The sequence below is a fragment of the Momordica charantia genome, assembly GCF_013281855.1.
Source record: "Momordica charantia cultivar OHB3-1 chromosome 4 unlocalized genomic scaffold, Mcharantia_2.0 BLBB01000004.1, whole genome shotgun sequence".
NCBI lineage: Eukaryota > Viridiplantae > Streptophyta > Magnoliopsida > Cucurbitales > Cucurbitaceae > Momordica > Momordica charantia.
In genome coordinates, this window is record NW_028275162.1 from 15476376 (window position 1) to 15620554 (window position 144179).

General features: G+C 37.1%; 2 protein-coding genes and 1 pseudogene across 7 annotated transcripts; 2 read left to right on the forward strand and 1 right to left on the reverse strand.

Moving 5' to 3' along the window:
* The first annotated feature begins 36690 nt into the window (after nucleotides 1–36690).
* Nucleotides 36691–70905, forward strand: LOC111015171 (uncharacterized). 3 transcript variants are annotated; one of them, XM_088123436.1, is made up of 13 exons: nucleotides 36695–37258; nucleotides 38806–38957; nucleotides 39062–39726; nucleotides 39816–39883; nucleotides 45900–45982; nucleotides 55380–55479; nucleotides 55585–55670; nucleotides 61361–61443; nucleotides 62107–62234; nucleotides 62323–62424; nucleotides 69632–69934; nucleotides 70157–70279; nucleotides 70389–70905. In XM_088123436.1, the coding sequence occupies exons 3-13, from the start codon at nucleotides 39084–39086 to the stop codon at nucleotides 70770–70772; spliced, it is 2103 nt and encodes a 700-aa protein (XP_087979562.1). In that variant the 5' UTR covers nucleotides 36695–37258; nucleotides 38806–38957; nucleotides 39062–39083; the 3' UTR covers nucleotides 70773–70905. The 3 variants fall into 3 exon arrangements, with proteins under 3 accessions (XP_087979564.1, XP_087979562.1, XP_087979563.1); XM_088123437.1 differs by having other exon boundaries at nucleotides 38880–38957; XM_088123438.1 differs by lacking the exon at nucleotides 69632–69934 and having other exon boundaries at nucleotides 36691–37258.
* A 9324-nt stretch (nucleotides 70906–80229) lies between these two features.
* Nucleotides 80230–80905, forward strand: LOC148211918 (uncharacterized; annotated as a pseudogene).
* Nucleotides 80906–99181: 18276 nt separating this feature from the next.
* On the reverse strand, nucleotides 99182–112190 carry LOC111015219 (uncharacterized). 4 transcript variants are annotated; one of them, XM_088123138.1, is made up of 9 exons: nucleotides 111732–112190; nucleotides 109077–109157; nucleotides 108893–108952; nucleotides 107066–107109; nucleotides 105303–105345; nucleotides 105135–105206; nucleotides 104943–105044; nucleotides 104296–104426; nucleotides 99182–99389 (listed from the first exon to the last, which is right to left on the reverse strand). In XM_088123138.1, the coding sequence occupies exons 1-8, from the start codon at nucleotides 112110–112112 to the stop codon at nucleotides 104307–104309; spliced, it is 903 nt and encodes a 300-aa protein (XP_087979264.1). In that variant the 5' UTR covers nucleotides 112113–112190; the 3' UTR covers nucleotides 99182–99389; nucleotides 104296–104306. The 4 variants fall into 4 exon arrangements, 3 of the variants coding, with proteins under 3 accessions (XP_087979264.1, XP_022145870.1, XP_022145869.1); XR_002601994.2 differs by lacking the exon at nucleotides 99182–99389 and adding an exon at nucleotides 103294–103573 and having other exon boundaries at nucleotides 104159–104426; nucleotides 111732–112188; XM_022290178.2 differs by lacking the exon at nucleotides 99182–99389 and adding an exon at nucleotides 103294–103573 and having other exon boundaries at nucleotides 111732–112189.
* Between the last annotated feature and the right edge of the window lie 31989 nt (nucleotides 112191–144179).

The following is a 144179-nucleotide window of genomic DNA, read 5'->3' on the forward strand; positions in this document are numbered from 1 at the left end:
TGATTCCCATAGCGGAAGCGATGATCTTCGTTCATCAATTTTGAGAAAACAAAACTCAATGTTCAAGAGTAAATACAGGGGAAAACTTACATTTGAAGAACTGTTCTTCAACGATTTCCAGAACACCACCAATAGACCTTCCGTGTTATTCTCCGGGTACCGAGAACACGCTTGTGAGAGCGTTCAATATGGATCTATGGGAATGGAGTAGAGAGAGCTTGAGAGAGATGCTGGGAGTTCTTTTTGGGCTTCGTTGTTATGTTTTTGCAGAATTTTTCTGCAATAAACCAAAACAAAAAATAGTGACGTGGGGAGTTACCCCACGTTACTTAACTCCCCAGTCCCCTGCATTTTTGCAGGGGAGTTATATATTAATTAATATTATTAATAAATAATAATAATTAATATATATTTATTTAGGTAGTTAATTAATCATATTAATTAATAATTAATAAATAATTATTAATCTAATTAACAATTAATATATATATATAAATCAAATAAATAATTAACACTTAATTATTTATTACAAAAATAGAATTATATTCTATAGTATTTCTCTTGTATAACCTATAGTTGTAATGTACATTTTATGCACATTATTTTTAACCTATAGTTTCAATATGAATCATATTCATATTAATTTTATTTGAATCTCATTCAAATAATTTCTCTCATAGTATGTAGTTTCAATTAGAATTAACTATATATTATAATTGATCACTATACATATAATCCCTTGAGTAATTTGAACATTTCAAAATTGTCCAAAAACTTGATCCTCGTTTTACCCGTTATGAGCTTGCAAGGGGACCTAATAGACCTACAGATCAGAAGCTCCAACGATACGAGATTAATTGGTCAAACTTATTGAACGAGTTAATCAACATTCGTTAACTACGCCACTAAAGACCCGCAGCTGCACTCTTCTCACTATAGAATGTTTTCGTGTCCATGGATATACGACCATTAATGACAAGTCAATCCTTCATAAGTGTTCGTAACCACAGATGGGTCAAATTACCGTTTTACCCCTATGTTACATCTTACTCCTTAAATATCACTGCTCCTCTAATGAACAGCCTGGTTATGGTCTGATTCCAGTGAGAGGGTGGGGCCCCTTGTTCAAATCTCGGAATCAGCATTTAAGAGAAATCTCATCTACTCCCTAAAGTCGGCGAGGGGTGAATTTCATCTTGTGAAGTTATGTTCCCAGCTTCCCATTTGGTCTCGTCCCCAAAATTGTAGGAATATTGAGTCGGCAACTCGGGCCACTCTCACCCATACATACAGATCAAAGGATGAGCCCTCACGGGTAGGAGTTCATAACTCACTCAAGATTGAGAATGAGTTGTTTGGTCATCCTATGATAGAAATCTCTTAGTCAACGACGTTACATTTAAAGATTGGCTATTCCGCAGTCCGGTCTTATACAAACTCATTGTATAGGATACCCCCACTCGTATGTCTGCACATGAACGACCTGGATCAAGTCGTCTGTAACATTTACATAGTGGGCCGTATCCATAGTGTTGCCAAGATAAGGTACCCAACCTTATTCATATACTATAGACTCTTTAGGTTATTCACGGAACATTATCCACTTGTATATCAGGGGTATATCAAATATATACCTAGTATATTAGAGGTATATCAAATATATACCCAATAGATATATTGTCCCGGTTACATGATAATAACTTTGGATGTTTAGTTTATTAGATTTTGGACAATGCAATGCTATGAATTCAACAACAAATTGATTGAATAAAACTTTATTGAATATACATTTGTTTTTACATAAATACAAACTACGAGTTTAGGGCAACACACCCAACATTATCACCTTCAACCATTGAAGCATTAATATGTCTAAAAGATTAGGGTCTAGCGTAGAAGATAATGCACAAAGAAGAAAATATTTATAAAAATGAGTGAAGAAATGGAAAAGCTGAAATCGTCAGTGTTGGAATTTAAGGACAATTGTTATTCCGAAGAATGATGTTTTTCTTAAATATTCATTACCATTTTATTCATATTGTATTTATTTATTTTGTTTGAAAAAAAATGCACACGATTAGCAAATAAGTATATATATATATATCTATATATGTTAATTATGTTAAATGTTAACATAATTAACATTCACCACTTCCCAACATTTTTGCTGGAAAGTAGTGAGGTGGAGAGGAGGAAGTTATTCCCACACTCTCTCTGTTCCCTCATACGTTAAAACCACTGTGCTTTTTGTGGTTTTGGTTGGCTGTTCCAATTAGGAGATTTTTTGCATAAAACACAAAAACTCTCTCTCTCTCTCACAATATCGGTTTTGTTTTTCTCTGTACGTCTCTTTCTCCAAGAAAGGATCCCACCATCTGGTTCTTGATCCTTGAGACATAGCAAGGTAACGTAGTGGTAGTGTCTATGTAACGCACCGAGTCCCTCAGGTTAGTTAGTCTCGAATCAAGAGATTTTTATTTAATTTTTAAATTAAACTTTAATTAAATTTGTACATATCGGGTTCCGCGGGATTGGTTTTATCTTAAGTAGGGGTGGGTTTCTTTTTCTCTTGGGCTTGGTCATGTTGGGCCTTTATTGGGTTGGTTTGCTTTTAAAAACAAAGGAAAAGGAAATTAAAAATAAAAATAAAAATAAAAATAAAAAACCAAAAGAAACCTAGCATCTCCTCCTCCTCTTTTGTGTTTCAGCCGTCACCCTCCCTATACTCTCAGCCGCCGCCCCTCACCGCCACGACAACAGCCGAACTCCGGTGACCCACGACGATTTCAGCAACGGTGCAGTTGCAGCTCGAGGTTCAGCTTCCTCTAGCGTGATTTCGAGCATTCCGATGAGATTCTGGGTGTTCCGGCATCGTCCCTCCCTCCTGTACCGATCTGTGGCATCGTCGAGTAGCCTCAGCGTTCTCCATGACTTCAGCGATCTGCAACGACCCAGACCTGCCAGCAACGGTTTCCTGTAGCGTTCCTCGCGGTGGCGCACGACGAACGGATCAGATCCACGGCAGCCTCGACGACCTGCTGCTACGACCTCATTCTCCGACGAACAGCAACTCCGGCGCCCACGAACGGCGACGATCTCTCAACATCGAGCAAAAGCAGCCACTCGAGTAACAAAACCAGCGTCGGGATTCGTGCGTTACAGCAGCGTTTTTTAAGACATTTGGCGGTGACCCACATCCGTTCGAAGCCCGATTTAGGCTACTCACACCTTGGCGAGCTAGATCTAAGTTACCCACACCTATACGAAGTCGATTTTGTGTGCCTAGGTGTGAGATCGACGCAAAACTTAGGGGCGCGGTTATGGGTAAGTAAACAAGGGGCGTGTGTGTGCGTAATGTGTGTTAATTGGTTTCTATTGTGTTGTTTTGTGATGTTTAATATTGATTTTGATACGCTATTGTGCTAGGTAACTCTCATTTGTGTTAATCTGTATGTTTGGTGTAGTGTTGAATATTCGTCGGTGATAATGATGGAGTTTTGCCTTGCTAAACTGCTGAGAATTGTTGTGGGATGATGTATGTTTACAAAGGATGCAGGTTAAAATAGAATTATTGTGATCATGCTTTCTTACGATGTGGGCGTGCTTGTATAGTTTATATAAATGTTCATTTATGATGTGAGCGTGCTGGTCTGAGTCATATTATTTTCTTATGAGCTATGGGTTTAATAGAAGCATATTTTCGGACCCTGTTCGCATGCTAGGAGTTGATGTGGAGTAGGTTATGATAAGAAACGTTGGATTCTTGGGGAAAGTGAATGGATGAGTGTCAGGGCCTCTGGTATAAATGGTCGGGGGCTGATACGTCACTAATTGAGTATCGAGACCTCGGGTAAAAATGGTCGAGAGTCGATGCGAGGAGTCTTTTTAAAGGAAACCTATTGGGGCCTTGGGTAAAAATGGTCAAGGGCCAATAGATTGTAAAGTCATCGAGGCCTTGGGTAAAAATGGTTGAGGGTTGATGCAGCAGTGTCGGGGCGCTGGGTGAAAATGGTCAGGGGCCGACACTACTCGAAAAAGTTAGCCTTGGAAAGCTAGGATAGCTGTGATGAGTATAGAGGTGTCGAATCTTATAGAGTGTGTCTATGTTTGATTTCATAATGTGATGAAGAGCATGACTATGAATGTTTCATGATTTTGTGTGAGCATGATGTTTGTGTGTTGTTGGTGAGGGCTACTTATGGAGTATATCTTATATACTCACCCCCCTTTACAATTATTGTTTCAGGCGAAGGATTCGTTGGCAACCATGGTGATGAGACGGAGGAGACATGACGAGCGAGGACCATAGGCTGCGTAGTTACTTTTGCTTAGCTTAGGTTTAGATGGTTAAGACCTTACGGTTTGGTCATTAAACTATTTGTTCTTATTTGAATAATTGGGAGGTTCCCACTCGTTGTCTACTTTATTTCGGAACAGGTGTTTATTTTAGTTTTATATCATTCATTGAGTTTGCCTAGTTTGAACAATAAAGTTGCCTCATGAGGTTGTCCACGGATGATGTTTGATTTATATTCTATAGAGTTGATTCATTGGTAAATTGATGAGAGTTGAAGCTTTATTTTATATAATCATTTCACAGGGAGTTGTCATCTCGTGTTTGGTGTAAGTTTAGACAGGTGGGTAGTTAACGTGACCTAGAAGTGTGTGGGAAATTCTGGGGGCGTTACAGTCTAACTTTTGGGATCGTGCATTCGGGAACGCTTGTTCGTGCCAAAACAAATTTTATACTCGAGGAAGAAGGGTTGTCAACGGTCTTCAAGCGTAAGTCGTTTTCTTCCTCCAGTGAGGCTTAACCTCTTTTTTAATAGAAACTTTCTGTTTTAAAAAATCGGTATCGATATTCGTTTCGAATTCGAGTTGAATCACAAGCGATCAACCGCTTCCGCTTGGGATTCAATTCCTTCAATTGATATCCAGTCATTTTGTGATTCAATTTCGTTTAGTACAAAACAGTACTGGTTTTTTGTGGGTTTGTTTCATGCATTTGATATATGTTGGTTTGCTAGTAGGCGGTTTCAGTTTTTGGCATTTAGATTTACAATTTATGTTGATTTGATCAATGTAAGCGCCCCTTGTTTTGGGCATTTTGTTGTAAATCGAGTCTGTACAGTCTAGGTCGTTCGTGGAAAAGAGTTGCTGCAAAGAAAGGTCAGGATTCGAGTTTTTTGGAGGTTTTTCGATGCTGGAACAGAGAATTTTGTTAAGGTGCTTAATTACTTTTGCAAAAATTTGATTGGGTTTAAAGGATAATGCATAAAACTAATATAGGTTTGTTTTTATTTTCAACATGTCTTATTGCCTTGTTAGCCACGGAAAAACTTAACGGTGAAAACTACAACAATGGAAAATCAAACTTAAATACTATAATAGTGATGGATGATCTTAGGTTCGTCTTACAAGAGGATTGTCCTCAAGCTCCTACACCTAACGCCACTGTGGCGATGTGCAGCGTCTATGATCGATGGATCAAGGCCAAGGTGTCTACATCTTGGTGATGAGACGTAAATCCCGTAGCGGAAACGACAATCTTTGTTCTTGAATTTTTAGGAACAAAAATCCACAAAAACAAAGAGAAAAATACAGAGGAATAAACTTACATTTGGAGACCTTTCTTCAAGATTCTCCCTTAATCAACAGTGAACACCACCAAATGATCTTCCTTACTATCCTCTGGGTACCGAGTACGTGGGAGCATCGAGCTATGAAACCAAAAGGGAATTTGAGAGAGCAAATTTTGAGAGAGAATTCTTCTCTGTTTTTCTTTTCCAGGTATGAGCTAGAGCCTTCTGTAGAACAATTCTGCATTTTTCAACCAAATGGCTGATATGGGCAGCCCACATCACTACATCACCACTCTCCTACGTTTTGGTAGGTGGTTTTAGTTTTTTTTCTCTATTTATTTATTTATTATAACTAATTAATCAAATTAACTTATTAATTTAATTAATTAATTATAATTATAATTAATTAATTAAATTATTAATTATTAATCGAATTAATAATTAATTATTTTAGTAATATTAATAAATTAATAAATTTGATTAATAATTATTAATCAAATTAATAATTAATTAATCAAATTCAAATAATAATTAAATAAATACATAAATAATTAACAATTAATTATTCATCTTTTAATTAAATATAAAACTATATATTTGAATCAATGACTCTATATTGTATAAATTATACTTTGAATCCTATTCAAACATTCCTCTCATAATATATATTATTAATTTTCAATCTTTATCCAAAATTAATATATATATATATATATATAATGTATCAATATACATTATATATATTACTCTGTATAATTTGAACATTTCAAATTATTTCATAATACTTGATCCTCATTTTAGCAGTTGTGAGCAAGCAAGGGGATGTTAGCTTTATGGCTTCAATCAAACCAAATATTTTGATGATCACAAACCAATTATAAACTAATTATGTTTCTTTGAATCACCATAATTATGTTTTTATTTCATTTCCTTACCTCACATCTTAATCTATATCATTCATCATTTGTTGCCCTAAATTCAATGGCCAAAATTCATCATAGAAACTCTATTTAAAGTCACCAAATTCCATCATTCTACACACAAACTATCAAAGCAAAATCATTTGTTTTCAAATTCTTCTATCAACTTTTGCAAAATCTTCATTCTCTCCTACACATAACTTGCTCATTTTTTGTGAGAGATTCATTAGAGTGTGGCTTTTTAGCCATTACTTTGGTACAAAATTTGTGTAATCCACTTTGTTTTTTAATTCTTTGTTTTCAAATTGGGTTTTGTATTAATGTGTGGGTACACCTTGGGTTGTGAGAAAAGTAAATTGGTTGGATCCTAAACTAGTAAAAATGATCTTGGGTTTCTCTTTAGCCTAGAAAAAAAAGAGGGTCGATCAGTTTGGTTCTCACCCGTTAAGAGAGCCACTGCAATAAAATACCCAAGAAGGAGTCTTGAGGAGTGGAGTAGGAATTTCCAAACCACTATAAAAATTCTCGGTGTCATCACTCTCTTCTCTTCTCTCTTTTAAATTCAGTATTTATCTACTTTGAATCTTGGTATATTGCATATAGGTTTACTTAAATATTTTGTTCAATATTTCCTCTTCTTGTTAATCTTCTTTTATTGATTGCATAATTGTTCATTACCTTGAATTTATTTTTAATTTTTAAAAAGTGGTAAGCAACCCTATTCACCCCCCTAGTGTTACCATTCGATCCTACAGAGGACCTAATGAACCTACAGATCAGAAGCTTCAACGATACGAGATTAATCGGTCAAACTCATTAACCGAGTTAATCAACATTCGTTAACTATAAGTCACTCTACTAAACAACCGCATTTGCACTCTTTTCACGTCAGAATATTTTCGTGTCCACGGATATACGACAATTAATGGCAAGTCAATCCTTCACGAGTGCTTGTAACTCAAGTTGGGTCAAATTACCGTTTTACCCCTAAATTACATGTTACTCCTTATATACCACTGCTCTTCTAATGAATAATCCGGTTATGGTCCGACCAATAATCAGAATTCCCTCTCGGGCCAGTAGACCCCTCTTCAATGTAGACACCAACGCCACCACAAAGTCTTTCTCGCTATCCCTGGATATTAAGAACTCGATTTGTGGGAACCGTCTTATAATTGAAAGGGAAATTGAGAAATCGAGAAATCGAGTGAGAGATTTTCTCGTTACAGTTTCGGAAACTCTATCAACTGACGTTCGGGGAAGCAACAGAAAGAAAGGGGAGCACCTCCCTTATTATAAGGAAGGAAGAGTGTTGGAAAAGCCACAACATGGAAAACCTCCCCAATGGTGGAAAATTGGAGGTTTTCCTCCCACCTTTCCTTCCTTTTTTTTTTCTTATCTTTTAATTAAAAAAATGTTAATTAAATCTAATTTAATTAATTAAAAAGAGAATTATTAATATAATTAAATTAATCTAATTTAATTTAACCAAATTAATATATCACATTAATTTAATTAAATCACATTTAATTAAATTAATCTTAAATTAATCAATTATATTATAATCAAATTCTAATATTCATCTCTCTCATAATTTTGAATCCAATTCAAAATTAACTTTATATTATAATGTATCAACATAGATTATATTAATTGCATCTCATACAATTAACCTTAATTCTCTTTAACTAATTTGAACAATTAAAATTATTTTCAAGTCTAACTATTCTTAACTATCTTTTACGAGCTAGCAAGGGGACCTAATGGACTCACAGATCGGAAGCTCCAACGATACGAGATTAATTGATTAAACTCATTAACTATATTAATCAACATTCGTTAACTGTCGGTCACTCCACTAAAGACCCACAGTTGCACTCTTCTCACTGTAGATTATTTTGCTTCCATGGCTTTTTACCATTAATGGTAAGTCAATCCTTCAAGAGTGTTCGTAACCACAGTTCGGTCAAATTACCGTTTTACCCATGTGTTACATCTTGTACCTTAAGTACCACTGATTCTCTAATGAACAACCCGGTTATGGTCTAACCAATAACCGGAAGTCCCTCTCGGGCTAGTGAGAGGATGGGCTCTTTGTTCAAGTCCTAGAGTCTGCACTTAAGAGAACACTCATCTACTTACCTTAAAGTCGGGAAGGAGTGAGTTCCATCTTGTGTAGTTATGTTCCCAACTCCCCACTCGGTCTCATCCTCAAAATGGTAGGCATATGGAGTCAGCGACTAGGGCTACTCTCACCCATACAATCAAAGGACGAGCCCTAACAGGCAGGAGTCCATAACTCACTCAGGATTGAGATCAAGTTACCTAGTCATCCTATTGAAATATTAATCTAATAGCTAACAGTGTTATAGCTAAAGATTAATTATTTCGCTGTCCTGTCTTGTACAAACTCATTGTATAAGATACCCCCACTCGCATGTCTCCACACGAACGACCTAGATCAAGTCATTTGTAGCTATTACAAAGTGGGTCGTATCCATAGTGTTGCCAGGATAAGGTACCCAACCTTATCCATATACTATAGACCCTTTAGGTTACTACTGGAACATTATCCACCTGTATATCGAATATATACACTGTATATCAAATATATATGTTGTATATTAAATATATATTGTATATCTGTTATATATTGTTCCAGTTACATGACATAACATCGGATGTTAGTTTATTGGATTTGAGTTAATGTAGTTCTATCAATAACAACTTTATTGAATGAATATTTGTTTTATGTTTACAAACCACGAGTTTAGGGCATAAAAACCAACAAACTTCCACTTGAACTAAACTCTAGTGGGGTGTACAAAAGCTAAAATCAACAGTGGGTTGTACAATAAAGTACAAATACAATAAACTAGGGTATGCACTATACCCTTTAGAAGTCTCTCACTTGCCCTAGACTATATTGTACATATCTCCTAGGCCTATACAATCTAGATGGCCCTCGAACACTTTAGCCGTAAAAGCCTTTGTAAACGAATCGGCAATGTTATGCTTCGAAGCGATCTTCGTGACGATCACGTCCTCTTATTGCACTATTTCTCGTATCAAGTGATATTTCCTCTCAATGTGTTTGCCTCTTTTATGACTTTGGAGTTCTTTAGAATTTGTCACTGCACCACTGTTATCACAATAAAGTGTGATGGGCAAAGTCATGTTTGGAACAACTTCCAAATCAGTTCAGAACTTTCTAAGCCACACAGCCTCTTTTGCTGCTTCACAAGCGACAACATATTCGACCTCCATTGTGGAGTCTACGATGCATCCTTATTTGATGCCCCGCCATACTACAGCTCCTCCATTAAGAGTGAACACTGATCCGGAAGTGGATTTCCTCGAACCTTTATCACTTTGGAAATTAGAGTCAGTGTATCCTGTAAGGATCAAATCCTTAGCGCCATACATAAGCATATAGTTCCTCGTTCTCCTAAGATACTTGAGGATACTTTTAACGGCAGTCCAATGATCATATCCTGGATTCGATTGATACCTACTGACAATCCCTACTGCATAGCAAATGTCAGGCCTAGTACACAATATGGCATACATCAGGCTGTCCACTGCTGAAGCATAAGGAATGCATCTCATATCCTCAACTTTTTGAGGTGTCTTAGGACATTGTTCTTTAGACAGAGAGATTCCATGTCTGAGAGGTAGTAAACCTTTTTTGGAATTTTGCATCGAATATCTGACAAGCATTTTGTCGATATAAGTTGCCTGAGACAGGGCTAGCGTTTTGTTTTTTCAATTCCTTATGATTTGAATCTCCAGAACAAACTGAGCGTCTCCCAAATCTTTCATTTGGAATTCAGTTGCTAGCCACTTCTTAATGTCAGTTAGGAAACCTTTGTCATTCCCAAGAGTATTCTTATAGACTTTAGCATGGCAACCGGGGAGAAGGTTTCCTTATAGTCCACCCCTTCCCTTTGGGTGTAATCCTTTGCCACGAGTCTAGCCTTAAAGGTTTGTACCTTTCCTTCGGCGTCTCGTTTTCTCTTGTAGATACACTTACAACCTATAGGTTTGATCCTATCAGGTTGATCTACAAGGTGCCAGACAGAATTGAAGTACAAGACTCCATTTCAAGGTCCATAGCTTTGATCCATTTGTTCTTATCAACATTTTCCATTGCCTTTTTGTATGTCAATAGATCCTCAACACCATCATCAGGTATGACGACCTGGGTTTCTTTTAAACCCACGTAACGATCAGATTGTGATACAATTCTCTCACTACGTCGAGGCACTTTCAACTCTTGAGATGGATGTGACTGACATCATGTACTAACGTCATCAACAACTCTTGTTGAAGTGCTAGCTTTATCAACAACTCTTGTTGATGTATTTGTAGCTTCATTGAAAATCTCATTTAACACAACCTTGCTTTGTGGTTTATGATCTCTAATGTTGTCTTCTTCTAAGAATGTAGCGTTTATCGATACAAACACTATGTTTTCTTGTGGATCGAAGAAGAGTCCACCTCTCGTTTCCTTGGGGTAACCTACGAATAGGCACACTTTTGAACTAGATTCCAGTTTCTTCGAGTTTGTCACTAACACATGTGCTGGACATCCCCAAATTTTGAAGTGACGTAAACTAGATTTACGTTCCCTCCATCATTCAAAAGATGTTTCAGAAACATTTTTTGATAGAACTGTGTTCAAAATGTATATTGCATAACCCCAAAATGAGGCAGGCAATTGAGCATAGCTCATCATAGATCGAACCATGTCTAACTGGGTTCTATTTCTCCTTTCTAATACATCATTTTGTTGAGGTGTACCAGGTGCTGAGAATTGGGATGTAACTCCATGTTCTACCATATAGTCCTGGAATCTTAAGTTCATATACTCTCCATCCCGATCAGATCGAAGTGTCTTTATCGTCTTACCTAATTGGTTCTCAACTTCAGTTTTGTACTCCTTAAACTTTTCAAGGGCTTCAGACTTATGTTGCATTAGGTAGAGATATCCATCCCTTGAATAATCATCTATGAAAGAGATGAAATACTCATACCCTCCCCTGGCTTTAACATTCATCGGACCTTAAAGATCTAAATGTACCAGCTCCAAGGGTTATTTGGCTCTCTAACCTTTTCCAGTAAAAGGTATTTTAGTCATCTTGACTTCAAGACAAGATTCACATGGAAGTAAGGAGTCATCTTCTAACTCGCTTAGAAGTCCACTCTTAACCAATCTCCCAATCCTATTGAGATTTATGTGGTCTAAATCTTAGGTGCCAAAGATAGGTATTTTCTTTTGGAGAAGTTCTTTGCCTTTTGTGTTAAGTTTTAGCATTTTTAAACAACTCTGTATTTAAAATTGTTGTAGTTATGGTTGGTCTTAACACATATAAGATGTTTTCAAGTTTTGCAGAACAAATGTTAACACCATTTTGTGAAATGAACACTTCATTTAATGAAAAAGAAATAGCATAACATTGTTCCAGTAGACAAGAAGTTGAAATTAAGTTCCTCTTTATTTTAGGAACTACATACACATTATCTAATAATATATATGTATTCTTGTCTAAAAACAACTTTAGGTCTCCCACTACGACTGCTGAGACGACATCTCTCGTTCCGACTTTGAGAGTCATCTCCGAAACATCAAGCTGCCTCGAGGAACTAATTCCCTGAAAATAAGAACAAACATGGTTAGTGGCTCCTGGATCCAATATCTAGGTAGAATCATCATTCTCCACTAAACATGTTTCAAGAACAAGTAAATTATATTTACCTTCTTTGGCTTTCTTCTTTTCGACCAAGTCTTTCGGGCAGTTTCTTTTCCAGTGCCCATCTATGTTGCAGTGGAAACATTTTCCTTTGTCTGCAACTTTGGCCTTGCCATTCTTGGTAGCAGTAGTAGCAGTAGGGTCAGCTTTCACCCCCTTACCATTGTTCTTCTTTTTCTTGAAAGTCTTAGTTCCAGAAGAAGAAAATGCAGATTTGGTTTCTGAGGTTGAACCTCGATGTAACCGTTTTGAGGTGACAACATTTGCTCCCCTTCCTGTCCCTTATTTTCCATAAGAGACTGAAAAATTTGTAGCCCATTTAAGAGCATTGTACTCGATCTTGTTTATCATAGCATTGCTACGAAACTGTAGGAAACTCTTCGGAAGAGATTCCAAGATAAAGTTGACCTGACTCCCCTCGTCTATGACAGCGCTGTTCACTTCTGCCACATTAAAGTGGACCATCAGATGGAGAACATGTTCTCGCACTGATGTTTCCTTTTTCATGCCGGAATTGTAAATGAACTTGAGGGCATCGTGTCGGGCTTGAATGGACGGCTGTCCAAACATGTCCTGCAACGAATCCATGATCTCCCTTGCGGTGACCATGCTCTCATGCTTCTTGGCGAGCACATCAGATATGTTTGCCAAGATGTAGACCTTGGCCTTGTCATTGGCCTTGTTCCATCTGTCATAGGCATCCCGACTGGCTCGGGCTGTATTAGGCGTGGGAGCCTGAGGATACTCATCAGTTAAGACGAACCTAAGATCATCTACCACGAATATCGTGTTAAGGTTCATTTTCCATTGTGTGTAATTTTTGCCGTTAAGTTTTTCTGTTGCAAGCAGGGCAATAACGAAAGTAGACATGCTGAAATATAACAAATCTATATTAGAAACTTGCACTACCCATTAAACCCAATCAAATTTAGCAAAAAGTAATAATGCACCCAATCAATCAAGATTACTTTTGCGACGATGCTTCAGTGATTTAGAGCAACAGCTACCGTAGGGAAGTCAGATACTCATTCACTGAATTGAGACATTCTCAACTAAATATTATACCAGAATAACTCTTATTCCTATAACAGTTAGTCACCGTTTGTTTGGTCAAGGAGTTACTAACAAACTTAATAACTTCTCATAAGTGTGACCTGCCATTTTCAGACCCCAGAGGTCCGCCCCAATAAGCCTGTCGTAGGGGAGTAGAAATATAGGTGCAAAACCTAAGAGACCTTATCCATTTTTGGAGTTCGCCCTAATTTTGATTCCATACAACAAGACCCTCCGTAGGGGTGGTCGCTCCAGGACGACGCGTAGGCCGTGTATGAAACCTCACGTTGCAAACCAATGGAGGAGACTGTAGGATGTGTTGTCACACGTCCTTATCCCACTTACTATAAATACTTTATCCATTCACCTTGGTATTGAACCATGCAAACACCTTCCGTAGGGAGGCCGCGCCCAGGGCGACATGAGGCCGAGCATAGAACTCACAGTGTGAACTTATACGGAGAATGTGAGTGAAAGAATGTATATATATACCACATATATCTCATATACTTGATATATTTTATATATACACCTAATCCTCCCACTTAGTATTTTACAACTGGGTTATTACTTAGGTAAAATCCGGCTAAATGAAATTATCTAAGTTTATTAGTTTGCCCAATATAACTTTTATATTGGATTTGTTTAACACTTAATGTTTTAGTTCATTAAACATTTTAACGAACTAACCACATTACTGCATGCTATAAAATATTGACTAATTCAACCCCCAGGTCGGTTCCCAGGTAGAGGTGTTCCCTTACGGTCAGCTTAAGTACTTAACCTAGACAAAACCTTCCTTAGACAAGGTTCCCTTATAGGCAATATTTTATATCTACCTTTTATTTCGTCATTTTAAACCTATTTAAAACCAAAATAAAAAGTATATATAACCTAGGATATAATCAATTCCAAACCCCTTGAAATTAATTATTAAAGACCTAGAGTTTGCATGCAATTCTTGATTATAGACTTTAATTTCTATTCACCAAACTTATAACACTTATACATTTAAAGAAATTGAAACTATAATCATGCATCAATGACATACATAAATATAACATTTATATCTACTAAAGTAGTGCATGCTCATTACAACTTTATTTTCATCTAATTAATACAACACTTATATTAATTAACCATGAAAATAACTCATGCTATCATACATTAGAACTATTATATGCATATATGCATGAACATGCTTAACCTATGGTGAGATTTTAAACTATATGGCATATTTTATGCAACATATACAACTAATTAAGTATACATTCAAAATGCATAATAATTGAATAGCAAAATAGATCGATTTTTGGCTTCCTATAAGAAGTGAAACAAAACTAAAAAAAAAAAAAACATTTTTTTTAAAACCAGGTGCCTAGGCGCCCGGACCCAGCGTCGAGGCGTCGTGGGACAGCGCCAAGGTGCTGCCCCACTGCTGCAAGCTCGAGCTCTTGAGTTTCTGCAGCTACGCCGCTTCCCAGTGTCGAGGCGCTATTCGCCTAGTTCCTCCGGTTTTTCTTCACTTTTCTGGTATTGTTTCACAGGACTAAACACCCAAAACAACAGGCTTTTACATTGATCGAATCAATGGAAAAACAGTAAATCTAATACCAAAAACTGAAAACATCGATTTGCAAACCACATATATCAAATGTATAGAAACAACCACTATTCTTTTCCTTGTTATTCAAAACAAGGTCGAAAGCAGAGCCTAGGCTCTAATACCAATTGAAGGGATCAGATCCCGTAGCGAAAACGCGCGAACAGGTATGCTTCGATCTTGTTTTAGAATTACAACAAAGAAAATACATAAGCATGAGTAAGTAGGAAGTTAGTGATATATACCTTTGAAGACACCTCTTCAATGTAGACACCCACGCCACCACAAAGTCTTCCTCGTTATCCTCTGGATATTAAAAACTCGGTTTGTAGGAACGATCTTATAATTGAAAGGGAAATTGAGAAATCGAGAAAAAGATTTTCTCGTTTAGAGTTTCGGAAACTCTATCAACCGACATTCGGACGAAGCAACTGAAAGAAAGGGGAGCACCTCGTTTTTTATAAGGGAGGAAGAGTGTTGGTGAAGTCACAACTTCCCCACTCACCACATGGTGGAAAGTGGGAAAACCATTAGAGGTTTTCCTCCCACCTTTCCTTCCTTTTTTTTTCTTTTTTTCTTTTTTTCTTTTATTTTAATTAAAACACATTTAATTAAAATAATAATTAATTAAATCTAATTTAATTAATTACAAAAAAGAATTATTAATTTAGTTAAATTAAATCTAATTTAATTTAACCAAATTAATATATCACATTAATTCAATTAATTTAATTAAATCACATTTAATTAAATTAATCTTAAATTAATCAATTATATTAGAATCAAATTTTAATATTTATCTTCCTCATAATTTTGAATCCAATTCAAAATTAACTTTATATTATAATGTATCAAAATACATTATATTAATTGCATCTCATACAATTAACCTTAATTCCCTTTAACTAATTTGAACAATTCAAATTCTTTTCAAGTCTAACTGTTCTTAACTATCCTATACGAGCTACCAAGCAAACCTAATGGACTCACAGATCGGAAACTCCAACGATACGAGATTAATTGATTAAACTCATTAACTATATTAATCAACATTCGTTAACTGTCGGTCACTCCACTAAAGACCCACAGTTGCACTCTTCTCACTGTAGATTATTTTGCTTCCATGGATTTTTACCATTAATGGTAAGTCAATCCTTCACGAGTGTTCGTAACCACAGTTCGGTCAAATTACCGTTTTACCCATGTGTTACATCTTGTACCTTAAGTACCACTGATTCTCTAATGAACAACCCGGTTATGGTCTAACCAATAACCGGAAGTCCCTCTCGGGCCAGTGAGAGGGTGGGCCCCTTGTTCAAGTCCTAGAATCTGCACTTAAGAGAACACTCATCTACTTACCCTAAAGTCGGGAAGGAGTGAGTTACATCTTATGTAGTTATGTTCACAGCTCCCCACTCAGTCTCGTCCTCAAAATGGTAGGCATATTGAGTCGGCAACTGGGGCCACTCTCACCCATACAAATCAAAGGACGAGCCCTAACAGGCAGGAGTCCATAACCCACTCAGGATTGAGATCAAGTTATCTAGTCATCCTATTGAAATATTAATCTATTAGCTAACATTGTTATAGCTAAAGATTAATTATTTCGCTGTCCGGTCTTATACAAACTCATTGTATAGGATACCCTCACTGGCATGTCTCCACACGAACGACCTAGATCAAGTTATTTGTAACTATTACAAAATGGGTCGTATCCATAGTGTTGCCAGGATAAGGTACCCAACCTTATCCATATACTATAGACCCTTTAGGTTACTACTGGAACATTATCCACCTGTATATCGAATATATACACTGTATATCAAATATATACGCTGTATATTAAATATATTATGTATATCTGTTATATATTGTTTCAGTTACATGACATAACCTTGGATGTTATTTTATTGGATTTGGGTTAATGTAGTTCTATCAATAACAACTTTATTGAATGAATATTTGTTTTATGTTTACAAACCACGAGTTTAGGGCATAAAACCCAACAAAACAGGCAATGGAAGATGTGGACAGTCAAAGCCATGGACTTGGAAATGGAGTCTATGTACTTCAATTCCGTTTGGGAACTTGTAGACCAACCTGACGGGGTAAGACCCATATGGTGCAAATGGATCTACAAAAGAAAACGAGACGCCAAAGGAAAGGTACAGATCTACAAGGCGAGGCTTCTGGCGAAAGGCTACACACAAAGGGAAGGAGTGGACTATGAAGAAACCTTCTCCCCTAGCTATGCTCAAGTCTATTAGAATTTGTTGCCACATATTATGACTATGAGATGTCGCAAATGGACGTCAAGACTGCCTTTCTGAATGGCAATCTTGAAGAAAGTATTTATATGTCTCAACCAAAGGGGTTCATAGCTCAAGGTCAAGAGCAAAAGGTTTGCAAGCTTAAACGGTCCATATATGGATTGAAACAAGCATCTCGATCTTGGAACATAAGGTTTAATATTGCGATCAAATCTTATGGTTTTGACCAAAATGTTGATGAGCCTTGTGTATACAAGAAGATTGTCAACAACACAATAGCCTTCTTAGTATTGTATGTGGATGATATCCTACTCATTCGGAATGATGTAGGATACCTCACTGACATAAAGAAGTGGCTAGCTACTGAGTTCCAAATGAAAGATTTGGGGGAAGCTCAATATGTCCTTGGCATCCAAATTCTGAGGGATAGCAAGAATAAAATACTAGCCCTGTCTCAAGCAACTTATATCGACAAGATGCTTGTTCGATATTCGATGCAGAATTCCAAGAATGTGCCTTTCAGGCATGGGATTCATCTCTCTAAGGAACAATGTCCTAAAACTCCTCAAGAAGTTGAGGATATGAGACGCATACACTATGCTTCAGCAGTGGGTAGCCTGATGTACGCTATGTTGTGCACTAGGCCTGACATTTGCTACGCAGTAGGGATGATCGGTAAGTATCAATCCAACCCAGGATATGATCACTGGACTGCTGTTAAGGGAATCCTCAAGTATCTTAGGAGAACAAGCTCATGTATGGCTCTAAGGATTTGATCCTTACAGGATACACTGACTCTGACTTCCAAACATGCAAGACATCTACATCGGGTCAGTATTCACTCTTAACAGAGGAACGGTAGTTTGTCGAAGCATCAAACAAGGATGCATAGCAGACTCCACGATGGAGGCTGAGTACGTTGCAGCTTGTGAAGCATCAAAAGAAGCTGTTTGGCTAAGGAAGTTCTTGACTGATTTGGAAGTCGTTCCAAATATGAACTTGCCCATCACACTTTACTGTGATAACAGTGGTGCTGTGGAAAATTCTAAAGAACCTCGAAGCCACAAGAGAGGCAAGCACATAGAAAGGAAGTACCACCTAATACGGGAGATAGTGTAACGAGGGGATGTGATTGTCACAAAGATTGCTTCGAAGCACAACATTGCTGATCCTTTTACAAAGGCACTCACGGCTAAAGTGTTTGAGGGTCATCTAGAGAGTCTAAGTCTACGAGCATTGTACGATTAGTCTAGGGCAAGTGGGAGAAGTGTAATGGGTATAGTGTATGTCCTAGTTTATTGTATTTTCCCTTTGCTTTATGATTATGTATACCACACTCGAGTTTAGTTCAAGTGGGAGTTTGTTGGGTGTGTTGCCCTAAACTCATAGTTTGTATTTTTTGTAAAAATAAATTTATATTCAATCAATTTGTTGTTGAATTCATAACATTGCAATTATCTAATCCAATAAACTAAACATCCAATGTTATTGTCATGTAACCTGGACAATATATATATTGGGTATGTATTTAATATACCCTCGATATACAAGTGGATAATGTCCCGGGAATAACCTGAAGGGTCTATGGTATATGGATAAAGCTAGGTATCTTATCCTGGCAACACTATGGATATGACCCACTTTGTAAATGTTACATACGACTCGATCCAAGTCGTTCGTTTGGAGACATACGAGTTGGGGTATCCTATACACTGAGTTTGTATAAGACCGGACCACGAAAATAGTCAATCTTTAGATGTAACGTCGTTGACTAACAAATTGCTATTTCAAAGGATGACCAGAGAACTCATTCTCAATCCTGAGTGATTTATGGACTCCTGCCCCTGAGGGCTCGTTCTTTGATCTGTATGGATGAGAGTGGCCCGAGTCGCCGACTCAACATTCCCATCATTTTGGGGACGAGACCGAGTGGGGAGCTGGGGACATAACTACACAAGATGACATTCACTCCTCCCCGACTTTAAGGGAGTAGATGAATGTTTTCTTTAGTGATGACTCCCGAACTTGAATAAGGGGCACCACCCTCTTACTGGTCTGAGAGAGACTTTTGGTTATTGATCGGACCATAATCGGGTTGTTCATTAGAAGATCAGCGGTACTTAAGGTACAAGATGTAACACAGGGATAAAACGGTAATTTGACCCATCTATGGTTACGAACACTCGTGAAGAATTAAATTGCCGTTAATGGTCGATACCCATGGACACAGAAGTATTCTTGAGTGAGAAGAGTTCACCTGCGGGTTTTTAGTGCAGTAACTCATAGTAACATATGTTGATTAAGGTGGTTAATGAGTTTAACCAATTAATCTCGTAACGTTGGAGCTTCTGATCTATGGGTCCATTAGGTCCCCTTGCTAGCTCATAAAGGATAATTAAGAACATTAAATCTTGGAAGCAATTTGAATTGGTCAAATTAAATTAAAGGGAATTTGAGTTAATTGTGTATGACATAATTTAATATGATGTATGTGATGATACATTAAAAACTATATATTATGAAAGAATTTAATTTAATTATATTTATTTAATTAATTAAATAAATAAGATTTAATTAATTATTAATTAAATTGAAATAGTTTTAATTTAATTAATTATTTAATTTATTTATTAAATTAAATATATTTAAATATATATATATATATGTTAAATGTTATTCAATATATATTTTGTTTTAAACACAGTGGTTTTAAATATATATTCAATAAAGTTATTCCCAATCTATATATATATGTTAAATGTTAACATAATTAACATTCACCACTTCCCAGCATTTTTGCTCGAAAGTGGTGAGGTGGAGAGTGGGAAGTTATTCTCAATCTCTCTCTCTTCCCTCATACGTTAAAACCACTGTGTTTTTTGTTGATTTGGTTGGTTGTTCCAATTAGGACATTTTTTGCATAGAACACAAAAACTCTCTCTCACACAGTATCGATTTTGTTTTTCTCTGTCGTCTTCTTCTCCAAGAAAGGATCCCACTATCTGGTTCTTGATCCTTGAGACATAGCAAGGTAACGTAGTGGTAGCGTCTAACTTTTGGGTTCGTGCATTCGGGAATACTTGTTCGTGCTAAAACAAATTTCATGCTCGAGGAAGAAGGGTTGTCAACAGTCTTCAAGCGTAAGTCGTTTTCTTCCTCCCGTGAGGTTTAACCTCTTTTTTAATCAAAACGTTTTGTTTTTAAAAATCGATATCGATTCGTTTCTAATTCGAGTTAAATCACAAATGATCAACTGCTTCCGCTTCGGATTCGATCCCTTGAATTTGTTATATCAAGCCTAATATGAGGTTAAGGTCAAGCTCGGTGTCAAACTAGGTTTGTTGCCATCTTGGCTCATTTGAACAAAATTTTAGCCTTCATTTCACTTCTTGAAGAATATACACAAAGATGGGCAAGTTGTAGATAACATGTTTGGTATGACTCAAATTTTATTTTATTTTATTTTTTTAATTAATTAGAGAAAGGTATACTTTAATTTGAAAAGTTAATTAATTTGAGTTTTATTTAAAAGAAAAATTTTAATTAATTGTTGAATTGAAGTAAAGCCTTTAAATAAAAAGAAATGTATTTTCTATTTTTCCTTCATCAAAATCCGAATGAACCTGACTTTTCTTCTTCCTGTTTTTCCTCCTCTTTTTTCTCTAAGTTACTTGACTTCAGCATGTTTAAGAAAAACGTTTCTAAGGGGAAAAGGGGAAAAATAGAATAGAGTAGAGAAAAGTGTGAATTGAAGCAAATTTTCCTAAAAAAAAAAAAAAACTTCGGGTGCATTTAGTTAATGATCTAAAAACAGAAATCTGAAAACAATGGATTCAATAGAAACAAAGTTGTATTCCTTGTTTTCATATATGTGTTTAGTAGCATATTTGAAAATTGAATCTCAATTCAAAAGCTGAAACAAATTCAAGATGTTATGTAATATATTCATAAGTCATTGGTTACCAACTAAATATTTAGTTTAATATAAAATATTATTAATTAATTTATTAACATAAATGTTATAAATTTCATTAGAATGAGTATTTTACAATATTATATAATTTATAATATATTATATTTTACCTGTTTTAATTTTAACAAAAATGAAATGAGTTTATAACATCTAATAGTGTATTTATCAAAGTTTTTTTATTTTTAAATATAACTTTGCATTTTAAAGTTTTGGATTCAAAATCTGAAAACACTAGAAACATAAAAAATAAAAATAAAAAAAAAAAGTTGTTTTCAAAATTTCCACTATTTGGATTACAGAATCTGAAAACTTTTTTCAAAAACAACCCAGATATTCATTGAATTCATTTGATTCAGTGAATCTGAAAACAAGAAACGGGATCCGAATTCTCTACCAAACAAGCCCTTCAACGAACCCTTTCCCTCTTTAACCCTAGCCTTTCTTTTCTCATTCTCCTTTTTTTCCATCTCTTTCTCCCTCTTTAACCCTAGCCACTTCTTTTTCTTCTTTCTATTCTTTTTCTTTCTCCAATTCCACCATCTTCCTCCATCTCTTACCTCTTCTCCCTTCTTCTCATCTCAGATTCTGCTACATTCCAACGAACCGGCAGTGGCGGTAGGACCTATGACGGCAGCAGACTTCGACAACAAACAATATCACCAGCAACAGTAGCACGTCTTGAACAGCTACCTAGTTCCCGATGAGACCCATTCCAGGAGACCCGACGTGGCATCCTTCGAGCGGTAGCATCGTTGGTCCAGATCCCAGTAGCAGTAGACCTCGACGGCAGCACAGACCCACTTCGACGACCACACGACTACGACGACAATGATCTATGAGACCCGACTTGAACGACACCTAAACCCACAACCATTCTATTGGCTTTTTGGCCCTTAATCACAAATTAATTAATTTTAATTAATTAATTAATGTTTTGATGATAACAAACTTAATTTTATTTATTGACATTTTTAGTCTTTTAAAGTGTTTACAGCGTAGAGTTCGTTACAACGATTCCAACGACTATTAGATCATCCAAATCAAAGTTCAAATGGAAAAGTTATGATCGAATCAAGCTAGAAGCTGAGATGAGGACGTGGGAAAAGTTGACATGTGGCATGATGTTTAAAAAAAAAAGAGAGAAAAGAAAAGAGGAAAAAAAATAGAAAAAAAAAAGCAAAGTAAGTTGAGGAAAGAGAAAACAGTAATATATATATATATATATATATATATATATATATATATATATAAAAGTGTGTATATATATGTATGTAGTCATTTCACACCCACATTTATTATATTTTATATTATTATTATTATTATTTTATTCAATTAAATCTCAACCTTTGATTTTTAATGATTAAAGATCCAATTACTCAAATTTAATTTTCCTCATCTATTTAAACCTCTTATTCTCCCAAAATTTGAACAACAATTTTTCTCCTCATTTTCTCTCCAATTCCTCCATAGTCAATCTCTCTTCGAAACTTCAACTTTTATTCTAATTTCTTGAGAGATTTTATTTGAGAGATAGTGTGCTTCCAAATTTATTTTCCTTTAGCCATTTGGGGCTTTTAATTTGTAAGAATTTATCTTACAAATTTTGTGAGCTTGTACTTGTAAATCTACTCTTTTATAGAGTTTGTAAGCTCGTTCAATTTTAAAATCTTGAAAGGGTTGCTCTTGAGCCCGAAAAAGAGTATTTGTAACGTTTGACCTTGAACCGTGAAAAGGATCGAGTTTGTTCTTACTCCCAGAAAAAGAACATTATACCAGTTGGACTCTAAGCCATGGAAAGAGTCAAGTTCTTCAATGGAACACCTAAGAGGAGCTTGGGAAGTGGAGTAGGCCGGTGTTGCCGAACCACTATATAAATTTTCGGTGTCATTTTCTCTAACTTTCTCTTATTTAATTTATGCAATTAATTTTATATTTTTATTTGTTGCATGAATTAATTGCTATAATTTATTCTTCATGTTTATTGTGAATCTTTACATTAGAACTAAATATGATGCTTCAAATGTATTTATCATTAATTGTTAGAATTCATTGTGACTTTTAATTGTTACTTCTTAGTTCAACTACTTGATAATTCTTTCGGTGGTAGAATTAATTAGGGTGCTTGAATTTCTAAGTTATTGATTAATTTTGTGTTAAAATCATTTGTTCATAAAAAGTTTACTTATTTATTTAAATTGATCCACTGTGTTAAAAAGTTTAGAAATTGTGATTGAACCTTATTCACCCCCCTCTAGGGTTGTTGTACTGATCTAACAGTTGGAACCCTATTCACCCCCCTCTATGCATTTTTCTTTAGTAGTTTGTCATCATAAAAAAAGGGGAGATTATTGGCTTTTTGGCCCTTAATCTCAAATTAATTAATTAATGTTTTGATGATAACAAACTTATTTTTGTTTATTGATAATTTTAGTATTTCTAAAGTGTCCACAGCGTAGAGCTGGTTACAACGATTCCAACGACTATTAGATCATCCAAATCGGAGCTCAAACGAAGAAGTTACGATCGAAACAAGTTGGAAGGAAAAATATCCGAGAAGATGACGTGGACAGTTCGTAAGATGACAAGTGGCAAGCTTATTGTAATAATAATAATAATAATCAAGTTACCGTTGGTAACTTTTTCAAATAATAATAAAAAAAAAAGTTTTTATATTGTTTTTAATAAGAAGAGTTTTTTTTTTAAGTAAAAGTTGATTTTTTTTTTAAAAAAAGAAAGATCTTGTTTTAAGCAATATTTTTTTAATGTAAAATAAATAAATATATATTTTAAGTAAATTTCTTTTGAAAAAAAGAGGGAAGATTTTATAAATAAATTTAAAATAAGTTCCTTTTAATTAGTAAAGCTGAGTTAAAAAAAAGGAAGAAATGTTGTTTTAAGAAAAGTCTTAAATTAAAGTTCTTTCTTTGAAAGAATAAATAAAAGGTTCAAAAGAAATTAAGATTTTGTTTTAAAATAAAGTTTTAGAAAGAAAATTAAAAAATTTGTTTTAATAAATAAAACTAAGTTTTTAAGCTAGGGTGTTGGCATAATGGTAATAGGCTTGGGTATTGACACTCGCAACCTAAATCAAGCCATTTATACTCTCAAGGTGATTAATTATTTTTTCTAATGGTCTTTGTGCCACTCATAATTGTTAATTCATATTTTATCATAAAATGTGAATTAAAAAGTTGAGACATTTAAAATAAAATAAAAACAATTTTTTTCTTTTTTGGATCGATAAAATATAATAGGATAATTTCTGACAAAATTTGGTAACCGTCTTCTAACAGGTGTCATAGGGTGTTAACACCTTCCATACGCTCAATTGATTCCAGAACCAAAAATCTGTTTTTCGCAAACCAATTATTTTAAAATAAGTGACCAATCACACCTCATGGATGGTTGGTGGCGACTCCAAACCCTTATCTCGAAAGAGACTTTTTAGAGGATGATGTCGATCGTTTTGCGTCTCGATAACGTTGCGACAGACATGTCTAGTAGTTTAGAAATTGAGAGGAGTCATATTACTCCAAAAATGTTTTTCTATGATTGTCCTTTTTAATATAGTATAGATTAAAATTATAATTAATTAATTTTCTTATTTAATTTATATTTTTATTAAAAGTTAATGCATTTTATAAGAGATATTAAAGACAAAATATACACCGCAACAATTCTAGAGAGTAAGATAAAATACTGTGACAACTTTAGGAGTAGTGATAAAGTACAAACTATGGTAGAATATGGGGATAGAGTTATAAGGATAGAATAATAGTTACTGTAGTAAACCTAAGTTTATAAAAGTGTCAAACAAACATGTTTTTAACTTAACTAATCCTACTCGCTTGAAAACAGGGAGCTAAACACCGTAAAAGGGTGTTTGACCCATGGGTTCGAAATCAGTAGCCTGAGTTTGTGTAGCTTGGGGGTTTGATGTTGAGGTGTTGTATAGCCTGGGTGCAGGTTTGAGTAGTCTGGGTTTGTGTAGTCTGTATTTGGGCTACAAGGCCTGGATTTTACAGAATTTTATTTGTTTTTTAGAAAGTGGTTAAATATTAGATATAATCTAATTAAATTTGTAGACGATTTTTTAGAAGGAAATTAATCTATCTATTTCGAAATTTGCATTTGTTAATTTATATATTTTTCAACCATAATTTTCTTTATTTTTTTGGTTGATTGTCACATAAGTTTAATTTTAAACTCAGAAAAATGTTTCACAATAATTTGGAGCAAGATACTCTAATTTTAGTCAATCAAATTGTTTTATTTGAAACAAATGTGAAGATATCATATACATAATACTTAGTACATTTAATTATAAATAGTTAAGATACTCACAAAATTAATTAGAAATAGTTAAGATATTCCATAAAATTAATTAGAAATACTTAATATATTCCACAAAATTAAATCATAGGTTCGTGAAATATCTAAGATAGTCAAGAAATTTACATAATAGACAACATACTTAATTAAAAGCTTCAAAAGTCTTGGAATACGTATTGGTTCATGAAATTAAATTGTATCCAACATGTAATTACAAAAAAAAAAAAAAAGGAATGAAGCTTCAAAATTCTTGTAGTAGCTAGTTAGTCCACAAATTATATCATATAAAAAACATATGAAGGTATTGTTTATGTTGGAATTTTTGAATAAAATTATTTTTATTAAAAATGAAGAATCACAACTTTTCATGAAATGATGTGTCTTTTGTAAAGATTGTATCATTTGACTATTTGAATGACCATAAATAATCTATAAATATGTGGTTTTTTTTTTAGTTTTGCAACACAAAAATCAACCCCTAAATTTCTTTATCTTCCCTCTGTATGAGTACTTAAATACTAAGGGTTCGTTCAGTCCTGTGATGAAGTGTTGCATTCACAAATTGGTAAGTCTGTCCTATCCTAGGAGACAATTGTTCGTGTGAGCACCGTATGTTAGGAATGTCAAAAGGAAAAAAAATAATAATAATTTGGTGACTCTTAGCATAGTAGTGGCATTTGGGCCACTTTGATCCACCCACACTAGGCCCATTAAAATCAAAGTCAAAATTGACTTAGTAAAACAGTTGGGATTTCATTTTTATTTTGTAAACGCTTTTCACCCTTATGACCAGTCATTTCGTAAACAGTTTTAACGTTAGTGGTGAGTATTTTACCTTTTATTATTATTTAAAATAATAATATGAGGAAAAATGATTTCCATCCAAGCCTATATATACCCTCATCTTTTCATTTATAGAACACACCATTCTCGATAACATTCTTCTCTCTTTTGAATTCTCTATCAATTCCCTTTCCATTTTCTGTTTTCAAGTTTGTTCTGAGCTGATTCCAATCTGTTTTTCAGCGAGTGCACGCCTAAATTCGGGTGTTGTGTTAACCTTGGGAAGCAACTGGCAATTAACGATTTAGCACCGTGGTCGTGCCGAATTTTGCTTTCAAGGTAGTGGGTTCCACAACACAACAACGTCTTCTTCCTCATATTGCTCTGACAATTTGAAACCAAAATTTTATGACTTCAGTAAGATCCGGCAAGGTACTTCCCGACCTGTCCAAACTCGAATCATTGGATGGATCAAATTACCATCGCTGGTCTCAAAAGTTGCTCATCTTCTTCGAGCAATTAGAGATAGACTACGTCCTGCCACCGCAGCCGCTGACGTTGCCGCCGCCACTGGAACTGTCGCTGGAACTAGCAGCTCAATTGGAGGTAGACTACGTCCTGCCACCGCAGCCACCGACGTTGCCGCCGTCGCCGGAACTGTCGTCAGAGCTATCACCGGAGCATTACCACCGCTGCTGCTGCCGCCGTCGCTGCCGCCGATAAATTCGAGAAGGACAACAAGATTGTTCGCGGACATCTCCTCAACCATATGAATGACTTGTTATTTGATTTTTTTCGTTGCTAAAAAATATGCAAAGATTATTTGGGACACTCTAGAGTCAAGATATGGTGGAGATGATGTTGGGAGAAATAAGTATGTGGTTGGCAAATGGCTGCAGTTTCAAATGGCGGATGGCAAATAAATTATGGATCAAGTTCACGAGTACGAGAATTTGGTAGCTAATGTTTTATCCGAGGGCATGAAAATGTGTGAAATCCTCCAGGCAAATGTGCTACTCGAAAAAATTTCGCTTTCTTGGAGTGATTATCGCAATCATCTGAAACACAAGAAGAAAGATCTGACCTTACAAGAATTGATTAGTCATATGCGCACAGATGAAGCCAATAGGCAAAAGAATAAGCTCTCTTCTCAACTTGTCAATTCAGTTGAAGCTAACTTAATTAAATCTTCTGATGTAAATAAGGACAGGTTCAAAAGTAAAGGAAAACAGGTTGCCGAAGAACGAGTCCAAAAGAAGAAGGGGTTTCAATTCAAGAGTGCCGATGAAAGAATTTAAAAATCAAAGACAGTATGTTTCGTGTACAGTAAACCTGAACACAAGTCCTACCAGTGTAATCAAAGGAAAGGAAAGCCAGAACAAAAGCATGCTCCACAAGCCAACATTGCTGAGACGGACGACATCATTACTGTTGTAGTTGTGGAAGCAAACTTAGATGAAAACAAGTCTGACTGGGTTCTAGACACTGGAGCTTCCCGACACTTCTGCTCAAACCGAAACCTCTTTCACGAGTTTCATGATTCCACTGACGATGATTTGTCTTCATGGGTAACTCAGCTATGGCTGGAGTCCTTGGAAAAGGGAAGATTCTTCTAAAACTTATTTGGTAAAACTTTATCTTTAAGTGATGTTTTGTATGTTCCTTCTCTACGTAGGAACTTGATATCTGGAAGTTTATTGAACAGGGCGGGACTTAGGATTGTTTTTTAGGCCGACAAGGTTATCATCACAAAGAATGGTGATTTTGTTGGTAAGGGGTATCTGGCTGATGGTTTATTTATCCTTAACACTATGATTGCTTCTGGTATAATGAATGAAAGTAATTCTCATTCTGCTTATATCGTTGAATCCATTGATCTGTGGCATTGTAGACTAGGTCATGTGAATGTTGCATCGATTAAAAGACTTAAAAGATTAAATTTAATCAATGCTTCTAAACTGCATGAAACTAGAAAATGTCCTATATGTGTAAAGGCAAAATTTGCTAAAAAACCGTTTAAACCTGTCACTACTAGAAGTACTGAACTGTTAGAATTAATCCATTCAGATCTAGTTAACTTCAAGAGCACCACAAGTAGAGGCGGTAAAAAATACTACATTTCATTTGTTGATGATTTCTCCAGATATCCTAAAATGTATCTTTTAAAATCTAAAGATGAAACAAGCAGCATGCTTTTTAAATTCAAAGCTGAGGTAGAAAACCAAATGGATAGAAAGATACAAAGGTTAAGATGTAATAGGGGTGGTGAATATAGTGACAACTCTCTTAAAGATTTTTGTGAATTGCATGGTATTGTACATGAAGTTACTGCTCCTTATTCACCTCAATAGAATGGAATAGCTGAACGTAAGAATCGAACTAAAAAAGAAATGATGAATGCTATGCTTTTGAGCTATGGTTTATCTGATAATATGTGGGGGGGAAGCTGCCCTCTCTGCTTGTTTCATTCTTAACAGAGTTCCTCACAAAAAGGCTAGATAAGACACCATACGAGCTTTAGAAAGGATATTCACCTAACCTAAGCTACTTAAGAGTGGGGGTGCTGGCAAAAGTAACATATCCAGAGTTCAAAAAACCCACGGTAGGATCTAAAACATTTGATTGTGTAATTATTAGCTATGCTCAAAATAATTCTACTTACAGATTTATGAACTTAAATGACTATTCAATTTGTGAATATAGAGATGTTGTGTTCTTTGAAAATATATTTCCCATGATAAAATCTGTTAATGAATCTAATGGAGACTCAGAACTAGTGCCTACGTCTGTTCCTTATATCTGTGATTCTATTATAGAACCTATGACTAATGTTGAGAATCTTGAACCTAGGAAAAGTAAAAGGCAGAGAACTAGCAAAAGTTTTGGACCTTATTTTTTAACTATCTTTTTTATTGAAAATTGTGATAAGATAGATGATCATTTTGCTTGCATGTATTTAATAGATGAATATCCTAAAACCTATCAAGAAGCAATCAATTCAATAAATTCTAGCTCATGGAAGGATGCAATTAAAAGTGAGTTAGATTCCATAGTTCTGAATCAAACTTGGGACTTGGTAGATCTACATGTAGAAAATAAATCTATTAGGAGCAAATAGATCTTCAAAAGGAAAATGAGACTAGATGGCTCAATAGAGAAATACAAGGCTAGATTAGTGGTTGCACACAGAAATTTGGTATTGATTATTTTGATACATATTCTCCTGTAACCACTATTAGATCTCTAATTGCTCTTATTGCTATTTATGGCCTGTTAATACATCAAATGGATGTAAAAACAACATTTATTCATGGAGATTTAGAAGAAGAGATTTATATGACTCAACCTGAAGGTCTTGTAGTAGTTGGTCAAGAAAATAAAGTATGCAAGCTTAAAAAACCACTCTATGGTCTAAAGCAAGCTCCCAAATAGTGGTATGAAAAGTTTAATAGTACTTTAGTAAACAATGGCTATAAAGTAAATTGTTGTGATACATGTGTTTATTCAAAGAGTTTTGGAGCTGAAGGTGTGATTATTTGCTTATATGTTGATGACATGCTTATTTTTAGTACAAACTTAGATGTCATTAATAATACCAAGTTATTGTTGTGTTCACATTTTGAAATGAAAGACTTAAGAGAGGCCGATGTAATACTTGGTGTGAAAATAAAGAAAAATGATAAAGGTTTATCTTTATGTCAATCACATTATATTGAGAAAATGTTGAAGAAATTTGACTGCTTTGATAAACCACCTGTTAGAACACCCTATGATGTGAGCATAAGTCTTAAGAAAAATAATAGTGAAACTGTATCCCAATCCGAATACGCAAAGATCATAGGTAGTGTTATATTTTTCATGAACTAAACTAAACCTGATATTGCATATGCGGTTAGTAGAATGAGTAGATATACACATAATCCTAGTAAGAAACATTGGAATGCTCTTCATAGTTTATGAAGGTATTTAAGAGGGACAATGGATTATAGTTTGTATTTTAACAAATTTCCTACTGTGTTAGAAGAATATTGTGATGCAAACTAGGTTATAGATAACGATGAGGTAAGCTCCACTAGTGGATATGTGTTTATTTTATATGGAGGAGCTATATCGTGGAAGTCAGCAAAACAGACATGCAAAGCACGTTCCACCATTGAGTCTGAGTTCATAGCACTCGAACTAGCAGGGCAATAAGTTGAATGGCTCAGAAGTCTTCTTGGAGACGTGCCATTGTGGGGAGCATCTGTGCCAGTGTCCCTACACTGTGACTCCCAAGCTGCCATAGGGATTGCCAAAAACAGTGTATACAATGGCAAGAGGAGGCATATACGCCTGAGACATGGAGCTCTGAAACAATTGCTAAAATGCGGGGTAATATCCTTGGAGTATGTAAGGACCGAGAGGAACTTGGCAGATCCTCTCACAAAAGGCCTAATGAGGAGAGTATTCTTGAGTCCTCCACATGTATGGGACTAAAAGCCTTGATACATCAATTGAGTCCATAGCCTTTGTTGGGTGGTCTATGTGTAGACTTAATGGATTATTGATGAGTAATGTAAACCCATAGCCCAGCCTTTGGGTGGTTTATTCATAGACTTGATGGATTAGTTACAAAATCTTCATAGCTCAGTTTTGAGTGGTTTATCTTTGATAAACTTTATGAAGCACTGACGTGATTGTGAGGGTGAGGTCGCCTTCTATGAAAAAGTTCAGGGTCTCTTTCTAGAGCTTTCACGTGACCCAATGTTCTATGTGCATGGCAATTAAAAGCACTTGTTGTATATCGTGGAATTGAAATGAAGGATTAAAATGTGTTGTAGGGGTATCAACCATAATTATTGAAAGTTCAAGAGGTAACTCACTTTTACTACTTAGGTTTTTGTCTCACTTCACCATGCATTAATTCAAATCATAAGATATTAATGCTTAAGTTTTATTCCTATATTTGCTCAGAATTTTATTTTATTTTTATTATATTATATTTTCTCCTTTTGTCATTTGTGGGGGATTGTTAGGAATGTCAAAAGGAAAAATAATAATAATAATTTGGTGACTGTTAGCATAACAGTGGCATTTGGGCCACTTCGATCCATCCACACTAGGCCCATTAAAATCAAAGTCAAAATTGACTTGGTAAAATAGTTGGGATTTCATTTTGATTTTGTAAACGCTTTTCCTCCTTATGACCGGTCATTTCGTGAATAGTTTTAACGTTAGTGGTGAGTATTTTACCTTTTATTATTATTTAAAATAATAATGTGAGGAAAAATGGTTTCCATCCAAGCCTATATATACCCTCATGTTTTCATTTACAGAACACACCATTCTCTATAACATTCTTCTCTCTTTTGAATTCTCTCTCAATTTCCTTTCCATTTTCTATTTTCAAGTTTGTTATGAGCTGATTCCAATCCGTTTTTCGACGAGTGCACGCCTGAATTTGGGTGTTGTGTTAACATTGGAAAGCAATTGGCAATTAACGATTTAGCACCGTGGTCGTGCCGAATTTTGCTTTCAAGGCAGTGGGTTCCACGACACAACAACGTCTTCTTCCTCATATTGTCTTGACACCATAGAGGGAACAAAATTATCTTAAGGAAACAACGGTAAGTTGAGTTTAAGTTGTTTATTTTATGTTTCCTTAAGTTTCTCTACATATTATCTAACAATCTTAAGACAATGAACAATCCAAACCCAACGTAATATGTAGAGAAACTTAAGGAAACACAAAATAAACAATACAAAATTGTATTTAAGTACTCGACAGAGGGAAAAAGAGATAAATTTGAGGGTTGATTTTTCTGTTTTTTTGTGTTACAAAACTGAAAAGAGCCACGTATTTATAGACTATTTGTAATCATTCAAATAGTCATATATTTTGATGTAAAGTTATATCTTTTGATAAAATGATTCAACCTTTACAAAAGATACATTATTTCATGAAAAGTTGTGATTCTTCCTTTTTAATAAAAATAATTTTATTAAAAAATTCCAACAGTTTAGAGCAGCAGGAGTATGAGTTCCTTCCAAGTACACGCGTGCAGTACCTTACTTCCAATTTGGTGGCAAGTCAAGAAATATGTTCACTTTACTAGAGTCTGCAAGTAAAGTTTCTCCGACTACCAAACGGTCCCCTAACGTCATTCTAGGGATGGACTCAAGTTCTGCAAAAACTCGTCTCCTCTGAGCTGAGGCCCTTTCGTCTCTTTTGGTTGGCCAAGCTGCGATCTTGTCCAAAACAACTGTCATGTGCATCTCTGATTGGACTACTTCAACAAAGTCCCAGACAAAGACTGTTTCTTCTTGCTCAGTCTTAACATCCGTGTGCCATCTGGCCTACTCTAAGGGGTCAAAGGTATGTCTTCCCCGAGAACGTAATAGAAGGCTGGGGGTTCCGATATGTAAGGTTCTTGACGTTCCGATATGTATTTATTACCAATTAGTACAAGTTAATTAACATCCCAACCATCATTACATGAAGACAAAGAAAAGTAAATTGCAATTCATATAAAATAGAAGTAAGTGAATAAGTGAATTATATTTCAGATTTAAAAAAAAATTTAAAATCAAATAGCAGTTTAAGCAATTACTGGTGTTTTTAGAGGCATTATTTTTTTTATAGAAGTTATTAAATATCCCAACCACCATTACATGGGGATGAACAAGAATAAATTGCAACCGACAATAAAAGTAAATGGATATGTGAGGGCTATCTGTAATGAAATTGGTTGTGAGAATAAATAAAGTATAGTTTATATTTTCAAATGAAAAAAAAAATCAAATAATATTGAGAAACAGAAACCCCATACATGGAACAACAAAGAAGATAACAGAACATGAAAACATAGAACAACAAAGACTCGTCACAACCAAACCCCAATAAAAAAATGAAAATAATATTTAACAACAAGAAAGTCATTTCCTCTTTCATAGAAATCCAAGCTTGAATTTCACACCCAGAGGAAATGATAAGCGCCAAGGTTGCTCGTGTTTACAAAGCTAGAGGTCCTTCTAGGATCCTTGCAAACATTCACAAAAACGACTAACTTACCGAATGATTCCAACCAAGAGTAAGGTTAGAAGATGAATCACTCTTAGATCGGACTTAGAATCTACGATGGTCACTCCTAGATCCTAAGACGACTCACTCCAGAATTAGCTTGATCGAGACTAATCCAATGAATCGGTTTAACATCAAACCTAAAGCAAGATTTGAAAGAAGCAACACCAAAAGTGTTAAGGAACAAAAGTTCTTGAATTTCAATATGTTTTAATCTTAAGTTATCCATAACAAGAGCATTACAAGCCTTTAAATAGGCCAAATGGTCGTTCAACATAAGAACACCAAAAGTTTTTCAAAATACTACTTAATGCAAATTGTAGAAAATAAGACATGCAAATTAAAACTTGATTGCACATCATTCTAGACACTTAAATGCGGATCAGAAAACGTAGTCATGCTTCAAATGGTCTTATCTGTGTGCTGTAGGAGGCGCTTCACATTTGGATATGGTTTGACAACTTTTGACTTCACAAACTCCAAAGAGGTGCAATCTGCAAAGGCACCTGTTCACGAATCTGCACACTTTTTTTGTCCTCCGTGCCATCTCTCAAAATAGACAACTTTTCCCGTGCCATCTTTGCTCCATTCTCTTCTTGACTCATTGAAGTAACATTATGAATAAATTCGGGCTCAAAACTCTTTGTTGGTTCTTGTGCATTAACAAGCTTTTGAAGGTGCAGTGTGAAAGCCTCTTGAATCTTCCTTGCCTTTCTTGTAATAATTGCTCCTTTGATATATGTAATTGGTCACAAATGGATTCGTATCAGGAAATGAGGAGAGAGCAAATAAAGAAGTTCTACTCAATTACCCTATACCATATCCATCTCAAACCAAAGGTAAAAAGAATATAGCAATGCCCACGAGGTGAATCACAGACATCTAATCATCTATGCACTCAGAGAATTAGAAGTAATCGTAACAAAAGAAACAGAGGGCATCAATGGAAAACCTAGTTCCAAATTAGTCTTGGAAGGAAGTTGAGAACCAAATGAAATTTCAAACTACAGCCATAGAAATTTCCAAATTCAATTTCAAAAGAGATTAATAATTGACATCAATCGGAAAAAAGGAGAGACAAGCAATTAGAGGAAGGAAACATAAAAATTATACATGATACAATAGCATACAAAAATTTTAGAATAGGTTCCTCATCATCAGCCGTAAATGATAGAAAACAAACCTGTTTGAAGACCCTCCCCCTACCAAGCTCCAACAACCTCATCAATCGTCCTAACAAGCCTCCATCTAAGGAGAATCATGTTTTGTTCTTGGGGTAATTGGAGGCAGCAAGAGATGAAATGTTGGGTTAATTGGAGCAGTAAGGGATTGAGGTTGAGATTAAGGTTTCTACGGGGTAGGTATGAAAAAGAATGGTGCAAAAGAGGGAAATAAATGAAGAGATTGAGAACACAAAGATAGTAGATCTGAAGGAAAACGAAACCAAAATCATAAATCTAAAGAAATAGAAAACTAAAATCATAGATATGAAGAAATACAACACCAAAATCGTAGTTATCGAGTTAGGGGAGATGAGGAAGAAAATTGAAATCACGCGGCGTAAATGGTCAGAACGAAGAGGCTGTCAGAGATTTCAATTAGAGTTTCTGAACATTGATTTTGCATGAGGAAGAATGCGAGAAATTAGTAATAAGATTCAGAAGAAATTCGTAAGAGGAAGGTGAGAGAAATAATAGCAAAGCTTGAAACCCTAATCCATATGAAGAAGGCGAGAAGACAGACGAAGAATGTGATAAAGCAGACGAAGAAGACGAGAAAGAGAGGAAGACGAAACATGCGAAAATGTTGCAAACTAATAGAAAGCGTAGCATAGTGTTTGGGGTAGATTACTGTTCTACCAAAATTTATTCATTGGCTTCTCTACCCATTGGGCCAAACGTGGGGTTGGCTCAAGATGCCAAACCTGGCCCAAGCCAACCTCACGGGCCAAACACCCCTAAAGAGTTTATTTGGTTTTCTTTTCTTAAAAAGATTTAGAATTTTCCCCTTATTTATGAGGTCATAAAACCCATTTTTGACATCATCTCTATTTCACTTTTGAAACTCAACTTCACTTGGCCTCGCTTTCAAGCTGCCACCTACCTTAGTCTTGGGAAATTGAGATTTTTGTCCCTTCTCTTAATTCAATTTGGACTTTTGACCCCCTTTCTAAAATCTTTTGTTCATGACCCCTCTCTTCTAATTTTTGACCTATTTTCATTTTTTTACTTTGTAAAATTATTAAAATATCCTCATTATTCAGAAAAGTAAATTTCTTCAAAATTTTTATTCCCTCCACCCATGTCTCGCGATGAACCTCACAATAATCATTTACAAACCTAAAAATCAAAATTTTAAACTTGAAAAATCAATTACAAATGGAAAAAATCTAACTCGAATAATTAATTATGAATTTAATATGGAAAAAATATATTTAAAAAAAGTTGAAATTACATAATGAAATATTACAATTTTAATCGGTTAATATGGAAAATCGAATTTACATAATTACATTACAAGATTTGTCCAGATTTAATTAGAAGAAAATTCAAGATTCCATAAATATTGGACTAATATTACATTTAATGCCTGATATTTAATTGACAAAAAGATGGCCAAGAGGCGAGGAATATGGAAGGAAGGAAAAAAACTCCGTGGATCTCAACCCGGGATTGCATACTCGGACCGAGATTGTATTTTTTAATACCATCCCGGTTTGGGTATGCAATCCCAATCCAGGATGGTTCTATCTCGGCCGGGATAAACGCTTTCCACTTTTTTTTTCTTCTTTTTTCTTCCTTATTTCTCATAAAGTTAAAACCTGTCTTCCCTCCTAAAAATGAGAGAATAAGGGATGATTTTGGGAAGCTGATGAGATGGATTTTGATTAAAAAAAAAAACTGGATACGTTCAATATGTATTTCTTTTAATGGATAACGAAGAACAATTTATGGGTCTTATTTTCTTTCTTCTTCAATTATAAAATTTGAAAACCTTAAAGAAATTTTTTAACAAGGGGGAGATGGGGAGACAAAGGTGAGAGAAACAAGGAAAAAAATAAAAACTAATTTTAATTTATGTGGATTATGTTTACTTATGGGATAATGTTTTGTGAATTCGGTTGTTGGTTTTTAATGGGAACTGATTTTTAAATTAAAATGTTGATATCTTTCTATATTAGATTCAAATTAAAAGGAAATTGTGAGGTTTAAGGTGAAAGATTGGTGGAGAATTCTATTTTTAAAAAATAGGGATATTTTGATAATTTTACAAAGACAAAAAGTAGGAAAGTATCACAAATTAGAAAGGAATGAGTCACAAATTAGGTTTTTCTAGGGGTGGGTCAAAAATCCAAATAGATTATAAAATTGGGTCAGAAATCCCAATTCCCCGTAGTCTTCCTCTTCGGCGAAAGCTTCCCTCCGGCGGCACCCAGCAATAGTGGTAGTGCACGAACTGTGAACAGCAAGTTCCTTCTTCACATGTGGCAGCCGAGGACTCGAGCAGCAAGCCACGCCGACGGTGCAGCCTTCAGACGATAAACGTCGACAACTTGCCCACGATCCACGACGCGACCTCCCTTGAGACAGCATCCTAACGGCGGAGCGACGACCTAAAAACCCTCTTTCCGACGACGTCTTTACCAGATCTGTAGCTCATGACCAAGCTCGACAGACTAGTCTAACGACGAGCGACGCACAAGGATTCCTCCGGCGAACTAAGATCCGCAGCACACACGTGTGACCCAGCCCAAATCTGCAACTCCAGCGCCCAGGCTCTCGAGTCGCAGGCGATTTTTCCTTTAGCAATTCATAAACAGCAGCATTCCTACGACGTTCGGTGCTGATCCACGCTCAATTGAACCCAAATTGTGTTGCCCATTCCTATTAGGGCAGTGTCAGGCCCCTTTGCACAATAAGGTTGAATAGGTAATAGAGCGTTCAAACTTTTGTTCCGTTTCAATTAAATATTCGTATTGGATTCTAGCATTGAGCGTTATCTGTTTTGTTTTAGTTATTGGTTTAATATAGTTTAGGAGCGCGAACCCTTTGTAAGTAGACCTTACTTGGGATGTTTGTTGTATGTCTGGTGTGAAATCTTGGTTGTTTGCTTGTTATTTTATGTGTTCTTATTGTTGAATCTTGTTTCCCGAATATTTATCAGTATTGATTCTAGACATGGATGTGGTGGGAATTACAATGTATATGTTGGATATAGAAATTGGAAATGTTGATATGATGTATTTAAAGAAGTTGGGTTAATTGTTGCAATGTTGTGATTGGTTATGTTTAAAGTATTATGGTGTTGGCGTGGTTTGTTTTTTGGAATGAACTTTTGAAAGTATGATGTATGAATATTAAATTTGTTTAGCAGAAGTATACTGGTATTGTTGTTGAAGCATTATGAAATGTTGCAAGCCATATATGTTTGGCATAGGTAGCATGTTGGAAGGGTTGTGAGTTAAATGATTATGATATAATGACTTAGAAAGCATGTTATAGGACTTTGTTGTGAGTTCTAGAATGTTATAGAAAGTGAATGAGTGAGTATCATAGCATTAGGTGCAAATGGTGAGATTTATACCTCACTATTGGCTATCGAGGCTTCATGTACAAATGATCGAGGGTCAATGTGCCAATATTGGATAAGAGAATGTTGAGGCCTCGGGTACAAATGGTTAAGGGTCGTTTGTGCTGCTGTTGTTTGTGTTCAATGCATGAACTTTCTGATTTGATTTCAATTTGTTGCCGATTTGATGATTTGATAATTGGTTGCGATTTCTTAGTTCGAGAGAACCTTCTCTCATAGATTCCCTTCACCAATTCATCGCTAGCAATCCGCTCTTATCCCTTTCAAACAAGGGCGAGTTCCTAAAAAACAAGGGGTTTTCGAGTAGCTCTTTCAACTGCCGCCTAATCTCCCAACAAGTTGCTTAGTTTAGCTGCTCTTCCGCTTTCGAGAACAGGGCGTACTAGTTCTTGAGAGCGAAGACTAAAGAACCTACTAAAAAGAGGCATGAGAGGCGGTGGTTTACCTTGTGGCGGATGTTAGTGGTTCGAGTCCGTAATTGGTTTTGATTTGTGAACTCCTGGTTTGATTGGGAACATGGTTGGATCGTAACTAGTGTTGGGTTGGGTTGCCCACTCCATTTGGTAGAGTTGGTCTAAAAAAACCTCCTAGACACCCAACCCGTGTATTCCTCCAATAAATCTACTCATCAATGAAAATTAACTTAAAATCTAATTGTTTAAAATTATTTTAATAATTTGACTTAATAAAAATAAATAAACTAATCATTTCAATTAATTGTTGGAAGTTAATTTTGATTAATTTTAATGATTATAATGGATGCCAGGAAATAATATCGATTTAGTCTTTGAAATTCGAATGATTTAAATAGTTTGAATAATTTTCTACTTTTCCTTTTTTCCCTTTCTTTTTTCCTTCACGGTTTAATGCTTTAAAATCGATTTAGCCTTCAAAATTCACTCCTCGTCTTCTCCCTCTCCACTCTTCCTTACTGCCGCGCTCCTTCTGCCTCGCGTTCAGCCACTCCCTCCATCGCCCACTAGCTCCCTTGTAGGGCCGGCCGCATTCCTTTGCATCTTCTTCCACTCTCGCTCTCAGGTACTCTTCTGAACTCATTTTATTGGAATTTTCAAATTTCAAAATCAACAAAACATTGAGTTTAGTAAAGAATCGCGAAAATTGTAATGGATGTTCACTTGTAGGGGAAAGCAAAGGGAGGCTTGGATGGGGAAGGAGGATGCGAAGCTTCGATCTCGGACCAAGCATAAGGGGAAGACAAAGTTCGAAGAGTATTTGGGTATGGAGACGTGCATGCGGAACCTTGGATTGTCTGCTGAGGAGGACTTGGAATTGGAACGGAAACTCGCAAAGAAACTGAAGGTCAAGGCTGGAAAGTTGCGAGGTGAAGACGACGGTATTAATGTGTTATTTGAAGGAATGTCTTCAATGATTGATTCTCCCGAGGAAGAATTGCGGTTCTCTGAAGAGTTTGCAGTTGAGCCATCTAAGAAGAAAACACTGGGTCAAATGGGGAAGAAAAGGAAGTCATCAGATGAAGGCCCAGATGGTGAGAGTGAGTTAACTACTGGTGATTTTGCGCCCGTGGGAGCAAGCGAGGCTGATATTGAGGTAGAAAAATCTTCAAAGGCGCCCAAAAGTAAGAGACGTAGGAAGAAAAAGATGTCAGAACAACACCAAGATGATATAGTTATAGGTGAGATTGCTGGTGATGATTCCACAGAGGTTGCAGTAGATAAAGTTCCTGTCAAAGCTTCGGAAGGAAACCAAAAATATGTTGCTCCTTACCTGAGATTACAAAAGGGGGATGAGTCTGAAGATCATACTCAACTCCGTAGGCGCGTTCGAGGTGTGGAGGTTGTACTATTATGGGTTCAATGTTTGCCATTTTTATTTCCTTTTAATTTGAAATTTAATCTGCACTGTGAATTTGCTCAGGTCTTTTAAACAGGCTCTCTGAATCAAATGTGGAATCAGTTACAGCAGAAATGTCTACAATATTTCGTGTATGATATCCTCTTCTAACTCTTTTGTTTCTTACCATGAGATCATTAAGTTTCTTAAGTAAAAAGGTTTATGTGGAAAATGAATTTAACCATTCAGAAGTTAAGAAAAGATGCTCTCTCCACTTCCTCTCCCCGTCGTCGGAGCCTCTCCGGTAGCTTACCCATGCCTTCCACAGTAGACTACCCTCGCTCTCCTCATGGCTCACCCTCCCCATCCCCGCCCCACCTCCATCACCATCGAAAGAAAGCGTTTTTCCATCAACACTGATCATAGATATCGAGGAAGTAGAGTCCGCATCACAGAAGCCAACAAAGACCGAGCTTTCTACATCTCCCTCCACTGGTCTTCCATAGCTTGGCTTAAGACTGTCTTCTCTACCCTCATATCTTCCCCTCTTAACCAGAAGTTCTTCAAGGAGACACATATAGACGACCAAACCATTTGGGTTGAAAAGTCGAGTAACAGAAAAGGCTATCTTGCAGATATTGATAAACTGGACATAAATGGTGGTCTTACCAAAGTTTTGATTCCCATCGGTGAAGACAGGAAGGGATGGAAAGCCTTTTCTAGACTCCTTCATGAACCACCCCAACAACCTCCCCCACCAACCCAGCCCTTTAATAACACACCTACCACCTCTGCTCAACCCATCTTACCTATTATTAATGGCCCTTTGACCTACCGGGAAGCGATTTTACAAGGCAAACAGAAACAAAACCCCTTACCTTTTCCACCCACACCACAGTACAAGAAAAAGAAACAAAAGCTTTCCATCTGTGATGATTATGAAGAAGCAGACCCTCAAATAAACTCCTCCATCATTGTCATCCGAAGATGCTTCCATGATGACTGGTTCAAGATAAATAGAGCTCTCCAAACGCATATCAGTATGCTATGCACCCTCAATCCCTTTGCAGCTGATAAGGCCCTCTTTCGTTGTGAGGATAGAGAACAGGCCCTCACTCTTTGTCACTTAAAGGATTGGTATCAAGTGGGAGATACCCAACTCAAATTCTTGGCATGGAATGATCTTGATCCTTCCTCTCCTCCCCCGGTCCCTTCATATGGAGGATGGATAAAAATCCGCAACCTTCCCCTTAATCTCTGGGACAACACGAGATTGCGCCATATTGGGGATTCATGTGGAGGTTACATCGAAACTTCAAAAAAAACTTTATCAAGACTTGATTTGATGGAGGCTACTATAAGAATAAAGACCAATCCGTTTGGCTTTATCCCTGGGGAAGTTTGGATCACCACCCTCTCTTCTCTACATTTGAGGGTACAAATCGACCCCTTCTATAAGGCTGAACAATATTTGAGCTTCTCTGCCGGAATCCATGGAGCCTTATCGGTCGGAATAGCCTCCGTTCAACAATCTGGGACAAACTCAGAGGGGCTGCTGGGACCTTGCCCAAAACTTTCCTTTTTGGAGAAAGGTAACTTTTCAGACCTTGAAAGACCCTCTGAAACATCCCCTCATCGTACCCGCCCTGACACACTGGACTCACAAAGCCCATCAAAATCACCTTTGCGCTGCAACACCTCGAGCTCCGCGACCTTAACTGGCACCCATGCATCCTTTGCCTTCCCTGCCGTTGACAATCAACACCTCTCACCTTCCCAAGGACCTGTCACACCAGTACCTTTGCTTAACACTGATCACGGCTGTACCTCGAATGACAACCCACGCTCGTACACTCAACCTCTCACCTCTCTATCCCTACCCCCAGAACCTACCCACTTCCACCCACCCCCCCTAAACCCCATCCCTCACCCCGCCCTCCTCATAGAAGGCCCAAAAATAGCCGTTAATTTCACCGAAAAGGAAACCTACCTTGCAGTGGGCAAAAAACACTCCACAAACCCCCCCGACCTTCACTCTGACTCTGACCAATGTGTTTCTAGCCCCTACCCCTTCTCCACTGAGCCCCCCTCCCCTGTTTTCTCTTCCCACATTATTGAAGACACTGCTACTCGTCCCTTTGCCACAAACGAAACAGACCCTGCCCCTCACCTGTTTGACCCTACCATACATCCCTCGTCCTACCTACAGGTGGTTGTTCCTTGGCTCAACACCATGGGCATGGGCATTTTTCCTATACCCACAAAGCTCTCCAAGAAAGCAGCGACAAATCGGAAAGAATACAAGGGCATTAGAGAACTTGCTGGGCTCTTCTCCTCCGTTAATTATGAGAAGCGTCAATCTAAGCAGGGTGGGCTATCCTCTGTTAGATGATTTTCATCTCTTGGAACGTTCGGGGCCTTGGCTCTTGGAATAAACGAGCCTTGATTAAGTCCCTCATCAACAAACACAACCCCACCATTGTTATCCTACAAGAAACTAAGTTGGATATGGTTGATCGTCTCACTATAAAGTCACTGTGGAGCTCCCGCGACATTGGATGGACTTCTCTCGATGCCTCGGCCACATCAGGGGGTATCCTGATCATGTGGAACGACCCTTCTTTTCATGTGTCAGATGTCACAATAGGTCTTCACACTCTTACTATCCTTCTCACTTTGTTTGACGGTTCTAAGTTCTGGTTGACAGGAGTATACGGCCCTACAAAAACAGAGGAAAAGCCAACTTTCTGGAGAGAGCTATTAGACCTCTCTTTCCTCTGCACCGACTCCTGGCTTTTGGGAGGTGATTTTAATTCTATCAGATGGACACACAAGAAATCATCATATCGCAGGCCAACCAGGAATATGCACCATTTCAACACTTTTATTGAATCAGCCGGTCTGCAAAATCTCCCCCTTTCTAACGGCTTATACATGTGGTCAGACTACAGGGACCCTCCTACCCTCACTTTGATAGACAGGTTTTTGACCACTAATGATTTTCTGTCGAAATTTCAGAATGCGACTGTCAAAAGGCTGAGCCGCCCCACATCCGATCACTTCCCTCTTCATCTGTCTTTCGGCATGACAAAATGGGGTCCCACACCCTTCAGATTCGAAAATGCTTGGCTGCAACACCACTCCTTCCCTGCTTTGATCGAATATTGGTGGAAGAACACTCCCCTTAGAGGCTGGCCAGGTCATGGTTTCACTATGAAACTGAAAGGGTTAAAGGCAGTGATCAAAATTTGGAGCAAAACAACCTTTGGTAACATAGCACAACAAAAGCATCATCTCACTTCAGAGCTAGCTATTTTGGATGACTTAGAAGAGGAAGGGCTCCTGAACACTGTACAAAGCATCCAGCGGAAATCCATCAAAACACATCTCCTTGAGGTGGCTGTGAAAGAAGAGATTCTTTGGCGTCAAAGGTGCAAAACTAAATGGCTTCATGAGGGGGACAACAACACATCTTTCTTTTACCGTATTGTAGCATCGAAGAGACGAAAGAACACCATCACTGAAATTCTTTCCATGAATGGTATGATCCTTTTTGAAGAAAATGACATCGAAAAAGAATTTCTCTCTTTTTTTGACAGGTTATACTCTAAAAGTGGGGGACAAAGATTCCTCCCATATCCCCTGGATTGGAGTCCCATCAACCAACAACAAAGCACTGGCCTTGAAACCCCCTTCACTGAAGAAGAAATTTGGAATGCTATCAAAGATTTAGGATCTAACAAATCCCCTGGACCAGACGACTTTACTGCAGAATTCTACAAAAAGTTTTGGAACACCCTCAAAGACGACATTTTGAGAGTGTTCCAAGATTTTTTTAAGAATGAGATTATCAACGCAAGCCTCAACGAGACGTATATATGCCTCATCCCCAAGAAGATTGACACCAGGCAAGTAGGGGACTTTCGCCCTATAAGCCTCATCTCATGCTTATACAAGATCATAGCAAGAGTTCTTTCCGAGAGACTCAAGCGAGTACTGCCATACACTATCACTGATGCCCAATCAGCCTTCATGGCTGAGAGACAAATCCTTGATGCATCGCTGATTGCTAACGAGCTTATTGAGGATTGTGAAAGGAAGGAAAAAAAGGGAGTTGTCATCAAACTGGATATTGAAAAGGCTTTCGATAGTGTTGATTGGGAATTCCTTGACACGGTGTTAGAGGCTAAAGGGTTTGGACACACGTGGAGGAAGTGGATCCACAGCTGTATCTCCTCTGCAAATTTCTCTATAATTATAAACGGCCGCCCGAGAGGAAAAATCATTGCTACAAGAGGCCTCCGGCAAGGTCACAGGCAGCCAGCAGAAACCACATAAACGGTTTTGACCTTGGAGACAATTCTCTGAACATCCATCATCTTCAATTCGAGACGACACCATACTTTTCTCCACTTTTGAGGACTCCTCCCTCACCAACATGTTCAACATCAGCCGTTTATTTGAGGAGGCATTCGGGCTCAAAATCAACCACCAAAAATCTGAGATTTTGGGAATTAATATGGAGGACAGTGAGCTCTCTACCCTTGCAACTAAATTCAATTGCAAAATGGGAGGTTGGCCTACTCTTTACCTCGGTCTTCCCCTTCACGGAAAGCCCAAAACCCTTCCTTTTTGGGACCCTATGATAGAGAAGGTTAAGAAAAGACTGCATTCATGGAAAAACTCTTTCATCTCCAAAGGACGTAGACACACACTCATCCAGGCTACTCTTACAAACCTCCCTACTTACTACCTTTCACTGTTTCCGCTTCCACCCAAAGTAGCCAACATTTTAAACAACTTATTTAGAAACTTTCTTTGGAAGGGCACAAAGAACTCATCTGGGATGAACTTGATCAAATGGGACATTGCACAACAACCACTGCTAGAGGGGGGAGGGATTGGGTATGCCCAACCTGAAACAGAAAAGCAAAGCCCTTCTTGCAACATGGATCTGGAGATACATCAAAGAAAAGCAGGCTTTGTGGCATAAAGTGATTGTTTCTAAATATGGTTGCTCATCCTGGTCCCATAAGCCAAACACAACATCACTCCGCGCTGGAAAAGGGCTTTGGAAAGGGATCCTCAAAACACAGAAGCTGGTTTTTGATAGACTAAGCTACAAAATTGGTGACGGGAAGGATACACCCTTTTGGACTGTACCATGGTTGGACAACGAACCGCTGGAACATCACTATCCCCTTCTTTTTGCCTTATCTTTGAAAAAAGAGGCTGCTGTTCGAGATCTCTGGTCAGCAGAAAACAATAGCTGGAATTTACGATTGAGAAGGAACCTAAAGGATGCTGAATTTTCAGAATGGGCAGCCCTCTCACACAAGCTCTCCACTGTCAACTTTTCTACGGAGGCAGACTCTCTAACATGGAAATTAGAAACAAATGGCATCTTCTCTACCCTCTCTCTTATTAACGATCTCTCACGGCCTTGCACGAATACCCCATAGCGATTGTACGAGGGCATTTGGAGAGACAATTATCCTAAAAAAGTGAAAATTTTCCTTTTGGGAGCTTAGCCATCGTGCTATCAACACCGGTGAAAAGCTTCAAAGGAGAATGCCCTACATGGCTCTCTCTCCCCACTGGTGTGTGATGTGTAAATCAAACAACGAGACCCAACAACACCTCTTTACAAATTGTCACTTTGCAACAAACTTTTGGAACTGCATCCTAAGCACTTTTGGGTGGACCACTGCACTACCGAATGATCCTCCCCTCCTTCTCGAAGTTACCCTTACAGGACACCCCTTCAAAAAGGAAAAGGCAATTCTTTGGCAAAACTTCATGAGAGCTTTTCTTTGGAACCTTTGGAGAGAACGAAATCAACGTATCTTCACAGACAAAACTCTCCCCTTTGATATCTTTTTTGAAGCTATAGTATTCACAGTCATTACTTGGTGTAAATCCTCCCCTATGTTTCATTACTATAGCTACACTTCCCTCTTGGCAAATTGGAAGTGCTTTATGTAATTGAGGCTTTTGTAATTTCATACATCAATGAAATTGTTTCTTTCACAAAAAAAATAAATTTAACCATTGAGTTACATGTCACCCTGATAGTTGTAACTCGTGATTTGATTTGGCTAGTTTTTCCCCACTCTGTATTAGCTTGTAGTTGTAAGTGAATCTAGTTTGTGCTTTATCAATTTGCAGTCTATCTCTCGCAGCATTGCTTCTCAAATTATTAGTGAGGAGGTTTTGGCATCTTGTTCACGTGGTCCTCGGGGCAATGAACAGTTAAGTGTCTGTTTTTTTTAATCAACCTTCACTTCTACCTATTTCTGTTATAGTGAGATTCTTCTTCGATTGAATTTTTGTAAAATTTGACATAGATCTCATCAATTGTCATCATTCACCACCCCTGTCTAACTTTGCCCTCTAATAGACCCTAGTTGAAAACTTTATTGTAGTTTAGAATGTTGGTTGATACAATGTGTAGACATTTGGTAGTTTTTTTTTTTAACAAAAAAAAAAACAATTTTTCATTGATATATAAAAAAGAGAAAAAGTTAAAAGGATACAAATTCCCAACACATTGGGAGAAAAAAGGAGAAAAGTACAAACAGAATAGAGGCTTGACAAGGAACAATATAATCAGAATAGGAACAACAAAAGCCAAAAACTATGACATGAGAGACTAAAAAACTCAAGAACGAGACTTGGGATACTGAAGACCTTTAGGTAAGCTTCATGTAACTGAATCCGCTCCCTTTGGTAAATTGAAAACCTTTCGCCTTTTCAAAAGCTTTAAATTGATAGATCAATGAATTGATTGTTTCTTATCAAAAAAAAAAAAAAAAGCTTTAAAGCAAGAAGTCTTAAAAACAGTAACAACCAAACAAGCGAAATTAAAGCTTTTGCCCACCTTACTTTCAAAAAAAATAAAAATTCACATCGAGATAAAGTCGACTGAAATTTCAAAACGGCTCCTCACTTGCAAAACCAAAGCATCCAAACTGTCTTCAAGGGGAAATAACCACGAACTTACAAAGACTATCGTAACATTGTGTTAGAACCCGAAATATATTGAAAGATAAAAGATAAATGAACTACAATAGCTACCAAGTATTAGAGGTACTTGGACCCTCCCCTCTTGAGATATCACACAAGCCAAAATCTTACTCACTAATTGGATACCTTCATTCTTACACCTCCATTCTATTTATAACAACACTCCCTAACAACTTCCCTATCTAATTACTAAGGTACCTTCAGTACTCTAATAATATCCCTTTATTACCCTAAGGACCATTCCTATCACATTGTGTGAGTCTCCTTGGTTTAAAAACAAAACAGCCCCAAACTGTGAGAAACCAACCTACCGCGGATTGGAACAACCCAGAGAAAATCAAACCAGCGTTTTGAATTAACTTCAAGACTTGGAATGGAAAGGCTTTCAACTTCAAAAGATATCTATGAAACTGAATATAAATAGAAAGCTGTGACCTCTCAATCATCAGAAGACAAAATCAATGGTGAATCCTTGGGGATTCAAATCTTCTCTGGTGCTTCTAAATGAGAATGACCTTTCAACATCAAGAAGATCTCTTCCTTTAAAAGGCCTCGGAAAATTTGAGGGAAAAATAGGACTAGTTATAAGTCTTGAAAAGGCCTTTCAACTTCTAATAATATCTTCACAGCTGCTTTAATGAGAGTGACATTCCATGTAAGAACCTTCATTGATTCTTTTTGATAGGAGAGAGATCCCTAATTCTTCAAAAAAACTTGGGAATCAGAAGATCATTGCGACTTGTTGCATCTTTCTTTCTTGAAGATTCATCAAACAAAACTTGGAAGCCTTTCGAAAAAGAGATATTACCATAAATCTTCAGGCGAGGAGTCTGAAACTCTTGATATTCCAGGATAATCTGTACCACTATTGCTGATATCCAACCTATTGATCTTGGTGGTCTGGGCCTAATCAGTTTGAAAGCAAAAAATACAGCCCTTCTAGCTAAATGGATTTGAAGGTACCTTATCGAAGATTCCGCTCTCTAGAGGAGATTGATTTAAGCCAAGTATTCCATACTTGACCTCTGCAACCTTCCACACAACCACTCCCTCGCAGTCGCCAGAGGTCTCTTGGAGAGACACAGCCAAGCAATATTGTATGATTTTGGACAGAACAACCTTCCGATTGGGCGATGGCACCCTTCCTCTGTTTTGGAAAGATGTTTGGCTCAACAATGAGCCCTTATGCCACACCTATCCCCTTCTATTTGCACTACACTCCACAACCTATCCTCCCATCAGCCCTCATCTAATAGGGACGCCTATGTAAGAAGCACGGACACTACGTGGACACGGCGACAAGCCAATTTCTTAAAATGTAGGACATGGAAACGTCGGGGACATGTTATTTTTTTTTAAAGATAATATATGTATATATTGTTGTTGTAATACTTCTAAATAAATTAACCATGCAAATATTATTTATAAAAAATACAGTTAAAAGAAAAAAATAAATACTTCAAACATAAAAATATTACAAAACTATTTAATATTTATAAAAAACAACTTAAAAACTTATGTAATTTAGAAAAAGTTGAGCAATAAAGGCAGATTATTTTTAATACAACATAAAATATTGGTTTTGATCCCATTAAAATGTATAATTTATACCTTTATATTTATGGGATGGATTAGAATACGGCTGGCAGCTTTATGAACCTAGAAACTATCTTCTTAAGTGGTAGACTGCCATTTGGCAGCTTCATGCAACTAGAAATAAGTGTAGATACTCTTCTTCTTCCTTTATCTTCTCTTCTTCCTTTTTTCCTCCAAATTTCCCTTTTTATACTTCTTTTCTTCTTCCTCTGTCTTCTCTTCTTTTTCTTCCAAAATTTACGTTTTTATACTTCTTTTCTGTCTTTTCTTCTCCTCTTCCAACTTGTGTGCTTCTCCTCTTCCAACTCTTCTTCTTTCTATTCTCCCCACTCGTTCTCTTTTTATTCTTCTTCTTTTTCTTCGTGAGTAAAGGCTAATGGTGGTGGCAGCGAAGGCAGGCGGTGGTTGAGGCGATGAAGGCAAGGGAATTAGGGCTTTTTGCTTTTTAGTTTTTTATTTTTAATGTCTTTGTTCTCTATTTCCTTGGTTTAAAATTTTAACAACCGTGTCCAATACGTGTCCCAAGCATGTCCGAATTTACTTTTCTAAAAAAAAAAGAGGACACGTAAAATAGCGTGTCAGACACGTGTCTATACTAGTCTTTTCGAGGTGCAAGGTGCATCTCAAGGTGACAATCCCTTTGATCGCCTTGAGGCGAGAGGCGATACAAAGGCGACGCCCGAGTTAAGCGAGGCGCACCTTAATAAATAAATAAAAATTATATATATAGTGCATAAATTTATATAGTAAACATAGTTAAAAAATAAATACCAAAATAGTGTCATAGTAAATGTCAACCAGATACATAAAACAACCAAATTCAATAAGTTTAGTCGTAGATGGGAGCAGCGACAGTGATGGTTGGAGATGGGGGTGGGCGATGGCCGGAGATTGAGGGTGGTGAAGGTGAATGTCGAGAGGCAGAGAGAATGGTTAGGGTTTATGGACTGAGGTATTTCGTGAGGGAGAAAGGTTGTTTAAAAAAAAAAATCAGCACAAGGCGATCGCCTGACCTCAGGCGAGAGGCGCACAAAGGTGCACCGAGGCGAGCGCTCGGTTGAAGGCGCTCTCTTGGGCACCTTGCAAGGCGCGCTTGAGCGAAATTGCCTCGCCTCTCGCCTGAGCTGAGCGCCCGGGTACGCCTTGTTAGAGTATATATTAGTATATTTTATATTCTTGTATTGATATTAATTTGTCATTTACCTTCTCTTTATAGGATTAGGTCAACCTTGTATATTTGTCTATATATATAGACTTTAATAATGAGAATACTGAACATTGGATTCTCTCCAACCTTAGTCTCTACATGGTATCAGAGATCTAGGTTTTTAGGTTTCTTGCCCATTAGGGTTTTGATGCCCATTAGGGTTTTGCGCCCATTAGGGTTTTGTGCCCATTAGGGTTTTGTGCCTTAGGGTTTTTTGTTCATTGCTATCCAACACCACCGCCGCCGCCGACCACCGCCGCCGCCGCCGCCGACCACCGCCGCCGCCGCCGACGACCACCGCCGCCCACCGCCGCCGCCGCCTGTTTTGTTTGGTTCAAGTGGTTTGATTTGGTTCTGTCGTTTTGTTCAAATAAGTTCGCTTGTTTGTTATGGCTGAGAAGAAATCAATCGTAACTTATGAGGTGATCCCAATGATATCAAAAATCACAGAACACAAGTTGAATGGATCAAACTATTCTTCATGGAAAATCAATGTTCGTCTTTTTTTTGCGAAGTATTGATATGGATGATCACATAACTGAGGATCCGCCTAAGGATGAGAGCAAGAAAGCTTGGTTACGGGATGATGCTCGACTGGTTCTGCAGATTAAGAATTCGATCGAGGGTGACATTATTGGCTTGGTCAATGAATGTGAGTATGTTAAAGAGTTACTTAAATATTTAGAATTCCTTTATTCTGGAAAAGGAAATGTTAGTCGAATATTTGAAATCTGCAAGCGCTTCTACCAACCTGAGTTTGGTGACCAATCTCTTACAAATTACTTTATGGAACACAAAAGAATTTACGCAGAGTTTAATGCATTACTCCCAGCTAGTAATGATGCAAAAGTTCGGCTTGCCCAACGCGAACAACTAGCAGTTATCAGTTTTCTTCTTGGTCTTCCACCTAGATTTGATATGGCCAAAGACCAATTACTCTCTGGTTCGGAAATTCCAGCTTTAGAGGAGGCATACACTCGAGTACTTCGAGTTGAGAAGTCACAACCCGTCTTGTCATCTCAGTCTAATAGTGCTTTGGTTGGACGTAGTACAAATGCAAACAGAGGTAATACCTACCAAGGGAATTCCACGACTTCGAACGCTCAACGTTCTAGTGCCCCAAGGTCAAATTCAGGAGATATTATTTTTTGCAATTATTGCCATAAGCCTGGTCATACAAAACGAGAATGTAGAAAGCTATTGAATAGAGGTCAGAAAACACAGTCTGCCCATGTTGCATCTACTCCTGATAATGCTGGCAAGTTAGTTACAATTCCTGCGGAAGAATTTGCTAAGTTCCAACAGTATCAAGAGTCATTGACGGCATCGTCCTCTAATCCGATTACCGCCATCGCTGAGTCAGGTAACACCAGTAAATGTCTTATTTCCTCCACATCAAAATGGGTCATTGACTCTGGTGCGACAAATCATATGTCAGGTAATCCTAACTTATTTGCTAATTTCTCCCCATCTGCATCTTTGCCTGATGTTACCATAGCAAATGACACAACTTCTCCTGTTCTTGGCTCTGGCACAGTTCATCTTTCCACATCCCTTTCACTAACATCTGTTTTAAATTTACCACAATTTTCTTTTAATTTGATCTCTGTTAGTAAACTCACTCGTGATCTTAATTGTTGTGTCTTATTCTTCCCTGGTTATTGCCTATTTCAGGATCTTACGACGAAGAAGACTATTGGTAAAGGGCATGAATCCAATGGCCTCTACACGTTTGATACACAAATACCTACAGCCACTGTTTGCACTCGAGTGCCAACTCCTTTCGAAGAACATTGTCGTTTGGGTCATCCATCTCTCCCCATGTTAAAGAGTCTTCGTCCTCAATTTCATAGCTTGCATTCTTTAGATTCTGAGTCATGTCAATTTGCTAAGTTTCATCGTCTTAGTTTGTATCCTAGAGTAAATAAACGAGCTACTACCTTTTTTGAATTAGTTCATTCTGATGTTTGGAGTCCGTGTCCTATTGAGTCCAAAGGTGGGTTTCGGTACTTTGTTACCTTTGTCGATGATTTTTCCCGTGTAACTTGGTTATATTTAATGAAACATTGTTCTGAGTTACTTTCTCATTTTCGTAACTTTCATGCTGAAATTCGAACTCAATTTGGTGGCTCTCTTAAAGTTCTACGAAGTGATAATGCTAAAGAATATTTTTTTGGAGCTCTCGGCTCTTATTTGAGTGAATATGGTATTCTTCACCAATCCTCTTGTGTCGATACTCCGTCTTAAAATGAAGTTGCAGAAAGAAAAAATAGACATCTTCTCGAAACAGCAAGAGCCTTAATGTTTCAAATGCATGTTCCAAAATATTTTTGGCCGATGCTATTTCGACGGCTTGCTTCCTGATTAATCGCATGCCTTCATCAGTTCTTATGGGTGAAATACCTTATCGTACTCTATGTCCTATGCAACCTTTATTTCCTATTAAACCTAAAATATTTGGTTGCACCTGTTTTGTTCGTGATGTTCGCCCTCAGCTCACCAAATTGGACCCTAAGTCCTTGAAATGCATTTTCCTTGGTTATTCTCGTGTTCAAAAAGGGTATCGATGTTATTGTCCTGATCTCAATAGATATCTTGTCTCTCCCGATGTTACATTCTTTGAAAATACTCCCTTTTTCATCATCTTTGAGTACCAGTCAGGGGGGGAGTTCACAAGAAGATGATGACTTTCTTGTATGTTTCATTGTCTCTCCTTCCACTGAAGAGCTTCCTAGCAATACATCTTCCTATGTGCCTAATCCTTCTATTTCCACCATTACTCAAGTTTATTCTCGTCGGCAACCTCCTACGGACTCATGTCCTATACCAGCAGCTTCTTCGCCCGAGGATCCAGGAATAAGTGATGACCTTCCAATTGCTCTTAGAAAAGGTAAGCGTAAATGTACTTATCCTGTTTCTTCTTTTGTCTCATATAACCATTTGTCCTCACCTACTTGTTCGTTTCTTGCATCCCTTGAGTCTGTATTTGTTCCTAAAACTGTTCATGAAGCTTTGTCTCATCCTGGTTGGCGGGCTGCTATGTTGGAGGAAATGACTGCCTTAGATGACAATGGTACTTAGGATTTAGTGTCTCTTCCTGCAGAAAAAAAACCTATCGGTTGTAAATGGGTGTTTGCTGTTAAAGTTTATCCTGATGGATCCATTGCCTGTTTGAAAGCTCGCCTTGTTGCTAAAGGATACGCGCAGACTTATGGAATTGATTATGGTGATACTTTTTCTCCGGTTGCTAAATTGACTTCTGTTAGGTTATTCATTTCCTTGGCATCTATTCACCATTGGCCGTTACATCAGCTTGATATTAAAAATGCCTTCCTCCATGGTGATCTTCAAGAGGAAGTGTATATGGAGCAACCACCAGGGTTTGTTGCTCAGGGGGAGAATGGAAAGGTATGTCGTCTTCGTAAATCCTTATATGGGTTGAAACAAAGTCCACGAGTATGGTTTGGAAAATTCAGTCAGGTGGTTGAGAACTTTGGAATGAAGAAGAGTAAGTCGGACCATTCTGTCTTCTATAAACAAACTGAGTCTGGTGTTATCTTACTGGTTGTATATGTTGATAATATTGTGATTACTGGTAATGATTCATCAGGCATCCTATCACTCAAAACTTTCCTTCATAGTCAATTTCATACGAAGGATTTGGGAGTGCTAAAATATTTCTTAGGAATTGAGGTAATAAGGAGCAAGAAGGGGATTCTCTTATCACAGAGGAAATATGTACTTGACCTGTTAACTGAAACAGGAAAGTTAGCTGCTAAGCCGCGTAGTACCCCAATGATACCTAATTTACAACTTACAAAGGAAGGGGAGTTGTTGAAAGATCCTGAGAAGTATAGGAGATTAGTAGGGAAGTTGAATTATCTTACGGTTACGAGGCCAGACATAGCTTATCCAGGTAGTATTATGAGTCAGTTTATGAGTTTTCCTACGACTGACCATTGGATCGCATTGGAACATATTTTATGTTATTTGAAAGGTGCTCCAGGACGTGGTTTGTTATATAAAGATCATGGTCATCTTAATATTGAATGTTTTTCAGATGCTGATTGGGCAGGTTTTAAGGAAGATAGAAGATCAACCTCAGGATATTGTGTATTTGTCGGAGGTAATTTAGTTTCTTGGAAAAGTAAGAAACAAAACGTGGTGTCACGTTCGAGTGCTGAATCAGAATATAGAGCTATGACACAGTCGGTGTGTGAATTAGTATGGATACATCAGCTTCTGACTGAATTGGGATTTGACATCACCACTCCAATGAAACTTTGGTGTGATAATCAAGCAGCTCTTCATATTGCATCTAATCCAGTATTTCATGAACGAACCAAACACATTGAAGTTGATTGTCATTATGTACGTGAGAAAATACAGCAAGGATTGGTGGCTACAGGGTATGTGAAGACTGGAGAGCAGCTAGGAGATATCTTTACTAAAGCATTGAATGAAGCACGAATAGATTATTTGTCTAACAAGTTGGGCATGATTAACATATATGCACCAACTTGAGGGGGAGTGTTAGAGTATATATTAGTATATTTTATATTCTTGTATTAATATTAATTTGTCATTTACCTTCTCCTTATAGGATTAGGTCAACCTAGTATATTTGTCTATATATATAGACTTTAATAATGAGAATACTGAACATTGGATTCTCTCCAACCTTAGTCTCTACACGCCTCAACAACACTGGTCCGAACATATCCGTGCCGACATGCGTCCGACACAGACACTCTGCCTAAAATGGAGTGTCCGTGCTTCATAGCTGTTTGGAGTTTGTAATCTCACAGTTCTTTTATCACAAGCTCACTTATCAAAGACCTTCAAAGCCCCATCTCACCTACCTCTCCAACAGAGTTGTTCCAAGCCATCGGGAAAGATTCCTATTCAAAGGAGATCAAATTCTTTCGATGGGAAACTAGCCTCCATGCATTAAATACGCACGACAAGCTCCAGAGAAGAATGCCATTCATGGCTTTATTGCCTCATCGGTGTCCTCTTTGTAAATGCACAAGGAATCCATAGGGCATGTCTTCATCACTTGCCCTTTTACCATAGGTCTACGGGACAAAATTTTACCCCTCTTTTGCTGGCCGATCGCTCTCCCCACAAACATGACGCTCCTACATGCTACTACCTTCCTTGGTCATCCATTTATAAATGAGAAAAGATGCCTATGACTCCATTTTATCTGGGCTTTACTATGGACTACTTGGACTGAATGCAACCAGAGGATCTTCGTAACAAAGGAGGTTACTCTACATGCCACCTTTGAATCTATAGCTTTTTTGGCTATCACTTGGTGTAAATGTTCTCCCCATTTCATCCTATCGATGAAATTGTTTCCTTTAAAAAAAATACTATTGCTGATATCAAATTCATCTTCAAAGTCTGAACAATTTTTCCGAAGGAACTAGAAGCCTTCTACTGCTGCTTGGTGGAGTTGAAATAACATTGGGAGAGAGACGAACTAACTTCACTGATTCGAGGCTTCTTTATATTTTTTTATGACTTATTTAAGAAGATTTCGAAAGACCATCTTCAAACATTTGCTCACCTTATTAAAGGCCACATTTAAATTCAAAGGGACTTTCTTCCATTTTCTCGATAATTCACCCTTATAGCTCTACCATCATTCCATTTTCATTAGATATTTGTCTATCATGAAGCATTTGGTTGTTGAACTGGAAAAATTATAAAATTTGTATAATGATAGCATATTAATCATTTTTTTCCCTCTTGGGTTGTTATTTTACCCTAACTTTTGACAAACTTTGTCCTATGTTTGTTTCTTGTTAAAGGTATGCTGCTGTTTTTGCCTCATTTGTTGCTGGTATGGGTTGTTTGGCTAGTACTGACTTTAGCGCAAGGCTCCTGGCTTCCCTTGCTAAAACCTTTGAGGTGAGCTTACATGCTGAATACATATTTGGTTTTACATGGAGGTAGAGACTTCTGCTAAAATTCGATAATTATTAAGAAAATCATATGATTTTTTTCTCTTTCCAGGACGAATACCTCAAAGAAGATAATCTTTCTTTACGAAATCTTACACTATTGCTTTCCTATTTATGCGTATTTGGAGTTTGTGCCAGGTAGGTGCAAATTATTGTTTGTTTGATGGAAGTTTTTTTTCTCTCTCTGTTTCTTTTTTAAATGCATGATAATTCTAATGGAGTGTATATTTAGATAATTTGTTCCCCCAGGGGATTCCTATTTAAATGGTTAAATCTTCATGGGAATCTGCATTTTAAGAACATCAACACAAACCGGCATGTTCCGTCCTACGGAGGATGGATTATCATATGTGATCTTCCTCTACACCTATGGAATGACACAATTGTTCCATTTATTGGAGATTGTTGTGGCGGTTTCTTGGCTATCTCTGGGGCATCATCTAGCCTCAGGGATCTTATGGAACTTAAGATAAAGGTCAAAGGCAACAACACTGGTTTTATCCCGGCCTCCATTGAACTCCCTCCTTCCCTCACACACGAAGACGCCATCACTGTCCACATCGACCCCTTCTTCATTGCAGAGAAGTTGGTGGGTCGCCGCCACTTTGCTCGCGCTGACCAGAGAAAACCCATCAAAGAGTCGCCGGAAAACCCCCCTTTGATGCCGGACTCCCATCGGAGCTGATCGCTGCACTGTAGCAGAGACCGGCCCAATCGGTCAGAACTCTTTTATCGAGGCCTCTGTCATCACTGGACTTCAGACCTCACCTGCTGCCCCACCACAGACATCCCTGACAAATTCCAGAGCGAAGGAAAAAGTTAATGACATCTCTGCACCTCTTCCCTCGAGCTCCACAGACTGAGTACAACTCCCATTAATTCTTCATGTAAATGGTAAACATGTGACTGTTAGGGATAAGCAGCCTCCTTCATCATTTTTCCATAAACGAAAACCTAACCCCCTACCATAAGCCCATTACAAGACGACTTAGAGGAGCTGGATTACTTTTCCAGCCCTCTTCTCGAAGAAAGCCCAAAATTGCCCTCCTGCAGCAGTCCACACACTCCCATCATCCCTACCATTCTCTTTGGCGATTTGCCCACCCACGAGGATGTTGACATCCCTCCCATCAGCCACCCTTCTGAAAAATCACACAACCCACCAAGCCCAAGTTTGGACTCTGCAGCACTGAAACCTCTGGCCGCTGACCCTATAAACATTGATTTTGTCGATAAGGACGTGGCAAATGCCTTCCTTTCCCCTGACCGTTTTAAGCGTTTCCTTGACAAATACTTGCAAAATCTGGGACTTTGCATCATGGCCATTCCACCGACAATACCTATTATCAAGCCACAGCCTAAAGCTCACAAATCTAAGGCCGAAAATAGAGAACTAAAGAATCTCTCCACATCTATCAACTATGAAAAGAGGAAGATTCCTGAAGGGGGGCCCTCATCAATTAGATGAAGCTTCTATCCTAGAATGTTCGAGGGTTGGGCTCATGGAAGAAAAGAGCCCTCATAAAACAGACCATTTCCCGTCTTAATCCAAACCTTCCTCTGTGATAATCAGTGGATTTTAGCAGGATACTTCAATGTTTCCAGATGGTCTTGGGAGAAATCTCATGGCAGACCCCTCACCAGAAGCATGAAACTCTTTAATTCTTTCATTGAGGACTCCAACCTCACTGGCATACCCTTGAGCAATGGGAAGTATACTTGGTCTAACAATAGGTCCTTTTCCCTCATTGACGTATTTCTCCTCTCTCATGGCTGCATCAATAGATTTGGCTTACCATTGGCTAAGAGAATGGACAAAACTACCTCTGATCACTTCCCCATTCTCTTGGACTTTGGGCAAAAGAGCTGGGGCCCAGTCCTTTTAGATTTGAGAACATGTGGTTGGGCCATAAATCTTTCCAACCGTACGTTGATAATTGGTGGCAAAACAAACCCTCTTTTGGATGGTCAGGACATGGCTTGATGATGAAGCTCAAATCCCTAAAGCTTGCTTTGAAAGTCTGGAACAAGGAGCACTTCGGTTGCTTGCAACCACAGAAGGACAGCATCATCAAGCTGCTGAATTCTTTCGACGAGCTCGAAGGACAAAGCCCCCTTTTACCAGGCCAAATCTTGGAAAGGAACAAGGCTAGGGATGACCTACTCGCCCTAGCTGCACAGGAAGAAGTTTTCTGGCACCAAAAATGTAAACTGAACTGGTTGAGGGAAGGGGATGAAAACACAAAGTTCTTCCATAGATTCCTTGATAACAAAAGAAGAAGAAACACTATCACTGAAATTCTTTCCAGAGATGGTACCAGCCTTACACACATCAACAATATTGAAAAGGAATTTATAGATTTATACACCTCTCTTTATACTAGAAAGGAAGGTCAGAGAAGCTGCCCCACAAACCTGCCATGGGACCTGATCACACATGAGAACAGCGCCATGTTCGAGATGAAATCCACAAGGCGGTTAACTCCCTTGGATCCGACAAAGCCCCCGAGCCGGATGGATTCACTGCAGAGTTTTTCAAAAAATCATGGAACACCATCAAGTCTGATATTTTGGTCATGTTCCAAGATTTTTTTAAAAATGGGATCATCAAACCCGCCCTAAATGAGACTTACATATCCCTTTCCCAAAAGGAAAGGTGCCAAGACTGTCCATGATTTCCGGCCTATCAGCCTCATCCCATGCGCCTATAAAATTATTGCTAGGGTCCTCTCCGAGAGGCTAAAAAAGGTGCTATCTAGTACCATCACGGAGTACCAATCTGCCTTCGTAGAGGGACGACAGATTCTCGACTCCTCCCTCATTGCTAATGAGATTGTTGATGATTGGCATGCTCGGAATCATAAAGGAGCAGTGATACAACTTGATCCCGAGAAAGCCTTTGATATGGTTGATTGGGATTTCTTAGACACTGTGATGTACCACAAAGGTTTTGGGAATAAATGGAGGAAATGGATCCAGGCATGTATATCAACAACGAGCTTCTCCATTATTATCAATGGCAAAGCTAGAGGCAAGTTCACAGCTACCAGAGGCCTAAGACAAGGGACCCACTCTCCCCTTTCCTCTTCATTATGATCACCGATGTCCTAAGTCGTATGCTCACCCATGGAGAAAGTCGAGGCCAAATAGAAGGTTACTCATCTAGATGTGGCTTGATTAAAATTAACCATCTTCGTTTTGCAGATGACACGCTCCTTTTTACTAGTATGGATTGCTCAAAGATCACGAATCTCCAAAAAATTATCAAATCTTTTGAGGTTGCCTCGGGTCTCAACATCAACTACAGCAAATACGGTGTCTATGGAGTCTCCATTGATCCACAGATCACTACTCTCCTCGCAAAGGCTTGGGGATGCAAAATAGGCGCTTGCCCTTGCACTTATTTGGGTCTCCCCTTAAACGGAAATCCTAGGAAGGATTCCTTTTGGCATCCCATCATCGAAAAATTACAGAACCGGTTGAGCAGATGGAGCAACAACTTTATATCAAAAGGGGGAAGGCACACTATCCTTCAATCTGTTTTATCCAACCTTCCCACTTATTACCTTTCTCTTTTCAGCTTGCCAAGAAAGGTGGCAGACCAAATCAGCAAAATCTTTCGGGATTTCTTATGGGAAGGACCAATTACAAACGGCAAGCCCCATCTTGTTAATTGGAACCATGTCCAGCTTCCCTTGATTGATGGTGGCCTGGGCGTTGGCAACATCAAACACAAGAATAATGCTCTGCTCTCCAAGTGGATTTGGCGATTCATAAATGAGAAAAACCACCTTTGGAGAACTTTCATTTCTGCAAAATATATGAGATCTTCCACAGACGCTTGGCCCACAATCTACTCAACTGGCTACAAAGGCCCGTGGATATCCATCCAACAACAAACACACTTAATCAAGGACTTTGCTCACTGCAAAGTGGGGGAAGAAAGGCATTGCTGTTTTTGGAGGGATAGATGGCACCCCCTGGGGCCATTAGCCAGCCTTTACCCAAAGCTTTTTGCCCTAACCACAAACAGAGACGCCAGAATTGGTGATCATTGGGACAAGGTTACCTCTTGTTGGGTATATAGCTTCCATAGACTTTTTAAAGACGAGGAATTCGATGACTGGCTTCACCTATCACTCATAATTGATGAAATTGTCCCTTCCCCTGGTGAAGACAAATGGTTTTGGCCTCTTGATCCAAGTAAAGCCTTCACTACCAGCTTTGTCTTCAAGCTCCTGTCATCGGTCGGTACCCACAATGGATCCTCCCTTTGCCCCACTCTTTGGCAAGATAAATGTCCCAAAAAGGTTAAGTTTTTCTGCTGGGAACTCAGTCACGGGGCCGTGAACACTTTTGATCGAATTCAGAAGAGGCTACCACACATCTCTCTCTCTCCAAGTTGCTGCCACCTCTGTTTCAGTGCATCGGAGTCAGTGGGACATCTCTTTATCAGCTGCAACTTTGCATCAAAATTTTGGGGACATCTTCTATCCATCTTCGGCTAGAAGACAGCTCTTCATAACGTACCATCCATCTTCCTTGACTGTCTCTTGGCTGGCCATCCATTCAAAAAGAACAGAGCTACTCTTTGGATCCTTTTCATCAAAGCCTTCCTTTGGAGTTTATGGCTTGAAAGGAACAGCAGAGTCTTTAACAACAAATCTGTTTCTTTTGATTCTTTTTTGGATAGAGTGACTGTACTTGCTTTTGGTTGGTGTAAAAGTTTATATTCACCCTTCACTTCTTACACCCTTAACGACCTTTTCATCAATTGGAAGGCGTTTTTGTAACTGCCCTTGTGGCATTTTGTATATTTCATATCATCAATGAAATACTCATTTCATATCAAATTTTTTTTTTCAAGAATGCCTCATAATTTATAAAACAACAAATATTAAAATTTATAGTTTAGATAGACGTAAACATCACAGCAATTTATCTTTAGTTTCACATGCACATATTTAGGTTTAGTTAGTTTTTTTTTTAATTTTAATTTATATATATATATATATATATATAATATAATATAAGAAAAAAAAGAATTGTTAAGAAATCCTTGAGAGTTGGTTATAAGAACCTTGCTAACAAACAAGACCCATAGAACACAATCTGAAAAACCCCAAAAACAATTATGGAATCAACCCAAGGAAAAGTTTTAGAATGGATTACCTTGATGATCAGTATAACGAGCAGAGAAAACTCGTTTCTAAACTTGTGATTCGAATCACTCCTCAAGAGGTTTGATCAACGCCACTGGAATAATCCTAACATGCAAATTTTAAAGTCATAAGAAATTGCACAAGATATGGGAGATAAAAGCTCTCAACCAAGCTAATGAGAAAACTCACTTTTCATTCAACTTCAAATTGTAGTGAATTGTTCCAACATCTTGCACATCTTCCTTTAAGTCCTTTGTCGAGCTTACCAACGCTTGAACACGAAGTAGTAAGGCTTGTTGAAGTTTCCGAGCTTTTGATCTTGTAATCGGTCCGTGAGGCATGACAAAGGGAGTTCTTTGTTCATATCAAGAATAAATGGAGCTGAGCCCCATTCCGTCCCGGCAGGAAACGTAACACTCGTATTATCAATTATGTAAAGCTTCTACCTGATTTGAAGAGAAGATTTATGTACTATTGACCAATGACCTCTTATTTGCCTCCCATTTGGAACATTGTTGCTTTTCAACTACTTAGAGTTGGCTGATTGATAAGTTCTATAGGGGCTGCTTTTATTTGTTCTTGTATTTTGTATGATCATCTATTTCATTATACTATGAATATAATCACATCTTTCTAATAACTGTTGTATCTTTTGACACTTGTCAGTGATCTAATCTATGATTTTCTGAATATACTGAGCAAGCGGTTGACAGAAATTGATGTTTCCACCATCCTGACAGTCTTACAATGTAAGTTGAGTGCAAGTTAGATATAATTCCTTTAGGGCATCATCTCCTTGAATTTTTAATCTACGAGTCTTATTTCACTTGGAATTTGGATTTTGGCGTACTTTTCAAAATGTTTAGGTCCTAGTTATATTTTAAATTTATTATCCTTTTTTTCTGAAGATTTTGTTGTTAGTGGTACCATTCCTAGTGATTCCTTGAACATTGATCGCCTCAAGGTTGTGCATTACGGTGAAAGGCCTGCCCTTGCATTTAACCACTTAAAATTAATATATTAAGTAGTTTCATAAGTTTCCTCATTGGCAAAGGTTGTTGAGTTTGGTGGTTGTCCTTCAAATATTGTGAAAATTAAAAAATATGGAGACTTCTCAGTGTACATGTGTGTGTGTGTGTGTGTGTATATATATATATGTAAAAAAGAAGATGCATTAGATCATGTTTATTTTGTAGTTTTCCTGGTGCGGAGCAGAAAAATTTGGGTTGGGTTTCATCTTGAATTTGGCTATGAATGGATGTTAATGTAATGGATAGAGGATTCTAAGCTTCAAAAATTCTTGTATTTTCTAACAAAAATATCATTCTAAATGATTGTCTACGACTCCAATGTTGTAAAATTTTTGGCAACAGAATATTGGTATATAACTTAAACCATCTTGAATTCGACAGGTTGTGGAATGAAAATAAGGGGTGATGATCCCACTGCAATGAAGAATTTTATTATTAGTGTTCAAAGTAAGGTTAATGAATTAAAGTCAGCCTCTGGAGATGGTCCACAAAATATCAATGGAAGGAGAGTGAGTCTCTGGATAAGTAATATTTCGTTTACCTGTGTCTTTTAGTCAAATTTTTTAATGTTATAAATTATAATGTTCATGAATGCAGATGGAGTTCATGCTTGAGACCATATGTGACATCAAGAATAACAAGAAAAGACATAAGGATGATCCTGCACACCATACACGGATAAAGAAATGGCTACAAAAGGTCTTGCTTGTTCTCTCTTTAGTGGTTACCGTATTTTGAAGTGTAGATCTCTACTTGCTAGATAGTTGCATTTTATAGAGTCAATATTTTACTTCAAAAGTAGACCTGATGATTTATTAGGGTCAAGTGGGATAGATTTGTTGGTCTAATAATGCAACAGACAGTGAAATACTCAATTTGAGATTTTTAGTGAAATACTCAATTTGAGATTTTCTTTTCTTTCTTACAGGTTTCTCTACAATATTTGGTTGTCATAGAGTTCATAAGATTATAAAATTTTAATACCTCAAGTAGGTGTCCATCAACATAAGCATAGCTCAATGGTTAAGGCATTTAGTCATTCCCTTGAAGTCGGAGATTTAAATTCCCACCTATTCTCACGTTTGTTATACTAAAAAAAAACTCAAATTGGTGGCAACTACGAGTTTACGACCTTACTTGAACACGATCTATTTTATAGGTTGCACATCTGCGATCTAGAGTTTTAAGGTGGCCACTATGAGTTTGAACTCATTTTCTCTCACCAAAGTCCCTCCACCTTTTTGTCACATGGCCCAATGCTGCAAGGCCAACTCATTGTTGTTTGCTCCATTTTGAGTCTTTTAATGAGTCATAACCTTATAACTAGAAGTGACTTGGGTTTGCCATGGGAAGTAGGATAGTATATTGTGAGGTATTATACTCACTTTTGGAATGTATATACAAAGAAACAAGCCCGAAGGCGTTACAAGCACTCCACCAATTCGAGAGGGTGGGTGTTCTCTCCAAAACCGCTACTGAGCACTCATTTCCAAGATGCTCTCCCCTTGCTCCCAGACCTTCTTTTCTACTCCCCTACTATTCTATTCATGGGCCCCACTCTCCCAAAACCGTTATTTCTTTCCCTTTGTACAAGTTACTCGATTGCCCCTAAACAATCCCCTTTCTACCCCTCCTATAATATGTTTTCTCAATCGGAGGCCTAACAATTGCCCCCCGTTCACATCCAGCTTGTCCTCAAGTGGGAAATCACGAAATTGGTGCTGCATAGTGTGGTAAGTCTCCCAAGTAGCTTCTTCTTCAGGTAAGCCCCTCCATTTAACTAGGGCTTCTTGCTCTCCAGTATGCTCATTGATGCCTGTCGCAAATACCTCCTCTGGCTCTGCCATCCATTCCAAGTCATCCGTCAGTTGCGGGGGGGAAGGTGTTGCACCGGTAGGTTGTCTCCAACTGCTTTATTGAGCTGGGAGACATGGAAAACCGGGTGAATAGTGACCTCTGTAGGCAATTCCAATCGATAAGCCACCTTGCCGATGCGCTGTAAAATGCGGTATGGGCCAAAGAACTTAGCAGCCAGCTTCTCATTCCGTTTCTTAGCCAGAGATTTCTGTCGATAGGGCCTAATCTTTAAGGATACTTCATCGCCCACGTTGAGCTCCTTTTCAGTGCGGTGGCTATCCGCCATCTTCTTCATCCGGTTTTGAGCGCGCAAGAGGTTGTCTTTTGAGAGCAGCCAGGGCAATGTCTCGGTCAGCCAGCTGCTGATCCAAAGTGGCATTTGTTGTCTTTTGACTGCCATAGGACAAGAGAGGCGAGGGTGGGTGTCCATACACGGCCTGGAATGGCGTTGCTCCAAGAGAGCTGTGAAAGGTGGTGTTGTACCGGCCCACGACAGCCATTGTCCCCATGTTCTTGGCGCCTCACTACAGAAACAACGTAGATAAGTTTCCGACACTTATTCACGATTTCTGTTTGGCCATCCGTTTGTGGATGGTAGGCCGTGCTTCTCTTCAACTTGGTCCCTTGAGTTCGGAACAATTATGTCCATAAATTTGTTCCAGAAATTACTAAGGAAGATTTTGTCTCTGTCTGATATGATGGATTGAGGGAATCCATGGAGGCGAACCACTTCCTTGACAAACGCAGCAGCAACCGTCTTGGCGGTAAAGGGGTGACACAGTGAAATAAATGAGCATACTTGCTCAGGCAATCCACCACAACAAACACGGTGTCATGTCCGACTGATTTAGGCAATCCCTCTGTGAAGTCCATGGTGATGTCTTCCCATATGTGGTAGGTATTACTAATGGTTGCAGCAAACCCGCCGGTGAGACCATCAAGGTCTTGTTCCGCTGACAAACAAAGCATTCCTCCACAAACTTTTTGTTGTCCGTCTTCATCCCAGGCCAATATAATTCACCGGTGATTCGCTTATATGTTCGCAAGAAGCCAGAGTGTCCTCCCATAATGGAATTATGGTACAAATGTAGAATTGCTGGCTTTAAGGTTGATGTGCTGGGTATAGCCAGTCGACTCTTGTAGTGTAACACCCCATGTTACAAGCTATATTTGGGGTGACTATCCGGATCTGTCATTAGGTTAGCGATGATCTTGGACATCGTGGGATCTGCTTGGACCTCTACTTTCAGGATTTCGACATCTAACAAGGTAGGCACGGATAGAACCTCGAGGTACGGGTCAGAGGGTAGTCTAGAAAGGGCGTCGGCAGCCTTGTTCTCCAATCCGGGCTTGTACTGAATTTCGAAATCATAGCCCTGGAGTTTGGACACCCATTTCTGGTACTCGGGCTGGACTATACGTTGTTCAAGAAGATACTTGAGTGCTCGCTGATCTGTCTGCACAATGAAACGCTGGCCTAGCAAGTAAGGACGCCATTTCTGGATGGCCAAGGTTACGACCATTAACTCGCGCTCATAGACGGATTTAGCTTCCCCTTGGCCTCTGTTCTTTCATGAGAACTGCCCCTAAGCCGGTTCAGAGGCGTCGGTTTCAACCACGAAAGGCAGGTTGAAATCAGGCAAGGCAAGGACAGGCAACGTTACCATGGCTGTCTTTAGCGCCTCAAAGGCTTCGGTAGCTTGTGGTGTCCACTCAAAGGAGTCTTTTTATAACAGTTGAGTGAGAGGCGTTGCGAGAGTCCCATAGTTCATGACGAACTTCCTGTAGTACCCGGTTAGCCCAAGGAATCCTCTTAGCTCTTGAAAATTAGTTGGTATCGGCCACTGTAGCATTGCCCTGATTTTTTCCGGATCGGCCTCTACTCCTTCCGCTGAGACCCAATGTCTCAAGTACTCCACCCTATCTTGAGCGAAGCTGCACTTCCTCATGTTGGCGTAAAGAGAATTGTCTCGCAATAAGTTGAAAACCATAGTCAAGTGAGCGACGTGATTGTTCGTCAAGGTTGTACACTAAAATGTCATAAAAAAACACGAGGACAAATTTGCGGAGGAAGGGTCGGAATACCTGATTCATCAAAGACTGGAAGGTTGCTGGCGCATTAGTCAGCCCAAAAGGCATGACGAGGAACTCATAGTGTCCCTCATGGGTTCTGAAAGCGGTCTTCTGCACGTCTTCAGGTGCCATACGAATCTGGTGGTACCCCGACCTTATATCTATTTTCGAATAGATGTGGGATGCATGGAGCTCATCCAAAAGTTCATCGATAACCGGGATGGGGAATTTATCTGGCACCGTGACGTTATTCAATGCTCGGTAATCTACACAGAACCTCCAACTCCCGTCCTTCTTCTTTACTAAAATCACCGGGCTAGAGTAAGGGCTCACACTTGGTTGAATCAGTCCCTTTTGAATCATCTCATCAATCATTTTTTTCGATCTCTGCTTTCTGTGCGTAGGCATAACGATAGGTCTGACATTCAATGGTGGCTCCCCCTCTTTAATAAGGATCTTGTGGTCAATGGGACGCGGTGGAGGCATTTGCTCTGGGGCTGGAATACATCACTATACCCTTCTAGCAGCTATTGTATCACTGGGGCCATCTCTAGGTCTCTATCTTCTGCTTGAGTCAGTTGCTCTGCCCCAAGTGTCGTAAGGGTACGTAGCTCCACAAGAAAACCTTGGTCAGACTCCTGCCATGAGCGGGTGAGACATTTAAGTGAGACCTCGATGCGAGCTAGAGTTGGATCCCCTCTAAGGGTGATTCTCTTTTCCACTCGAGTGAAGGGCATGGTGAGAGTTGGCCAATCGGCCTCCATTCTCCCCATAGACTGCAGCCACTTCATCCCCGATATGACATCTAAATCATTTAATTCAATGGGCAAGAAGTCTTCGACCACTGTGATATTTGGTAGCTCCATAATTACTCCACAGCACACTTCCTGTCCCTTCACTGCCATTCCCGTGCCCGTTATGATCCCATAGTTATGGGTGTCTGATTGAAGGATTCCCAGCTCCTGCACCAACTTCTGGGAGATAAAATTGTGGGTAGCGCCACAGTCCAAAAGGACAATTACTTCCCGTCCTTGTATCGTCCCTTTTATTTTGATCATTCCCGGTATTGTGAGGCCAACTGTAGTATTCAATCGACACATCACAACTTTTCTTTTTTCTTTGGATCGATCCTTTATTAGAGCTTCTGCTGTAGGATCGAATGGCAACACTAAAGGGGGGTGAATAGGGTTTCTTACCACTTTTTGAAAATTAAAAATAAATTTAATGTAATGAACAATTATGCAATCAATAAAAGAAGATTAACAAGAAGAGGAAACATTGAACAAAATATTTAAGTAAACCTATATGCAATCTACCAAGATTCAAAGTAGATAAATACTGAATTTAAAAGAGAGAAGAGAAGAGAGTGGTGACACCGAGAATTTTTATAGTGGTTCGGAAATTCCTACTCCACTCCCCAAGACTCCTTCTTGGGTATTTTACTGCAGTGGCTCTCTTAACGGGTGAGAACCAAACCGATTGACCCTCTTTTTGTCCTAGGCTAAAAAGAAACCCAAAATCCTTTTTACTGGTTCAGGATCCAACCAATTTAGTTTTCTCACAACCCAAGGTGTATCCACACCTTAATACAAAACCCAATTTGAAAATATAAAATTCAAAAACAAAGTGGATTACACAAATTTTGCACCAAAGCAATGGCTAAAAAGCCACACTCTAATGAATCTCTCACAAAAAAAATGAGCAAGTTATGTGTAGGAGAGAATGAAGATTTTGCAAAAGTTGAGAGGAGAATTTGAAAACAAATGGTTTTGCTTTGATAGTTGGTGTGTAGAATGATGGAATTTGGTGGCTTTAAATAGAGTTTGTAGGATGAATTTTGGTCATTGGATTTAGGGCAACAAAGGATGAATGGTATAGATTAAGATGTGAGGTAAGGAAATGAAATGAAAACATAATTATGGTGATTAAAAGAAATTGGTGGAGATTGAGAAATCATTGAGATTGTGAGTGATTGAGGAGATTGAGAGTGATTGAGGAGATTGAGAGAAATTGGTGGAAATGGATTTGTGGAGATTGAAAGCGCCACTTGTCATCTTCTCATTTGTTTGATTGTTGGATCCCACGTCAGCATAAGTATGTCCTCTTGATGCCACATGTCAACTTCTAAGCGGTCCACTTGTCCATGTCACCCACCATGTAGGATTTGTCCACTTGTCCACGTCACCCGCCACGTAGAATTTTTCTCCTAACTTGTTTTGACCATAACTTCTTCGTTTAAACTCCGATTTGAGTGATTTGACAGACATTTGTTTTGTCTTTTCGAGCTCTACACTATAGACACTTTGAAACACTCAAATTGTTAGTTTATACTTTGTTTGTGATCATCAAAATATTTGGTTTGATTGAAGCCATAAAGCTAACATCTGCCTCTTCTTCATCTGTGTGACCTCCTTCATCGTCATGAACCACAATCACTCTCAACTGCTGGTTTTTACATGGTGACCTACCGTAAACTTCTCTTTGCACTTAAAACAGAGGCCCCGCTCCTTCCGCTTCTTATATTCCTCCTCCGTCAATCGCTTGTAAGTGGACTCCTTTTTTACCGCCGGCGCCGGTTGATTCGCCGTGATTGTGTTCGTCTTACTAGCTAGGGTAACCGTACAGGTAGGGACAGATTCTCCCGCTTTGGCCATCGCCTTTCCTCCCACCGTTGTGAGTTTCGCACTTCGATCTGAAACCCCCTCCCCAGTTCTAGGCCCACGGGTTCTGTAGCCAACACCTCTGCTCGGACCACCGGGTCGAGCCCGTTCAAGAAAGCGCACTTTTAACACCTTATCAGAAAGGTGTGGAAGGGGTGCCGACAGAGCTTCGAACGTTTCAATATACTCGGCCACTGTTCCTTCTTGCTTGATCGCTAACACCCACGCGCATTGTCGTCCCTCCTTTGCCTTCCGGAATCGTTCCAATAGCCGACTCCTCAAATTTTCCCAACTAGTAAATCGCCTATGCTTTTCATGGTAGCGATACCAAGCCAATGCGACACCGTCAAAACTTATGACAGATACAATATGTTTCTCTTCATCAGTCAGTTTATGGATTTCAAAATATTGCTCTGCTCGAAACAACCAAGAGTCGGGATCCAAGCCTGTGAAGATAGGCATCTCAACCTTCTTGAACTTGTTGCGATCATACCCGGGTTCCTGAATCTGAACGATCCTCGTCGGATCATCCGGTTGCTTGTTCTTTTGCAACGATGACTCCCCCAACTGCAAAATCGAAGATGTAGTTCCACCGGTGACATCGACTATGAAGCTTTCCAACATCATCTGGATTCTGGTACTCGTCTTCTGTTGCTCATCCACCTTCCCACACAGGGCCGCGACAACACCTTTGAGATCGACAATCTCCCGCTCTGTTGCTTCACATCTGGTCTCAAGCTCTTTCACAGTCATCTTCTCTCCAAATTCTCAGCACCATACTTCTCTGATACCAATTTGTGAGGTATTATACTCACTTTTGGAATGTATATTCAAAGAAACAAGCCCGAAGGCGTTACAAGCACCCCACCAATTCGAGAGGGTGGGTGTTCTCTCCAAAACTGCTACTGAGCACTCATTTCCAAGATGCGCTCCCCTCAGCCGGAATCGCTAGTAATCGCCGGTCAGCCATACGGTAGTGAATTCGCTTCCAGACCTTTTTTACTCCCCTACTATTCTATTTGTGGGCCCCACTCTCCCAAAACCGTTATTTCTTTCCCTTTGTACAAGTTACTCGATTGCCCCTAAACAATCCCCTTTCTACCCCTCCTATAATATGTTTTCTCAATCGGAGGCCTAACATGTATATATATATACACGTATCGTTCCAATTTTATCGGATGTTCTTGAAGGGACTATACATATTTCAATAACAGTGAGATTTTAGGCTTGAACTGCTTGGCTTTGCCATTATGAGTGATGGTATCTTCAAAAAAAATAGTATGACTGCACTCTGACGTTTCCTTTTTATCCTTCAGTTAAGAGTAGAAGATATATTAATTAGAGGAATTAAATGGAACAAGCTGATTGATCCTGAGAAGAAGGGGCAGTGGTGGTTATCTGGGGATATGGGTTATATGACAACGACATCAAAAAACGTTTCGGAGTTCGCTAGCACAATTGATAAAGAGGTTGTTGAAGCTCAGAAAATGCTTCAGCTTGCAGCTGCACAGAGAATGAATACAGATGCTAGGAAGGCAATATTTTGTATTATAATGAGTGGAGAGGACTATGTTGATGCATTTGAGAAGCTACTAAGATTGGATTTACCAGGAATGCAGGTTGGTGGAATTTTTCTTCACTTTGTACCTTAATTTTCAATTTACATTTTTTCGTAGACTCCGATCTTTCAATTTTGTGTCTAAGAAGTCTCTGAATTTTAAAAATTTACTAATAAGTTAGGGACCTATTAGATATTTTCAAAAGTTCAAAAACTATACTTGTAATTTAACTCAAAAAATGTTCTTTCATTCTACTGACACCATCTTCCATATGGTCTACAGGACAGGGAGATCATGAGGGTGGTTGTGGAGTGCTGTTTACAGGAGAAAGTGTTTAATAAGTACTACACAATTTTAGCTTCCAAATTGTGTGCGCATGATAAAAACCACAAGTTTACATTACAGGTAAATATATTCCCTTTCCTTTTTTCCTCTGCTATACACTCTTTTGGTTAGTCGAATTTCGATACTGTATACTACCGCCTTTTGACTATCTCTCACTTCATCATCACAGTATTGCCTGTGGGATCACTTCAAAGAACTGGAAACGATGCAGCTTATTAGGTCGATGAATCTTGCAAAATTCATCGTTGAGATGATCGCTTCTTTTACTCTGTCCCTTGCGGTTTTGAAATCTGTAGATTTGAGTGATGTCAGGCTGCTTACTCCAAAGAGAATCATGCATTTTCGTATGCTGTTCGATGAAATTTTTGAACGTCCTGACAAATTGGTATGGAACGTATTCACTCGAGTTGCTGTTAACCCCGAGCTCGAACCTCTTCGAAGTGGTATGCTATTCTTCATTAGAGGGTACATGATTAAAACTAATAAAGTTAATGCAAAAAAATTTCAGCTTGTCAAGAAAGCACTTAACAATGTGGAGGGAGTTCTTATGTAAGTCTTGGGTTGATATCAAGTTTTTCAAAATTTTATTTTTGATCGACTTATAGAATGCAGGCACATTGTACACAAACTTGTCAAAGCTATGTCAAATTCCAAATGATTTAAAATTTTTGAATCTTATTCTTGTCCTTTGAACTTAGATTCTCCCTGGCTAGCCTGAGAGAGTTTACTTGTTTAAGCTTTTAGCACATCTCAAGTAAGTGTGCAAGTTCGTTTTCCATGATCGGTTATGATTATTTATTGATATTAATATTTTGTTTTGAACTTTACTAATTGAGATTGTTGATATTAATATTTATTTTCCTAAGTGAACACTTGAAAATTCATCAATATTTATTTCGATCAACGGAGGTATGTTTTTTTATGGGATGTGATTATCAAGTTTGAAATGATTCTATAATTTTTAAATACCATTAAAGGGTAGGGAAAAATTCATTCACATTCCTTAATTCCCATTCCCTTTGAAGTAAACATGCCTTATTGTTATATATTGATGAATTATTATTATTATTATTATTATTATTATTATATATTTCAATTTTTAAAAAATGAAAAATTATATTTTGTTGAAATAAATATTGTAAATTTTGAAAAAGGAAAAACATAATAGAATTCATGATTCTATGTATTTTTTTTTATAGAAAATATTATAAATTCACATATTTAAATTCTAATTTTTTATAATTAATTTTTTCTCCAACACTTTTAAATGGTAAAACCATTATCCTACTGTTTTGAATCTAAAAGACATGATCTAATTGTTGCCGATAATTTCAAGGTCTATTTTTTTCAATTTGTTTGTAATATTTTTTCTATATATTGTTGTATAAATATTATATATTTTTTTTCTATAAATCATAAAAAACTCTGGTTGCTCTTATTTGATTTAATTTTTAATTTGAATTTTGCTTAGACCAGAAAGTCAACAAAATGATTTAAAAACTCTTTTTGTATATAAACTTTAATTTTATATAATTTTTTTTGTTTTTTTTTTTCATTTAAAGTAAATAATTTGGACTTCTATATCTTATAAAATTAGATTGTAGGCCATATTTTAAAAAAATTAATTTAAATATATTCTTTTAAAGTATTATAAGTATAAGTAAATTATCTTTCTAAGTTTCATTCCGTTCTTTTAACTTTTATAAAAAATTTTGTAAATTATGAATTTTACCTTATAAACTTTTAGAGATATGTTTGGTAGGTTTCAAAACTTTAAAAAATGTCTAATAGGTTTTCAAACTTTTAATTTTAAATGCAAAGTTGTGTGAAGTTTTAAATTTTTTTTTTAATATATTCCTCACCTATTAAAACTATTTTTAAAGTTCAAGAGCTTTAACATATACCAAAATAAAAGTTCATAGATTTATTTGATAATTTTTAAGGTTTAAGGGCCTACTAGATACAAATTTGAAAGTTAAAAACAAACTTGTAATTTACACAAATTAATATCAAAACATATAAAATAGTGTATATATAAATGGGAAAAATATATTTTTGGTACTTGAGGTTTGAGGTAGATGTCTATTTGATCTTTATAGTTTTAAAATGGACACTTTTGATCTCTAAAGTTTGGAGTAGGTGTTTATTTGATCTCTGAAATTCTAAAATGTTCACATTTAGTTCCTGAAGTTTGAGAAATGGTTACAAATAATCCCATACTATTTATGGTCCACTAATATTAAAATAACATGGGATTTAAATTGACGACTGTATTTTGGTAAAGATAAATTTAATAATTTTTTTAATTACTGGATTTTTCATTATCAAATTATATCCTTCCAATCACTTTATTCTTCTCCCCCTCGTTCAATTTAGTTTTTGCCAACACTGCCCTTGCCGTTCACACCAATCTCTACTTGTTTTCTCTCCATCCATAACATATTTTTCCCTCTCTGTAATTTATTTAAGCCTCCCTACCTTAAAGTTCTGGATCCACCACTGGTCCCCAGACACCCTTTTTTTATTTATCTCTTCTCTTTTTCTTCTTATCTTTCCAAATATTGTCTCAACTTTTATGAACTTTACTTTTTGTTCAAATATTTTTCTCTAAAAATTGTATTTATCTGTCTTAATCCTTTCTTGATTTTTCTTTTATTAGTTCTTATAATTTTTTCCTCAACTCATCCAAATTCCTTGCAATTTTATCGTTCAAATACAAATCTCTCCCTCCCATCTTCATTCTCTCTTGGAATTGCTCTCTCTCCTCTACATTTCCCTCCTACTCTCTCTCAACTATTTTGTCCATAATTTTCCTCCATCTCCCTCCACGAAGTATTAAATTATGAAAATAAGGAGTTACTTATTGAGTAAAAATGAAGGATTAATTAGTTATTGTGTACTACAAAAATTATTTTTATTATTTAATAACGCATGTAAAGGATTAGAATATGTAAAGTTTCTTCTCTTTATTTCTATAAATTAATTCAAAAAAGCCATAATAATTCTTAATTATGATTAATGAGGAATTTTCAAAAGTTTTAATTATTTTTATTTTTTAATACTATTGCTGAATGCTAAAATTTGGTCAATAATTAAATACCACGTCATCAATTTAAAATTATATTTAGGACCAATCCTAAATTTACACGTGTTCTAAATTAATTTTAAAATCGACGAATCAAATTATGCTACGTGCCTATTTTATGGCCGTTCGATGAAATCAACTAATTGGACCAAATTTACAAGGAGATTGGGCTCAAGCCCATGGTCCATTAAGCCCATGACCCATATAAACCCACAAAAGCTCTATAAATAGAGGGGGTCACCACTCATTTAGGGGATTGAAAAAAAATCAGAAGCATTAGAGATTCAAAGCCTTCGGAGCTTCACAGTCATCTATAACCGTTTAAAGTGCAAAGCATCCAGAACCAACAACACTATAAGAACGAAATACTTCAAGAATTCTGAATCTTCTCTTCACCAAGCAACCGATCGAAGAACTTCACAAGCTACAAGCCGAAGACTTCACAAGTCGAATACCTCAGCCGAAGTACTTCATCAAGCTGCAAACTTCGCCAAACATCAAGCTTCGCAGCCGAAGACTTTAATGATTTTTCAATACGCCAGAAGCTGAAGACACAAACTCATTGATTCGAGATTAAGCTCACAAGCCCTCGAATTGAAGTCCACGTCCGAGAGAATTAATCAGGAGATTATAATTAGAGATTGTAACACTACATTCATTTAATACAAATACAAGTTCATTAATTCAAGTTTATCTTCGTTGAATTTCTCGTCGAACAATTTGGCACACCTAATGGGACATCTTTACCTCTCATCTCTTTATCTCAACTAAAAAGGAAAAGCAATGGCATTCAAGGAAGCTGCATCAAATATTGTTGCTTCAAGTAACTCTTACTTGGGTCCAATGACTCACAATCGCGCCAAGGAGATGATGGATGCCCTGTTCAATTCAAGTTCAGAGAGTGAATTCCCTCCTCTCTCTACCCTTTGCAAAGGAGCATCTAATTCGAATATCATGTACCCTGTCATGATGGCTGATGCATCCACCATGGGAGGAACAATGGCGGATATGGAGAAGAAACTCAACATGATAACGAAGATGGTCGAAGAAAGGGACTATAAGATAGCTTCCCTAATGAACAAGATTGAAATTCAGGATGTTGCTGAATCAAACCAAAATCTCACCATGAAAGTTAGCCACCAAAGAAAGACCGTCATGCAAGAAGAACAACAGGAACATTATGTTTCCATTGCTTCACTGTCTGTCCAACAACTCCAATATACGATCATAAATTCCAGAGTTCAGTATGGTGGACCTTCTCAAAATTCTCTCATGTACTTGAAGCTATACACCAAGAGGATTGAGAACTTGAGAATGCCAATGGGATACCAACCTCCAAAGTTCCAACAATTTGACGGAAAAGGTAATCCTGAACAACACATTGCTCATTTCGTCGAAACATGTGAAAATGCTGGCACTCATGGAGATCTACTAGTCAAACAATTCGTTCGAACACTGAAGGGAAATGCTTTTGACTGGTACACAGATCTGGAGCCTGAATCCATCAACAACTAGGAGCAATTGGAAAGAGAGTTCCTAAATCGCTTCTACAGCATGAGGAGAACTGTTAGCATGATAGAACTAACCAGCACCAAGCAAAGATAAGGTGAACTTGTTGTTGACTATATTAACATGTGGAGAGCTTTGAGTCTCGACTATAATGACCGATTGATTGAAGTGTCTGCAGTAGAAATGTGCACCTAGGGCATGCATTGGGGACTTCTCTACATTCTCCAAGGTATAAAACCCCGAAGCTTTGAAGAAGTAGCGACTCGCGTTCATGATATAGAGCTAAGTATTGCTAGTAAAGGAAATAGAGACCATTTAGTCCTAGACCTCAAGAAGGAAAAAAAGAAGTAAAGAACCTTGATAAAGGTTCTAAGGGTTCCAAAAAAGAATCCATGGTCGTTAACATGACTCCAGTTCAGTGTAAAAGGAAGAAACTTCAATGATAAGAAAGATGAAAGACAAATGGTTGGGAATGAGAAATGACGCCCAACTCTGAGAGAGAGACAAGAAAAGGTCTAACCTTTTTCCGATTATGGTATTCCAGACATGTTGCAGCAATTACTGGAGAACCATCGGGTTATTAGCCATCCACTGGAGAAATGATTCGTCTTGAAAGAGTTAATCTTGAAATTAGGTCAAGAAAGAAAGATTGAGCTTGATCTTGACGAAGTAGTTCAATTAAACCATATTGCAGTAAACCCCAACAATCATGTGACTCACAATCAAAAGGTGAGTTTGATCCAATTCGGAACTCGAGAGCCTGTAGCAATTTGGTTGCAACACGAGATGGTGAGAAGAGCTCCTCGAGATGAGACTAAACTCACAGTTGATGAAGAAGAAGGATGGATCCTTGTGACTCGTCGAAAGAAGCAGAAATAATGTTTCATTTAGAAAGAGTATTGATTGTTTGAAAACTACAAAAGAAATAACAGACCTAAAAAGAAAAAGGTAAAGAAAAGTGCGAGAAAACCAAGGCCTGTCATGGAAGAGAGTGAAGATCTTCACCAACCTCGCCAGAAAGTAACTCTATAGGAATTCTTCCCGAAGAACTTCATTCATGACGAACAAGAAGTTCATGAAATTGTCACATGCCATGCTACACATGTGGTATAAGACAACGACTCTGTACTAAATGAATCTAAAGAAGTAACGGGACAAGAAGATCTTCCAGTTTGCCTCATGAATGACTTTCTAGCGCTCCCTCAAGCGACTAAAGATACTCTCATTGAAGCGCTGAAATATTCTAGCGTTTCTAAATCTTCCTATGAAACGAACACATGTGCTCCATATTATGAAGGGATCGAATCCCAAGCGAAAGCGGTTGATCGCTTGAGATTCAACTCGACTTAGAAAAGGAACGATACCGGTTAAACAAAAAAACATAATGTTTCTATTAATAATAAGGTTAAACCTCTTGGGGAAGAGAAAACTGTAACGCCTCCAAATTTCAATCAACTCAAATGGGGCACGTTACTAAAAACATCTTATTCAGCTCAATACATTTAAGAGAATAACTACATTTTATTCCATGACCTCAACTAAGTAACCTTACTAAGTTTCATAAATAACCAACTAAACAACTTTTATCCACGAAGTCAACACTAGTTTCATTTCACCTTGAAACAAACATAATGATAGCTAACTTCAATAAACTTCAATTCCACAATCTGAACAGATAACCAAAACTATAGTTCTCAAAAGAATGGTAAATTCACAACTTTAAATCATTCTTTAAATAGCAAACTAAACAAAACTAAATGGTTAACCAAACATCAAACGTAAGCTAAAAGAAACAACTCCAACTATCCTATTTAGAATAAAATGATGTAGTGCTATATGGTCTTTCTAGTCAAGTCTCCTCCTTGCCATCACCGTTCCTAAGAGTGACCTTGTTACCTGCAAAATCTGGGGGAAAAAGGAGGGGGTGAGTACAAAAACTAGTACTCAGTAAGTAGCCCTTACCTGAAGGGTCACACACAAACAACATGCTTTACAAGGATTTAAAATGACATGCTTAACAAGTCATCATGCTTTATATAGTATAAACCCAACTAAACATTCAAACTACATGCCAAAACCCAATCCTCACATCACAACTCGCTCATTCTCTCTTATATTCCTCCAAGGCTTACTCCTTCGAGTTGCACCGACCCCTAACCATCTACTCAGAGTCTTGACACTTCTCTACGGCGCTTGGCGTTCGACCCTTGACCATTTACCCAAGGTCTCGAACTGTTGCATCGATCCTGGACCATCTATTCAAAGCCTCGATGACTTTGCAGCATATTGACTCTTGTCCTTTCCTCCCAAGGTCCCAATACTTCCCTTCCTATAAGACTCATCGCATCGACCCTCGGCCCTTTACCCGAAGCCTCGACACTCATCTTTGTCCAAAGTTGATATATCGATCCCTGACCATTTACCAGAAGCCTTGATACCCAACTAGTGACGTATCAACCCTCTGGCCCTGATACTCAGCCATTCTCTTCATAACATAACCAAAATCTCGCCAAAGTCCTGTATGCTTTTAAGCCATGACCCATGCATCAATCATCTCATAATAGTCCATAATGCAATAAACACAAACCATACATAAATATCAATTAACTCAAAATAGCTCAGCATGTTCCGTCAACAACATATATAACTCACAAGAGAGGCACAACCAACAACATAACCAACATCTCAATCTAGAATTATATGAATGGAAACAAGTACATGGTATAAACAACCATAAACAAGTAAACACAAGCGCACAACCGATTCATACATCAAAGAACAAACATCCCTAAAAGTAAGAACTACTTAAAACCAGTGTTTTCGAGGCACACCCGGGCACACGCCTCAGGCGAGAGGCGAGGCGTTTTCGCCCAGGTGCGCCTCGCAAGGTGCCCAGGCGAGCGCCTTCAATCAAGCACTTGCCTTTGGGCGCCTTGGCGCGCCTGTTGCTTGAGGAAAGGCGATCGCCTCCTTCAAGGAGGCGATTGTCTTTTTCTTTTTCTTTTTATTTTTTAAATTTTTAAAGATTTTTAATTTTAAAAACTCTTCCTCTCGACAACGAAAACCCATTCTGCCTCCCTCTCGACATTCATCTTCAGTGGCTCAGCCTTCACCACCGTCGTCTTCGCCGGCCGTCGCCCGCTTCCCCCGTCTCCGACCATCATCGTCGCCGTCTGCCGCCGCCGCTGCCGACCCCGCTGCCGCCGCCGCTCACTCCGATAGGCGATAATCCGACTTTCGTAGTTTTTTTTTAAAAAAATTTCTTATATCTCATTTACTCCTTTTCGTTTCCTTTCTTTTATTTCACACAAAAGTTTTCTAAATCTTTGGCTTTCTTCACACTTCACAGTGGCTCTTTAGTCTTTCCCTTACATTTTTTTTTATCTTCCAAATTTGAATTATATTAGGATGGAAGAAGGTGGAAACAAACGCAAGCATCCCGATTGGCAATACATCATATTCGATGATCCAAAAGATACAAACACGTGCAAATGCGTGTTTTGTGGAAAAATTACCAAAGGTGGAGTTTGCCGAGCAACAAACCATTTGGTTGGGACAAATAGAAATGTAAAGGCATGTTTGAAATGCCCAACTAATGTGAGAGAAGAATTGAAGGAGTATCAAATAAGAACAAAAGCAAGAAGGGAAGAGAGTAATACCCTCCCAACGTATGAAGATTTACCTTTGATTGAAGAAGATGATGAAGATGAAATGGAAGTAGTTGGTGGTAGTGGTAGTGGATCTGGATCAACATCAACCCCAATGAACAAGCGAACAAGAATAAACACAGGTGATAATGTGAGTAGTATGGGTGGGAGAGGGAGAGGAAGTGGAAGTGGAAGTGGAAGTAGTAACTCTTGTAGTCCATCAGTGTTAAAACCACCGCGACCAAAGAGGCCAATAGATAAATTTGTTTATCAACATCCTGGAAAAGTTGTTGATGATAGAAATCGATTGAAGAGGTTGAAGCAATCAACTATTACTGAAAAATATGATAAAGAAGGGAGAGATGCTACAGTGCAACTCATCATGCGTTAGATATATCAAGCAGGTATTCCTCTAAATACTATTCGCTTGAGAAGTTTTGAAGTGATGCTAGAAGCTGTGGGGCAATTTGGCCCTGTTTGATACCTCCTTCTTTTCATGAAGCTCGAGTAACGTACTTGAAAAAATTACAGTACACAAAAAATCTTATAGGCGATCATGAGGTAGAATGGAAGAGAAATGGTTGTTCGCTGGTGTCAGATGGGTGGACTGATAGGAGGGATAAGACACTAATCAACTTTTTAGTTCATTCATCTATTGGAACGTTGTTTATGGAATCCATCGATGCATCTTCATGAATCAAAATTGGAGAAAAGATTTTTCAACTCTTAGATGGAATGGTGGAGAAGATTGGAGAAGAAAACGTTGTCCAAGTTGTGAGGGATAATACCTCAAACTATGTCCTAGCTGGAAAACTTTTAGAAGCCAAGTGACCTCATCTATATTGGACACCATGAGCTGCTCATTGTCTAGATTTAATTTTGGAGGATATTGGAAAAATTGAGCAGGTGAAAAGGTGTCTTCGGAAGGTTGTGGCACTTAGTGGTTTTATTTACAACCACTTGTACGTGCTAAACATGATGAGAGAATTTACTAACCAACATGAATTGGTAAGACCAGCAGTGACTCACTTCGCAACTTCATTTTTAACCCTAGCCAGTATTCACAGAAATAAAGCCAATTTGAGGAAGATGTTTATTTCTGAGAAATGGACCACCTCTAAATGGGCGAAGGCCCAAAGGGGAAGAGAGCAGCTGAAACCGTTATGATCCCATCTTTTTGGAATTCAGTTTTGTATACTTTGAAAGCATCGGGCCCTTTAGTTCGTGTGTTGAGGCTAGTAGATGGTGATAAACCGGCTATGGGTTATATTTACGAAGCTATGGATAGGGCAAAGGAGGCTATTAAGAGTGGTTTTAATGGAAACGAGGCAAAGTATAGACCGATTTGGGAGATTGTTGATAAAAGGTGGGATTGTCAACTTCATCGGCCTTTACATGCAGCCGGATATTATTTGAATGCATCTCTTTTTTATGACAACAAAGAGAGAATAATGCAAGATCCTGAGGTCATAGATGGTCTGATCAAAGTTATAGAATGATTAATACCATCTATCGATGATCAAGTTCAATGTTCAATCGAATTAGAATTGTACAATGAAGCAAAAGGCATGTTTTCGAGTAATGTAGCAATAAGGACGAGGGGTGTTAAAACACCAGGTAATGACATTATTTATTACTTTTAGTTTTAAATTTTTAATAGACATATTTAAGTTTGAACTACTGAAATTCTAAATCATTTATTTAATATGTGCACAGCTGCATGGTGGTCTCTTTATGGTGTTAATGCTCCGATTTTATGAAAGTTAGCCATGAGAGTCCTTAGTCTAACGTGCAGCGCTTCTGGCTGTGAGCGTAATTGGAGTGTTTTTGAACATGTAAGTGAGAATAATTTGGTTTTTCCCTTGTTAGTTGAAGATTTAAAAATCCACTTTTGACTCGACATTGTTAATAATTCTTTAGATTCATTCAAAGAAGAGGAACATGTTAGAGCAAAAGCGTCTTAATGACTTGGTTTATATAAAATATAACCAAGCACTTAAAGAGCGCTACACTCTACAAGACCAACTCGATCCAATTACTTTGGATTATATTGATGAAAGTAATGAATGGTTGATCGGAACACTCGAAGAAGAAGATGGTCAAGAAGAAAATGAGTTGGTCTTTGATGATGACGACCTCACATGGGGAGATGTAGCCGAGGCTAGTGGTGTTAGAGAACCCATAAGGCAAACTAGAACATATGCAAGATCTAAAGGAAAGTCGCCTGCTACTCCCGCTCCTACAACTTCAAGAGTTCGAAAATCAGTGTAAGTTGTGGTTAGTGATGATGATGATGACACCGAAGAAGAAGAAGAAGAATTGGAAAAGGAAGATTGTGAGGACGTCCAAGATGAAGAGAATTTAGATTTAGATGAGGATGATGAGCTTTGATTACTTATATTTACTTTTTGTTCTATTTCAGACTCTACAATTTCTTCATGTTGCTTGTCTTTATTTGGAACTAAACTTATAGAATTTGGTTGTTTTATGCATCTTGTTGACATTTACTATTTTGGTATTGATTTTTTTAAGGTAATCTATGCACTATATATATAATTTCTACTTATTTATCAAGGTGCGCCTCACTTCAATCGAGCATCACCTTTGTATCGCCTCTCGCCTCAAAGCGATCAAAGGACTCGTCGCCTTGCGGTGCGCCTTGCGCCTCGAAAACACTGCTTAAAACAAGGGTTTTAACACGCTACTAGGCTCGCCGAAGGATTACCTAAATAAAAGGTAACCAAACTTGTGTTAGAACTAACTAAAATCACTTAATTTGCATCAAAACTAAATTTATGTGAGTCGTTACCTACTAACTCAAAGTAAAACAACTTGGGTCAGGAGTGGGTAGACGTCGAGGAGGTTTGGGCTCCCAAAATCAAGTTCGAAAAGCCTTAAGCTTGCTGTTCCAATGTCAAAAAGCGATGGGTAACGCTGGTTTAGGTCCGATTAGAGGTGGGTCAACGCGGAACCAGTGCCAAAGAGGGTGGGTATCATGAATCGAGCTTCGAATAGGAGTGGCTAACTATCGAAACTTGTCAAAACGAAGAAAACGTCACATAACTGGGCTGTTCGCGTCGAGATCACAAAGTGGGCCACCGGAGCCGCTGGTTCGTGTGCTAACCGAAGGTTTGTACCAAAGAACGGGTCGCGTCGCTGTGGAATCCACCGGAACACGCCACACTACCGCACGAAAGAGAGAGACCCACGATTTGATTCGCGAACTGTCGCCGTCTGAGCTTCTGTTCGTCGGAAGAGAACACACGTTGTCATGGGTGTGGTTGCGTCGCCATGAAGAACGCTGCACAGAGGCTGCCGTTTGCGTTTCTAGGTGCAAGGAAGAGCTGCTGCCGCCGCTGCTCGTGATGGCCTACCACCGCGCCGAGAAGTCGTAGCACACGCCACCGCCGCTGCTACCGTCGTGGTCGCCGGAGAAGAAAGCTCAAAGAGGGGGGTGGTGGCTGAACAAGGAGGGGAAGAAAGAGATGAATAAGATCTAGGGGTTTTCTTTTCCTCTTTTTATTTGTTTTCCTTTTTTTTCCTTTTCTTTTTCTTTTAATACATAGCAAACAAAATAGGATTTACGACCCTATAAATAAAGGAAATTTTTCATTATCTTTTTATTAAAAGGAAACTCACTTTAAAAAGGATTTCAATAATTTATTTAATAGATTAACTTAAATTTAAAACCTAATAATAGAGTCCAAAAGAGAGAATTAAATTTCCAAAACTTAGGATTAAGATTAAAAATATTTTTCCAAAATTTGAAAACTTAATTTATCTCAACTAACAAAAATAAACTTAAGTTATAATTTACCCAAAATTAAGACTCTAAAATGATGAAATTCAAGAATTTAAATTAACAGCTTATGGCAAAAATCCAAAGGCTTGATTTAAATCTTAAAATAAAAATAACTTGAAAACTCGGGGCGTTACAGACTACCCACCTTAAAAAACTTTCTTCCTCGAAAGTTGATTGGTCGCAAAACTCAGAACGCTAGGGCGTTACAAAAACTCACATTTGAAGATCGTTGGCAAATGCTTTTCTTCGAGCACGAATCTTGTGACAGCACGAACAAGCGTTCCCGAACGCATGAACCTAAAAGTTTGACACTACCACCACGTTACCTTGCTATGTCTCAAGGACTAAGAATCGGACTATGGGATCCTCCCTTAGAAAGAAAATGTAGAGGGAATGTTGGTTTATGAGAGAGAGAGGTCCTTTTTTTTTCAATGAAAACACAGCAACCTTTAACACAGAAGAAATCTCTGTGTTTTAAAGAAGAGAGGGAAGAGAAAGAGAGGGAGTAACCTCCCACTCTCCATCTCACCACTTCCAGTTAATTAATATAATATATATTTAATTTAATTTAATTTAATAAATAAATTAAATAATTAATTAAATCAAAACTATTTTAATTTAATTATTAATTAATTAAATCTTAATTAATTAATTAAACATAATTTAATTAAATCAATTAATATTTGAATCATATTTTAATATACATTTCTCTCGTAACCTATAGTATTTAATATGAATCTAATTCACATTAAATTTTAACCTATAGTTTTAATATGAATCCTATTCACATTATTATCTCATAATATATAGTTCTATAATGCATCATCATACATTATATTAAATTGTGTCATACACAATTAACTCAAGTTCCCTTAATTTGAACAATTCAAATTCCTTCCAAGATTTAATGTTCTTGATTACCCTTTACGAGCTAGCAAAGGGACCTAATGGAACTATAGATCAGAAGCTCCAACGTTATGAGATTAATTGGTTAAACTCATTAACTACCTTAATCAACATATGTTAACTACGGGTTACTCCACTAAAAACCCGCAGTTGAACTCTTCTCACTATAGAATATTTCTATGTCTATGGATATCAACCATTAACGGCAAGTCAATCTTTCACAAGTGTTCGTAACCATAGATGGGTCAAATTACCGTTTTACCCCCGTGTTACATCTTGTACCTTAAGTACCGGTATCCTCTAATGAACAACTCGGTTATGGTCCGACCAATAACTAAAACTTCCTAGGGCAAGTGAGAGGGTGGGGCCCCTTGTTCAAGTTTCGGAGTCAGCAATAAAGGGAACACTCATCTACTCCCCTAAAGTAGGGGAGAAGTGAATTTCATCTTATGTAGTTATGTTTCCAGGTCCCCACTCGGTCTCGTCCCTGAAATGGTGAGAATGTTGAGTCGGCGACTTGGGCCACTCTCACCCATACAGATCAAAGAACGAGCCCTCAAGGGCAGGAGTCCATAACTCACTCAGGATTGAGAATGAGTTGTCTGGTCATCTTATGAAATAGCAATCTGTTAGTCAACGACGTTACATTTAAAGATTGGCTAGTTCGTGGTCCGATCTTTTACAAACTCATTGTATAGGATATCCCCACTTTCATGTCTCCACATAAACGACTTGAATCGGGTCACATGTAACATTTACAAAGTGGGCCGTATCCATAGTGTTGCCAAGATAAGGTACCCAGTCTTATCCATATACTATAGATCCTTTAGGTTATTCCCGGTATATTATCCACTTGTATATCGAGGGTATATCATATATATACTCAGTATATATACTGTCCCGGTTACATGACAATAAACTTGAATGCTTAGTTTATTGGATCTAGACAATGCATTACTATGAATTCAAAAACAAATTGATTGAATAAAACTTTATTGAATATAAATTTGTTTTTACTTAAATACAAACTACGAGTTTAGGGCAACACAGCCAACATGTTGTATGTCCATCGCCTTTACAGATGAAGATTTGCTGTTAGGGTCTAAACTCTAAAATAGATCTCTATTTGTCTCGAGCTACATCCATGAACAATAAGTTAGTCGGATTCTCATCAATGATGGCTCGACTGTCAACATAATGTACTATGAAGCAGTTAGGCATTTCGATGGAAGAGCTCACGAAAAGCATATTGGTGATCCAAGGCTTCAATCAAGGTGGGCAATGAGCGATTGACATGATTTGACTGGAGTTGATCATCTCAGACCTTAAAGCTACTACCATCTTTCATATCATAGACTCCAAGACCACATACAAATTATTGTTGGGACGTCCTTGGATTCATGAAAACGGGGTGATAACTTCCACGTTGCATCAATGTTTCAAGTTCTATCAAGATGGAGTTCAAAAGGTAGAAGTTGATACTAATCCATTCTCGGAGGCAGAATCTCATTTTACAGATGCTACGTTTTATTCGAAGAATGATGAAATAGAAGAAACTATGACGACATAAATTTCTCTAACTGAGAACATGGAAAACTCTAGCTCAAGACGACCAACAAACAAGATAGAAAATCTGGCAAAATAAGCTAAGGTATCTACCAGTTCTCTGATAGGAGCTTTTAAGAAAGAAGTCTCACAGAACTCTACCATCTTGCGTTACGTCCCTTTGTCTCGACGAAAGAAAAATGAATCACCATTCGTTGAGTACTCCAAGAATTTGAAGTCAAGTAGAAATGCTGAAGGGGAATTTCACTTTGCCTCTTATTAAGATATCAAGGCAAGAGATTAAGAAGTCTAAAGATCTCCAAATGAAACAGGCTCTTCCTGAGAAACGTAGAAAGGATGACCTCGATCCTAAAGCATACAAACTTCTAGCAAAAGCCAGCTATGACTTAACAACTCACATTGAGTTCAAAAACTTAAAAATTTCCGATGGCAAGCGGGATCTTTCTGCGACACAGAAAAAGCTTTTGAAAGGAGGTTATAACATACCGGCATCAAAGGTTGGACTTGGTTATAAACCGCCAGAAACAGTGTATATAGCTAAATAAGGGAAGGAAACAGTTAAAGGAAAAGAAAGATCAAAATAGTTAAAAGAATTTCAATCTTCAATCGCATTAAAGTTCCGGCTGTTTGTATCTCAGTGCACCAAAGGTTGAATACGAGGGCAACAAAAATGGAAAACCAACATTTGAGACATACTCCTACACGACTTTTGGCTTTTCAAAGACTAAGTGTGTCAACATCTAAGGTGAGAGATCAACCTTTAAGATCCGTCTTCGATCGCCTAAAAAAAATAGGTGGTCAACCTAAAGCCCAGTCAAAGTCCTTCAAAACAAGCCACCTTGGTGAAATGAAGGATGATAATGGACTTCACAGCTTTGTCCCTTCACAAATGAAAAGAAAGCTTTCTATGCTCGTAAACACAGAAGATTCGTTGAAAGTGAAGCGACAGTTAATCAATTTAACTAATCCTACTGAGGAAGATCAAGGACATGGCAAAAACGATGTTAGTTGTTGTCACATCTCTTTTGACAAAATATCAGATGATGAAATGTCTGAAGAAGATGTCGAAGATGCCCCGTCATCACTAGAAGATGGTAATCAATCGACTGTTAATGAACTTAAGGAGGTGAACCTCGACACAGTAGAAGAAAACGAATACATGAGTCTGCTCATCGCATATCGAGATATATTCGCTTGGTCTTACAAAGAGAGGTCAGGACTCGACCCAAAGATAGCAGTCCATCACCTTGCTGTTAAGTAGGGATATCGACCAGTAAAGCAGGCATAACGACGATTTCTACTGGAACTTATACCTCAAATTGAAATCGAAGTCAACAAATTAATAGAGGCATGTTTCATCCGTAAAGTGAAGTATACAACATGGATAGCCAATATTGTTCCGGTTAAAAAGAAGAATGGTCAACTTCGTGTGTGCATTGACTTCTGTGACTTGAACAATGCATGCCCCAAAGATGATTTTCCTCTACCCATCACCGAAATTATGGTTGATGCTACAACAAGACATGAAACCTTATCTTTCATGGATGGGTTATCAGGATACAATCAAATTCAGATGGCTATTGAAGATGAAGAAATGATTGCATTATGAACTTCAAAATGGATATATTGTCACAAAGTGATGCCTTTTGAATTAAAGAATGTCGAAGCAACCTACACTATGCAAAAGATCTTTCATGATATGCTCCATAAACATGTTGAGTGCTATGTTGATGATCTCGTAGTAAAGTTAAAGAAGCGAGAAGATCATTTGCAAGATTTGAGAATAGTCTTTGAACGTCTAAGTAAGTATCAATTGAAAATGAATCCACTCAAATGTGCTTTGGGCGTGACATCGGGAAAGTTTCTTGGTTTTGTAGAAGGCATCAAGGAATTGAGATTGACCAGTCTAAAATTGATGCCATCCAAAAAAATGCCGGAACCACGTAACTTGCACGAATTGAGGAGTCTCCAATGATGTTTGGCTTACATAAGAAGATTCGTCTCAAATCTCGCTGGTCGATGTCAACCTTTTCAACGGCTGATGAGAAAAGATGTAACCTTTGAGTGAGATCAAGCATGTTAAAATGTTTTTGATAGCATAAAGAAGTATTTGCTTAATCCACCCATCTTGAGTGCCCCTATATCAGGAAAACCTTTAGTGTTGTATATTGCTGCACAAGAGAGGTCACTGGGAGCATTACTCACACAAGAAAGAGAGAAAGGGAAAGAGTATGCCCTCTACTATCTAAGTAGAACTCTAACCGAGGTTGAACTAAACTACTCACCCATTGATAGGATGTGTCTGTCACTCTTCTTCGCCATTGATAAATTGAGGCATTACATGCAAGCCTTCACAACACACTCGGTGGCAAAAGCAGATTCGATCAAATATGTCTTATCTAGGCCAATTATCTCTGGGCGACTGGCCAAATGGGCGATTTTACTCCAACAGGACGACATTGTCTATGTTCAACAAAAGGTAGTGAAGGGACAAGCCGTCACAGATTTCTTAGTGGACCATCCAATCCCGTCGGATTGGAAATTATCTGAAAGCTTGCCTTTCGAGGAGATTTTCTATATTAAAATCATTGAGCACTGGACAATTTGTTTTGATGGTGCAGCTCGAAGAAACAGCATAGGGGCAGATGTAGTCTTCATCTCACTCGAAAAACACATGTTGCCATACAACTTCATATTTAGCGAGTTATATTCGAATAATGTTTCTGAATATCAAGCACACATTATTGGTCTTCAGATTGCCCTAGAAATTGGCGTGACATATATGCAAATCTATGAAGACTCGAAATTGATAATTAATCAATTACTGATTGAGTATGAGGTAAAACATGAAGGCCTAATACCTTACTTCAATTACGCCAGACAATTGTTGGAAAATTTCTAAACAGTGACGATGGAACATGTTCCAAGATCGAAAAACAAGAAGGCAGGCGCTTTGACAAATTTGGCTACAACTCTAACAATTTCAGAAGACGAAGTTTTGAATATCACACTTTGTCAAAGATGGATCATACCACCAACTGTAAGCGAGAGCGAATAAACGAATGCAATATCTATCTTTGTGATTGAGGAATAAGATTGGCGTTAGCCAATTATAGACTATCTACAACATGGGAAGCTCCCTGCAGATAATCGACATAGAACTGAAGTATGAAGGAGGGCAGCTCGTTTCATCTATTATAAAGAAACTCTCTATCGTCGTTCCTTGGTAAGAGTTGTCGAGACCCTCCAAAATAATTACTGATTTTACTAATTCTAACTTGTAGAAGTAGTGAGATCAGGTCGAATCCCAAGGGAACCAATGAAATTAATTTCTCAAAGTTAAAAAATGGGGGGTTTTGTATTTAAATTTTCAAATTTAAAAAGATAAACTAAAAGAAAAATGAAAGTCAATATTACCAAACTTCTAATACAAAGATGTGATTTTCATCCAATTGTGATCTTGATCATAGGTTTTACAAAAAATTGATTTCTTGATTCAAGAACTTAGTCTACTTACTTGGAACAGCCGTGGTAAGTTTTAATTCTCCCAATTTAATTAATTTAGACCAAGCATCAAGATTAAATCTTATTAGTTAATCAATTGGGCACGATAGTGTTCCATATTAATCAAAGAATAACATTAAGGATGATGAGAATGACTAAACCAAAATCAATTAATTTGAGATAGCTACAAGTTAATTAATTTTGTCCCTTTGTTTCCCTAGAGTCTATTATGCAAGCTATGTGAAGATGGAAAAGCCATAAATACACACACATAAGCCAACTCCTTGCTACTTATTTCAATCATTCATGACAATTACAGATCACAAACTCATGGATAGCAGTAGAATAATTAATATGAATTAAGGCGTTAATTTAATTAATATAAACTGTTTATAAACAATAAGAACAAGAAACAAAGAATACTTGAAAAAGAAGAAATCTCTATCTAACTTGAGCCTCCCAAGCTTACAATCAGACTTGAATTACCCTTGAGTTGAAAGAATTAAAGCTTAGCCACTCATGGTAGAGGTAGAGAACTTGAACTTTGGAGAAGAGAGCTTTTTATTGGAACTGGAATGATGGATCTCCCAATAAGGCTTCTCTGTTTATAGACAGAATTTTATCTTCTTTTAAAGAGGAATTATCTTTAATAAGGAATTCATAACTAATTGGGAAGATCCTATTTAAAAGAAAACAAATTAAATAAAAGAGTTCCTAATCAATTAAGGATTATGTTTCCTACTTTTATTATATCTCTTTATTTACAATGTATCCTAAAAATCCATAATTCTCAAATTGAAGCGTCCCGCGATAATAATTGTGTTTGTATTTTATCTGTTGAGCTCTCCCCAATTTGGTGAAGTCCATATTATCCTATAAAATTGTGCTTTTAAATAATTATTCTTAAATATCTTCAATTTGCCACAAAATGTTAAATTATAATTAAATTCAAATATTCAAACATAATAAATTAATAAAATGTAAAATAAATATATAAAATATGGGTGTATTTTTCATCTTATCATTCGTATGAAGGTCTTTTTCTTGGATGCTTGGGAAAGGATGAATCATTAAAAGCATTAGAGGAAGCTCATCCAGGCGTGTGTGGGACTCACCAATCTGGACCAAAGCTCTACTTTCAACTAAAAAGAATGGGCTACTATTGGCCTACAATGACTCAAGACTCGATGCAATATGCAAAGAGATGTGAAGTTTTTAGTTTCACACTATTTTCATATATCAGTCTTTGGAACCACTCCATCCAATTATAGCTTCATGACCTTTTGAAGCTTGGGGACTTGATCTACCTGGCACTATAACTCCTAAATCATCAGCGGGACATTCTTACATTCTCACAGGAATGGATTATTTCTCAAGATGGCCCGAGGCTGTTGCACTAAAAGAAGCTAAGAAAGAAAATGTAGCTGAATTTATTTGCACTCACCTCATCTATTAGTATGACATCCCGCATCGCATTGTGACAGATAATAGGAGACGATTTTCAAACAGCATAATAGACCAATTGTGTGAAAAGTTTGGCTTTAAGCAATATAATTCGTCAATGTACAACACTGCAGCAAATGGGTTGGCAGAATAATTTAATAACATGTTATGCAACTTATTGAAGAAAGTAGTCTCCGAGTCGAAACGAGATTGGCAAGAAAGGATCGGGGAAGCAGTATGGGCGTACCGAACCACCTATCGTACCCTGACTGGTGCTACACCTTATTCTCTTGTCTACGGAGTAGAAGCTGTGCTCCTACTAGAAAGAGAAATTCCATCTTTGCAAATGACGGTGTAAGAAGGGCTAACAGTGGAAGATAATGCTCAGCTACATCTTCAAGAGTTGGAAGTGTTGGATGGAAGAAGATTGGATGCTCAGTGTCATGGTCGTGCTTGTCCAGGTCCTGTTGCCTGTGGCCGCATGCCCATAACAACCTCTTTCCACATACTTTTATGTCATGTATTTAGTTTTGCTTGTTATTTCCTTTTCCTTGTACTTTTAGTGGCGAGTGACTCCTCGCCACTTTGCATGTTCATGCCTGCCATAGCAATTATGCCTTAGAATGTACTATAGAGGGGTACACCTAGTCATCCTCCCTACATTGCATTGTATTCTTGTCTTGTCGCTAATCTATTCTCTTGCATTCAAGCTTACAACAACTTTCTAAATGCTTTCAAATGTTTTCCAAAACCTTTTTCTCTAACCCTGTTTTCCAAAACCGTTTTCTCGAGAACGGGGGTGGAGGTTGCGACATATAGCCTTTGTGCCGCCGGCTATTCGTTTCCGCATTGGCTGACTTGCTACAGGGTGAAAGCAATTGTCGCACAATCGCTTTCTGAGTCCCGTTAAAGTGCGATTGTGACAGTTGGTATCAGAGCCTAGTTGACTCCTCGAGTTGGAAAACAGTAACCATGTCTGCGACCAAACAATTGGGCAAGTCCCACGTCGACAGACTCATCGAGATCGAAGAACAGCTGTTGTTCTTGAGGGAAATCCCTGACAACCTTAGATATGTGGAATCTCGGTTGGATGAGATCTCCACCAAAGCTGACGGAATTGATGCTGTGAATACCTGCATATATGGGCTTGCTATATGTGAGTTAATGCTTCGAGTTGAGACCCTTGAAGGCAAGGTTAAGCGAATTGATAACTTTGAGCGTGGCGAAAGCTCATCGAGTTCAATCGCCCACATGGAGGAGCATGTCGAAGAAATAGACATCTCCCAAAAGACTATTGTGCAGATGGTCAGTGAGCTGACCGACGACTTCAAAGTCGCCATCGACGACATGAGGGCAGAGATTGCCGAATTAGGCACCAAAGTAAATCTCACCATGAGAGCAGTGGGAAATCAGGCCCCAGCTGGGGGACCGATTCAGTTCAACAAGGTGAAAGTTCCCGAACCCAAGCCCTTCTGTGGGGCGCGAGATGCTAAAGCTCTTGAGAACTTTATCTTCGACCTTGAGCAGTACTTCAAGGCGACAAACATGGTGACAGAGGAATCGAAAGTCACACTAGCCACAATGTATCTTGCTGACGATGCGAAGTTGTGGTGGAGAGCGAGATATGTAGATGTACAAGAAGGCAGATGTACCATCGACACGTGGGAAAAACTAAAGCAGGAACTTAGATCACAATTTTTCCCGGAAAATGTAGAGATCCTTGCCCGCCGTAAACTGCGTGAATTACAACACACAAGAAATATTCGAGAATATGTAAAACAGTTTTCAGGGTTGATGTTGGACATCAGTGATATGTCCGAGAAAGACAAGGTCTTTGCCTTTGTGGAGGGCTTGAAACCATGGGCCCGAGCCAAACTGTATGAACAGAAGGTGTAAGATATCCCTACCTCTTACGCAACAGCTGAACGACTGTTCGATCTTAGCAACGATACATCACCAGAGCAGAGGAAGACCCAAGCTTCTTCTAGTAGTGGAAACAAATCTACTAGATCGAGGTCCCCTAAAAGTGAGGGAGTTGACAGAAATGGGGGAGGAGACTGCAGACCCTTTCAGCAGAGAGGTGGAAATACATGGAGAGGGCCGAACCCACAAAACAATAACAATCGGACAGGACCATCCTGCTTCATTTGTAAAGGACCGCATAGAGTATACGAGTGTCCGAATCGAGCTGCCCTCTGGGCCTTCCAAGCCACATTGACGAACGACGAGCGACCGAACGGGAAGGCCCCGAAACAGATACTCCTCCCGAAGACGTCGATGACAACCCCTGTATTGGAGCACTCAAATTCTTATCGGCGCTTCAAAGGAAAGCCGAGGAAGTGAAGGAACCTCTAGAACATGGTATGATGTATATGGAAGCATGGGTCAATCAGAGAGCCGCAAAAAGCACTATGGTAGATTTTGGTGCCACCCACAATTTCATGACGGAAACCGAAGCACGTCAATTGAACTTGCGATGGGATAAAGACCCAGGAAAGATGAAAGCTGTCAACTCGGCCGCCCTCCCCATCATGGGAGTTGCCAAGAGAGTCTTAGTAAAGCTAGAGACATGGAATGGACAGGTCGACTTTGTGATAGTGCGGATAGACGACTTCGACGTAGTGTCGGGAATGGAATTTCTGCTGGAACACAAAGTCATCCCCATGCCTCTCGTTAAGTGCCTGGTTGTAACGGGTTCCGATCCCACGGTTGTTTAGACAAGCATCAAACAACCAAGCGGAGTGAAGATGATATCAGCACTCCAACTAAAGAAAGGTTTCGCTCGTGACGAACCAACGTTCATTGTCATCCCTGTTGTGGAAGGCGGAAATTCTGAAGAGCCAGTTCCCAGAGAAATCCAGCGAGTCTTGAATGTGTATGCCGATGTAATGCCCGATAACCTGCTCGAAACTCTACCTCCAAGATGGGGGATAGACCACGAGATTGAATTGTTACCGGGGGCAAAACCGCTTGCCAAGAACACCTATCGGATGGCTCCTCCCGAGCTAGCCGAATTGAGGAAACAACTTGATGAATTACTGAATGCTGGATTCATCCGCCCGGCTAAGGCTCCCTATGGGGCCCCATTCCTTTTTCAGAAGAAGAAAGGCGGAAGCCTCCGCCTATGCATCGACTATCTAGCATTGAACAAGCTCACAGTTCGCAACAAGTACCCTTTGCCCATCATCACAGACCTTTTCGATCAACTTCATGGGGCAAAGTACTTCTCTAAACTGGATTTGCGATCTGGGTACTTCAAGTGCGCATCACAGAAGGAGACGAACCGAAGATGACCTGCGTCACTCGGTATAGGGCCTTTGAATTTCTTATCATGCCCTTCGGTCTTACGAACGCTCCCGCTACCTTCTGCACCTTAATGAACCAAGTATTTCACGAATATCTCGAGAAATTTGTGGTGGTATACCTGAATGACATAGTCGTCTATAGTCCAACCATGGAAGAACACCAGGTACACTTACAGCTTGTTTTCGAGAAGCTCAAGCAGAACCAGTTGTATGTCAAGTGCAAAAAGTGTTCTTTTGCTCAGGAACGCGTCAGTTTCTTGGGTCATGTCATAGAATGTGGTTGAATAGGCATGGAAGACGGAAAGGTCAAAGCCATTCAAGAATGGAAAATTCCGACGTCCATCACAGAACTACGTTCATTCCTAGGATTAGCCAATTACTATAGGCGATTTGTGGAAGGATTCTCGAAACAGATAGGGCCCTTAACGGAATTACTAAAGAAGAATTAGAAGTGGAATTGGACCCCAGAACGTCAAGCCGCATTTGAGAGTTTGAAAAAGGCGATAATGGAGGGGCCGGTGTTGGGGATTGCAGACGTCACACGACCGTTCGAAGTCGAGACTGATGCGTCAGACTTCACCCTGGGAGGAGTGCTTCTCCAAGACGGTCACCCTATTACGTATGAGAGTCGGAAGTTGAATGATGCTGAAAGGAGGTATGCTGCCTCCGAGAAAGAGATGTTAGCAGTAGTCCACTGCTTGAGGGCCTGTAGGCAATATCTCCTAGGGGCCAAATTCGTTGTCAAGACCGACAACAGCTCAGTCTGTCACTTCTTCAACCAACCAAAGTTATCATCAAAGCAAGCTAGGTGGAAAGAATACCTTGCCGAGTTTGATTTTCAGTTCGAACATAAGCCAGGTCGAGCAAATGAGGCAGTAGATGCCCTTAACAGAAAGAGCGAACATACGGCCCTGTGCATGTTAGCTCACCTAAAAGCGAGCAAGCTAACTGGATCCATTCGCGAAGCCATAAAAGAGAACTTACAGAATGACCCAGCTGCCCAAGCGATAATTCAATTGGCCAACGAAGGGAAGACTAGACAGTTTTGGGTGGAGAACGACCTCCTCTTCACCAAAGGTAACCGTTTGTACGTTCCCCGTTCTGGGAACCTAAGGAAGCTCCTACTTGGAGAATGTCATGACACGATGTGGGCAGGTCATGCTGGATGGCAGAGAACTTACGTCCTGATAAAGAAAGGCTACTATTGGCCGAATTTGAGAGACGACGTGATGCAATATACCAAAACGTGTCTCATCTGCCAACAGGACAAGGTTGAGCGAAACAAAATTGCAGGTTTACTGGAACCCCTGCCAATCCCATCACGACCGTGGGAGAGTGTGTCTCTCAATTTCATCCCCACCTACCAAAAGTCGGGGAGACAGAAGCGATCCTCGTGATAGTTGACCGGTTCTCTAAATATGTAATCTTTATTCCAACTCCGAAGATGTGCTCGGCCGAAATGACTGCACAGTTATTTTTCATAAATTTTGTGAAACTATGGGGTGTCCTGGAGAGCATTGTGAGCGACAGAGACGGACACTTCACAGGGACATTCGGGACAGAACTTTCCCGCCTATTGGGATCCAATTTGAACATGTCTTCGATTTATCACCTACAGACAGACGGACAGACGGAACGCTTCAACAGTATGCTAGAAGAGTACCTCCGCCACTTTATTGATGCTCAGCAAAAGAACTGGATCCAGATGCTCGATGTAGCTCAATTCTGTTTGAATTGCCAAAAGAGCACCACCACAGGAAGAACCCCTTTCAAAATCGTGTGTGGGCGACAACTTATGTTACCTCATGTTGTCGACCATCTTTATGTGGGAAAGAGCCCTCAAGCCTACAATTTCACTAAGGAATGGCGTCAATCCACCGAAGTGGCCCGAGCATACCTGGAGAAGGCGTCTAAACACATGAAAAAGTGGGCAGACAAAAAGCGAAGACCATTAGAATTCTAGGCAGGAGATCAAGTCCTTGTGAAGTTGAGACCTGAACAACTTCGTTTTCGAGGTAACAAAGACCAGCGCCTTGTGCGAAAATACGAAGGACCCGTCAACGTTCTTCAGAAGGTGAGCAAGACATCCTATAGGGTTCAACTACCCTCGTGGATGAAAATCCATCCAGTAATCCACGTGAGCAACTTGAAGTCTTACCACCTCGTCACCGTCAACCCTACATGAAACGAGGTAACCCATCCAGCAGTCACGTTGACAAACAAGGTTGACAAAGAAGTTGAGTCAATTCTCGTCGAAAGAACACGCCGAGTAGGAAGACCACGAAGAGACGTACAGGAATTCCTAGTCAAGTGGAAAAGGCTCCCAGATGAAGAAATAAGTTGGGAGCGTACTGAAGACCTGAAGACAGCTGCAGCAGCGATTGAAGAGTTCGAGTAGCGACAGTTGACGGGGACGTCAACCATTTAAGTGGGGGAGAATGTCATGGTCATGCTTGTCCAGGGACTGTTGCATGTGGTCGTATGCCCATAACAACCTCTTTCCACATACTTTTATGCCATGTATTTAGTTTTGCTTGTTATTTTCTTTTCCTTGTACTTTTGGTGGCGAGTGACTCCTTGCCACTTTGCATGTTCATGCCTGCCATAACAATTATGCCTTAGAATGTACTATAGGGGGGTACACCTAGTCATCCTTCCTACATTGTGTTGTATTCTTGTCTTGCCGCTAATCTATTCTCTTGCATTCAAGCTTACAACAACTTTCTAAAATGCTTCCAAACGTTTTCCAAAACCTTTTTCTCTAACCCCGTTTTCTCGAGAACGGGGGTGGAGGTTGCGACATATAGCCTTTGTGCCGCCGACTATTTGTTTCCGCATTGGCTGACTTGCTAGAGGGTGAAAGCAAGTGCCGTACAATCGCTTTCTGAGTCCCGTTAAAGTGTGATTGTGACACTCAGCAAGCTTTAGAATGCTACCAAGCATGAATGTCTAAAGCTTTCAACAAATGGTACGACCTCGATCATTTCAGGTTGGTGAGCTCGTACTTGCAGTTCGAAGACGTATTATTACAACTCGACACATAGGGAACAAGTTCCCAAAATGAGATGGACCCTACGTTGTAAAAGAAGTCTACACAAACAGAGCATACAAGATCGTGGACAAAGACAACTTAAGAATTTACCCAATAAATGGCAAATTCCTGAAGAAATACTATACTTGAAATGTAATACTCCTTATTGCAAGATTCTAAAATGCATGGTAAACAAAGTAGCGAACTACGTTATAACTTGATCCCTTTCTCTAAAAAAAAAGGGTGCATAGGCAGCTTAAAGTTCAGTAAATATATATATATATATATATATAAAGTCATGAATAGAGAAAATCTTTAAAAAAATTCATACATGAACCAAAAGAAAAAAGGCAAAAGAAAGCATAGAAGCATCTAAAATCTCGACACCCGCTCGAAGTCCTTCAACTCTTGTTGCGCATCCTTTAAAAACTCGCAAAATGCCTCGAGCGATCTAACTTCTGCATCATTCACAACTGGAGTACTTTCAATGTCGTCCATCTTCTCTCGCACTTTAGAAGCTTCAACCTTTTCTTGGTCTAAGTGCCCATCCTACTCGAGAATAAGCTTGGAAACCTCACCTCGTTTAGCCCGAGCATCTTTAAGTTTGGTTTCCAACTCTTCCTCCTCTTGCAATATTTGTGCATATTGTCGTTGTAGCTTGTCTCTCTCCTTAAGGACATGCTGCTCGTCACATAATATCTTCTCCAAACTAAGTTTGCACTCCTCCAATTGGCGGTCCTTACTTGCCAAAGTCAGTTGAGAAGAAACTAAGGGTTGTAGGTTGTCGTAAGTTGCCGCCTTCTCAAAATATTCATCCATAAAATCTTGGAGAGAAGTAAGATTAACTACATGTGTCCCTGAAAGAACATGAAAAATTTTACGCGCCTCTGGTTCAAAAGATGAAGCTTTATCAATTGAAGTGTGTATAATACTCTTATGTAGAATGTCCCACATAGCTGAAGCAACTTGTCGTTGAACGTCAGAAATTGCAGCATCAACACATATGTTGGAGACTTCAAGAACATCAACATAGATCACATTGTGGGCTAGTACACGATCCTCAAAAATTGCAGGTGAAGGATGAGAAACGACTACAACCCTGTCAGTTGGCACCTTGAAACCTCTAACACAAGTAACAGTAAGATCAAGGTCATGAGGACTCATCATAGACATTCCACTATGTTGCTGATCTGTATTTTCAACGAAATCCCCAAGGATAGCTGTAAAAAAAACAAACAAACAAAAGGGGGTATGTTAGAAAAAAAAAAGTAAGAAAGATGGAAAGAGGTACGAGCTACTAAACTAGAACTCCAGCATCATCCGGAATCTAAGAATTGCTCAATATACCATAAAAAATTGATCGTTAGAGTTCGGCGTTTTTTTGGCCCTTTTCACTCTCTTTCAATGTTGCTCGTCATTACTGTCTTAGCTCACTTCAGTAGATTCAGAAGCAACTTCTGTAGGAGCAGATGCCTTGTCCTCAACTATGTGAAGATTCTTGCCTTTTCTATTACCCTCCTTGTTCTTGGGTAATTTAAATAGGGTGGGGAAGGAGGAACACCACTCACTAACTTCACTATACCTTTCTCAAGATAGTCTCCACGCTGAATTGACCACCAACTCTTGTAACAAGAAGTAACTTGTTTATGAGGATCTAGCGTACGAGTCGGAAATAATACCCACGACGATGTGCAACTTTGAGTGCAAATCCTCCAATGATATACAACGTTGTCCAAATTGATTGGGGGAGTAATTTCTCTCAAATAATTCATAATGTCCTAATAAAACCCAAACTCACTATCAAACCGGTAAGGGTTATAAGATTCAATAACCATCAAGTTTCCACATCGAGATGATAAATAACAGGACTTAAGACTAGAGAAATACAAACATTTTGTGGATGACGCGCTGCCATTATCCTTTAGAAGTTCATCTTTATTCCTCGAGTGAATATTCACATGTCATGCTATGGAGCTACCTCCATGAATCAATTTTTGAGCCTCGAAATCATAAAAATATTTAGCACTGCCTTCCCTAGAAAACTCAACCATTTTAGGACCCAGAAGCTCCATGGGTGTTGAAATAACGAGCCAACCAACAATAAACATAATGCATGGGTAGACAAGATTTAAAATTTAGCCTTGCCCGTGATAAATATCAGCAAAGACTGGGACAGCAAGGCTAAAAATAGCCTCATCGGCTACCTGGCCAGCAACCCTGAAAACTCCAAGGCGAAGGAAATTGAGATTTTTACGAGGAAACACAAAGACACATAACCAACAAGAAATGAAAGCAGCCAAATATGTTTTATCTCTCCATTCATCTTCTATATTGAGATCATGGAACAAACACCTCTCTTTATTTGACGAGTCACGACATTCGAATGAAGCACCGTTTGGATTATAAGTCAAACGAGGACGAGATGTCTTTTTTTGGTTTTTGAGTAGGAGGCTTGGCGTACCTTAAATCATCTGTGAACCAAAAAGAGATCCAATAGCTGATAGAGACATGAGAACGACCATTCTTCACAGAAGCCAGACGATAATAAGCTTCAAAGAGGTATTCACAACTTTTTGGAAGATATCTGCCTTGCCTACTTGACTATGTCAATTCCTTACAGCTAGGAATAACTTCCTCGTAGAATTTGCCTATAACAGGGATGTCGCAACATCATTGCGACGCGGAACGACCAACATCATTCCCTGAAGGGTCTCTTTCGAGATTAGGGTTTGGAGTCGCCACTAATCATCTACGAGGTGTGATTGGTCATGTAACGCCCCCAACTTTCAAACAACTCAAAGTGGGGCACGTTACTAAAACCACCTAGAAATAAACTATGACAAATTCTCACCACGCTTCCACTGCGCTACTCTGATTAATAACACTTCTAAAAACTTTCACTAAACAAACCAAACAACACTAAATTTCTAACGAAACTCAAAGTCTTCACAGTTAATATTTTAATAACAATCCAACACTATAAAACTTCTCAATGAAATCTTCGCTAATCATAAACCCTCTCCTTCACGAATCTAACTTTCTCAAATAGCAGCGAAGCCAAAAGCTAACTCAAATTCAACTTGAACAAATGTATTATAATGATAAATGTCCTCAATAAATTACATCACCACAATTCTAGTAGCTAAACAAAATTAATGTTCTCAAAAGAATAACGAACTGGCAATCCTAAAACATTCTTTAAATATGGAACTTAACAAACCAATTTATTAATCTAAAAACAAACTCAAGCTACAAGTAAACAACTATAACTATCCTATTCAATTTGAAACTTAACAACGCAGTGTTAAATGGTCTCTCTAATCAAGTCTCCTCGCCATCACCATTCCAAGAGTCAACTCGTTACCTGCAAAACTGGAGAGGGAAAAAGAGGGATGAGTATAACCACGGTATCCAGTAAGCAGCCATTATCTGAAGGGTCACGCACAAACAGCATGTTTATCAAAGAATCAACACATCATGTTTATCATTAAATTCGAGCCTTAAAAGAAAAGAAACATATTAAAAGAAGCAGTTTATGCATAAGTTTAACTAAACACACACCATACATGTCAAACTAATCCTCACATCTCAACTCACTAGTTCTCTTTCCTGATTCCTCCAAGACTTACTCCTTCGAGTCGCACCGACCCCTGACCTCGCATAGCCAAGGCATCGACACTTCTCTACGGTGCTCGACGTTGGACCTTGACATTTATCCCCAAGGCCTCAATAACAACTCAACGTATTGGTCCTTGGCCTCCAAGCAATTTCTAACCTATCACATTATGTTAGTCCTCCAAGTCTAACTCCTCGAATTGTATCGGCCCTTGCCATTTATCCCCAAGGCCCCGACACTCTTCTACAGAAGCTTGGCGTTCAACCTTGACATTTATCCCCAAGGCTTCGAACTGTGCATCGGCCCTTGACATTTATCCCCAAGGTCTCGACGACTACTCAACGTATTGGTCCTTGACCGCCACCACATCAAGACCCAACACTCATCCAACATTTAGACTCATCGTGCCGACCCCCGACCTTTTGTACCCAGAGCCTCGACACTCATCTCTAACGAAGTTGGTGTATCGATCCCTAATCTTTTTACCGGGAGCCTCGATACCCAACTAGCGACGTGTCAACCCTCTGGCCTTGTTAGTCCTCCATTCACTTCATTACATCCTGGAACTCTTACCAGAGTCCTACATGCTCATAAGCCATGACCCATGCATAAATTACCTCACAACAATGCAGCAGGCATTATACACGAACATATGCAACTATCATTTAGGCATGGTCATCTAGCATCACAAGAAAACCTTTTCCTTGACATTCAGCATGCTTCGAATTTCGAAAGAGAGAGCCAACATATACTATACTAAACAAGTTCGCGGTAGTTCATTTTCAAATACAATACACACAACAAAGTCAGCATGCTCCAAACATGACAAATCATAGAACCAAAACAGTTAACACCATTTTCACATTCAGCCTAACCAAGACACAGTATCAATCCAACTTAGCCAACCAATATTACATCCAACATGTATATAACTCATAACACAGTATATCTCACATCTATATGTATTTCCAAATGTTACTCAACAATTATAACATAAACAACATTTATAAGGTATCATAAATTTCAAACAATCATAGACCCACAATCAAACAGTCATTTCATGGCAACATACAGCAAACAATCCCCAAGTAAGGACTACTTACAAACAAAGTCCTAATGCGCTACTAAGCTCGCCGAAGGGTTCCTAAATCCAAAAGCAACCAAACTTGGGTTGGAGTTCATTTTAGAAACACTTAATTTGCATTGAAATTAAGTTTGGGTGATTTGTTACCTACAAACCCACGCCGAATCACGTGGGTTATGGTTGGGTCACTTCTGAAAAGGTTCGAGCTTCTAAAATCGAGTTCGAAAGGCTTTGAGCTTGCTGATTCGATGCTGAAAAGTAATGGGTAACGCCGAATATATGCCGAAGGGAGTGGGTAGGTCAAAACCAACTTCGAACAAGGATAAGTGGACATCGAGTGTCGTCGGAACGAAGAAATCAACACAGATCTGGACAGCGGTCACACATCCGAGCTTGGGGTCGTCGGATCAGAGCCAAACGTTTGCTGATCAGGGCTGCTGCAGCGGGAGTCGAGCACTAGTCGCACCGGAAGTTGCTCGATTTGAACGAAAACATCCCCGAGGAGAAAGAACGCTGCGAAAGGCTCAAATGCGGATCGGGCAGCTGCGGGTTGTCGGATTAGGAGCAGAAATCCTTAGGGGTTTCGTGCGTCGTTGCTAGTCTGGCAGACGCTGAATCTTCTGCCTTTGTCCACGACGTAGTCGACAACGACGAAGATAACTTCGATCCTTTCGACGACTACGATATCAATGACCCATTTTTAGATTCACATCCCTACTAATAAATCTAAATCTGGATAGTTCCAAGTGTTTAATTTTTACTTTTAATATTTGTAAATTTTGTAAATTAATTTGTTTAAATTCCGTTTAATTTCTCAGATAAAATCATTGTATTCTGATCTTATCAAAAATATATCCAGTCTGCTATTACGTGAAGGAATTTCAGGAAAAAAATCGATGGGGTAGATGGCATGCTTCTGATCGTGGATTAACCAACCACAAGGCAATGCGGTTAGCGTAAAGGATTGGCTCGGGAAGAGTGGATTCTATATCTCAAAGGCAGCTCTAGTTTACGATAGATAGAGTTCCTTCGGCAGTTTAGGCAGGAGGCAGTGAGTAAGTCCCTGGATGGAGCGGTTTTATCTAAAGAAAGCAAGTAATGCCTATACGATGATATATAGAATCCTCGATCCTCGCCAGTTAGAAGAAGCCGGGTGACGTCATTATCGTCTTCTTAAGCAAGTTTCTTTGTTCAGTAGCAGACATATCAGCTTTACTTTCCGCCTTTACTTTTGTAATTACTTTATTTATTTTCCGCGCGGTAAAGATAAGTTTTTGTGGTAGACCTGTTTTACAAATCTTATCGTAATCTTTTCTTTTCAAAAGATAAGATTCTTTAAAGATAAAGATGCCTTTCAAGGGTCCTATCCTGTCGGCCATCTTCTTCATCATCTGTATTCAATCATGTTGAGACAAGTGTTGAGACAATAGGGAAGATCGATAATTACTACACTGAGCAATTATCAATTTTTGCTCTATATATAGCACTTGGTTTCAACCATAGGCTCACAAAATATAAATGCAAATGGTTTGCATAAATTTATTTTTAAAAATGTAAAATTAAAAAGAAAATTATTTCCAAATGGGACTTTAATATTTTTAAATTAGAATTAAAATTGAGAGACAAGAATAATTATTTTGACTAGCTTAAACTACTGAATGAAAGCTCATCGTTTAATCTAAGACAGGTGTCAATTATCGCTGAGCTAATTTTAACTCTCGTATAATTTTTAATGGCAACATAATTTTATTTGGATCAATGAAAATCTTTTAACACCACTATCAACAATTGACAATCTCCACGAATGAAGAGCAACCATTGCTTTAATGACATCAAATGCAGACTATATTATATAATTGCTCACCTCTAACTAATCTTGAGGTCATTATTTGAGAGTTGATTACGACAGATCCAGAATTTTATATTAGAGGAACAAATTTATATTAATATAATTTTTGATGTGTTACTAATTTGAGCACAATACATGGATAAGATAATTATCACCATCTTAAAGGTGTATAGCTTGATCTCCAGTCCACAATCATTCGAGTAAAAAAATAATAATAATTCAATGCATTGATATGAAAAATGATATTGATTACTTTTTCTATAACAAATATATAATATTGATTACTAAACTATGGTAAACTATTATGTATGATATTAATTTATTTAGTATAAATATTAAAAATATGATAATATCTATACATAACTTTAGCTTTTTAAGAAAAATGACTAAATTATCTATTACACCAAAAATAAAATGAAGTTTGAAAGACACCTGATGAAATGGCGCAACTAGAGAAATGACTATATTAAATAATTTAATTTGAAAAATGACCAAAATAATCAGATATCACGAAAATGGCTAAAAGGCAGTTAGAGTTGAACTACGAGATTTTGTGTCAAATTTTAGGAAACCAATTTTGACCATGCCATACAATTTAGAAAAACTTTGACCATTTTTCTTAACGATAACCTGTGTGTAGCCATTTGTAAGGATTTCCCTAATGAAATCTAGTAAATTTGGCCCATCCGAATACGTAAAGTAAGTAGTCGGCCTAATCAAAGCAACAAATGGATAAAAGCACCTATTGCCTTCTTTCAGACCCATAATTCTTGAACTAAAAAGACTTACAAAATTAAAAAGTAGACATTATTGCAATATTTGAAACCTTGGGCATTTTGAAAAATGCATCCAATGTGTGTGCATGTCTTCCAGCAACAAAGGAAGATAAATTTAGTAAAATTATTCAATTTAAAACATTCCTAGCTGTCCATCACAATTTCTGTGTGCATGTCTCACAATGTCCATGGAAAATACTTGCCTACTCGATGAGGAGGAACCTTATTCTCCTGCACATGACCAATATGTTCCATGCTGACATCTTAGGTTGATATTTTTTCACACAAAATAAAAAGTACAAAATATAAAAGAACAAAAACAAAATTCGACAATCGACATTCGAGCTTTACATTTCTAATTCAAGCTTTGGATGAGCTTTTCCCAAAAATAAGTCAGAGATCTATAATACTGGGTACGATTGAAAATATAGATGCTACAAACTAATAAACTTCTAAGCTCAGACAAATTATATCTCGAAAATTTAAAGAATGTTTTTGAATTTGACATGGTAAATCTAGATCACAGGCGTTTCATATTCAACTCTACATGTTATAAATCTGATCAAACTTCTCAAGAATTTTGAAAAGCTCATTTGATATAATGACCACTAGTGGCAATCTGAAATCCCACCCCCAACCCCCCCCCCCCCCCCCCCCCCCCCCCCCCCCCCCCAACAAATAGTTCCTTCCATTCAATCAAACTGAGCGAGTGCATCGTCCATACATACACATAAGAATAAATCGCCCAGCATTTTTCACAGACAGCATAGAAATATAGAAACTAGAACATAATAACATATTAAAAACAATCTGTACCTTCTGGCCAATGGGCTCGAAAATATTGGGTGCAAATGAAACATTCCATTGAGCCTAAGCTATCTTCCTCCTTTCCTCCCTCCCCCAGAAAAAAGAGAGAATAAATGGCAAATTTTCATCATGAAAATAATTAATACCCGTTTTATATTTACATCGCCTTATCCAGCCACCTTGGCAATGTCAATGAAGTCTTCAGGCCAAGTCTGGTAAGGAATATGGAGTACAAAAGGTGGAGCAAAAACATGAAGCATCCCGAGTTCAGCAATACCTTTCAGGATACAAAGAGAGCAGGAATAAATTACGAAACAAGTCCAGCACAGTGTTGTTTGTGCTTAACCAATAAAAGTTAAAATAAATATGTTAAATTACAAGTTGGGTCTAATAGCTTCCTAAACTTTAATTTTATTTTGATAAGAAACATAAAAACTTAAATTTTTAGGAGATTCCAATATTTTCAATTTTGTGTCTGATAGGTGGTCTCTAGCATATTTAGACATTTTTAAAAATTCAGTTAATTTTGTGTCTAATAAATTCACAACTTTTCTATCATATGTCTTATACATCCCTAATTTTCAAAAGATAGAATCGTTGAAAGTTTAAGAACTTACTAAACACTTTTTAATGTTCAGAGACTTATAAGACACAACTTTGAGAGTTTATGAATTGTAATTTAACCAAATTAATATTAATTTAATCTTTCTACTACATGCCATACAAGTACAAGCTACATTGCACCAGCTTCATTAAAAGAATTTCTCGTGGAGGCGGGGAATATTAAACATACCAGCGTCCCAAAGATAGCATATATTGCACTCATTGATGGAATCAAGTTTACACCCCAGGCAGTCAAGATAAGGGTGAGGGAAGCATGAATATTAATAGTGATCTGCAAGAAAATGGAGAAGTGTTTCAGACTAAGACTTCAGAGGTGATTTCTTTGAAGCATGGCAACAGAATTAAGGAAATAACTAGTTACCAGAGCTAGTATGTTTTCTCTTATCAAGAATGAAGATGTTAAGACATACCCCACTGCCCCGAGTGCCCGAACCTAAACACACAGTCATGTCCTCAGTTAGTCGAATTGATAAACAACTGGGATAAATCATTTGTTCAAATGGGTGTTGGAAAAGAGAGGAAACAGTACGATTGTGCACAGGAAGATCGAAATACTCCAATTTGCTCCAAGCCTGAGATAGAAAACCAGAAGCAGTCATCATAATGGCCATCTTCTCCTATAGGAATAGGATGCCGTTAAACTTGTTTCTCCAAGATTTTATCCGTAGTTAGATGAAGGAAATCTATCTAATGGCAATTTTTTTCCAAAGGCAAGTAGAAAAATGAGAAATTAACAAAATTGACCCAAAAAGTTTTCCACTTTGCTCAAATGACCTAAGCTTTCAAAACTTCTTTTTCTAACCTAAATCAATATTTTATTTAATTAAAAGAAATACAAAATTACAATGATGTCCCTTATGTAAAAAAAGAACCGTTGGCCTTCTCCCTTCTCTTCTCTTCCCTCTCCCATTTATTTATCTTGCATTCTCAAACTTCTCATCTCTTCTCTTCTCCACTTCCATTTTTTCAATAGAACATTTTCCTCACTTCCATTTTGTAAAATCAATTGCATATATGATATGAGTGCCGAGGGGAACCATTGATTCGAACCCTTCATCCAAAAAAACTGAGATTATTTTTTTGAAAGGTAAAAAATTCGCTTCACGGGACTCAGTGTTGGCACTCTGTTTTGAAATTTGTTCTGTTTTGTCTTCGTTTGTTCGACTTCTTCTCCGGCAAATTATTTTAAGAACAATTTTGCCAAAAAATTTGGGCAAAACCCATGCGAAGTTGCTCATTTTCGTTGAATCTGCATGTTTCCCCGGCCTCAAACTTGGCCACTTGTTAGCTTGGAGAATGTTACAGAGGCAAGAATGTGGCAACTTGCACGTGTTTTTGCACAAGTCATGGTGCAAAATGATAACGTGCACGAAAACTTGGGAGACACGCCCCCAAGTTTTTGCACAAGTTTGCTGAACGTGTCATTTACTTGAGCACGAACTTCGGCAAGTTTTAGGCCGATGAAAAAAAAACAGTGGCTTTGTCAGACCGTGGTTTTTGCACAAGTTTGTTTTTGCACAACTTTTTGCACAACTTTTACTTGGGACGAACTTGGGCAGGTTTTAGGCCAAACAAAAAAACAGTGGCTTTGTAAACAGTGGTTTTTGCAAAAGGGAACATTCAAGGCATTCACGTTCAGAATTTTTGTTCTCTTAAATAATAATGGAAAAATACAAATTTGTGGGTACAAGTTAATACTTTCGTAGGTAGAAGTTGGTGAGCAATAAATTCTGGAATTTATTGTACCCCGGGCGAGTTTAATCTGGGCAAGTAACCAGGTTATGGTTTGTTAGTGGTGCCATTAAATGTGCTTTTTGTAGAAAAAACCCAGGCGAGTAGTCTTCAAACTTGCCCGAGTTCTGTCACCTCATTTTTTCAAAAAGTGAGGGTAATACGGTAAATTCATCTCGATTGGCATGTCAGAAAAAGTTGATTTAGGTTAGAAAAGTAAGTTTTCAAACAAGGTCATTTGAGCAAAGTGAAAACCTTTTTAGGTTATTTCGGTCAATTTTCCTAAAATAGTCCAATGTGAAGAATTCTTCATTACTTTTCTTAATGTTATTTATTATTATTATTATCTTCTTATCTTTTCAGAATAAGTTTCAAAGCGCACAATTGAAGTAAAGGTACATTGAGATTAGAATAGTAACTCCATACCTTTGGTATACCAGAAGAAAATTGTCCACTAGCATATAGAGATTTAAAAAAACTTTATGAATCCTCAATGTCCTATGCCTAAATCAAGGTTAATTAAAGATTTATGGGTAGTAGAATGCATAGTGAATCACCTACCTCCACAAGGAGCCCATTGTCAACCCCACTAAACCATGCTTAAGCTGCACAAGAAAGCATAAAACAAACTCAGGTATTCTGCTGAAGAAGGTGAACAATTGAATACAAGTTTCTTTTTTCTTTTGTTTTCTTTCAATAAGATAAGGATTAAGGAACATCTAAAGATATATTGAAAATACACAAAAATAGAAAATATCAAGCCAAAAAGGATACACAAACACTCTCAAATTGGCACAAATGGTAGAAACAAAAATTACATGAAGATCTAAAAATGGCACTTCAAGGTGAGGCCACAAAAACAGTCTCATGAGAATATCTATGAATACTAAGAAATGCAGCAATGTCAAGCAGGCCAGTATAGTTGAAGAGGAAAACATTTTATCTCAAAACCAACATTTTGCACATATGCAAATAAAAGTCACGGGCTAACAGATATTTTTTTTTTTTTATATCCGTGAGTGTCCAAGCCAGCTTGCGCGTACCTCGACTAATCTCATGGGACAACCACCTGACCCTACTACATTTGGTTGCCAAGGTAACTCGTAGGATGTTAAATCCTAGGTAGATGACCACCATGGTTTGAACTCATTCCCTCTAAGCCCTATGCTATTTATAATTCTACCATCCACTAATCATAATTTGCTAATGCCAATTTCTCCAGAATATTAATAACTCAAAACAATAATGAACAAAACGCCCGAAACTGATGGTAGTTTATGCAGCAAAACAATCAGTGTTTATGATAGAGTATTTTATGAAAGATCTAGGTTTTGAGTTATTTTGTTATGTTGTTTCTTATTTTCCAGACAGGGCCTTAAGGTTTGGGCCTCTTTCTGTATTTTCTGTTGTCTTCAGTTTTTGCTGTTGTCTTTAGTTTTTGTTGTTTTAAAGTCTCTTTTGGTCTTTGGTTTTAGGCCAGTCATTTGCAACCCTAGTTTTATGCTGCAGGTAGAGATGGATGAAGCAGTTTTCTCATTTTGAAAAAGAATATTACAGAATCTCAAGCATAGGTAGTTCTAACTTTAGCCTACACCGATTGCTCTTCATCTCATTCAATTTCTATCGTTTGTTTTCTCTACATTAATTTATATCCATATATTCAGCAGAGCCTAAATATCCTACTATTTCTTAATTAAACTCAAGGCCCGGAGAACATGGAAATAAGTTCTCATAACATGTTCCGAGGATAAGGTTTTATAAGGCCTTTGAGACTTGCTTTGGGGAAAGGCTCAAACTTTTTTTCTATAAATTCATGCCTTCTTTGGATCGTAAGAGGCATTCACTTCCTATGAATGAGGTTGGTGCCTCAATGAGAATACATTGCAGCTTGGAGTCTTTGCACTTCATCATGTAATAGTTAGAAGAAAGAAGAATAGATTTGCGGTTTACTCTTAAAGGTATGGAAGTTAATGGAATGGTACTTTTTTTGCCACCAGGGACTAAAAAACATTGAAGAATAATACTTGAATGATTTTTAGGATCGTTATTTAAGAAAGTTACAATCATTAGAAGTGATTTTTATTTTTGGTTCTTTTACATAATTAAGTTTGGTAATACTTTGATATTTATTTTATGATTTTTCTTAACGCAATTTTAATTAAATTGAGGCTTATTCCTCGGATAGGGGGAAAAAATCTTAAGCTTGTTTAAGAAAGCCATTGACCTGATTTTGCTCTCGTTTTCCTCTACATAAGAGAAAATTTATAGGGTTAATAGGCTATAAAGCAACATCTTCCTAAATCCTATATGATATTTATATTTCAGAAACAAGAAAATAAATCTAGAGGCAATTAAGATTAAGAAGATGAACTGTTAAATCATGCTCACCAGATAGGTTAAAGCTTTCACTGGACCAGACAAAATAAGCAGCAGCAAGAATGTCGCCACCTGTCTTGAAAGAAGATCATACGCTACAAGTTAGACATTTACATTAATACAGTGAGAAAATGTACAAATAACAAGATAACGTGAAACCAATCATTGAACAATTTTGTAATGGAGAGCTACAGACCATTGTTTTTCTCCCAGCTGCTATGCCCCATCTCATTGAAGAGATTACAATTGGTAGACAGAAGAAACAGCCGAAGTAATTCTGTCCAATATTAAATAAGTAACAAACAGCACTAAATTAAAATTTGAGAAATTTAACTACTTTTAAAGAATGGAGAAATATAGGAGGTAACTTCATTTGCAGACATCTAAGTTGAAACCAAAGAATCACGGGAAAGAGGTTTTCTGATCAAAAACATAAATTTCTTCAACCAAGTAAAAAATTACAAGGAACAGATGAGCATGGAAAAGTATAAGAACTTTCATAAAACTTGTATTCATGTCAAGAAAAATATCAGACAAGCTATTTTGTTTTTTCCATTTTTTTCTTCATTTTTTTAGATTATACAATTCATTTACAAAGATGAATAAAACTAAGCTAAGATATCATCTTTTTATTAAAAAATACTTTAAAAAAAAACTATTCCCAAGTATTAGTGCACGCAACACATACTGTTATATGTGTTATTTTGCTATTCGTTTTAACAGGATTAGTTAGACCATGAGTTGAATATATCTCACGCATACTTTATGGCAAAACACACACATGAATAGATATTGAGAATGTTTTTTAAAATGGTGATTTTTTTTAGAAAGTTTACATGGCTTCTTGAATGTAAAGTTCATGAGTGTGCATGGTCTGTTTTGTAAATAAAATAAATCTATCTACACACACACTCTCTCTCTCTGTTTTTTTTTTCTTTTTTATTATTGTTTTTTTTTTTTTTGGCATAAAGTCTATTTACAGTCTCAAACAAGCAGTTCACAAACTTTTCTATAGTACTGCTATCTAAAGGTTTTATCAAGCCTAAGTCTGATTGTTCTCTCTTTACTAAGGGGGTTGCTCGTTATCTTGTGGCTTTTCGATCTATATTGATGATAATCATGATATTACCATCACGGGTCCTTGCCCAGATACTATCAAGGCTGTAAAAGTTTTCCTTCAGCCTTAAGTTTTCACTCAAGACTTGGGTTCTTTAATACTTCTCCTTTGTTTTGGATATTTTCAGGTCTCATCTTGGCATATAGCCTTCTCAGAGTTATTACTGTCTGCAGTTTACAGAAGACACTGGATTTCTTGGTTGTAACTCAGTCTCCCACCATGGACCCAAAGCTGAAGCTGATTCTTCATATGGTAACAATCTTGTATGAAGATATTTCTTTGTATTCGAAGAATCTATACCTATTAAGCCATTAGATGCAGCTCCCTATTTCTCTTTCTTTCATTGTAGATATGGCTTTCCTTCCTTTGTTTTTAGTTGCATAAGGACTAACCACTTTTCTATTTGTGATTGCCAATATTGGGCCAACAAATATTGAATGGTGATGTAGGCAGGGATTTTTCATCCCAATATTCTAAGCTGCAATTTTGTTTACCTTGAGAGAAGAAGTACTTCGAAATAGCATGTACTATATATCACACATACTAAATCAAATTAATCACACATCCTACATCATATTAAGACTTTGGAGTACCAACAAGCCACTTCAGAAAGTTTATTAGGCAGCTGTTATATTTTCAAATTTCATATCCTCATATTACTTTTGTTGTTTTTGTTGCTAAACTCAAGACCATCACATGACTTTTGTTCAACATTTTCTTCGGGATATTAAGGGTACTCCTAGTATTCTTTAGAAAGCCAGTTCCTCTTTTCAACTTTAGGCATTGTTGGATGTTGATTAGGATGCTTACCTTGATACACATCGTTTTGTCACTAGTTTTTTGTGTTTTCCTAAGTGATGCTCTTGCATACTGGAAGGAGAAAAGATAATTGATTGTTTCTCATTCACCAAAAGTTGAGGACTATGACTTGGTTACTGTTACTACTTACAAGTTACAACTAAATAGTGAATTAGTGAGATCGCTCGTTGATAAAAGATTTTTGTATTTTTTTGTCTCTCTCATCTCGTGTATTATGATAACCAACAAACTAGCCATTTCTAATCCAGCTCTTTATGGAAGAGCTACATACATCGAGATTGATTGTTTTTTTGTTCATCATACGGTACCCAATGGTTTTCTTAAGCATTTATTGATTTATTCACAATTCAACTAGGCTCTTCCTGCATTTTACTTTGTTACAGAAAATGGATGGTTTTAATCTTCATTCCACATATTGATTAGTACATGAAATTCATGCTGTTGGATTATGTTATTTTACTATTAGTTGGTTGTAGACAACAGGTTTTAGTAGGATTAGTTAGAGTGGCCGAATAGCTCAATTGGTTAAGGAATTACTCCATTTGGAGGTTTGAATTCCCCATCCCGTGTCAAACTCAAACAAAAAAAAATATATATATATATATATAGTCGGACTACGAATTGAATATTGCACTTCATGGAAGAACACACACGTGAATTCTCTTCAGTTTATTTCCGTATTAGTAAGGGTAGTTCTAAGACAACACCAAACAAACCCCAAGATATGTTGTTTATAAAGAAAAATTCTTCCAAAGTAAGCCAAACACCACATGAACTTAGGGCATCCCTCTCATTTAAAGAAAACAACCATAAAAAACAAAACAAATATTATCTAAAAAATAGAAAAAAAAATCACCGAAATAGCAGCATAATGGGGGGATTAATCGAATTTGTTGAAACTGAGAGCGAACAAACCTCAAGAGCAAGTGAATTACTCAAGAAGTAGACCAAGCCACTAAGTGCAGCGAACATGGAGCACTCCACCATCGCCAATGTCTTCTTATAGACAACTCCATTCTCGGACAAGTCTTCCAAGTCCGAAAAAGTAGTCGAGTTTTGGCCCTCATACTCATAGCGATAAACTTTTGCCACTGAATTCGAAAATCTAACGGACTTGGCGCAGGGTTTAGAAGCAGAAATGGTCGGAAAAGAGAGGGAGATGGATTCAGAGCTAATTAATCTGAGTCCACTGGAGATTTTGAGAAGAGGAACTGGGGAACGAAGATGAAGATGAAGCTGTGTTGGCGGGGAAATCCATGGTGTGGAGTAAGGTGGATAAACCTTCCCAGAAATCATGGGGAAGAAAAATGGAGGGATTGAAACATTCGAGACTCGAGAAAATTATGGGAACTTTGATTCTTGATTAGGCCCAGGCCGACTGGGCTTTTCCAGGCCGGAGATTCGGCCTAACTCCTTGGAAAATTGGCTTTTGATTTATATATTATTATTTTTATTTTTAAGTGCGACAACATGTGGGGTGAAGTTTAGTTCATGAGACCGTGGCAGCGTTGAGCTTCATTGTCGCTTCTTTTCTTTCCAGCGACTAGCTTCTCAAGTGGGTGCCCCTACCAAATTGTAGTACAGAATCATCTCCAAAAATCTCGATTATAACAAGCATATGCCAAACGTGAATTCCTTCGAAAGACACTGGCAGAACACCTAGTAAAGAAACCCAATCTTGAGTGAAAGAAATATTGCGGCAACTTGACAAAATGACTTCGTAACTTCAAGGAGAAGAAGAAAAAGTAGGTAGCAAGTTCATTTAGGTATATAAAACTCTTAATGTTCTTATTCAAACTCCTTAATGAATCTCTTGATCTTCTTTGTTTGAGTGTTAACCAAATCAGTGACAAAACGAACTAGTTCAATGAATTTTTGCTCGTTTTGAGCTACAATTATACTCCCTTGCATGAGTTTGAAGAACTATCCCTAGCCTCCTTTTCACCCTTGATTGTGTCAGGAACTTAAGTACTTGGATGGTTATTATGATCGTCAACAATCTTTATTGATATCATACCAATAGTCAGCTTCATCTCGAAGAATGAAAGGAGATGTCATAACCTTAAGATCATCACCACACTTCATGTACTTGAATAACTTATCCAATGTTTTATCCATTGAACTGTATGTTGGGAAATAAAATGAATAGTTCTCCAATATGAGCTATCCAACCAGCTTGATCTAACTAATTTTCCATCTCATGGAATATATCATAGTTTAATCAATAAAAAAAGGAAACATGAGATAGAGATAGGAAAACTGACACCATGAAATATACTGCTTCGCTCGAAACTTGAAATTACGTCCAGTGTTCTACTATGGCAAGCTCTACTATATAATAGGAAGATTATAATGGGCCTCACTTTTGCTTTACAATGCTCTCTAGATACCAAAATAATGGCTATCTAGCTTCTAAGTCCATGATAAGGGCTACTTACGAATATAATATGAAAAACCACACTAGAATCGCGAGAACGAGCTGCCGACGATGATAGACCACACTTCTCCATTTTTCTTTTTCTCTTTATCGAAGGTGCTGCCACTCTACCTAAAAAAAATACTTCTATAATAATCACTTGAAAAACATCTCTCTTTTATTTTAAAAATGAAGCGACAAATAAGACTTAGTGAAGAACAAAACAAAATTAGGTTTGAACCAAAACGTGTTCTCTTTAACCTAAGAAGTTTTTTGTGTATCATATATATAATTTTTCTTGTTTTTGGCTCCACTTCCCAGCACTGCAGAGGGTCTTTTAGAGGTTCATCAATGTTGGTGAATCATACTGTTTCAAATCTCTAATGAACTAAGTCTTAGCATGCCTATTGCCCAACATTGTTTCCTTTAGCATTATGCTACCTTCACGCAACCCTTTTGAACCATGTTGTGAAACAAAGTTTGAAAAGCTCTAGGAGTCATAATTATTTGTTTCACTGGCTAGTTGGTCGTAGGTTCACCTCTTGGTGTTTTAAGAGCATTTGGTTCACCAGGTGAAGAAGGGTTCTCATAACCTGTAACGCCCCAAAATTTCCCACACACTTCTAGGTCACGTTAACTACTCAACTAATTAAACTTAACCTCAAATACGTCATGTCAACTCCCTATGCAACAAAGATATAAAAAAAAATCAAGTTCCACTTTTCATCAATTCAACAATACATCAATTAGATAGAATATCGATCAACAACAATCGTGGGCCACCTCACGAGGCAATTTTATTATTCAACTAGGCAAAACTCAACGAATGGAAGAAAACTAAAATAGGCACCTATCCCGAAATGAAATTAACAACTAGTGGGAACCTCCCAATAAATCAAGTATAAACAAATGGTTTATTGACCATAACATAAGGTCTTAACTAATAACTTAAACTAAGCAAGAGTGACTAAGCAGCCTATGGTCCTCGCTCGTCATGTCTCCTCCGTCCCATCACCATGGTCGTCCACGAGTCATTCACCTGAAACAATCATTGTAGAGGGGGAGAGGGGGGTGAGTATATTAAATATACTTCGTAAGTAGCCCTCACCACACACACACATCATACTCAACTATAACAAGAAACATTCGTAGTCATGCTTTTCAATACATCATGCATTTAAACATAAACACATTCCATAAAATTTAGTGACAACCCAGCCAGGAAGCACGTTAACAACCAACCTCTAGTCTCCCTAACATCACAAGTACCCCTACGCTTATCACAGTTATCCTAACCTCCCACAGTTATCTCCTTCGAGTAGAGTCGGCCCCTGACCATTTATACCCAGAGCCCCGACACTGTTGCATCGGCCCTAGACCATTTATACCCGAGGCCCCGATGACTTCACCATCTATTGGCCCTTGACCATTTATACCCAAGGCCCCAATAGTCTTCCTCCCAAAGGACTCCTCGTATCAACCCTCCACCATTTTTACCCGAGGCCTCGATACTCCATTAGTGACGTATCAGCCCCCGACCATTTATATCCGAGGCCCTGACACTCACTCATTCCTTTACTCCAAGAATCCAACTCTCACCAGAGTCTAACCATATGATTTCTTAAGCCATGACCCATGCACCTTTCAACTCACAAACACCATTCAGCATGCTTCCACAACATAAACATCATTCTAATAATGAAACAATAAACCAATCATGCTTTCATAATATAACATTTCTTAACAACAGCTCCACAATGAGTTTTGTCACAACAAAGCATAACCAAACAAATTTTAAACAATTAGAGCTCAACACAGTTCACCCACAACACTTAATATCCAACATCAATATTCAATAAGCATTGCTAGATATAATAACACACACGAAACACGCCGAACAATTCATGCATATCCAGGCAACCAACATTACCACAGCAATACTCATCAGTTTAGCAAAGCAGAAATCTCACAATTTTCAACAACAAACATCCAACACAATTCCAAGTATATCGACTAACACAACGAGAATTATTTAGCACATTGACGTAATAGAATTTGCATAAAACGCTACAAAATTAGCACGTTAGAGACCATTTAGCATACATTAACGCACTTACACGCTCCTTGTCTACTTACCCAATGGCCCTAACGCTACCAAGCTCGCCGAAGGGTTCCCTAAGTCAAAGGCAACCAAACTTGAGTTAGAAACTAACTAAAAAAAACACTTAAATACAATTGAAACTGAGTTTAGGTGAGTCGTTACCTACAACTCACACTAAAACTACTTGGGTTAGGAGTGGGTAGACGCCGAGGAGGTTCGAGCTCTTAAAATCGAGTTCGAAAGCCCTTACGCTTGTTGGTTCGATGTCGAAAAGCGATGGGTAATGCTGGTTTGAGTCTAAATAGGGGTGGGTACCGCAAATCGAACTCCGGACAGGTGTGGGTAAGCCTCTAAAGTCGTCGGGAGGAAACAAAGGCCACAGATCGGAGCTATTTGTGGTCGTGAGAGTGCGCACGGTCAAGGGTCGCCGTCGGAACGCCGCAGAAACGACACTGCCACTGCAGAAACACCGGAACCGCCCTGGGTTTGGGTTCAAGACCCGTGTGAGATTCCGGAAATGGCCTGAAAACGCACCGCGGGCGCCGTCGACGACTGCCGAAGAGGTTTTCGAAGTCGCGCCGCCGCCGAAGAACGCTGCCGTGCTCGCTGCTGTACCTGTTACGAAACGCAGCCACTGGAACGCCGGGAATCGCCGGCCGCCGCTGCTCGAACGCCGCCAAGGAGAAGGTCGCGCCGCCGCTGCTCGTGGAACCCGTGCGCCACTCATCGGACTTACCATTCGCGGAGGACCGCCGCAGCGTCGCACGCAAAAGAAACGCCGGAGGAGGGCCGAGGCCTGCTGGGTGTTGCCGGATTTGAAGACGTCGTCGTCGGAGGGAGGCTGGGTCGCCGGAAAACAAAGGGGGCGGCTGAGCAAGGGAGAGGAGGAAAAGAAGATGGAGCTTAGGGTTTTCCCCTTTTGTTTTTCTTTCTTTTTGTTTTAAAACCAACCCAACCCAAAAGCCCAACATACCCAAGCCCAAGAGGAGAAAGGAGTCCATTCCATCCTTAAAACAAGGCCCACTACACGAAGTCCGACGAATATAAATTTAATTGGAGTTTAGAGCCCGATGAATATGTATAAATTTAATTTAACAATTAATTTAGAAATTAAATAAAAAAAATCTCCTGATTCGAGACCAACTAACCTGAGGGATTCGGGGCGTTACATAACCACCTCAATTGTAACAACCGTATTTTCTAATACGGTCATTCTGACAAAATGCGGAAGCATAAACAAATAAATACTATATTAACGGAAAAACTTCTTTATTTAATTTGATATTATGATAAAAGATAAGGACAAGTCCAACTTTGAAACAAAAAACCTACACTATAATAAAGCCAAAGAATAACTACTAGAACTAACTAAGTTCTCATAAGCTAAAAACAATGGAAAATACTAAAGATTTCAACTCCTCATGCTAGAACGCTATTCCTCAATCACTTTTTGAGCAGTCACTTAAACATTCATCTGAAAACATTTAGAAAACAGAAAAATGGGTACAAAAATACTCAATAAACAATTTCCATATCAAATATTGAAATTCATTTTTTTCTTTTCGAAACATTTGTAACAAAAATACCAACCGATCAAAACTTTCAAAATTCCTTCTAAAACATTTGGTACAACTTTTAAACTTTCGAATAACTAAATCATTCAAACATTCAAAATAATCTTACATTCATTCATACTTTCAAAATCACAGTGAAAAGTTGCATTGTTTGGGTAGCCTACAGAACATATGTGGTTACCCATCGGTAACACCAATCAATCAGAAGCTTCTATCAGAATTGTCGAATTAATATCGACCAAAACAGATTTGTTGAAATAATATTGACCAGAACAGAGTTGTCGAAATAATATCGATAAGAACAAACAGAACGATTACTTAAGTGTGAGGCCATTGAGTGAATAACACATAAAAAAGTCTTCATTCTCAAGGAATGTCAAACCACAAATAAGCTAGAACAGAAATCCATCAATTCCAAATTAGGCTACTACCCCAAATAAGCAAAACGTTCCTCAAAACAAAAATATGGCATATCCAGATGGCCCTATCAAATCAATCAAAATATCTTTCAAATAAATATGCAAAACAAATACATACTTTCAATATGAAATCAGTTCAAAACATTTAAATAATTTCAAACAAACTTTATTAAATCATACAAAACATGCTTCGAATTTTTTTACAAATGACCATAATATCAATTACCAAAATATTTATCAAATCCATAATAAAACTTCAATTGCATAGGCAATACATCAATTTCAAATCTTCATATCAAATCCAAAATAAATTTTAGTTTTTCGAAAGGATATGGTAAATCACTTACGATACTTTTCGAAGGGATATGGTAAATCACTTACAATACTTTTCGAAGGGATATGGTAAATCACTTACAATACTTTTCAAATGGATACGGTAACTCACTTACAATACTTTTCGAAGGGATATGGTAAATCACTTACAATACTTTTCGAACGGATACGGTAACTCACTTACAATACTTTTCGAAGGGATATGGTAAATCACTTACCTCTCGCAAAAATCCTACAAATCTAACTTAACTTCTTCCTTGAGTAGTTGTCAACTTAGAGGCCTAGAAACAACCAATTGTAAAACTTTTGTATAATCTCAACTATAACACATTCCAAAATCATGAACTTTCAAAATGTATCCATTATACAAAAGTTTGTACAATTTAACTAGCACTAAGGGAAAGTAAAAAAGGAATGAAAGCACACCAAATAATTAATCATAATTGGGCAGTTCTTTACAAAGAAAAGATCTGCTATATTTCCTAAAGATAGCAACGGTAATATTTGCCAAAGAAGGGAATTGAAGGTAATTGACTTGGGTACAATCAATCACTAATGATTTGGTGATTGATTGTAGGCTTTATTCCCATTTATTTCTTGACCAATATCAACGATGGATGTTGCTACTGTTTTAAGGAAAATATGGGAGACTAGTTTGGAAAGTCTGCTGTCATATTTATCAAAATATCCTTCTACTGTCATTGAGTTGAGTGATCTTAATTTTCTGCTATCATTAAGTTGAATGAGCCTTGTTCTTTTACATCATTTCTCAAACTGGAGGTAGGAATTTCGCGAACTCCAAGTTTGTTTGATAAGTTTTGAAAAGTTGCCTTGGCAAGGGGCTAGGTGAAGATATCTGCAAGTTGTTGATGAGATGGCACAAATCGAGTGACTAATGATCCAAGTGCTACCTTCTCTCGTACAAAGTGATAGTCGAGTTCAATGTGTTTGGTACGAGCATGGAAAATTGGGTTGTTGGACATTTGAATGGCACTAGTGTTATCACAAAATAGTTGTGGAGGTTTATCAAGAGGTATTCCCATGTCACGAAAGAGAAATGTGATCCATGTGAGTTCAACTGCTGCATTTGTCATTGCTCTATATTCTGCTTCAGAGCTTGATCGAGAGACAGTTGGTTGCTTCTTTGAAGACCAAGATGTTAAGTTGGAGCCCAAAAAGATACAATAGCTAGATGTACTTCTTCTAGTTATTGGACATCCTCCCCAATCTGCATTACAAAAACCATATAAGTTTAGGGAACTATTTTTCAAAAAAGTAATGCCATGATACATGGTCTTTTTAAGATATTTAAGAATTCGTTTCACTTCCCTGAGATGTTTCACTTGAGGTTGTTGCATATTTTGACATACTTTATTCACAGCATGGACAATATCAGGTCTACTTAGTGTGAGATATTAGAGCGATTCCTCTAAGCTCCTATATGTTGTAGGATTCACTGGTTCTTGATCCTTTGGAGAGCAATTTGGACTTAAGGCCATAGGTGTAGAAATAGGTGAAGCCCCCATCATTTCTGACTTTAGCAATATATATTTAGTATATTTGCTTTGGGTGATATGATATCCATTTGAGGAGTTTTGCACTTCGAAACCAAGGAAATAGTGGAGCTGGCCTAAGTCTTTTATTGCAAATTTCGTACCTAATTTTTTAATGAACGATTGAACAAAGGTTGGTTCATTCCCTGTGATGATGATATCATCTACATAAACTAGCATTAGAATAAGAGTCTTGTTATGTTTATAAAGAAAAAATGAAGGATCTGAAGGGCTACAATTAAAACCTATGTGTAGCAAAAACTGAGAAAGGCGATCAAACCAAGCTCTAGGAGCTTGTTTGAGTCCATAGATTGCCTTGTTTAATCTGCATACATAGTTAGGTAAGTCAGGATTAGAAAAACCTGGAGGTTGAGTCATGTATACTTTTTCTTTGAGGTATCCATGAAGAAATGCATTCTTCACATCCAGTTGTCTTAGCTTCCAATCATATGACGTTGCAAGAGCTAGGACAAGTCGTATAGTTGTGCTCTTGACTACTGGACTAAAGGTCTCTTTATAATCTAGACCTTCCACCTGTGAATAACCTTGAGCTACCAACCTTGCTTTATGTCTTTCAATTGAACCATATTCTTTAAGCTTTGTTTTGAATATCCATTTGCAACCCACGATATTAGTATTTAGAGGTTTCCTCACTAGTTCCCAAGTCTTGTTATCATAAAGAGCTTTGAGTTCTTCCTTCATAGCATCTTTCTAGATTGGAATGTTTAGAGCCTCCTTGTAATTCTTGGGTCACCAGCTTCTGTGGTGCTAAGAAAAATGTTGTGTTGTTGTTGTTTTGATTTCCATCTAGTGATCATATGATGTGTATTTAGTTCTCCTTTTGATCGGGGTTCAATGTTGGTGTTCACCTGAAGTTGATTTTGATTATTTTGATCTTGAGTATTTGTAGTAGAAAAAGAAAGATCAATATACAGTGAGTCACTAAGATTAGGTAAAAAATCAGATGAGATTTTAGAGGTTGCAGCGGATGGAGATTCTGCATTTGCAAATCTGCTAGCTTCATATTTAGTCTCCACCCGTAGTTGAGACTGAGATTGATCCACCAGCTCATGCTCATTTTCTATATTTTGTTGTTCAAATTGAGATTTCTCCAATTGTAATTCTGAATTTGAGAAGTGTTGGTTCTCAAATTGATTTTCTTCATATTGTTGAAATCGGAGGTGATCAATTTGGTTGTTCTAAGATGTATTAGTTTGATCATTTCTCTGTTCTTCACTTGTAAGGTCTCTTGCTTCTTGGACTGTGTTTTCTTCAATTTGTTCCAAGTCATCAAAGCACATATTTTTGTTGTAGATCTCAGCACCTTGAATTCATTGAGGTTGAGGTTGACCTGCTTCAGTGGGAATATGTCATTCTGCTGCATCTAAAAAACTTGACATTTCTAGAGATTCACAATTTATAGGTTTATTTTATGATTCATGATCAAATGGAAAGAAGTTTTCATCAAATATAACATGCCTTGATATGTAAACATTATTACTTTTCGGATCAAGGCATCTATACCATTTATTAGATATGCTATAGCCTAAGAACACACAAGGATATGTTTTCTTTGCAAATTTGTTTTTGGATTGACACCTTAGATAGGGATAACATCTACAACCAAAAACTTTTAAATTAGTGTAATTAGGTTCTTTTTGAAATAGAGTTTCAAAGGTTGCTTTCATTTTCAAAGAAGAAGATGACATTCTATTTATCAAAAAGGTGGCAGTTAAAAAACTATCGACCCAATACTTAAGAGGTATTTTGGTTTGGAAGAGAATAGCTAAACCTGTCTCAATTATGTGTCTATGCTTCCTTTCGGCTACTTCATTTTGTTGTGGAGTATGAGGGCAACTCATTTGATGATGGATTCCATTTTCCTCCATGAGTTTTTTTAGTTTCAATGAAGTAAATTCTCCTCCACCATCTGTTTGAAAGACTTTGATCTTCCTTTCAAATTGAGTCTCAACTAGTTTATGAAACTTACAAAAGCATTCAAATAATTTAGATTTTCTTTTTAAAGGAAAGAGCAATGTATATCTAGCGTGATCATCTATAAAATTAGCATAGTATTTAAACTTTTGGCAAGAAAGAATGGGTGCCAGACCCCATAAATCACAATGAACTTTATCAAAAGGAAACATACTTGATTCATTTCTCAAAGTAAATGGCAGTCTACAATTCTTACTAAATTGACAAATCTCACAAATATCAGTAGCTTTCTTCTAATTAGATACTTGAATCATTTGTTTATTATTCAAATATTTCACAAATACTTCATTTAAATGGCCTAAATGCTTATGCCATAAATCAAAAGATAATTTATTTGAATTTTCAACACCAAGATATGCAAAAGCAGTAGCTGGTTTTTGTTCCTCCAATGCATAAAGATCTCCCTTTTTATGTCCCCTTACTAGCACTTGTCCCTGCTTGTTCTTCACAACAAAATCATTGGATGTAAATATAATTGAACAATCATTATCGTTAGTAAGCTTACTTACTGAGATAAGATTCTTTTTAATTTCAGGAACTACCAATACATTATCTAGTTTTAAGTTGGTATCATGGGAGGGTATCTGACCTATATGAGTAATATTAAGCCCATCTCCATTTCCTACATATAGTTTTTCATTCCCTTTGTATATATGAGATGTAGATACCTTACCTAGATCATTGACAATGTGTGAAGTAGCCTCAGAATCAGCATATAGGGCAGGATCCATAGTACCTTTAAAGGACAGTGTAGCCAAAGCCTTGGGAATTTCTTTAGGTTGAAAGGAGTGATCAAACTGTTCCAACACTTTATAGCTGTGTGATTAGTTTTGCCACAAATTTGACATGAAACATACCTACTTTGATTTGCCTCTTTGGTAGGAGATTGACTTGAGACAACATTATTAAGAGAGGAAAATCCAGAGTGTGGAGAGGAATATCCATAGTGCGGATTTTGACTTGTGTTGGATCTAAAACCTCTTCCTCCTGAATTGAAGTGGTTTACTCTACTTCTCCCTCTTCCTCTTTGACTGAAAAAAGCTTGATTTGCATCAGGGACAACAATCTTTCTTCCTCAACTTCAAGTAAGTTCATCTGTTTATGAGCCTTCAAAGCGAGGATGAATTGGTTGAAAGTTGGATATGGAGCCTTTGATAGCATGGCTGTTCTAAATTCTTTGTACTTGTTCCCCAATCCTCGAGCCAATGTAAAGACTTTGCTTAAGTCATCTAGGGGCTTTTTCATAGCAGCTAATTTGTCACATAGACCATTAAACTTCTTAATGTATTCATCAAGAGTTAGATTTCCCTTTTTCAAACAATGTAGGGATTCACTAATATGTATTTCATTTTCTTTTGTAATGGCAAGAAGAGTTTCTTTTAAGGAAGTCCATACTTGGTGGGAGGTTTCTAGACCTTCAATCATGACCAAGACTTCCTCTGAGATGATGCCAAGCAACCATGAAGTTAGCAACCCATCATTATTGATCCAAGTCTGTCGCTTTTCACTTGTTTCACTAGATTATTCCTTTTCAAATTTTGCTATCTCAGGTGGACAGTCTTCTTTGAGGTGATGTTCAATTCCCAGACTTCTCACACGAGGTAGAACTTGTGATTTCCATAGTAAATAATTGGTGGTGCTAAGTTTGATGGATATCAAACTTGAGCATTGGTGGAATGATTCTATCGTGAGTTTTGTTTCTGATTTGGCCATGTGAATAGAGAAGTAGAGATGAATTTGAAGTTTGAACTTTCCCTAAGTGTCAGGCTCTGATACCATGTAAAACTTTTGTATAATCTCAACTATAACACATTCCAAAATCATGAACTTTCAAAATGTATCCATTATATAAAAGTTTGTACAATTTAACTAGCACTAAGGGAAAGTAAAAAAGGAATGAAAGCACACCAAATAATCAATCATAATTGGGCAGTTCTTTACAAAGAAAAGATCTGCTATATTTCCTAAAGATAGCAACGGTAATATTTGCCAAAGAAGGGAATTGAAGGTAATTGACTTAGGTGCAAACAATCACTAATGATTTGGTGATTTATTGTAGGCTTTATTCCTATTTATTTCTTGACCAATATCAACGATGAATATTGCTACTGTTTTAAGGAAAATGTGGGAGACTAGTTTGGAAAGTCTGTTGTCATATTTATCAAAATATCCTTCTGCTGTCATTGAGTTTAGTGATCTTGATTTTCTGCTATCATTAAGTTGAATGAGCCTTGTTCTTTACACCAATATCCAAAATCAATCCTTAAATTCTATCCAAGGATTTAAAATTCAACCAAATCCTAAGCAAATCTTATCTACCCAATTTTTCCATTCAAAACACTTTTTTTTATGCAAAACAATTAGGAAAGTGTGGATTTGAGGCTACAAAACCAAATCTGAAAACTGGGTTAAAAAGCCTCTAAATTCAACAATAACAAACTTTAAAATTACAAGAATCGGTATAAATCAATACGGACTAAATTTACAAAATGTTGCTCAATAAAACAAGCTTAAAAACCTTCTAAACAATTGAAAATTTGGGGATTTTAAATCTGGAAAATTTTCTGTTTTATAAAATAAAACTTCCAAGAATTTTCCATAAAACAATTAACAAGTTAATGATTTTTATAGAAAAATCAGATCTGAAAACGGTATAGAAAACCTTTAAAACTTGGTAAAAACATATAATTTTTCATGTAAAAATTAGAACAATAAACTATAGTTTATGGGATACAAATAGGTAAACTTTTTATGCAAAAAGAGTCTCAAAATAGCCCAAAAACAGTCTCATAAACAAAAAGATTCAAACCAAAAATTCTGGAAAATTTTTAGGGTAAAAAGTCCTTAAAATCTTTTAATCTAAAAACAAAGACCTCAAAACTTTTCCCAATAAACTGAATTAAAGAACTACAGACCAATAAAAATAAAACTAAAACAATGAGGAAGAAAAACTTACCGATCTTTGAGAGGAAATACCAAAACTCTTATTCTTTTCTTTTCTTTTTCTCTAGGAGAGAAAACTAGGTCTAGAAGTTTAAGAAAAATAAAACCTAAGGTTTAAGGGCTTTTATAACAAACCCTAATGAATCCTTTTTAAAAAATGATTAACATAAAAAGATAAAGATTTAATAAAACTCTTTTTTTAATTTTTTTTATTCTAGGAACAAATTATCTTTTAAAAATATTTTTTAAAACAAAAAGGTTTATCTTTGAGAAAATAAAAGAAAACAAGTAAAAAAATAATAATTTAAATATATATATTTATATATATTTTTTCGGTTGTTACATCAATTTTTTGGAGGTATATCTATAAAAATCATTTTATAAGCGTTTTATCTAAATTTAAAAAGTTTCTATGCTTTTGTGTTTAACATGAAGCATCCTACACAAGGGAGATAATATCAAGTCGTACATAAGTCTAACATTCACTAGATAAGTTCTAAAATATCATCTTAAACTTAATTCTAAGGTAAATTAATTAATTAATTACATGACATAAAAGCAAGTAAATCAATATTTCATAGCCTTGTCTAAAACTAACTAAATATTTGATTTACTTTGTTTAAACATCTACATATTTCATAGATTATATCAAAAGCTAGTCTACATGATTTCACCTCTTTGATACCAATGTAATTATCACAATTTTCTATATGTATTTACTAGTCGTAAATTGATGGGAAGGAGAAGGACAAAACTAGAACGTCTAAAAGAAATTGTTGTTGTATCATGGGCGGAACCGCTACCTTGAAAGCAAAATTCGGCACGACCTTGGCGTTAAATCGTTCTATTGTCGGAATGCTCCCCAAGGTTAACACAACCTCCAATCCAGATGTGCATTCGTCAAAACAGAGTGGAATAAAGCTCGTGAAGTGGTGGAATTACGTTGTATCTGAAGGAAGACCCAAAAATAGAATTTTTATTTTTAAATAAAAATAAAATCAATGAACGAGAGCTGGCTTCATGTGTCTTTGACTGGCCACCAAGTCTTCCATGCACGTCACACATCTTTTAACTAGAATTAAAGAGCTACTTCAAAACACGTACATTAGATTGACCTTAATTTCATCCGAGTGCGCCACATGTGATTGACAGGTTCAAAGTCGTAAAAAAATTAGTTTGGAAAAGAAATTTGTTCGAAAAAGAAAGGTCTAGGTCCAGGCCCAAGCCTGAGCCAAATGACAGTAGCAATGCAGGTGTGAGATATGCTTTGGGCTTACCCCAAACCAAATTTATAGGCCCACTCTCAGTCTTTGGCTTATAACTCATCTTCCCAAGGGATAAACTTCCCATATGGGACAACTGAGTTGATTTTATATTATAATTCTCAACAAATCCTCCACGAATGACAAATACTAATGCAAGAGAATAGAATAAAGGATTTTCTAAGTAAAAAAAAAGTAAACTTAAATATTAATATCTTTCGATTTGGATTAATGCATAGTGAAGTAGGGCAACAACCTAAGTATTGAAAGTGAGTTACCTCTTGAACTTCTAGTAATATGGTTGAGACCCCCATAACACATTTAAATCCTTCATTTTGATTTCACGATAGTCATCAAGTGCTATCAATAGTCATGCACATAAATCCTTGGGTCATCGTGAAAGATCTAGAAATACTCCTCAACTCTTTCATAGAAGGCAACCTCACCTTTACAATCATGATATTGTTTCATCAAGTTTATCATAGATAAATCACTCAAAACTGAGCTATGAAAACTTTGAATATTATTCACCAAGTCCATATATGAACCACCCCAAATAAGGGTTATGGATTCACGCAATGTTTCCCTACATTTATCAAGTCCGTACACGAACCACCCAAAAGAAGGGCTATGGCTTCACATAATGTTGTACTACATCCATCAAGTTCATACATGGACCACCCAAAAGAAAGGCTATGGATTCATATAAGTGAGGAACATCATGGTTTTAGTCCCATACATCCTGAGGACTCCTAAATTACCCTCATTGTTTCGCCTTTGGTGAGAAGATCAGTCAAGTTCCTTTCGGACCTCACATACTCCGATGAGATAATTCCATCTCTCAGCAACTGTTTCACAGCTCCATGTCTCAAGAATATATGACGTCTTTTGCCGTTGTACATATTGTTTTTTGCAATCCATATGACAGCCTGTTAGTCACTGTGTAAGGATACAAGTATAGATTTCCCTCACAATGACACGTCTCCAAGAAGACTTCTCAGTCATTCAGCCTTTTGCCCTGCTAGTTCAAGTGCTATAAACTAAGATTCCATGGTGGAACGAGCAATGCAGGTCTACTTTGCTGATTTCTATGAGATAACTCCTCTACCAAAAGTAAACACATATCCACTAGTGGAGCTTATTTCATCAATATCTGTAACCTAGTTTGCATCACAATATTTTTCTAGCACGGTAGAAAATTTGTTAAAATGCAAACAATAAGTCATTGTATCTCTAAGATACCTTAATAAACGATGTAGATCAGTCCAGTGCTCATTGCTAGGGTTATGTGTATATCTACTAAGTCTACTCAAAACATATGCAATATCTGGTCTAATGCAGTTCATCAGAAATATGACCTTATCTACGATTCTTTTCGTATTCAGATTGAGATACAATGTTGCCCTAATTCTTTCTAAGACTCATGCTAGCATAAGACTACAGGTGATTTATCAAAGTGATCAAATTTCTTCAACATTTTTCTCATATAGTGTAACTGACATAAGAAAAACTCATTGTCATTTTTCCTTATCTTAACACCAAGTATTACATCAACATCTCCTAAATCTTTCATTTAAAAATTAGGTGATAGAAGTAACTTAGTCTCATTAATGACATCTAAGTTCGTATAAAAAATAAACATGTCATCAATATATAGGTATACAATTACACAATAAACTACAAACAAATTTAAGTAAACACATGTATTAGAACAGTTAACCTTATAACCATTATTTACTAAACTACCATTGAATTTTTCATACCATTGTTTAGGAGCTTGTTTTTTATCGTAGAGTGATTTTTTAAGCTTGTGCACTTTATTTTCTTGACCAGCAACTAGAAAATCTTCAGGTTGAGTCATATAGATCTCTTCCTCTAAGTCCCCATTAATGAATGTTGTTTCTATATCTATTTGATGTATTACTAGGTTACGAATAGTAGCAAGAGTTATTAGAGAAATAATAGTAGCTATTTTGGTTAAAGGAGACTACATATCGAAGTAATCAATACCATATTTTTGTGTGTGACCTACAACCACTAGTCTAACTTTGTATTTTTCTATTGTACCATCTAGTCTCGTTTTCCTATTAAAGATTCACTTGCACCTAATATGTTTATTTCCTATAGGTAGATCTATCAATTCCCAGGTAATTTGATTCATAACTATGGAGTCTAATTCACTTTTAATTACTTCTTTCCATAAGCTAGAATCTAAAGAATTTATAGTTTCTTGGTAGGTTTTGGGATCTTCATCTATTAGATACATGCAAGCAAATTGATTATCTATCTTGTCATAGTTTTCCACTAGGTAGGAAGTTAAAAAGTCAAGTCCAAAACTTTTACTAATCTTTTATCTTTTACTTCTCTTAGGTTCAGGATCTATTAGAGAATTAGTCTCAAATTCAAAATCTATCATACCAACAGAAGTAAAGGACAAAGATATGGATGCTTGCTTTGAAAATTCACTAGATTCACCAACAATTTTAATCATAGGAAAAGTATTTAAAAAAAATATACAGCATCTCTGTATTAAAAAATTGAGTTATCACTTAAGCACATGAATCTATATGCAGAACTATTATGAGCATAGCCAATAAAAACACAATCAAAGGTTTTAGATCTAACGTTTGTAATTTTTTTGAATGTTGGATACGCCCATTTGCTAAGTACCCTCACACTCTCAGTAGCTCAGATTTGGGTGAGTATCCTTCTAGAGTTCGTACGATGTCATATCCAACTTTTTGTGAGGAATCCTATTAAGAATAACATAGGCAGAAAAGGCAGCTTCCCTCCATATATTATCAGATAAGCCATAACTTATTAGCATAACATTCATTATTTCTTTTAAAGTTCTATTTTTGCGTTAGAGTATTCCATTTTGTTGAGGTGAATATGGAGGAGTAACTTCATGTAGAATTCCAATTTGATTTACAAAACTTCTTAAGATAATTATAACTATATTCACCACCCCTATCTCATCTCAACCTTTTTATCTTCTTGTCTAGTTGGTTTTCTACTTCAGTTTTGAAATTAAAAAATATACTACTTGCTTAATCTTTAGATTTTATGAGATATACCCTCGTATATCTAGAAAAATCATCAATAAAAAATATAGTAATTCCCCCCCCCCCTCTACTAGAAGTGTTTTTGAAATAAACAAAATCATAATGAATTAGTTTTACAAGTTCAGTACATCTAACAGTGACCTGTTTAAAATATTGGCTTTACGAGCTTCAATCGTACCATATATTTTGATGATAACAAACTTAATCTGTTAATTGTTTTAGTGTTTCAAAGTTTCCATAGTGTAGAGCTTGAAAAGACGAATCCAACACAATTTGAGATGCTCAAAATGGAGTTCAAATGGAAAAGTTATAATCAATCAAAACAAGCTGAAAGGAAAATACCTGAGAGGACGATGTTGGGCGAATCATATGCTGATACATGGCGAGTTGAATTATTCAATAAAAAAAGAGAAAAAAAGAAGGAAAGAAAAAAGAAAAAAGAAAAAAAAAAGAAATGTTACCATTGGAAAAGATTAAAAGAAAAAGAAATTCTTTTTTTGTTGTAACCGTTGGAAAGTTTTTAATAATAATAATAATTATTATTATAATTATAATAATATAACGTAATAATTACTTTTCAAACTAAATCTCCATCGTTCATTCTCAATCATTAAGATCCAAGACCCAATTTGATTTTAGTTTCAAACCATTCTTTAAATATTTTCATCTCCTATTTAAACCCCTCTTCTCTCCCAAATTTCGCACAATGAACTTTCTTATTTCTCAATCCTCCATAATCATCATTTGTTGCTCTTTCCATGCTCTCAATTTTATTTTCATATTTATTCTTGTGAGAAATTTTCTTGTTGTGAGGATTGAATTACTTGGGAGCTCAAATTTGTAAGTCTACTCTATTAGAGAGTTATGTGAAAAATCCTTATTTCCACTTATTTGGGTTTCATTCTTGAGCCCAGTAAAAAGAACAGAGTGTGGGCTTTGATCTTTGTCCTGTAAAAATATTGGGTATAGTTCTAAATCCCGTAAAAAGTACGGCTTGTAAGGTTTGGTCTTGGTCCTGTAAAAAAACTGAGTTTACGATCTTGAACCCATAAAAGGATTGTATTTAGTGGAAAATCTCGAGAGGTTCTCAGTGAGTGGAGTAGGCTAGTGGTTGGCCAAACCACTATAAATCTCTTCCGTAATGTTTTCTCTATCCCTATACTTTTTTATTTATTGCAATTTATTTTTCAAGTACATTTTTTTATTGCAAATATATGTTGTGCCTATCTTGAATATTTGTTTTATAATATTTTGGGTTGCTATAAATTGCTCATAAATTTGTTTGCCTTAAAAAGTTTACTTAGTTATTTGGTTGTTCTTAAAATCGAAAAAGTTTAGTAAATTGATCTTCAACACTATTCACCCCCCCTAGTGTTGCCATATCGATCCAACATACCATGCCACACATCAAGAAACTAAAAAATATAAGCGGAACAAGAGTCAATTTCATTCATTGAAGTAGAACAGTGCTAAGAACGAATAAACCGTTAGCTAAATAGCCCTTACCAAAAAAGTCACAATTTTTGGTAATGATAATCTTATCAACCTCAAATACAAGCCTTAGTCCAGCCTGCTTCAGTAGACTTCCAGACACCAGATTCCTATGCAGGGAAGAAACGTATAACACATTACTTAAGGAAAAAGATTTAGCTGAGGTAAGTTTTAAAATAATCTTCCTTGTCCCAAGTACACCAATAGTGGCCGAGTTTCCCAAAAAACACACTTGCCATCAGTAGAGTCCTTGGAAGTCATAGAAAAGGTTATAATTGAGCAAAAATATCTAGATGTTTCGATATCAAGAATCCATCCAGACTTGTTCTCCACTAGATTCAAATCCGCGACCACGATATCAATGATGCCATCCGTCTCTGTGAGGTTGGCTTATGAAGCATGTTTTGTTTTGCCTGTATTTCCTTTGGGTGCACTGGTAGGATTTGCGTCCAGGTTTTCCACATACATAAAAGATTAGTTTTTATTTCTTGATTCTTCCACCAGTATTTTTGATTTGGAATCCGTTCTTCTTTTGTGCTTTATCCTTATAAACTTGTTTTCCTTTGCTCTTGAATCCGTCTTTGGAAGCACTAGAAGATTCAACCAGATTAGCCTTAACTAAATTTAAGGATTGTGAAGAAAGTTTATCTTTTTGCTATTGTCTTCCTTTGTGTGCATGTGACTGATCAGTTCTTGCGGAGTCAGGTTTTTCTTCATGTATTCAAGTGGTTGCGGTAATCACACCAGGATAAAAAATTAGCCACTAGGATTTTGTACTCATGAACCTGGTCCATTACTGGTTTGTTGTCCAACATCTGAAATTGCATCCATTTACCGACAACGTACTTTTTCCTGCCTGCATTGTCCCCACCATATATGGACATTAAAGTATCCCAAATAATCTTTGTAGATTTATGGACTACAAACATATCAAATAGATAGGCATTTATATGGTTGAGGAGACGCCTATTGATAAATTTGAATTTTTCCTACAGAAACATTACTGTTGGGGCATGTTTGACTACAAAAATGAACCTTTTTTATTCATATTTAATTCAAAGTGTTCACATATTCTTAAAATAGAATATAAGGAAAATATTTCTGGATAATTTGCAATATAGGATGTTTTGATGAAAATTGAGATAAAACGTGGTCAAACTCGGCAAAAACTCACAAAATTCCCATGTTGTAGGAACTATGCGCCGCCGCCTTTTTGCCCCATTTTTCAAAACGTGTGTTTTACTTATGAGTGGCATGGGTGTGATCTCACATGAGTTTGTTTAAACCGACTCAGCCAGTTTAAGTCAAATTTGAGTTGGTGGGGAGTTCAAACAAACTTGGAGTCCTATATTAAGACAGCCTCCCCCAGCACAATCATCATTCTCAAGTGCTTTCAGCATCCATTATACCTCAGTTTCAATTTAGATTTCGTTGTAGTTCTTTTCCTCTTGTAATTTCCTTGTATTTTCGAAAACTCAAGTCTTGTTACATTTCGTTCTTGTTTTAATTCAAGTTCTTTTATTTGTTATTCATATATTTAAGTTCTTTTATGTTCTTTAGCGAGTTTCAAACTCCCTTCAAGCTTGAAAGAGAACCAGATTAAGCTAGAACTCATTGTACCTTGTTATTATTTAACTTAAATCAATGGAAATGATTTCTTCTATGTTTTCGGGCGTTTTCCTTTTTTTAATTATGCACTAATTTAGTTTTCAACCTCTATGTGGAATGCCTTAGCTAAAATTATTTAATTTCAACATAGTCAGGAAAAAGTCCAGAATGCACCGGATGCAATTCTTGGTTGGTTTCTAAAAATTTTTCTACAAATCATTCCTTAGGTTGGCCACTAGGAAATTGATTTATGCACCGAAGCCTAATACTGAGAATGTTAGGTTAGGTAAAACAATATGAAACCAATATCGGATGTGACGTAGACATAAGCACATAAAACATGGTCCTAGAGTAGAATTACATTATAAGATTGTAACTACAGTTAGAAATATGATAGTAGGTTACCCTAAGCTCTGCAGTAACCAAAAGCGGTTCGTGAAAGAGTAGAATTCAGATTTCCAGAATTAGCTAAGTAGCGCATGACCCTTTTTTCCTCAAGTGTGTATTTTTTGTATTTTCTCTCAAAACTAAGGTATATGTTGGCTTTTCGAGCTTCAATCATACCATATATTTTCATGAAAATAAACTTAATCTACTGATAATTTTGGTATTTCAAAGTGTCCATAATGTAAAGCTTGAAAAGACGAATCCAACATAGTTTGAATGGCTCAAATCGGAGTTTAAATGAAGAAGTTATGATCGAAACAAGTCGAACGGAAAATACCCAAGAAGATGGCGTGGGCGAATTTTATGTTGATACATGGCGAGCTGTATTGTTAAAAAAAAAACAAAGAAAGAAGAAGAGAAAGAAAAGAGAAAGAAAGATTGAAAAGAAAAAAAATGAAAATGAAAAGAAATTGAAAAAAAAAAAGAGAAAAAGAGAAGAAGTTACCGTTTCAAGGAAAAGAAAAGAAAAAAAAGGAAAAAAAAATCAAACTAACCGTTACTCATATATAATAATATATTATTTTATTTTATTTTATTTTATAATATATTATTATTATATATTATATTATAATATAATGTAATCATTACTTTTTAAAATTCAATCTCCACCTTTCATCTTCAATCATTAAGATCCAATGATCTAAATTGATTTTAGTTTCAAATCAATTTTACCTATTTTCCTCTCCTATTTAAATCCATCTCCTCTCCCACTTTTATATACCCAATTTTCTTATTTTTAAATCCTCTATAATCTATTGTTGTTCTCTCCAAGCTCTCAATTCTACTTCTATTTTTATTCTTGTGAGAGATTTTCTTGTTGTGAGGATCGATGTATTTTTGAGTTTAAACTTGTAAATCTACTCCATTTGAGAGTTTTAGTGTGTGAAAAATTCTTATCTCCACACTTAGTTGGTTTTCGTTCTTGAGCTCGGTAAAAGGAACAGAGTGTGGGTTTTGATCTTTGTCCCGAGAAAAAGGTTGGGTTTAGTTCTAGATCCCGTAAAAAGAGCGGTTTGTAAGGTTTGGTCTTGATCCCGCAAAAGGATCGGGTTTCCGATCTTGAACCCATAAAAGGATTGTGCTTAGTGCAAAATCTCGAGAGGTGCTCGGGGAGTGTGGAGTAGGCCGAGGGTTTGCCGAACCACTATAAATCTCTTGCATGACGTTTTCTCTATCCCTTACTTTTTATTTATTGCAATTTATCTTTTAAGTATATTTTCTTTTATTGCAAATATATATTGTGCTTATCTTGAATATTTATTTCATGATATTTTGAGTTGCTTTAAATATTGAATAAATTGTTTTTGTTTAAAAAGTTTACTTGGTTATTTGATTTATGCTTAAATCAGAAAAATTTTAGTAAATTGATCTTCAACACTATTCACCTCCCCTCTAGTGTTGCCATACCGATCCAACAGTAGAAAGTAGAAAGGTTGTGTTTTGAAAGCATAAGTCTCTGAGGATTTGACCTTGGAATTACTTCCTTACATTACTTGTGACTGGTACGCTTGCACATGTCTATTATCTTTTAAGGTAGAGAATATCCTAAACACATGTGGACCATCTAGTCGTCTTTCTCGAATTTTTCAATATCGAGACAGCGAGAATAGATGTTCCGGGATCACAGTGACAATTGAACTGGCCTCGGTGGACTAAGCACCAGTGCAGCATCCGCAGCGGGCTTAGCAACAGCGACAATAGCAAGCTAAGTGGTGGTGGCAGTAGCGACTGTGACATGCTGATCAGTGGCAGCGACGGGTTGAGCAACAATGAGAATGTAATTTTGAATCATTAGATTTTAATTATTGAAAAAGAAGGATTGAGATAATTTAGAAGAAAGAATTAATAATTGTATATTTATATAATAATAATAATAAAATATTAAAAAAAAAGATTGCCACTTGCAGGCTACGAACTGTCCACGTCATCTTCTCGGGTATTTTTCCTTCCAACGTGTTTCTATCGTAACTTCTTCATCTAAGCTCCGATTTGGATGTCCAATAGTTGTTGGAATCGTTGTAACGAGCTCTACGCTGTGAACACCTTAAAATACTAAAAATTATCAATAAATAAAAATTAAGTTTGTTATCATCAAAACATTAATTAATTAATTAATTTGATATTAAGGTCAAAAAGCCAACAATGTCCCCCTCTTTGATGATAACAAACTTCCAAAGAAAAATAAATAGACATTTAATAATCATCACATTAAATCAAAAATATCATACTTAACAATCATTCAAAGATTCATTTCTCCCCCTCAATTGATACATCCATGGATTAATAAACCAATAAATCATGAAACAATTTTAGAGCCAATTTTTCTTAAACTTCTCCCCCTTTGGAATCATAAAAAAATTAATTAATAACATAAAAAGCTCCCCTAAAAAATATGAACACAATCTTGCATAAATGCTCCCCCTATCAATATGCATTTAAAAAAAATAACAAGTATAAAATCAAGATGCATCACAACGAATAATATTAAGCTTAAGCCTAATTTTGCAAAAACATTATTCATTTAAAGGCTTGGTAAAAATATCCGTTAATTGATTATTAGAGCTTACAAACTCAAGAGTAATATGAGCATTTTGCACATGCTCTCTTATAAAGTGATGCCTAATATTAATTTGATTAGTCTTAGAATGATGTATAGGATGTTTAGTCAAAATTATGACACTTGTATTATCACAAAATATAGACACATTTTCAAACTTTAATCCAAAATCACAAAAAAGTTTATTTCATCCAGGACAAACACATAATATTAGGTCTACTAGCAGTTAACTAAAGTAAAGAGCCAATCATACCTCGATAAGTTTTTAAATCTACACATTTACCTTTCTCATCCTTGTCAAGCTTAGTGGATGTGCTCATAGGAGTTTTGGCAATTTTACCTTCATTAAATTTGAACCTTTTGAGCAAATCCTTTGTGTATTTCTCTTGACTTATGAAGATACCATCATTGAGTTGTTTGATTTAGAGTCTAAGGAAGAAGCTAAGTTCTCTCATCATACTCATATCAAACTCATTATGCATACATTTAGAAAATTCTTCACACATAGAAGGATTAGTAGAATGAAAAATAATATCATCCACGTATATTTGTACGAAAAGCATATCATTTTCTTTAGACTTAATTAAGAGAGTAGTATCAATTTTGCTCATTTAAACCATTTTCAAGAAGAAAATTACTAAGTCTATCATACCAAGCTCTTGGAGCTTGTTTTAAACCATAAAGAGCATTTTTCAACTTAAAAACATGATTTGGAAAATCAAAACTTTCAAAGCCCGAAAGTTGTTTCACATAAACTTCTTCCATAATATAACCATTTAACAATGCACTTTTCACATCCATTTGATACAAAATAAAATTCTGAGGCAAAAGCAAGTAACCTTCTAATGACTTCTAATCTAGCAACTGGTGCAAAAGTTTCCTCATAATCTATTCCTTCTTCTTGACAATAACTTTGAGCTACAAGTCTAGCTTTATGTCTAATGATATTTCCATTCTCATCCATTCTATTTATTTAGTCCCAATTATAGAAGCATTAGAAGGCCTAGAGACTAATTCTAAAACTTTGTTTCTTTCAAATTGATTTAATTCTTCTTGCATAGCTAAAATCCAAAATTCATCACTTTCGGCATCTTTAAAACTTTTTGGTTCAATTTGAGAAACAAAAGCAATATTATTAAACAAATTAAGAGAGGAACGAGTTTTCACACCTTGCCGGGATCACCAAGGATTAAATCCTTAGGATGAGATGGGGCATACTTCCACTCCTTAGGCATGGATGAAGAACCGTCCACCTTATTTTCATTCATGCTCACTTCTTGCTTACTTGAAGCAATCTCTTTGCTTTTGTCACTAACAAGTAAAGCTCCAAAATTTCTTTCTAAAGAATCATTAGAAACAACATTGCAAGATTCATTAAACACCACATGCATTGATTCCTCAACTACCAAAGTCCTTTTATTGAAAAAAGTATGAGAATAACCAAGGAAAATACCAACATCCATCTTAGAATAAAAAATTTCAAGCTTTTCTTTGTTGCTCAAAATAAAACATTTGCAACCAAAAACTTTGAAATACCCAATATTTGGAATTTTGTTATGCCAAAGTTCATGAGGAGTTTTATCTAAAGAAGGTCTAATTAAAACTCTATTTAAAACATAACAAGCGGTGTTAACGGCTTCCGGCCAAAAGTAAGAAGGTAAACCATACTCATGTAACATTGACCTAGCAAATTCTTACAAAGTACGATTTTTCCTTTCAACCACATCGTTTTGTTGAGGAGTTCTTGGAGCCGAGAAATTATGAGAAAATCCATTTTCTTCACAAAAATTTTCAAAAGCATTGCTATCAAATTCTCCTTCATGGTCACTCCTAATTCTAGAAATCAAAAATCATTTTTCATTTTGAACTCTTTAGGCAAAACTAGAAAAACTTCTCAAAGCATCATCCTTATGTTTTAGCATCAAAACTCAAGTAAATCTTGAAAAATCATCAACTATCATAAAGGCATAATAGTTCCCTCCAAAACTAGCAATTCTAGAAGGGCCAAATAAGTCCATGTGTAATAGTAGTAGGGGTCTTGAAGTAGAGATCACATTTTTAGATTTGAAAGAAGACTTAGTTTACTTACCCATTTGGAAAGCATGACAAACCTTGTCTTTTTCAAATTTAAACTTAGGAAGACCTCTAACCAAAGAATTCTTGGAAATATTTGAAATTAAGTGCATGCTAGCATGTCCTAGTCTTCTATGCAATAACCAAGAATCATCATGCATGATCGATAAACATTTATCACTAATTGGGCAATCATTCAAATCAATAGTATACATATTTTCATCTTTATTTCCAACAAATAAAACTTTTCTATGGCTAGCATTTTCAATGATGCAATTCTTTTTATCAAACACAACTCTAAATCCGTTATCACACAATTGACTAATACTAAGTAAATCATGCTTTAAATCACCAACCAAAAGTACATTTTCAATGAAAATAGAAGATTCATTTCCTATACTACCCTTACCTATTATTTTACCTTTCTTGTTGTCACCAAAGGTTACAAAACCTTCATCCTTTTTGGAGAGAGTGACAAACTTGGATTGATCTCCTATCATGTGCCTCGAGTAACCATTATCCAAATACCACTTGCTTTTCTTGGAAGCTTTCAAACAAATCTCATCATCTTGTTCATCCTCTTTGTCACTATGAGTCATGAAGCAAAAGTTGGCTACTTCTTCATTCTCACTTTCACTTCCACTTTCATCACTATTATCCCAAGTAGGCTTCATTGATTTCTTATTGGATTTCTTGGATGATTTAAGAAGAGGACAATCAGTTCTAAAATGACCCGATTTTTTGCATTCATAACAAATTACCTCATCATTTTTACTCTTTTCACCTTTAACTCTTTGTGGTTGGAGAAATGCTTCTTGAATTGTTTCTTACTCTTAATGAAATTTTTATACTTACGTGAGAGATATGCCACATCATCTTCATCAAGAGCATTCTCACATTCGGAGTCAACTTCCAAGGTGATGGTCTTCAATGCTATATTCTTCTCTTTCTTTTTCTTCTCATCCTCCATGTTTTTCTTGATCTTTATCTCATGTGTCATCAACGAGCCAATGAGTTCGTCCACGGAGAGAGTCTTGAGATCCTTTACCTCTTGAATGATGGTGACTTTAGGCTCCTATTGTTTAGGCAAGGACCATAAGAGCTTCTTTACCTTCTCAAAATTTGAATATTTTTTTCCAAGTCATTCTAAAGCATTAACAATGTTAGTAAATCTAATAAACATATCGGAAGTAGCTTCATTATCATCAATTTTAAACATCTCATATTGATGAACTAATATGTCAATCTTTGTTTCTTTTACTTGACTAGTTTCTTCATGAGTGATTTCTAATTTATCCCATATATCCTTAACGGTTTTACAAATAGACACCCTATTGTACTCAACTTCATTCAAAGCACAAAACAAGCAATTAATAGATTTAGCATTTAAAGAAAATGCTTTCTTTTCATTTATAAACCATTCTTCTTTGGGCTTTACAACTCTAACACCATCAACTTCTTTTGTTGGAATTTTAAATCCTTCTTCAACAATATCCCATAAATCATAGTCAATAGAAAGCAAGAAAAATCCCATTCTATTTTTCCAATAACTATAATTAGTATAATTAAAGAGAAGAGGCTTAGTAATAGATTGACTATCGATAAAATGGATGAAACCTAAAGTTGTCATAGCTAAAAAACAAATAAGTTTATCAAAGAAAATCAACCTTGCTCTGATACCAATTGATACACTTTTAGAGATATGCAATTTTGAGACAGTAAGATAAAGTAAATTCTAAGGCAAATAAGAGAAATTTAAAGCAAACAGTAAAATTCTAAAATTAATTGCAAAAATAAATAAGAAAGAGGGTTTAGAGAATTTTGACACCGAAAATTTTTATAGTGGTTCGGCATGATTGTTCTACTCCACTTGCCAAGCACCTCTTGAGTGTCATCTTCTCGGGTATTTTTCCTTCCAACTTGTTTCGATCATAACTTCTTCATATGAGCTTCAATTTGGATGATCCAATAGTTATTGGAATCATTGTAACGAGCTCTACGCTATGGATACTTTAAAATACTAAAAATATCAATAAATAAAAATTAATTAATTTGAGAATAATGTCAAAAAAGGCAACAATAGAAACTTCAAGAACATTTGCTCTTGGATTGTAAAGACACATTATCAAAATACATATTTTTTCACAAAGAAGCAATATGAATCAAAAGATGTCAAAGAAGAAGAAATTTTATATCAAATCGAGATCTAGAAGAATGCAAAAGATAATATAAGAAAAAAGTAATGAAAATTACCTTTTTTTTTGTATTTTAGAATGTTGGACAAAATGCAACGAGATGAACAACAAGAATAAAAAATTTCATAATTAAGTGGAAGAAGAGAATTAAACAACGGAAACATATATCTGATCTAGAGTTTAATGCTCATATACCAAATAATAAGAATCTTAGTACTCCAATACCAAACGGTAAGAAAACCCTAGCCAATTGGATCTAAGAATTTTTATGGTTATGCAAACCCGGATCACAAATGTTAAAACCCCCAAGTCAAGATGATTTCAACCTAGGGAAGAACTTAGAGCGAATTTACCTTGATTATCAAGATCAAGAGTGAATAAAACTTGTTTCTAAACCCAAGACTCAAATCACTCCACAAGATAGCTTGATCAATGATACTTTAATGATTCTACCATGCAATTCTAGAATATAAGAAATGCAAAGGAGAAGTTCATGGCTCAATAAGCACAAACTTCATTTATCTCATAACTCAAATCTTAATCTCCACACATGATACATGACTTTATATAGCCCTTGGAAACACTACAAGAATTCCAGGTTTTGGCGACGAAATCATTTCGTTGCCCAAGTCGTCACCGTTGGACCGTCGCTAGATGTTTTTGACGACGAAATTTTACTTTCGTCACCGAAAATGTCTTCGTCACTGTTGGGGCCACTTGAGGCAACGAAACTTTTGTTTTGTCGGCCTAGCTACTTTCAGCGACGACATAAAATTTCGTCGCCGAACCTATCTTCGGCGACGAAAAGTGCAGTTGCATCGCCTCAGGTGGCCTTACGTTTCGTCGCCGAAACCACCATCGACGACAAAATCACTGTTTCATCGCTTTTTTTTTCTCTTTTCCCTATATCTTTATTACTTTCTCAATAACACCTTGACCAAGAACTGATTTTCATTTAAAAAGTCATAATATTAAACAAACATTTGTTTTAGAAAAATACAAAAATAATACAAATTAAATTTAACAACCAAATCTAAAAAGTCCCAAACTTAAATAACTTAAACATATTCTAAACAATCCCATCTCATAAAGTTTGTTCATGAAATTTGATCAAGTTTCCAAAATATTTTGATAGAGAAATCGAACGAACCTGAAAAAACAAATAACAAATAAACTTATATTAGCAAATTAATTTATCTATTTCTCAAAACTAATTAAAAAGTCATAAAAATATCTAACTCACTCCACGTGCATGTCTTGAACTCAAACTAGGCATTAAAATTTAACTCACCACATCCATTAAAAGTTAACAAACTTTCATTCTAACTCACTTCACATGTCATAAACTCAAACTAAGCATTCAAACTTTCGTATGTCATGAACTCAAAATAAGCATTTCACAAACTAAAAGAAATGTATAAGAGCATCCCTTCCCCCAAACACTTTCATTCAAAGTCAATAAATTAAATCTTATATTGCACAAACTAAAAGAAAATAAAATATAAGGGCACCCTCTCCCCAACACTTTTCTTCGAAGTATGTATAAAAGCATCCTCCTCCCCAACACTAGCTTTCATTCAAAGTATGTATATCCCCCCCCCCCCCCCCCCCCCCCCCCCCAAAACTTCAAATTTTCAAAAATTGCTCTTACCACGTAAAACACACACACTCACCAATCAACTTTACAAATTTAGCCATATTTACAGCTATTGAATTCTAACAACATTGTAGTGGACGTACCTGTTTTGATGAGTTGGCTCCACCAAAACGACCCATAAATTCTAGCATCATGGATTTCAAATCTAACATTTCACCGCGTAGACCCGTAATCTCAGAATCTTTGTGTTCGAGATACTCATTTAACTCATCAAACTCTTTGTCTTTTTGTGTGAGGCACTCCTCAAACTCATTGTTTTTTCGTGTGAAACGGTCCTCAAATTCTTCTCTTAGGGTACTTATTTATTGAGACAGCTCTTGTTCCAGTTACACTTGAAGCAGAACCTGTGTGAGATTTAGGTTTCGGGTCCCAACCAGCACTTTTAACGTAGCCTGATCGATGCCCGAGAACTGTTTCCAGTACTTCTGGGTCTGACATTGGTTTGTCACCATCCTGCATAGATTCTTCTCTAATGCGCATCATGTCTAGCTGCATATACATATTTAAAAAACAACAAAGTGTTTACACATACAATTTGAAGCGTAATTTGAAGTTAATTGTTATAAAAGTAGTAAACTTACATAAGCTGTCTCCACACCTTCGACCCAACCTTTAGCTTCGGAGTATCTCATCTCTTTGAACAGATCGATTTCACTAAAATTGTCACCTCCATATTCCTCTTTCTACACTTGATAACACATACTTGTTGATAACCGATCATTAATAATATAAGTATATGAAATAAAAATATTATTGCATTAAACCTTCTCCTTGGCAATTATAGCAAACGCCTTCGGCCCCGCACGATGGTTGAATGACATCTTCGTCCTGTTGCATTTGTTGGTCTCAGATTTTTGCTAATGAAACAAACTTACATCAGAATTTTAAATATAAATTATATAAAACAAGTATAAGTTATATTTATAAACTACCTTCCACTCATTTATCTCTCATCTATCGCATAACATATTTCAATCGTCCAGTCTTGCCAACAACCGCTCTGGCGGAGTGTTGAGAGCAATCTCAGGCGTGGGATGACTTAGGTAGTATTTGTGCAATTTTGACTTATATGCCTTATGTGTCGATTTCATTTCATGCTCGATGAAAGACATCATAATTTTGTCTGACTTGTCGAAATCGAAATGACCCTACAAAAAAAACACCAAACCAAGTGGATTGTTATTATTGCTATATCATAAAAATGATTAAACATATTAAGTAATTAATCTCAAACCTTGAGATGGGTTAGAATTGCCATCTTCTCACTTTCTTCGACCTGGCTCCATTTATTACGTTTTAGGTTAACACATTCGCGCGTATGTACCTCGATCGCGATAGAAAACGTGGTGGCCATAGGACAAGTTGGTTTATTCACTGTGTGGTCACATTTGAACCTTACTTTTGTGTTAGTTGCACGAATTTGATTTTCTAGTTCTATCAATCAGGTGTATCCTCGCACGTCTGTTCTATCTGTATGTTGTCAAACATTAAACCAATTAGTTAAATATAACTTATTTGTTTTACATATATTTAAATTGATGTATCTGGAGGAAGAACTAGAACAGGCGGGTTCGCTGGTGGATGATCACCACCCTGTACGTGTTCTTATGACTGACATGCTTGGTCTGGCCTCATTTTTCTACAAACTTAGGCAGACAACCAATGAGTATTACATATTGACATAATAAATACTTAACATAAATCAATTTCATGTCTAATTTATCCAACATATAATTAAATTGACGTACTTGGAGGATTATTTATTCGCTAATGTACTCATCATCAACATCATTTATACTATTTTCAGTTGACGCGTCCAGTACATCGTCTGATTTGTCATTTATAAAATCATCCACATTGCGTGTATGCTTCTATTGGATTGTTCTTGACCCTCAACAACAACATGATCAACATATCTCAACGCAATGAACTATATTGAGTAGATTCATCTACTTTGATCCTGGGTCCTACTTCTAACAACGAAATTTGATCATTTTCAGCGTCTTCTTGTTTTGGAATATCCCATACACGTTTATTTAGAGTATTTTGAACGACTTTCCAATTATTACTAAGTTTGAGGTCATCCAAATAAAAAACTTGTTGAAGCTATCTTAAGCTAATCGCAAATCCATCTGAAGTTAGTCCCAAACAAACATTTCGTGGGTCTGAAGCAAATTGAGGAAAGGTGATATCTAGATGCTTCCACCCCGAGGCATCAGCTAGATGTCATAACACACCCTCGGTCTCAACTTGTTTTTCTCTATGCTACCTCATTTCAAAAGCAAAATTAGTGGAAGAAAAGAATCGTTTCAATCTTGGTATCAACGGAAAATGTCGTAAAACTTTTCGGGGGACTTGTGAGGCTTTTCCATTAACTTTTTTATAACGAGACTCACCACATACTGGACAACTTTGACATTCAACATATTCTTTCTTGAATAATATGCAGTCGTACTTGCAGACATGGATGGACTCATATGAAAGTCCTATATCACACGATCTCCTTTTAGCATCGTACGATGTACTAGGTATGGATGCACCCGTCGAAAATGCTTCCTTTAACAATTCGAGTAACATATCGAACGATTTATTACTCTAATTGTTAATGACCTTGATATGCATCAACTTTACTAAAAAATTCAATGATGAAAATTTTGTACAACTTGAGTACAATTGACTACGTGCTTCGTTGAACAACAGCTCGAAAGTGTTAGATGTGTCTCTTCCACGTTCGTTTAGGGGCGTCTCAAAACTAAATTGTTCCCCTTCTACATTTTCTTCTACAATGGAGCCTTATATATCATTGAGCATACCATCCATTTCACCATCCTTATTATTTGTAACATTAGATTCTATACTTAAATCATTATGCAGAGGAGTTTCATGTCCTGTATAACTACTTGAAGGGGTTAGTTGTTCTCCATGGATATCCATTGAGTATAGGAATATGATATTCCATTTATAAACAAGTGTCTTTCTATTCCATCAACTGAATGCCACTTCACATTCATACAATATCTACATGGACATCTTGTTTTTTCCTTATTGTTGACGTGAAGTTTTGTCAATTCTATTAACTGTTTTACTCCTAAATACTCGAACGAGAATCTATCTCTAACCTTAATCCAATCCTTATTCATTCTTAATGATAATACTCTTTAAAGAACCCCCAATTCAGTATAAATAGGCAATGTCGATTCCTAAAATAACCAGATAGACAATAATGTCAATTCCTAAAATAACCAAACAAAAGATTATATTTATTTTGTCATCAACCTAAGGATATTTTGAAAGTATTTTTGAGAGCTTAGATATATCCCTAAGATATAGCCACTTAGGAAAGAACTAAAATATATTCAGAGGACTCACCTAGATCCTTCTATGTTTTGCATTTCTTTTTTTAAAGCTTTTTAAAATCTAAACCACCATCGGCATGATCACAACCAAAATCACGAATTTGAGATAAAATTAGCACGCTCACAACAAAAATAATGCTCACAACTTAATTAACGAGTTCACAATCACACCAGCATGCTCGAAACTAAAATAGTTAATACTTCATTATCAAACCAATAAAATAAATTAAACAGCATTAGAACATTCACATTCAAAAAAATCAAGTCAAAATCAAACTACTTACAAATTAATAAAAACCATACCTTCAGCACAAGTTA

Excerpts from the sequence above, each read along its gene's own strand:
- LOC111015171 (XM_088123436.1), top strand. The coding sequence starts at position 39,084 with ATGGGGAAGGAGGATGCGAAGCTTCGATCTCGGACCAAGCATAAGGGG. Across the intron at positions 39,727-39,815 it reads ACTCCGTAGGCGCGTTCGAG|GTCTTTTAAACAGGCTCTCT; the intron begins GTGTGGAGGTTG and ends GAATTTGCTCAG. Across the intron at positions 39,884-45,899 it reads AAATGTCTACAATATTTCGT|TCTATCTCTCGCAGCATTGC; the intron begins GTATGATATCCT and ends ATCAATTTGCAG.
- LOC111015219 (XM_088123138.1), bottom strand. The coding sequence starts at position 112,112 with ATGATTTCTGGGAAGGTTTATCCACCTTACTCCACACCATGGATTTCC. Across the intron at positions 109,158-111,731 it reads GTAATTCACTTGCTCTTGAG|AATTACTTCGGCTGTTTCTT; the intron begins GTTTGTTCGCTC and ends AATATTGGACAG. Across the intron at positions 105,045-105,134 it reads GAGAAAACATACTAGCTCTG|ATCACTATTAATATTCATGC; the intron begins GTAACTAGTTAT and ends ATTTTCTTGCAG.